Source organism: Papio anubis, chromosome 19 (assembly GCF_008728515.1).
Source record: "Papio anubis isolate 15944 chromosome 19, Panubis1.0, whole genome shotgun sequence".
Classification (NCBI taxonomy): Eukaryota; Metazoa; Chordata; class Mammalia; order Primates; family Cercopithecidae; genus Papio; species Papio anubis.
Window position 1 is genome coordinate 39891847 of NC_044994.1, and position 144179 is coordinate 40036025.

At 38.4% G+C, this 144179-nt stretch overlaps 1 protein-coding gene and 1 pseudogene across 10 annotated transcripts; both read right to left on the reverse strand.

Moving 5' to 3' along the window:
- Window positions 1-8103: 8103 nt before the first annotated feature.
- On the reverse strand, window positions 8104-99191 carry SMAD2 (SMAD family member 2). Of its 9 annotated transcripts, none has more exons than XM_021930107.2 (12): window positions 98849-98959; window positions 98415-98500; window positions 64552-64840; window positions 36463-36552; window positions 35234-35427; window positions 34331-34465; window positions 30729-30803; window positions 17071-17124; window positions 14997-15209; window positions 12515-12652; window positions 12196-12340; window positions 8104-8819 (listed from the first exon to the last, which is right to left on the reverse strand). In XM_021930107.2, exons 3-12 carry the CDS (start codon window positions 64785-64787, stop codon window positions 8696-8698), a joined length of 1404 nt encoding a protein of 467 aa, XP_021785799.1. In that variant the 5' UTR covers window positions 64788-64840; window positions 98415-98500; window positions 98849-98959; the 3' UTR covers window positions 8104-8695. The 9 variants fall into 9 exon arrangements, with proteins under 9 accessions (XP_021785799.1, XP_003914405.1, XP_009190955.1 ...); XM_017951704.2 differs by lacking the exon at window positions 8104-8819 and adding an exon at window positions 39918-39976 and having other exon boundaries at window positions 12047-12340; XM_003914356.5 differs by lacking the exon at window positions 98415-98500 and having other exon boundaries at window positions 98849-99191.
- A 4551-nt stretch (window positions 99192-103742) lies between these two features.
- Window positions 103743-104217, reverse strand: LOC108583097 (annotated as a pseudogene). The gene has a single exon (XR_001897391.3). The product of XR_001897391.3 is annotated as a thymosin beta-10 pseudogene (transcript).
- Between the last annotated feature and the right edge of the window lie 39962 nt (window positions 104218-144179).

Here is a 144179-nt window from a genome sequence, read left to right on the forward strand (position 1 = left end):
AACAAAAACATGCACTCTTAAAATCATAACGTCCATATGTGAAACACACTTTTTTTGGTTTCCATATAATTTAGGGAGTGAACACCAAAATGTAATCCCATATAAAAAAAGATCAGTTTAAATAAAAATTTGAACAATTAAAAATTAGTCCCATAGTAACATGGTAAATAACTCAAATGGCTTTCTTTTAATGCTAGGAAAACTGTCCACCTTTCAACGGTGACAGGGCTGTTAACACAGGTAAGAGCAAACAAGGTAAAAAGTGAAAGCACATACAGATGATGCACACAAATATATATAAAAACTGACCAGAAATCACAGGACATGTCAGCAATGTTTTCTTAAGCAGAACTTTTTTTGTACTTTAAATAGACTAAAATATTTGGTGTAGGTGGGGGAAGGACAGCAGTATTCAACAATCTTAACTTGAAAACCAGCTGTAATAAAGCCTCAGCTCATTGTTTAATAAAAATAAAAAAGGAACCACATTATACTTTTGATAATAATAGAACAAAAGCTTACAAAGAACATATTTAATATCTCCATCACAGTGCACCAAGGATGCAGCCACTGAGGACTATCAGAGGGAAACAAGGAACAGGGTCTGCATCCATCATATTGCGTTACAAAATTAATGCCATCAGAGAAAAAAATCTCACCTCATGTGCTCAGTGTTCTAGCTGGTAAGCACCTTATGAGTATGAGGCTAGAATTGAGAGAAACTGCTCAGTCTGCATCAGGACACCCAATTCCTTCACTTGCCATTGGCTGATGCATTTAATCATTTCAACACAACATTCACGGAGAAATACACCACCACATTCTGGCTTCTTGAGCAGGACAGACTGGGAAACGCAGTAGACGCCAGAGCATCAAAGGCCATGTATTTCCTCACAAGAAATCTGCAACTACAATTGGTTTCCTTTTACTATGAAAAATGTAAATTTCAGATTAAGTTTAACCCCGTAAGGACACATGATTTGTACTTACATATACACATAGGTTCAGAAGAACTTACTATCTAGTTGGCCTCTTCTCTGTTTCATTAAAACATCAGTTACCTTTGCTGGATCACGAAGTGTGAGTCTCACCACCATGCTGGTACCTTCAGCGATTACCTGTGTTATAAATCTCATGCTCCATTCACAGTAGTAAGTGCCAATAAGTATCAGAAATGTTGACAGCCATAGTGCAGCTGAGTTTAGAAGCAACTATGACAACATATGGAAGTGAGGGTAAATCACGAGAACACCTAAGGTGGTCAGCTCCTTCAGGTGTGCCTGGGACTTGCTTGGGTTTAGCACTGAAAAGTCCCACATCTAGGGAAACCCTCAGTACCAGGCACATACTCACTCTTTCCTTAATATCACTAGAGAAAAGGTAAGAACTTTCAAGGGCATGAGGCTACCTTTAAGGGCATCAGTCCCCAAAATATTTTTACATCACTAGCTAATGGCTAGTTCCTCCAAGCTTGCTAAAAGGCTAGGAAGTCCAGAAATACCTTACTTAAAGGTGTTAACTTTAAGAAGAGTTGGCAGTAATCAAGCAAATTAGTGAGCAGTGTATAAAAGCTCACTCTTGAAACCTGTTTTCAGACATATCTTCTAAAGGTTCTTCTAGCTTTGTCCGGTTCTATAGTATTTTACTGTATTCTCTTTTTGCAATTAATCCAGTTTTGTATGTCTTTTTTTTTTTTTAGGTGAAAATATTCTATGCCAACTGTTTTCCACAGTCTTGCATTATATACTGAAACAAAGACTGCCAGCTGGAGAGACAGCCCTCTGATTACAAAGGCCCAGAATGTTACTTTTAACTGTGTTCCACCAGGAGGTCTGGCCTTGGGAAAAGATGGTGAAAGTAATATTCTCAGATATGAACATTTTTTATTCTGCCTACAATGCTGTGATCTAGTTCAACAACTGCAGAACTGTTTTCATCTTAATCTCTGTAGTTTTTCTTTCTTTACTCTTTTGTATAAAAGGTTAGTGGCACAGCTTCACTATCACTAATAAAAAGATACAAGTATGCCTTTAAAGTCAGGGTTGGAAAAGCAAAAATGAGGCGTGAGGTTAAACTGGTCTAAGAAAGTACTAATTTGGGTTCTGCATTTTGTCAAACAGTTAAAGGTTTTTTAAAAAATTCAAAACTCATGCATGTTACCTACTTGTTATGTGTGAATTATTTCGCACAATTTTAATTAATCTGTGTGTATATCAGTTATATAAAGGAATGGATTTCCACATTCTTAAAGCAGGAACCTATATTCACCAGAAAAGGACCCTATTGTTTCTCACCAAATTTTGTTTCAGCTTGAACAATTCAACCCTGGAAATAGTAAGAGTGGCAAACAAATGTTTTCTTAGGGACTTACTGAGAAAAGAAAAACCTTACTGGAAGAACAAAGACTTAGTAAAATTTCTATTGCTACAGACAAATGCTAAAAACCAACTTTAAAATAACAGCATTATAAAGGGTAGAACTTAATACAGAACCAGAAATATGGCAAGTTACCTAGTGATTAACATTGTAAAACAGTCAAAAACTTCAAAGCCACAGAGAAAGGAAAACAATTATGAAATGGAAAATATATAATATTTAAGTATTTTTATAATTCTAAAACTTCACTTTTGTCCTTAAATCAATATATTACGGATTTCATTGTTCAATAAATTACCAACTTTAATTAAAAATAAGAAGTAAATCAAAGAGCATATTTTGGAGCAACTAAGAGCTGTTACTTTTTGGAGGGTAAAAGAGTATTTTTCTTGAAAATTTTTTGAAGAAAAATCTAAAAGCCCTCTAATGTTGAGTTAATATACCTTTCTGACCCCCATCATCAATGGCATTATTCCTCCAAGGGACTCTTAACATCTAAGCAACAGTGAAGTTCTGGGTCCATTATGGATCTCATGGCACCAAACCAACTGACACTGAAGTCAAGTTAATATACTCCAGCGAGATCACCTGTGGGTCAAAGATGGCCCAGAGAATCTTGGAAAATCCATTTATGTTGAGCAAAGCTCTGAATCACCTTCAATCAGGCTGTCAAATACAGAAAAATTTGGTCTTGTAGTAGTATTTCCCAGGGTAACTTAAGCAACAAACTTACACCAGAGGAAGAATTAAAGAGGGAGCAATCTAGTATTATCAACAAAAACAACAAAGTTAACCCTAATTTAGTACATCCCAGAGTCCGCTGGATGTATAATAATTTAGTAACGGGGTATATGACAGAGCTTTCTTTGATGATAACGAATTCTGGCTGTGATTCTGTCACCAAGTTGCCAAAAAATGGTATACTAACTGAACTGCCAAATGGCAGATTAAGAAAATTAATGTATTCCGATGGTCTGTCCATGAAAGGAAAATGTATACAGACAAATTAAGAACATTTTACCAAGATCTGAGATTCAAACAATGGAACAATTGTTTTAACACTGTTAGAATGACCCCAACTGTTAGTTTGTCTATGAATGTATACATATATATAAATTCAAACACACACATTATTTCATACTTAAAAAGACTGAGGCAGTTCTGCTATATATAGTTAGCTACAATATCCAAGATAAAACAATTCCTACTCAAAAAATTACATGAACACATGAGATAAGTTCTTATCATAAATGCTCTCATGAGGCTATCTAGTATAGCTCATATTTCCTGGTTCTAAGGCTCAAAACACAGGAATTCCACTCCAAGAGATAATTTGCCCCTCAATCCCCACATACAAAGTGTAGTCTAAACAAACAAAATGGTAATAAAAAATTGAAAAGGAAGATATAAAAAGAACTCAATAGCAGGATTCTGACTACCTCTGAAGACCACACACTATCATTATTCCTGATTGTCTTAAATACAACAATCCAACATGCCCCAAGATGGAAATTTGGCATCGTAGGGAAAACATTGGCTACGACTGTCAGAAAAGTTCGTAATCTTAAACATAATTTATGCCATTTGCCAGTCACAAAGACATTTACTGAACAGAATTTTTGAGCCATCTGTAAAATTAAAATGATTGAATCAATTTGAAAAGCAATCTTCATGATGAAGAAATTAGGACTCTAGGTATGAAAAGCGCGTTCCTTTTTTGTTAATAAATTCAAAGGAGAGAAACATTCTGATATATACAGATAAAAACATGGCTAACAAGAAAGAGGGTAACCAGCAAGTACTACCTGGATGTGTAATGTCAGGAGGAAAGGAAGAATAAAATTCAGGTAATTAATAGATTTAGCAAAGTAAAGTACATGAAAGGAAGAAATGTTTGATATGTTTAAATATCAATGCCTTAGATCAGAGTAAGAAAAAAAGTCATTCATTGTTCGTGTACACAGATTAGATATCTAAAGAGATACTTGGTGGGCAGGGGCTTGGGATGGAGGGCGCAAATTGGAATGTTCAGCTTTTAAAGCAAAGACTGTACATGAAGACATATTTTAAGTACAGTGAAGATTGTCTTGTGTTACTTTATATCCCACCATAAACCTACCCCACCCTCAGACTAAGAGGGTATCCAACGCTGAATAAATGCTGAAAATATTTAGTAGTTAAAGAAAAAAGAGAAGGATCTTAAAGGTATATATGGGAAGCTTTTGGAAGAGGTAGAGAATCCAGTGGCGTATATATTCTCTTCTATTTGATTTCAACTAGCAAGAGACTAAAATTGATGTTTGTTTTATCTTCAAAGTCTTAGTTTTAAACTGACAAGGGCACGAAAAAAGTGAAATTAAAATAATTTTAACAAAAGGGAAAGCGTTTGACAGTGTTTAAAAGACAGACAAATCAAGCAAAACTGAATGTGGCTTAAGGTAAAAAATACAACTAGGTATTAAACAATTTGTAAAACCTTACAAAGAAAATTTAACTTTCAAGAAAAATTAGGTAGATTTCCTTCTGGCAGTGACAGGTCCTGAGGGAAAAAACATAACCTCTACAAGACCAAGCACAGCTCAAGGGTCAGGGCCCCATCCTAGTCATCTTTTTATTATTCAATATCTACCACAGTGGCTGGGCAAACAACAGGCATCAATAAATGTTTACTGACTGAATGTGTATTACAAGGTATCATCAGTATAACCGATATAGCTCAAATCTAATCATGAAAGCTTCGTTAAAGTAGGATAAAAAGAGCACAATCAGTGGTGTTCCAGAAGGTAGGCCTAAAACCAATTATATTTTCTAATCTCAACCAGTGGCTATAAAGACTTTCTGAGCTTCTTTTTAAAGCAATGAAACTCTTTCCAAAAGAAACCCCATGCAGTACTTCAATACAGAATAAAGATGCCACTGGCTAGACCAAAGTCAATGGGAACTCCAATAGCCTCCCCTAAGCCAGCCCCCAAGATGTCTCTGTGGAACCTACTGGAAAAACTACTGCTCATCTTAAAAATGTGATAGAAAGCATACTCATTCAGTTCTGAGGTCATCACACCTAGAAAATTATCAGTACTGTGAAGAACAAATCCTAAGTAATGTTGCAAATTTAAATAAAGACAAAATTTCAACAAAGAGGAGATTCTATCACTTAGAAAAATGAAAACCACACTTATAAATGTGGGGGAGGGGCAGAAAACAAAAAAACTTAGGCCACAGTAGATAAAATACAAAAAACATCATCTCATTAAAAAACATTAAACATATTCACACAAATGTAATTACGACCATGAAGTAAACTGCTCGACAGGTATAACTGCTCAATAGGTGTTTTCAAAGAGTCCCAATTTCACACTGTATAGAAAAATCGCACCAGAACTGTAGAGATGTGCTCCACTATTGAAATAGCATGTAGGCACGGCTTCACTTAACATAGTAATGCAAGAGTAACCGCCAAGATCAGGACCTTCTGCCACTTTCAGAGTTGTTTTCTGCCCCTACAACTGATCCCTAACACTATTACAAGTTCCCAAGTAAGTAAAAGAAGGGCAGAGGCTCCACTGAGTATCTCCTACAGGCCTGATAGTGGTATTACCTAGGATATTTACTCTGCTCACAAGATGGGTAGTAGAAGACATAATTACTGGACAGCACGAAGTCTAGAAGCAAGCAGCAGGGCACTAAAATAGTGAGAGTTTACACAACAAAAGCTTGTTAAATTAAGTAGTATGTGGTACAAATGCAATTTTTACAGCAAAGGTTGAGGAAGAAGATATACTAGTGAGAATGACATGAAGCAGATCACAAAATAAGGCCACCTTCAAAACATTATAAACTATAGAATCATTCTGATCTTCAAGTTTGGATTTATAGAGGTTTCTGTATAAAGCATTAATACCTAATCACGAGTTTCCTTTAGTGTGAACCTTTTTGCATTTGAAGGTATTTTCTTTGCCAGGAATGCTTGCCTCCCCTGGCTCATCACTTGGCTAGGTTCTTCAATGTCAGGTATTAGCTCATGTATCCTTTCCTTAGAGGCTTTCCTTGATGTCCTACCTGAAGCATCCCATCTGTTATTCTCCAGTACAGTACCCTGTTTATCTCCTTCATAGACAAGTAAGATGATTAAGGGTTAGTGTAACTGCTGTCTCAGCAAAGGCAGGAACTGTAGTTGTCTTGTTCACCTTTACCCAAAGACTAAGAAAGTTCCTGGTACAAACAGGTGAACAATAAATATTTGTTGAAAGAATAAAAAATTACTATACCAAATTTACATAAATACATACACATACACACAAATATAGGAAAATGGGGAGTACATGATAGAAAACCACCAAATGTTGAAAGTATTGAAAAATGATACCTGTAGAGATAGGTGAATATGATTTCAAAGAACAATTACCAAAGATAGCTTCAAAAATATGAAAATTTATGAAAAGACGACCAGGAGTGGTTATTTTCCATTTCTACTAAGATGCAAACAAAAAGAAATGTTTAAACTGCAATGAGTCAATATTAGATGTCATAATTATTTGCTGCAGAATGAACTACCAACAGAGTTTCGGAAATCTCCTCTCACTACAGAGTATGAAATATGGTCAACCACAAAACCAGGATCAGTTAAGGACAGCTCAGACTGCAGGTAACTTATAAGCTGAAAAACTTGCTAAATAAATGGCTTTTCCCCCAATTTTTAAAATTCTGAATTCATAATTATGTGTAGAATAACAATCAATTTATAAATTGAATACAACATACTTTAAAAACAGATGGCCCGTATCTGCTGATCGTACCTCTGCATCACTTTTCTAGGTATTTTGCAGAAACAATTACATTTACAAAACGTCCATTTCATAATACAATCTGGTAACTAAACCAAATCAAGCTACTCGAAGAGCAGAAGATCTGCTGTTGAAATATTTTAAAATACCTTTTGAAAAATGGGTATTTAAAGATTCGCTTTTTAAAAAAGGGATATGTATATGGAAGTAATTCCAGCATATCCCTGAAAATAATTATACTGCCACCTATGCATTTTTTATGAGGTGGAAGGATAAATCAACAGACTGCTAGATTACACAAGTCAATTATTCCTTTTTTTTTATTTATTTATTTTTTTTTTTTTTGAGACGGAGTCTCGCTCTGTCACCCAGGCTGGAGTGCAGTGGCCGGATCTCAGCTCACTGCAAGCTCCGCCTCCCAGGTTCACGCCATTCTCCTGCCTCAGCCTCCCGAGTAGCTGGGACTACAGGCGCCTGCCACCTCGCCCGGCTAAGTTTTTTTTGTATTTTTTAGTAGAGACGGGGTTTCACCGTGTTAGCCAGGATGGTCTTGATCTCCTGACCTCGTGATCCGCCCGTCTCGGCCTCCCAAAGTGCTGGGATTACAGGCTTGAGCCACCGCGCCCGGCCACAAGTCAATTATTCCTGTTGAAACTTGGGCATAAGACGAAGGGACTTTCTCCATATGAATTCTTACTGTACCCCAGAATTAACTGGTGCCAGCAGTATCAGTGCAACTATTACTGGTGATGATGTCATGCTATGCTGTTTTGATTATGAGGATAAAAATGGGAATGGAAAAAAGAGGCTTGGAAAGGTTTTCAGTATGGTTTCCTCATAATAAGATTTAGCAGTTAAAAACAAACAAACAAACAAACAAAAAACACAAAAAGAATGACTGTTTAAGCCCCACTGAACACATTAAGGTCAAGGATTTCAAAAGTTAATCCACTTTTCTTCCCCCAAGAGTTTATTTTTGGTAAAAGGCAGAAAAATTAGTTTTTCTACAAGGAAAATCTGCTTCTAAATAATTTGAAAATCTCGATATATATTATATATTAAAAAAGACACACAAAAATAACAGAGAAATGGGAATAACAGATTAGGTACTGTAACTTTATAAAGGTTTGCCTAGATCAAGAAGCAGCGCACACACACCTCATCTATGCAAACTAAAAATGTATATAAACAGCACAATACTGTGATACTGGATCATGATACATTACCTGTACACATAACTACTACTGTTATTAATAAACCTTTGGGACACTCAATTTTATGCCCAATAAGACATCATTAAGTCTTTAAAATCTTCTCTTCCTCTTTAATGGGAGAGTATTTCTAGACACTAATTTTCCCATCTAATATTCAAATATAGGAAACAGATTCCACAAGGTGCTTTAATTGATGAGACCTCAAGTGCTGTTTTCTCTCTTGAACTTTTGGATAGTAAACAGTCCATAGGGACCACACACAATACTATGACAGAAGAGTTGTTACATTAAGTCTTTTCATGGGACTTGATTGGTGAAGCTTTATGACATGCTTGAGCAACGCACTGAAGGGGATCCCATCTGAGTTAATACTTTGTCCAACCACTGTAGAGGTCCATTCAGATGAAGTTCAATCCAGCAAGGAGTACTTGTTACCGTCTGCCTTCTGTTTAAAAGAATACAGGAAAATGGTTATGAAATTCAAGTCCACAGGCAGGGAAAATGGCTATGTTTAGGTACACTGCATTAAAAATTTAGAGAAATTAAAAGGTTGTGTATATAATTTTGGACACGATTATTTCAACAAATGGCTGATCCTCAAAGTACTTCTGATGATCTTGTTTTAGAAGTGATTTACAAGAACATTTTTTTCTCATCAAACTAAAATTAATAAGGTGATCTTACTATTCACCATCATCCAAAATGGAACACCTGAGAGAGAATGTAGATACTATTAATATCAGGCCAGGGCCAGACGTGGTGGCTCACAACTGTAATCAAAGCACTTTGGGAGGACGAGGCGGGCGGGCGGATCACAAGGTCAAGAGACTAAGACCATCCTGGCCAACATGGTGAAATCCCGTCTTTACTAAAAATACAAAAATTAGCTGGGCATGGTGGCGCGTGCCTGTAGTCCCAGCTACTCAGGCGGCTGAGACAGGACAGTCACTTGAACCCAGGAGGCAGAGGTTGCAGTGAGCCGAGATCATGCCACTGCACTTTAGCCTGGAGACAGAGCGAGACTTCGTCTTGAGGGGTAAAAAAAAAAAAAAAAAACAGGCCAAAAGGAGAGGCGTGAATAAGGATTGTCCAAGCAAACGAAGACATACAGTCACTGTACTTATCAAAACAACCACAGAATAGTAGATACTCAAACATCAAATGGAATCTAAATAAAAGTATACCAAAGCAAAAACAAAATTTTGGCCCAAGCTAAACCCATACCACAGAGTGTTAAAAGCTGGAATTCAACTTTCCCTGCCAAAGCCAATGAACATCCCTCTTAGCAACACCATTCGGGCTGTTCATAGTGCTTCAACAAAAGGGGCAACTCTATGGGAATTACAAATTATTCAAACACATCCTGTCACTTCCATCCATTGATTTTAGTTCCATCTTATTTGCTATACAGAATAAGTCAATAAATCCACTTGCTTCTATAAACTAAGAGCCCTTCAAATATAAGAAAAGCCCATTATCAACTCTTCATCTCCAAGCAACACATGTTCAATATAATTTAAAACTGTACTTCCAAGGATGTCATTTTCTGAGGCAGATGGCATCAGTGCCCCACTATACCCTTCAGATTTTTCAGTGTGCTCTAGGCAACTTCCAAATGCAGGTATCTTCATTTCTGTGCCCAGGAACTTCTCTGATATACCAAAAAAGGCTAGAGGTGCCAGGAAATTAACATCCCCAGGAGCAGCCCTCAACCAAGGAAACAGAAATTGACATTTACATGCCCCGCAGTTCTGTTCCCCTGGGGAGGATAATTCTGTAGACTGTTTACTATTTCCCAAAGTTTCCCCAAGGGTGTCAGTTCTAGTGACCCACCCACTGTGGTAGGTGGCTTAACAATGGTCCTGGCTGCCCTTTTCTCCCCTGTCCCACTTCCCTTTCAGGAATAAGTCATAATCCAGGTCACTCAAGGGGAGTAGGTTTAAAAAGGCTGCCACACAGATATATTTCTTGATTAAATATGAATTCTTCATACATCTAAATTCCCTGTTTACTACATTTCCTAATTTTTAAGCTAACAACCAAGATGGCATTAAAGAAATTTAAAAAACATAGTTTTAGAAACCTAAATATTAAGTCTATTTCCTCAGCTCCAGAATGATTAAAGACAGTAAGTCCCTGGTAGCTACCCACATATCCACAGATAGATGGGTATTTGCCACTTTGATTTGTAAATGTTAGAGGAAACCACTTGATCTTCCAAAGTCAGATGTACCTGACTCCCAAGACTCACAAAAACATACTGCATATTACTGCTTCTGTAATTACAGATTTTACTTTATCTCTGAGTTAAAGAATAGCAGAGTCCACAGTGAATGAAGAAGGGCAGTATCTTTACCAAGTAAAACTGCTCTTAGCAGAAGATCTATAGATACACATGGAATTCTCTCTGTAATTCACTCTTATTTCCACTAAATTCCTATCATATTTTGCCTTATTCTAACCTTTTGAAGAAAAAAGTCTGACCTGAAATCTTATTAGACAATATAATTTAAATCCAATTTTGCTATCAACTCAAGTCTAAAGCTTTAAGAAAACGGCATTCACCATTCTCTACAGGTAACAACATCTCAAAAGGGTAATAATCAAAACAGAACTATAGCAAAATCATAAAATGACTCTACCAATATAACTCAGAAAAATTAGTGACAAGTCTTCATTTTGATATAAATACATAACATATATTTTAAAATGTATTCAACAAGTACACCTCACTCTCAAAGTCAGATTTCTGACAAAACTTAAGTTAGACAACCAAGTTCAAAACAAATCAATTTGGAAGAGACCAAATTGCCAGAAGCAGCAGGAATACAATCACTATATTACATGAAGATTTCTTAAGCAAGCATATGGAGAAAGCAATACAAATTGAAGACTAAGTATTTTATTTTACTTAATTCCTACTCTTAAATATGGTAAAGAAGTCTTTCCTCTCTTTGATGTGAAATCCAATCTACTGTTTATCAATAATCTATTTTATCCACTGATGACAAATTAGTTTTTGTAAAACTTAAATATATAATTGTTACTACTATCCTTATAGAAGAGGTTAAGAGTCCAGGAGAACTATCTTCCAATCCCATCTCAACCACTTATAATGTAACCTTGGGTAAATTACCAGCTTTCTATGCCTATTTACAAATAGGTATTAGTTTGAACCATTTGTTACCTGCAAGGATGGCAATTTCATATATTTCAACCTTACAAAGAATGAATTGACAACAGAAATAGTAATTTTTAGATACTACACTTAAAACAGCACAATGCCTGTCACATTAGCAAGTATTCCTCCTATTTCTGAATGAAGTTCCTCCTCTTAACCTACATTCAGTTTGTCTTAATTTATTTGTCCAGCCTTATTTTTTCTATTCTCCAAACTGAATTGCTATGCTATCCTCAAGATTATCACTTCCCAACTCTGTCCACCCCATTTATGACTATTGAAATCCAACGCATCTTTTACAACTGGATCCCGTGCCATCAAGTTTTTCTTGAGCACTGTGTGCAAACATATCTCCTTCCATAAACTAACATAACTCTTCATATACACCCCTTTTATGGTATTTAACACTCTGCATTATCTTAAAATGCATGCCCATGCATGTTTTAATGATACCTTCCATGATGGCAGCTCAGTAATTTGCAATAGTTTTTAATTTGGAGGCCTCCAACTTTATTTTACATAAAGATCAGCTGACTCTAACCTCAATGAAAATAGATACAAATGAACTCCAGAATATGCAAAAACGGAATGAAACATAATTACATTGTGGAAATTTAAGAACCAAATATGTATTTCATACCGGTATTCTGCTCCCCACCCTTTCACAAAACTCATTCTTATGGTGCACATTCTAGTTAGCTGGTAGACGGCTTCAAAACCCTGATTAACAGACTGAGCCAGAAGAGCAGCAAATTCCTGGTTGTTGAAGATCTTCAGATTACAGCCTATGATTAAAAAAGGTAAAAGAAACTGTCAAAAGAGTATCACTACTAAAAATTTTAAAAGGGTTACAAGTTTTAGAATATGAGCATGCAATCATCTACCAATTCCTAAAATCAGCAACTAGAAAAACTAAGCAAGTTGACATGATAGGTTTATTTACATTATTGAATGCATACCTGGTGGAATTTTACACACTGTTGCAGGGTGCCAACCGTATCTCTGATTACAATTGGGGCTCTGCACAAAGATTGCACTATCACTTAGGCACTCAGCAAAAACTTCCCCACCTATGTAATATAGGCGCACTCCTCTTCCTGAAACAAAATACAAAGGAGATTAGTTTTGTAACATTTACTATTTCCGTGTGACTTTAGAAGCATTTTCTTGGGAAAATTCTAAAATGATATAAGGTATTTCGAGGATCTTTTTCACAGATAATGTCTTTCTGAAGTCTAACTTTAAATATACTACTGTATAGTTCTCCAAGAATACTATTTCACCAAGAATACTATATATTTCTCCAAGAATATTCTAGGTTTTATTGATTTTAAAATACATGTGTATCGAAAGTATTTAAACAATGTAGAAAAAGTACACAGATAGTAAAAAATAGTTTCATACAAATGATCTATATTATTTTAAAATAAGTAAAAGATTGAGTTAATTTTTGAAGGAATTCACTGTTTGGAGAAATATATCTTCGTTACAACTGTATTTTCTTAAAGATCCCACTAACGTTAAGAAAAAAGATACAAAAACATCAAGAGGTTAAGAGTCATTTCCCATTTTGAAAACTATATATTACGGTGGAAACCAAGCCTCTAGATGTATAAGCATGATTAAGTGAGAAAAAATTCTACTGGGAGATTTTTAATATACTTCTTTCAGAGTATGACAGATCACAGATGCAAAATAATATGAGATATAAGAAATTAAAAAAAAAAAAATTGTGAGAGGCAGAATTCTAACACGGCACCTAAGAGTCTCAGCCCTGAGATGCACATACATTCCCTATTAATCAAACACTAGGTGCTGCTGTTAAGGAATTTTTCAGATGTAATTAAGGCAGCAGATCAGTTAACCTTAAGAAAGGGAGATTATATTTGGTGGGCCTGACTCAATCAGGCAATCCTTTAAAAGGGACTAGACTGTCATAGGGTAGTGATGCAAAGCATGAGAAGTATTCAACACAAGAGGCATTCTCCATCGCTGACTTTGAAGATGGATGGCACCACGTGACAAGGAATTCAGGTGGCATCTAGGAGCTGAATTCTGCCACAACCATGTGGGCTTAGAAGAGGACCTCAAGCTCCAGATAAGAATACAGGCCAGCTAATATCTCAATCTTCGCCTTGTTAAACCTTGAAAAGACCGCCTAACCCATGTCTGGACTCCCGACCCATAGAAACTGTGAGGTAAAAAATTGGTGTTTTAGGCCACTGAGTTTGCGGTAATTTGTTACACAGCAAAGAAAACTAATAAAACAACTAACATTCCAGATTTAATAAATACAGAACCTGGTACGCTGGTTAAGACTATGGAATATTTGTAAAATAGTTATGCATGTGGTTATTGGAAAAACATTAAGTCCAAAAGTAGAGATTTTTCAGGCTATATTCCCTTATCAAAATCACCTATAAAACTAGAAATCAAAAATTTAAAAAAATCTAATAATGACAGCAATCTAAAACTTTGGAGGGAGAAGAGAATAGGGCAGGAAAAAACCCATTAAATTTTTTTGCAGAACCCCAAATAAGACAAAAACAAAAAACTATTTTAGTTAAAGCACCTACAGTGCCACTGGGTATCTTAATAAGATTATCCAAATTTATACATCAAGCAAGATTTGAGAACTTCCACATGGAACCAAGTAATACATCTTCTAGTCATTATCATTTTGCAGTATCAAAATCAGCCTTTGATAACCAGCATTACTTCTCACAGGAGGTGATGGTTAATTAGAAAAAAAAACAGAAGCAAACTATTGTTAAAATAAGTTACTTTAAGGTGATGAGAATGATGTTCAATTATGAATGGCTCTCACACTTTTTCACTTCATTGTTAAGGAAATACTGAGCACCCCAAAGAGCTTTTGTTTATGTGAATATTATGGAAAATGACCATATTAGATATAAAAACTGAGATTTTAAAAACTCATTTAAAAATCAAATAAATCCATTACATATTAACATAAACAATGTTTATGAAAAACAACTGTATTTCCAAAGCAAAAAAAAACAGTGGCCACATTTCACCCTTTTGCAAATCTCTTTAATGTCTAGTGTAACAGAATTGGAGTCTCACTATCAAATCTACATTTCATCTCCTGCAAAATCATACGCATGTAGGCTCTAGAATACTCCACTGTGCACTCATGAGAGAATGAGAGTAAAAATGGCAAACAGCATCTCAGTGCTACTGTGAAAATAGCTTTGACCTCACAAACTAGCTGAAAGGGTTTCTGGGACTACCCGAAGTCCCCAGACCACATTTTGAGATGTCCCTGAATTATATTTTGAACTATATTAAACGCAGTTCTTGTTTTAGATATCTCATTTCAGATGAACAGCAAGCAGATTTCATTTAATATATAAACTCACCAAAGGGGAAAAAACCTGGAAGCTATATAAAGGAACTGAAAAAAAAAAAAAAACATACCTATATGCCTTCTTGTCATTTCTACTGTGGCATTTCGGTTAACATTGGAGAGTAAACCTAAGCAGAACCTCTCTGAATTTGATGGATCTGTAAAGCCATCTACAGTTAGTGAGGGTTGTGATGCATGGAAGGTTTCTCCAACCCTCTGATTTAATTCATAATATGCTATTGAACACCAAAATGCAGGTTCTGAGTAAGTAACTGGCTGTAAGTCTGAAAAAGAAAAAAAATAAAAATAAAAAATAAATAAAAGGAAGAAATGTGTGAACAATTCAAGCCAAAATTAGATTGAATATAATCATCTTTACATGCTCTATGCCAGCCTGCACTGGCAAAAGCTCAGGAAGTAGACATAATCGGTTTCCATAGATCATACCAGATTTTCAATATTTTTCACCCAAAACTCCAGTTTCATATATCATACCAGATTTTTTCAAATTTCCCCCATGTCATTAAATCACTTTTTGTTGGATTCTTTGTTTTACCAGTAGTTTTAGTCTAGCTCCTGTTCAAATACAAAACAATCATAGGCAAAGTCAGTCAACTTGCCATACTTGGTGCATTTCTAAAGCACATAAAAAAGCTAACGTGGGGTAAGATAAAGCCGGTGCAAAGATTAACGAGTCAAAAGCCACACAAAGAAAAACAGACATAATAAAAGGATACAAAATATGACATATTTTTACATTTGTCTATTTTAACATCAAATTCTTGGTGAGATACCCTAGCTACAAAAAGAGAAAATCCACTCACACATGAGAACCAGAAAGCAGTAACACACAAAGATCATGCAAGTGGAAACAGACCATAGAGTCAAAAGACTACTTATTTCACTGGAAAACTATGTATTTAGCTTCTGCAATTTTGACTAAAACATAGGAATACTGCAAAAGAAAAAAACCTCATAATTGTGTAAAATAAATTCCAAACATATAAGAACCCAAGAGAAATTGTGAAATAGCAGGGTAAAATGAGGGCAAAAATAATAATAGTAATACAGAAATGTATATATAGTCATCCCTTGTCATTTGCAGGGGATTGGTTCTAGGACCGGCTCCTCCTAACTAAAAACCCTCAGATGTTCAAGTCCCTGACATAAAAGGGCATAGTATTTGCATGTAACTTAAATTCACGTCATCCTGTATACTTTAAATAATCTCTATATTACTTATAATACCTAACAATGTAAATACTATACAAATAGTTGTTATACTGCATTTTAAAATTTGGGCCCAGCACGGTGGCTCACGTCTGTAATCCCAGCACTTTAAGAGGACGAGGTGGGTGGATCGTTTGAGGCCAGGAGTTTGAGACCAGCCTGGGCAACATAGTGAAATCCCGTTTCTACTAAAAATACAAAAATTAGCTGGGTGTGGCAGCATGCACCTGTAGTCCCAGCTACTCAGGAGGCTGAGGCAGAGAACTGCCTGAACCCAGGAGACAGAGGTTGCAGTGAGCCAAGATCGCGCCACTGCACTCTAGCCTGGGCAACAGAGCAAGACTCTGTCTCAAAAAATAAATAAAATTAAATAAACAAAATTTGTATTAGTTTTTATTGTTATATTGTTATTTTCATTTTTTCCCGAGTATTTTCAGTCTGCAGTTGGTTGAATCTGTAGGTTGAACTCATGGTTATGAAGGGACCATACACATACACATTTGTACATATACACGCACACTCTCATATATATATAACCCCCATACTACATATACATATTTATGTCAATGTGTATATATATGTAATACCATACCTGTTAATTGCTACATCATAAAACATAACCATAAAAATCTAGCCATAATAGGTTACATAATTTTCTATGAGGAATACGATTTCAATAATAAAAAGATTATACCTATTTCTTATGTGTGTCAGCAGAAAAGACTTTTAATAATTTTGAGGGATGGCATCAATATTCTTTTTAAAAAGCACTATTGTAAACCACACACATAATTATTTGGTTATTCATTAGGATCCCTTTCTCCGATATATAAAAAATAACTCCTAGAGAAGATTTTTATTATTAAGTAGGTGATACAGTATAAACATGATGAGGGGAACGTATTTGCAACTTACCCAAGCTATGATTAACAGGGGAAAGAGTAGTAGGAGATAGTTCTGCTGGAGAGCCTAAAACAAAAGGATTTAATTTAAAAATAAATGAAGTATTTCCAGAACTTCTGATCAAGTAATCATAAAACTGGTTTTATCTGGTAATAATTATCAACAATAATACAAAGATAATTTAAATACCAAGAATTCAGGATATATAGTGCTTAAATTTAATTTGTGGGGGGTGGGTGGGAGAAAAGGTGGGGGGTTCCTGTATAAAAGGTGCAACAGTTTTGGCTTGCAGCCCACCAGTTCATCTTCCCAAAGATACTTAATGTTGACAGTTCCTTAGGTATCTTTCCAAAATATTCTATGAACCACATAAGCAAATACATTTTTGTTCTGTGTCCTTTCTTTTCATACACAAGTGGTAACCATTTTTGATCTTCTATATTATTCTACCAGATTGTTCACAATGTGTTATTAGTCATATAACATTGGGATCCCATATTGATGGATATTCAGGCTATTTTCAATCTTTTGCTACAAGAACCAACGCTTTAAGATTGCAATAACTAATCTGGACCATTCTGCATGCTTCCAATCACATCTGAAGGATACATTCTTAAAGAAACTGCCAGGTCGAAAGGTTTGTGCACTTGCAATTTTGATAGATTTGGGTAAAATTATCATTCATCAAGGTTGTACCAGTTTACATTCCCAGTCAGAACATAGTAAAGGGATGCCTGTGGTGTTATTGCTTCTAGATGAAAACATGGTCACAAGTACAGTTTTAATTTTGAGTAGCTTTACACATGTTTACATTGTATTTCCTTTCTGTAATAGCCTATTCTTTTTTTTTCTGTGATGTTGATCATTTTCTTATTGATCATTCGAAAGCTCTTTATATATATTAGGGATACAAGACTTCTTATGGTATGAGTTACAAATATTTAGTCATTGGTCTTATGACTCTTAATCCTAATTTTGATCATGTAGCACTAAAAAAAAAAAAACCCTTCTACATGATTTATCAATCATCTTTGGGTTACTGTCACACTTTGGGATAAAACAGTGATGACGGTGGGTATCTTACTCTTGACTTTTAGAGTAATGTTTCTACCATTTTTCCCATTAAGCATGGCATTGGCTTTGAGGCTGACAGCAATGAAATACTTATTTAGGATTTTTGCATCAATAGTCTCAAGCAATATGAGCCTGAAAATTTACATGAGTGCTATGTTTGTAAGGCTCTGTGGTCAATGTTATTACAAGTTAGCAATTTTATCCTCTGAAAAGGTTTAAACAGTATTATAACAGCATATTCTTCAAAAGTTTGGTAGAATTCTTCTGTGAAATTATTTATAGTTAGTAACTTTCTAAGGTTTACTATGAGACATTATTCTATGAAGGGTGACTTGTTCAGATAGCTCTATTTTCTGGAGTCAGTTTCGGTAAATTACACTTTCTTAGAAAATGATGTTTTTTCTTTTGGGTAAACAGGCTAAATCTAATCAAGAAAGTAAGGGGGCACAAATATACAAAATAAGAACCACCAGAGACAACAGATGAAAAATCAAGGTGCGACTAGTCTGCTCAATTCCATGCAACTCAATTTTAAAACACATTTGCTGTAAGCGTTGTTAAATAATCTTATTAAAAATATAAAAAATGTTTTATGATCATCATTCTCTACACGTTTAGGGAAAGTTACCTAAAAGAGCATGACCCAAGCTTCAAATGTATACCAAGAGCATAACTGCAGAATAAGATAGGTCAGGCCAGGCACAGTGGCTCACGCCTGTAATCCCAGCACTTTGGGAGACTGAGGTGGGTGGATCACAAGGTCAGGAGTTTGAGACCAGCCTGGCCAACACAGTGAAACCCCCATCTCTACTGAAAACACAAAACTTAGTCGGGCGTGGTGGTGCACACCTGTAATCCCAGCTACTCGGAAGGCTAAGGCAGAAGAATCGCTTGAATCCAGGAGGTGGAGGTTGCAGTGAGCTGAGGATATCCTACTGCACTCCAGCCTGGGCAACAGAGCGAGACTCTGTCTCAAGAGAAAAAAAAAAAAACAGTAACATAGGTCAGACTGTCTTACACACCTCCTCCCTACCACACACCATTATAACCATGACATAAAATACCAGGCAATAAAGGTGAAACAGCAGCCCTAGATAAATAAATGAATCAGAAACAGAGAAGAGATGCTTATTTTTTACAAGACAGAACAGTCTTCCACAACATAAGTATGCTCCTTTTTTCTCAGTTTGAAAAATCTGTTGGCAAGTCACAACAGGTACAACTAAGAAAGGTCAAAATATATTTGGAACAATAAGCTAAAATTCACTGCTGTTTCCTGAAGCCAATATAAAATAAACAAAGCCACTATTAGAAATGGAGGAAACTGCACAATTATTAATATCTTTTAACTGTTTACTCCTCTATTAAACACTTAGAAATGACCAGTAGGATCATTTAAATTAACAGGCGTTCAGTCAGATGGGATAAGTTAGAATTACAGATTACAAAAAAGACAAATTTTACAAACTTAAAATAAGCTAGCAACTAATAGAAGCCTTTAAAAAAAATTTTTTTAAAACCCAGAGGCAAGTAACTAATGATTAGCCTATGAATTATTCATACATAAATGCTGTTACTGAAACCTCGCCGACCACAGGCCTTCCACTTAGGAGAAATATAAATATCCTATTTGAGATCCACTGTGAATTAGCAGTGTCTACTTACAGCTAAACCATCCAGAGAAATCCCTGTGCATGTATCTTCGCATACAAATTTACAGATATTTGTGGGATACATTTGTCAAACCTTTGACAAATTAACAAATGTCAAATGAAATGTGTTAAACTTTTATAAGTACCAAAATATCCTCTCAAAAATGTTTCATCTCACCAAGAATTTAAAAGCTAGTGTTTCTTCACACTGTGTCACTACATGTTGACATCTGCCAATATGATAGGTTTTAAGGGAGCAATTTTTTAATTTCTTGTTTTTGTTGTAAATAGTGTATTCCTGTTCTTTTAGCCAATTCTATTAACTATCTTTTTCTTCTTGATTTGTAAGTTTTTAAACTTAAAAATCAGTTCTTAGACTTGTCATCTATTTGCAAATACCCAGGATTTTTTTTAAAATATCTGTTATATCTTTTAAGGTGACATTAAATTGTTTTAATTTTTAAAATATACTATTTTTTTAGAGTAGTTTCAAGATCACGGCAAAACTGAACAGAAGTTTCGTACAAAGAGCTCCACATGACCCCTGCCCTGCTTCCCCAAATTCTCTATCAACATCCGCAAACCACAATGGTTCATTTGTTATAATAATGAACCTACACCACATTATTACCAAAAGTCCATAATTTACATTAGGGCTCACTATGTTATACATTTTCTGGGTTTTGACAAACGTATAATGATGTGTATTCATTTACAGTATCAAACAGAGTAGTTTTACTGCCCTGTAAATGCCCTGTGCTCCACCTAGTCCTCTTTCCCTCCCACAAAGCCTCAGTAACCACTTATCTTTCTACTGTCTCCATAGTTCTGCCTTCTCCAGAATGTCATATATAGTAAGTCTTCATTTAACATCTTCCATAGGTTTTTTGGAAACCGACTTAAGCAAGATAACTACAACAAAACCAAATTTCCCCAATCATCAACATTGTAATGAAATGACATTACTTGAGGACCTATTGTACATTACTTGGATGTATCAGTTTATTTATCTAGTCACCTATTAAAGACATCTTGGTTGCTTCCAAGTTTTGGAAATTATAAATAAAGCTACTATGAACATCCATCTGCAGGTTTTTGTGTAGACCTAAGTTTTCAATTCATTTGGGTAAATACCAAGGAGAAGCAAGACTGCTAAACCATATGGTAAGAATATGGTTAGTTTTGTAAGAAATCACCAAACTATCTTCCAAAGTGGCTATACCATTTTTCATTCTGACCAGCAATAAATGAGTGTGCCTGTTGCTCCCCATCCTCACCACACCAGCACTGATGAACTCCCTCAGCTTTTGTTTGTCTGAGAAATTTTTTATTTCTCCTTCATTCTTGAAGGACAGCTTTACTGATTATAGTATTCTCGGTTGGCAGGGGTACTTTTTTTTTAAATGAGGTCTCACTCTGTCACCCAGGTTGGAGGGCAGTGGCACAATCTTGGCTTACTATTACAATCTCCACCTCCTAGTCCCAAGCAATTTTCCCACCTCAGCCTCCTGAGTAGCTGGGACCACAGGTGCGTACCAATACATCCAGCTAATTTCAGTTTTGTTTTTTAATTCTTTCAGCACTTTAAATACACCACTCATCTCTCCTGGCCTGCAAACTTTTCTGCTGAAAAATCTGACTGACTAATGAAGACTCCCTTGTTACGTGGCACACTGCTTTTTCTCTTGCTGCTTTTATTCACAATAGCAAAGATACAGAAAACAACCCAAGTGTCCCATCAACAGATGAACGAATAAACAAATGGTGGGTTACACACACAACTGAATGTTATTCTGCCTTAAAAAGGGAGATCCTACCACTTCTGGCACGGATGAATCTGGAAGACACTATGCTAAGGGAAATGAGGTAGACACAGAATAAGAAACATGACATAATCTCATATGTGGGGTTTTTTTTTTAAGCCAAATACATAGAAAAATAATAAAATAGTGATTACAGGTTGGGGGAAAACTGGGGGATTATAGGTCAAAGGGTATAAAGTTGCAGTACGTAAGATATGCCCAGAGATTTAATGTACAACCTGAGGACTACAGTTACAATATTGTGTTGTATACTGGAAATTTACTGAGTCGATATTAGGTACTCTTATCACACACATAAAAAGGTAACTATGTGAGATGATGGATTTAGTTGACTACAATAACCACTTCACGACATACACCAAATATCACGTTATATACCTTAAACATACACAATAAAAATGTACGTTTTAAAAAGTCTAATTTACTGAATACAGACCACAAGTGTTCACAAATCTTCCAGAAAACTGGGAATCATCCTGGGTTGCTTCTTCAACCTTATCCCAAATATGATCACTAGTCATATTCTAAGCCTCGGCAATATGTATCAAAAGCACCCATTTATCCCCCATGTCACCTAAAACCAGCTAGAGATACAGTGTAGTAAACAAGAACAGGAACTCTAGAATCTGACATCCTACTGAATTTCTCTGTCATTTTCTAGCTATTTTTTAATAGGTTCGTGACAGCATTTTTTTTAAATTTCTGGTAAAAGTTGAACCTTTTAAAATTTTAATTTTTTGCTAGATGCAATTATATGTAATGCTTAAGTTTTCCTGTTTTGACTATGCTGTCTAATTTTTTTATGATGAACATCCATTTGTTGTATAATTCGAAATGCTGTATCATAATCTTATGTGTAGAACACTGTTTAACTTTTATGTGACATAGAATAATGGTAGAAATAAGAGATTAAGCTGCCCTGCCAAAGTGAGACAACATTATAATTGTCAAATTCAGCTTATGAAATATATAATGCATGAATGACCATTTTCTCATTTCTTGTTTTAAAAAACTTAATCCCCAATGTGATAGCATCTTAGGTTTTATATATTTCCAAATTTTCTATGAGCATAATTCTGTTCACAACGAGAAAAAAGGCTGCTTTTGTTTTTATTAGAAACTCCTACAGAGTTCCCCTTATACTTAGTATGTAGAAGATTGGGGAAAATCTTTGCTTCTGAAATAGCAGTAAGAAAATAGTGGATAAACAAACAAACAAAAATCCTATTTTTCTTTAAAGTTATCATATAGATATAGATCCAAGTAAGTCCGTATGAACTAATTTAAAGAGAGGGATGAGCTCCTCCTTGGTTAACAGAATGGTAATCACTTTCACTACTGACAGCAACTGCCAAGTCAGGACACAGGCAAAGGACTGCGCTTGCCAAAGGAGAAGCCAACTAAAATTTCAAAAGGCCATGCACAGATGACGGGAATCTAAGAAGCTGTAAGCACAGAGCTCCTCTTCACCAGTCGGTTCCAATACATGTCTTTAGCTGAGTACATAGTAGCATAGGAAGTCTTGGGCAAGGCTGGAAAGAAATGAGAATATGCAGTCTTGCCATATTCATATCTGAAAGTCCTGATAAGGTAGGGAACTGACCCTCCCTGAAACCTGAGTGATGTGATATTAAAGCACCAAATTATCACCTTTCCAACTCAAATCCTAAGGGCAGGGAAAGAATCAGCTCTTCAACTTAGCAACTGGAGAGAGAAAAGAGTTGGTCTTTCCAAAGACAGTGTATCTATTTTAGCCTCTAATATTATTTTATATACAACACCCACTATCCAATTAAAAAACAAGAGATATTCAAAGATGGAGGGGGGAAGAATGACCCATAATCAAGAGATAAAACAGTCAACAAAAGCAGGCCATGTTACATATTAACTGGACATAAATTATCAAAGACTTTAAAATGGAAATTATATACCTAAAAAATAAATGATCTGAAATGAAAAATTCATTTAATTGGATTAAAAGAAGACCCAAAGTCAGGGTCACATACATATTATCACTTGATTTTCAACGAAGGAGCCAATGTAAATCAATGGAGAAAGGAGAGTCTCTACAAAATAGTGCTAAAACAACTGAAGGAAATGTCCTGTAGTTAAAGGAATAAAAAGCATCAAAAAGGAGCAAAAGTGGTAAATATGTAAGTAAATGTAACACTCCTTTTTATCCCTTCTAATTTTCTTTAAAAATCAACTTGATATCAAAAGCAAAAATAGCCAGGCGCAGTGGCTCACGCCTGTAATCCCAGCACTTTGGAAGGCTGAAGTGGGCGGATCACGATGTCAGGAGATCGAGACCATCCTGGCTAACATGGTGAAACCCCGTCTCTACTAAAAATACAAAAACAAACAAACAAAAACACACAAAAAAATTAGCCAGCCGTGGTGGCAGGCACCTGTAGTCCCAGCTACTCGGGAGGTTGAGGCAGGAGAATGGCACGAACCCAGGAGGTGGAGCTTGCAGTGAGCCAAGATCACACCACTGCATTCCAGTCTGGGCGACAGAGGGAGACTCCGTCTCAAAAAAAAAAAAAAAAAAAAAGCAAAAATAACACTGTACTTTGGGGTTTATATATTTTTATTAAGCAAAATATATGTCAATAATAGTACAAACAGAAGTGGATGAATGAAATTAGAGTGGTGTAAAGTTCTTAAATTTTACGTGACATTGTAAAATATTACAACTTAAGTAACCTTCTAGGTATAACACGATAAGTATAATGTAATCACAAGAATGCCAACTGAGAAAATAATACTAAGTGTTATTGGTAAAAAGCCAAGAGAGTAAACAGAATGAAACAAAAATTATTTGATTAGTCTAAAAGGCAGGAAAACAAACAGATAAACAAAAACCAGAGAGAACAGACAAACAATTGCAAAATGGTAGCCTAAACCCAGTATCAATAATTCCTCTAAATATAAGTGAACTCAATTTTCCAACTAAAAGACAAAAATTGTTAGATTAAATGAAACCAAAAATATGCTGGCCACAAGAAACACACTATAAATATAAAGATTCGGATAGACTGAAACAATTAAAAATATATCATGTAACCGGAGGTAAGAAAGAAGATATGGTGATGTTAATATGAAATGCATTTTATAATTAGGGTAAATTCATTAGGAAGATGTAGTAATTCTAAATGTATTATCTTCTAATTACAGAGGTTAAAGATACATGAAGCAAAAACTGACAGGACTAAAGGCAGAAACAGATGACTCTAAAATCAGAGCTGAAGATTTTAACACCAATCATAACTGACAAAATACGGAGATTTTTTAAAAAATCATAAAGAATTAAGAAGATTTAAACACCATCAACCACCTGGACCTAAATGACATTTGGAACACTATAGTATATACATTCTTTCCAACTATATATGGGACTCTTATCAAGATAAGTTACATGTTGTAGCATAAAATAATTTTCATAAATTTCCAAGGACTAAAGTCACACACACTATATGTTGGACTATAACAGAATTAAATTAAAAATCAATGAAGTATCTAGAAAATCCTCACACTCCTAAGAAAAACCCAAACTTCTAAATAACTCATGAGTCAAGAAGAATTAGAAAATAATTAAGTGATAATTAAAAAACAACAAAAAATTTGTAATATAGAGCTAACATAAAGCTTAGAGGGAAAATTATAGCTTTAAATGCTTACATTATAAACAAATCAATGATCTAAATGTATACCACAAGAGGACAGAAAAAGAGCAGATTAAATGAAAAGTAAGTAGACAAAAAGATGATAAATACAAACAAAACAGAAAAGAGACAAAGACAAAAATGAACAAGACAAAAAATTGGTCCTTTGAGACTACTGATAAATCCCTTGCAAGACGTTCTAATAAAAAATTAAAAGTCAAATTACTAACATTATAAATTTTAAAATGGATCTCACATACACGAAAGGAATAACAAATATCAGAAATAACTTTATATCAATAAATTCTCCAGCCTGGGCAACCTGGTGAAATCCCATCTCTACATAAAACACAAACATTAACCAGGTTCAGTAGCATGCTCCTGTGGTCCCAGCTCCGCAGGAGGCTATAGTGGGGAAGACTGCCTGAGCCTGGGAGGTTGAGGCTGCAGTGAGCCAACCAGGCCACTGCACTCCAGCCTGGGCAACAAAGTGAGATCCTGTCTCAATTAATCAATCCTACAACTTAGATGAAATGAACACATTTCTAACAAAATACAAGTTTATCAAATACATACACAAAATTAAAAATGTAAACAATCCTCAATTTAAAAAACGCTTTCCTACAAGAGATGGTTTCTCTGGTAAAATCTATCAAACTTTTTTCTGAATACAAGGTCTCACTGTTGCCCAGGCTGGAGTGCAGCGGCACAAACATGGCTCAATGCAACCTCAACCTCCTGGGCTCAAGTGACCCTCCCACCTTAGCCTCTAAAGTAGCTGGGACCACAGGTGAATGCCACTACCCCTGGCTAATTAAAAAAAAAAATTTTTTTTTGTAGAGATGGCGTCTTGCTTTGTTCCCTAGTTTGGTCTTGACCTCCTGTGCTCAAGCAATTCTCCAGCCTTGGCCTCCTAAAGTGCTAGGATTACAGGCAAGAACCACCATGCCCAGCCCTATCAAAAATTTAAGAAAGAAATAATGCCAACCTTAAAGAAACACTTTCAGAAAACAGGAGAAAGCCCTTTCCTACATATTTTATGATATTAAAACTAACGAACACATAACAAGGGGAAAAACCCTACAGACCAAGCTCTCATAAACATAGATGGAAAAATTCTCAAAAATAAAACAATTGAAATCCATGAAACTATATGATCCTCTTTATAAATGCAGAAAAAACACTGGACAAAATCCAACAGCCATTCATAAAACACACTTAAAACATGAAGAACAAAAAGGAAAAAGAACTTCCTCAATCAGATACAATCTCCAAAATATCCACAATTAACATCATATTTAAAGGGGGAATTACGAAATGTATTCTTCCTATAATTAGAACAATGCAAAAATGTCCATTCTTATAACTTCAACAGTTTACTGTAGGTCTTAGGACAGAAAATGAAAAAAGCATAAAGACAGGGGAAAAAAAAGAAAAACTGTCAGTCGGGCACCGTGGCTCATGCCTGTAATCCCAGCACTTTGAGAGGCCGAGGCGGGTGGATCACCCGAGTTTGGGAGTTCGCGATCAGCCTGACCAACATGGAGAAACCCCATCTCTACTAAAAATACAAAAAATTAGCTGGGTGAGGGCGTGCATGCCTGTAATCCCAGCTACTCAGGAGGATCGCTTGAACCTGGGAGGCGGAGGTTACAATGAACCGAGATCGTGCCACTGCACTCCAGCCTGGGCAACAAGAGTGAAACTCCGTCTCAAAAAAACAAAAAAAGAAAAAAGAAAAACTGTCTTTATCAACAGATGACATGGTTGTGTATGCAGAAAACCTCAAGAATCTACAGAATTCTAGAACCAAAAAGTCAATTTAACAAGAATACAGGAGAAAAGATTAATATGCAAAAATCAAGTATTTCCCATATCCTAGGAACTGGAAAACAAAATGTAACAAAAATGTGTATAACAGCACTGAAAGTATAAAATACTAAAAAATGTATCTAATGAAAGACATGCTATATACATCTACATAAAAAACTGTTTAACACATGGCAGAGAAAAGGCATTGTTATTAAGACTTTTATCCTGAAGTTGTCAAACCTGACCCCTCATTTTTGACAAAAATCTTACTTTCCTATTTTATAGAGATGATCCTAAACAACAAAGGTCAAGTGCTTCTGTGTCTGGATCTCAAGTCTTCACTTTCCTTCAAATTTTTGTGCAATCCACTATCTTCCTTTTTCTTAATGGTTAACTCCTCCTAACATTTTCTTTAACTACATTCATACAGTGCTTATTACAGGTTAGGAACACATAGATGCCTTATAAATATAAGACCTGTTAATACTCTATGAGTTAAATGCTATTATTGTCCCTATTTTACAGATTTAAAAACTAGGCTACCTAGCTAGTATATGGAAGAGGAACATTTCAAACTCAAGTAGTCAAGCTCAGAGTCTCACTATGCTATTTTGATTATATGCATTTGGTTAAGAAAAGCAGTCTTGTAAGTGGAGTGTATGTGAACACTGTCTAGGAGTACACAAAACTACTAGTTTACAAAAAGAAAAAATTAAAACGTATTTTCTATTTAATCTCATCTTTCAATTTCTAATTTTCGTATATATTTTAAAATGTACATGAAGTGCCTGTATATAACTTACAAATAATTAAATATACATACCAGTAGGATACTCTCAAAATCTTAATACTCACTGTATCAGCTTCCCAGGGCTTGCTCTAACAAAATACCACAAACTGGGTGGTTTAAAACAACAGAAATTTATTTTCTCAGAGCTTTGGAAGACCTAAGTCCCAAGTCAAGGTGTCGGCAAAGCCATGCTCTCTCAAAGGCTCAAGGGGAGAATCTGTTCCATGCCTTTCTCTTAAGCTTTTGGGTTTCCCAACTATCCTAGGAATTGCTCAGCTTGCAGGTGCTAACTCCAGTTACCTGCCTCCATCTTCATACGGCACATTCCTCCCTATCTCTTAAAGACACCAGTCATATAGAATTAGGGCCCATCGCACTTCAGTATGACTTCATCTTAAACAATTACCTTTACAAAGATGCTACTTCCAAACAAGGCCATATTCTGAGGCATGGGAGGTCAGGACCTCATTTTATCTTCTGGGACACAGGCAGATTAAAAAACCCTTTAAGTCTCTTTGTATATCTTGGACCAAGCACAGTGTATGTAGAAGATACAAAACTGAATTGTGAGTTATGAAATTCACATCTTACGATCTATTATGTTCTATTTCTCTATATACCTGTTAGAATAAATATGTTCATAAAAATCATGACTTGAAAAGGGACTGATTATACAATATTACAGAGGTTAATCAAACTTCTAAATTTCTTACGACGTCCAGCCTAATCTCTAATATCCACAAGACTATAAAGGAAGAATAAAGTCTTGACCAGAGAAATCTCAATTTAAAAAAAAGAAAAAAGTAACAAGTGCTTGTCCATATAATTACTTATTATGCCTAATTTATCCTCTGGTTGCCCCTTTAAAATTTTTTCAATTCATTTTTTTTCCCAGCAGGTTATGGAAGATGAATTTAATTATGTCCTTCCCTCTGGAAGGTATGAACCAGAGTTAGAGAGGTGGCCAACTTTGTTCTAAATTGGAGCCCTGCATCAGTAAGAATTGTGTTTCCTGTCATGGCCCCGAGAGAGAAACTGATATTGGTTAAGAGGCTGGCAGCCAAACCAACTGTTGGCATCTCATGAATCACATATTCCCATTGTCATACAGTAATTTTAAACGTGTCATTCAGAAAGCCAGTAACATTGCTCCACTGAAACAGAAATATTAGGTTGGGTTCAAAGTTAGCCCCAACACTGCAATTATTTTAGCTGACTGATTCAGTTTGTTCTCCATTTTTGACTTTGATTCATTTATCATACATAACAAATACTCATATTTGTGGTTTCAGTTATATTGTTGAATAGGTGTCTGTGCACTAATTAGAATCCCTGCAGCCTTTTTTTCCTGGTTTCTTTCACTTAACATACTGCTTTCAAGGTCCATCCATGTTGCCACACTTCATGCTGTACTATCATTCCTTTACATGGCTGAATAATTCTACTGCAGAAACATATCTCATGTTATTTATCCATTCATCATTTGATGGACATCTGAGTTGTTTCTAACTTTGAATATTAAGAATAACGCCTGCATAAACGGTCATGTACAAGTTTTTGAGTAGACATGTTTTCAATTCACTTGGGTACATAGCTGGCCACAATATGTTAACTCTATATTTAACTTTTTGAGGAACAGCAAACTTTTCCAAAGTGCTGAACCATTTAACATTCCTACCAGCAATACATGAGGACTCCAATTTCTCCACATCCTCACCAACATTTGTTATTGTCCTTTTTTTGATTATAGCCATCTAGTAGGTGTGAGGTAGCATCTCATTGTGGCTTATGACATTCAGTATCTTTTCTTATCATTCACTTTTAAATGTCACAGTAACAGCTGTCCATCACAGGCAAAAAAGAATATTACTGCTTCAAGAAGAAAGTTGACATCTAATTTCAGCAAACATATGTGGAAAGTCATATATCATGTGCATTAAGATATTTGCATTAAGATGTATAACATGTCATTTCCAATGTTCATTAGATTATCTACCTTTCTTAGTTATCTGGTACTCGTAAAGACCCAAATGTATGATTAGCTACAGCAGAAACTTCTTTACCTGGGAGTCTAAAAAACGGATTTAAACAACAGAATTATTGTAACCCCTCCTTCCCCCACCAACGTTAATCCATTTAAAAATTAATTTAGATTATCATAACCAAGAATGCATTAGTGTTGAGATGTGGACAAAGATGATGGTATAATCTATCAGGCTGTAATATTAAGGTGTCCAATAGTTAAGATACAGATAGAGTGAAATGAATCAAACTGGACAATTACAATGACATCAAAGTGATTTCACTGATAATTTATTAGTTCTGCTGAGTTATACATTTTATTACATAAGACATGATTTAAAGCTTTAATTTTTCTCTTCATCACTGTTTGGAGTTGATAGTTAAGTATAAGAAATTAATCTACTATAATTCAAAACTCACTATTAGGTTAAAAAAAGCAGTGAAAAGCTGTTCCTCATCCTTCACCCCCAAATTCCTCTGAAAATCTCTTATTTGAGTAATTATGGTCTTGTATCATGGAGAGATACTTAGTCATAGGGTTAACTAAAACTTTCAACAGAAGCAAATACTTAAAAAGAAATAAAAGCATGTGCATGTTTTCAAATTTTCATTTACTCTAATTAAAAAATAATTATTCTGCAGACTACCATACGTTAATTTTTCAGGGACAACATGGACCCCTTTGGTAGTTCAGGTATGTTAAATCAAGATAGAAGATCATCTTTTTTGGTATGTTTCTCAACTTCTCTAAGAGTAACATCTTTTTTGAGTTTTAAACAAAACAAGAAATGTATATCTAATAACTGAGGAATTTTCAAAGACTTTTTTTTACCTGTGTCCATACTTTGATTCAACTGTTGGTCACTTGTTTCTCCATCTTCACTGATGTATCCAGGAGGTGGCGTTTCTACAAAAGTGTAAAATAAATCAAGCACAGCTGCAACATAATCTCACTACCTTTTCTCCCAGCTACCAATGAATCACTCCAAATAACAAATAATAACATTATATAACATTATTACAGAAAGTAATATTGCATACTGAAGGTGTATAATTCAGGATCTTGTCCAAATTTTGCAGTGAATCCTTAACATCTACTTTTAATAAAATCCTACTCTCTGGACATATACATTATTTACATATCTCGCTCATTCCTGTATGTACATATTCTGTGACAAGAGCCAAAAATGTAACTTCAAAAATGCCCCAGATCTGAATCAGTAGGCTGCAAAACCACTAATAACTACAATTTTTTGTTGTTGTTGTTTAATCTAATGAACATCGTTATTTTATGAGTACTTAGAAAATAAAAAAAAACACACAAGATTTTGGATTATAAAAGTATTAAATAATACAGCTTACAACTTATACTAAGTTCTATAGGGTAAAATATGGTAGTATGGTTCCAGATTGGTCCAGACTGAATTCTACCTAAAAAGTATATTTCTCCAAGGATTCCTAACTGGTAACGTCTAAGTGTTTGAAGCAAAAAATTCAATTCAAATATAGACTACTGTATAAAGAGGTAAAATGCTCCCCGAAAATAAACTTTAGGATTCTAACATGTTATTTCCACCATGTTGTCTGAATAAAACATTTATATTCAGAAAGGCATCTGAATAGCTGAAAACACTGCATGTAAAATAAAAACACGTATACAATTACATCAAATGTAATTCCAAGGAGGAAAAATAAGTTCAAAAGAGTTTCATCAGTTCAACATTTACACTGCTGAACACTTCTGAGCAATTCAAGATAACACAGACACATATCCAAACAGAATTTTAAAATTATCAAAAGACAGAGGCCAGGCACGATGGTTCACACCTGTAATCCCAGCACTTTGGGAGGCCGAAGCAGGCGGATCACCTGAGGTCGGGAGTTCGAGACCAGCCTGACCAACATGGAGAAACCCGTCTCTACTAAAAAAAGAAAATACACAATTAGCCGGGTGTGGTGGCGCATGCCTGTAATCCCAGTTACTAGGGAGGCTGAGGCAGGAGAATCATTGAACCCAGGAGGTGGAGGTTGTGTTGAGCTGAGATCACACCACTATACTCTGGCCTGGGCAAGGAGCGAAACTCCATCTCAAAAAACAAAAAACAAAAAACAAAAAAAAAGGAGAGAGGGAAGATACAGGTTAAGGGTCTCCTTCAATAACCTTTTACAATATCTATTCAATAAGCTAACCACAAACTTTAAGCATCAAACTTTTCATTTAAGTGTCAGTACCCCAAAATTTTTAATAAAAAAATTCTAAGAATAAACTAGCTTCATATATGCAAACAATAAAGAACATAAAAATAAGTGTATATATCATTACGTATATTTTAAAAGTTAAAGCTAATAAAGTTAAATGGTGCTAAGCTTTTTGAGTTTAACCAGTATCTCAAAGATCTAATCAGAAAGAAATGCTGAACCTTAAAATACGTTATCTTACTGCACTTTTTCCATTGTAATAAATAATAAAGCTATTAGCATTTTTGAGAAAACGTTAAAATTTATTTTAAGTGGAATAAAACATGAATCCTTTGGTTTTGCTGTTGCTTGAAACTGGATAAAGCCCCACTGTCCAGAAAAGCAAATGGGTATAATCCACTTCTGATTTTCTACTTTATAAAATACTCAAATCTAAATAATTAAAAGAATAAAAAAGAAAGGAAAAATGAGCCCAAACATCTTCACAAGTGAAAGCCACTAAACATTTTGGTGAATATCCTTCCAAATAATTACTGGATATGCGTGCTGTAAGACTGCATGCTTATACCTAAGGTTAGTACTGTTGGCTGAAAAACGGTAATCTCCACACTAACGACTTAAAATGCCTCCCTTTTCCCACACCAATGTTCCCTAAACTCCACTCCCTTTCCTACCTGGCAACTGCCCTGTTTCATAGTCCCACGTTTTCCCTCATCCTAGTATATCATACTACACCCCACCTTCTCCCTCTCTTAACTTCAGTAAGTATTTCCTAGCAACCCAAAAAGCAGCTTTAAATCCTCTTCTGGAATAAAACAGTAATCAAACTAAAACAATCAAAAACCACTTCCCATCTGTAAAACCAGCTATTAAAAAAAAAAAAACTTATCTTTCTTAGTTATCTTTTCTTATCTTTCTTTTTTTCTTCCTTACATTTTAAAAATTATCTTCAATGCGGCCAGGCGCGGTGGCTCAAGCCTGTAATCCCAGCATTTTGGGAGGCCGAGACGGGCAGATCACGAGGTCAGGAGATCAAGACCATCCTGGCTAACACAGCGAGACCCCGTCTCTACTAAAAAAATACAAAAAACGAGCCGGGTGAGGTGGTGGGCGCCTGTAGTCCCAGCTACTCAGGAGGCTGAGGCAGGAGAATGGCATGAACCCGGGAGGCAGAGCTTGCAGTGAGCTGAGATCCGGCCACTGCACTCCAGCCTGGGCGACAGAGCGAGACTCCATCTCAAAAAAAAAAAAAAAAAAAAAAAGAAAAAAAAATTATCTTCAATGTATAAGCATTATTTCCATGATGGATACATGAAAGAAATAATTGTTTAAATGTATTAAAACTGTATTTTAAAAATTTTGTAAATGCTCTTAAGTTCCTTACATATTTTTAGTGTATAAAATAAGAGTGGAATAGAAGAATATTACAAAAGGAAGAAAGAAATCAAGACACGATAGCTTAATCTAATCCTCATCCTAACATCATGCTGTTTCTGCTAGGGAGAAAAATCAATCAAACAAAACAAAAAGGAAAACATACAAGAAAAGTAACAAAATATTAGTCATTCTCCAAAAAAAAAAAAAAAAAAACCATAAAAAACGAAAAGGCCAGATATCGTATCGTGGAGTATTACTGGATCACACAATACATCAGAACAAAATTTGAGAACCATGTAGCTGAATTCATTTTCCATCAGGAATCACTAAGATGCAGACGAAACATAATGAAAAGAGGTTTTCTGATGTTCAGTATAATATGTAAGTGCTGCTACGTCTATAGAACTAAGTATTATATTTCTTATAGAAATGTTACATTTCTGTTAAATATTACCAAGTTACCTAAGAAAAAGTGATCACTGGGTGGATTTTCAGTTACATGTGTTTCAGGGGTACTTTTTTCCTACATCATTTGTTTTGCTTACATTCTGCATCTCGCTTAGCTTCAACAACTAAGATAAACTTACTAAGATCTTTTCTTTTCTGCTTCTCACAGTACTTTGATTAAAGTCACTGCAAAAGAAAATGAAATATAAAGTAAAACTCTTCTCCAAACAAAACTGTTTAATGTACTAGGCTTATACATTTCACAAAATAATCACCCAACAAATCCGATTTTTCTATTAAAAACTCAAAAGCATTTTAAAAAAAGTGAAACCACAATTTACTAATACTTCAATGCTTATGAACAACATTTGTATCTATCCAAGTTTTAGAAGATTCAGAAGTCAAAAATACCTGGAATATAATTACTCTGTGGCTCAATTCCTGCTGGGAAGTTAGTGTTTTCTGGAATGGAGTGAGTATAGTCATCCAGAGGCGGAAGTTCTGTTAGGATCTCAGTGTGTCGGGGCACTAATACTGGAGGCAAAACTGAAAAAGTTCAAGAAAGCCTAGTTATGGCAAAGAGCAAAGGGGAGTAGGGGAACCTTTTTTAAAGTTTCAACAAGAAGAAGAGAAGTTGCAGCTTAATTTTTAAAGTTAGGGTCTGACAAATCTGATTACGGCTTTAACTTATGTAGTCTATTATCCAAATTTCCAACTTCTAATTTATCTCAAACTTTTGGAAACAATGTGATCCTGGTAATACATTACCATAAAAGTTCATAAATCCCCATTGGAAAACTTAACATTGTCTTTATCTGTACAATCAGATATAGAAAAATTTCCAAAAATACAGCTACTGCTATATTTTTTAATAGTTTCAGGTAGACAGCTAACTAAATGAAGTCTTATTACAAGCTTTACTAAACAGTGTATATACAAATGATGTCATTAAAGTACTTCTAAAAGCACTCCAAGTGCAAAATGCTTGAAAGTAAGTTACTGCAGCAGGGACATACTGTAGAAGCACATCAGCACAGCTCTAAGCAGACTGCCAATCTACAGGATTTCCTGGATATGCACTTTCATGCCAAATCACATGCTACTCCAAGAAACAGACACATCTTTCCAAGATACGTTTTCCCATTAAAAATTTTAAAAAATAAAAAAAATTTAATTACCACCAAATAATATGCACAATTTAAGGTAATTTATTAGAATTTACACTAAAATTTTCCTGGGTCACAAGATTACTTAAATATACTTAAGTTCAGGCATTTAACTCAAAACCAAGAAAAAAACTTGCATTGTTCCTACCTGGTGTCTCAACTCTCTGATAGTGGTAAGGGTTTACACATACTTCATCCTTTTTAAGATTAAAAGCATATTCGCAGTTTTCAATTGCCTTGAGTTCATGATGACTGTGAAGATCAGGCCAGCGCCATAATCGGCAATATATAACATGTGGCAATCCTTTTCGATGGGATACCTGGAGACGACCATCAAGAGACCTATCGGGAAGCAAGGGGAAAACAAAGGAGGGAATTAAAAAAAAAAAAAAGTGTAGTCGAATGGGCTAAATTAGTACAGCAAAAGCATAAAGAAAAGAATGACAGCCATTTAGTTAGTTTTAGTGAGAATCAAGAAGAAAAATGTACTATTTAATGGATCTGATAAAAGTATGCAGCAGCACTAGCAGATGTTTCTCATAAATACGTCACATAAATGACTCAAATGCCAATGAAAGGCTAACTACTTGGGAAAAACTGATTTTTTAAAAAAATAGAGTTTATGCAGTTACACTTGAAAAACTTCGTTAACTTCTATGTTTAGAAAATCAAACTCATTTTGGAGATGCTTCTAAGGGTATTAATTCTGGAGGTGACTGAATAGTCAAAAAAGGAACTAGTGTGAAGAATGATAAATACCAACAATGATGTGATAGTAACTTCCTCAGACTACTACAACTCATTACCCAGTTGTGACTGTTTTGAGAACTGAGGTATATATATGTAGTTCACAAATAAATGTGGATGGTGATGAGTATGATGAGATGAAATGAACAAATACCATATACGCAAAAAAGAGAATGAAGTGATTTTAAAAAGTAACATAAAAATGAGTTAACCTACTGTTAATTGTAATAAAAGGGGTTCATTAAATATGTATTTATTAGTATAAAGATGAGATTTTGGTAACAAGAAATTTAGCAAAACTGATCATGTATCTACTTAAAAATTAGGCCAACAACAGATTATAATCTGATCTCAAGCTAAAATATATATATCTAGTTATCAAAATTCTTATTCTTTAGGGGATACAGCAATTTAAAGAAGATTCAAACTAGAATTGCATTGATTAAAACATCAGCTGAAACATTTAATATATTTTTTATACTGGCAAGCAGATATTTTAAATGCTATGCCTTATTTTACATTAAGGAAACATCCTAGGCAAAATTACACTAAGCAACCCCATATAGGTCTTTCAAAATATACCCCCCTCCCACAAGATCTCTAGGATTCAACAGAGGGCAGAATATTCACCTGGTTTGTTCAGAGAAGCTGTAAAGGCCTGTTGTATCCCACTGATCTATCGTATTTGGTGTACTCAGTCCCCAAATTTCAGAGCAAGTGCTGTGCATAAATTGAAAAACAAAAAATTGATGTGAACATGGAAGCATGGTTATTCAAAATACCATGATGTAAAACATGGAGAATGTACAGAATACTTCCTTCACCCAGAAAATATACAATTGCTTCACTTTTTCACAGGCATGTAGTGCTGGTAACTATATTTTCTATATGAAGGAAGCCAATAAAATGGAACATGTGACTCCAGATAAGTCATGATTATGTTTCTAAAATGTGAACACCAATGCCCTCTAGCTCAATGAATCATACCTATAATGCCCTTACCACTTTCCTCTATTCAAAAGATCTAAAACCTCTGCCATCAGCTTTACTAACAGTGCTTCATTTTATAATCCAATTTTTTAAAAAAAATATCTAAAAACAGATGCCATCTGATTTTAATATAGAAAAAAATCCCTATAAAAATAGACATACATCCACAGTTAAGATTTTCGGGTTATTTGGTCATGATACTTTTAAGTTTTACTGAAAATTATGTTGCTCTCTTATCTCTAGAATAAACAAAGAAATAGACTTTGAAGTCATTCTAATTTAGTATACCACCTTAAAATTTTTCTCCCACATTTCTCTCCAGAATATGGACAGCTCAGAGTTAATTCTCCCTTTTTCCCTACCTCTACTTCATTTCAAAGTAACTTCTGGTCAGTGGGAGAAGGGAAAGAGAATTTAAAAGGAAGTTCTGGAATGGAACTTTGACAGCCAGTGTCTCAAGTACTAAGTTGTACTTTTCTGAAAAGTCCATTTCTCACATATTACCAAATCATCAAAACCTCAATGCGGAGAAAGGAGTATTTCAAAACATCTTTTGAAGATAAACCAAGCAATTGATTAAATTTCAAATTTACACATTGTTAGTGAGCTTAACTGGATCAACAGTTCAAAGGGCAACGGTGAGAAGTGCTGGCTTCCTGTGGCCAGGCAACAGAACCACCTGGTATCCTTGGCTTTAGTGCTACAGGTGCTGTCACATAGATATCAGGCTGCAGGAACACGTCATGCCCTGCTTTGGGGGCTACAGTGACTGGACAGTTCACAATAAAACCTGTTCAGAAATTTTCCAGCACCTCATTAAAGTATTTTACAGATTCTCTTGCTTTTTCAGGCTGCAAAATTTACCAGACTATAAAAGTCAGAAAAAGCCAGGTAAATTAAGGCTTAGACCTTTTCCTTTTTTCCAATGATATACTGATTTAAAAACCATGACATTAATGGTTTATTTAAAAGATATTTGTCAAATATCTATTGGAAACATATAGCACAATGTAGTTTAAATCACAATAGAATCACCTAAATTCTACAGACTTGCAAGTCTCAGTTTATGAAAGAAATGGTATACAGCAGACTCTTCTTTGAAAATAATTAACAAAAGTGTAGTGCAAGAGGCTATTCTGCTCTGCTATCAGAACATTTCACTCCAGTTATTCTGGGACTGACATGAGAACCAGAATCTAAAATAGAGCATGAAGTTTAATTTGTACTTTATTTAATCCTTGAAAGGAATCAGAGAAGAATAAACAGTAATTGTTAAGAACTTGCAATCAATCTAGAGGCAGACAGATCTAGACCCCAACCCTAATTCGGTCACTTTCCAACTGCTGCCATAGGATATATTTAAGCCTCAGTTCCATCATTATCATGCCTAACAAAAAAAAAGGTTATTTTAAAATATCAAATTTGCTTCTAGCTAGTAAAATCATTACCTGTTTACATAATAAAAAATATTTTTTAAAATAAACCAATTTATAATAAAACATAGAGCCCTCTGTATCCAAGGGTTCCACATCCTTGGATTCAACCAACTGCGGATCAAAAAGTAACAAAAATAAATTTTAAAAACTAAAAAAAAATACAATTGAAAAATACAAAATTTAAAAACTATATGGTACAACAACTATTTATACAGCATTTATATTGTATTACATATTATGCATAATATAGAGATGACTTAAAGCAGGAGTCTCAGAGGCCACAGACTGATAACGGTTCACGGCCTGTTAGGAACCAGGATGCACAGCAGGAAGTGAGCAGCAAGGGAGAGACCGTTACCACCTGAGCTCTGCCTCCTGGAAGATCAGCAGTGGCATTAGATTCTCATAGGAGTGAGAACCCTATTGTGAAATGCACATGCGAGGGCTTTAGGTTGGGCACTCCTTAAGAGAATCTAACTAATGCCTGCTGATCTGAGATGGAATGGCTTTATCCCAAAACCACTGCCACACCGCCACAGTTGGTGGAAAAATTGTCTTTCATGAATCTGGCTTCTGGTGCCAAAACAGTTGGGAACAGCTGATTTAAAGTATGAGAAAATATGTGTAGGTTATACGCAAATACAATGCCATTTTATTTTTAAAATAAGGCTTACTGCAGCCTTGACCTCCCAGCCTCAAGTAGTTCTCCCGCCTCAGCCTCCTGAGTAGCTGGGACTTAGGCGTGTGTCACCACAGTTGGCTAATTTTAACACTTTTTGTAGAGACAAAGTCTCACTGTGATACCAGGGATGGTCTTGAAGTCCTGGACTCAAGTGATCCTTCCACCTCAGCCTCTCAAAGTGTGGGATTACAGAAGTGAGTCAACATGCCCAGCCTTACAATGCTATTTTTATATCAGAGACTTGAGCATCCACTAATTCTGGTATGAGTGAAAAATCGTAGAACCAATCCCCCTTAGATAGTGAGAGTTGTATAAAGCAGCATCTAGATAAATGTAATTATAACTGTGTCAAACTATACAAAGAAACATTTTAAACATAACTAAAGAACACAAAAGTGCACTGAGGAAAAAGAAAAACATATGACCCTACACAGGAAGATACCATCATAGAGGTATTAATTCTACCAAATTTATATATTTGATGCAATCTCAATAAAAATAAATGCTTTAAAAATCCAGGTATTAGTCCAAATACTATAATAAGCCAAAATAAATAAGTATGACCAGAAAAATTCTAACAAAGAAAAGACTTGTCCTACCAGATTCTGAAGCACATTACAAATTCTCAATAATTAAAACAGTATGCAATTAGTAAAAGAATACACAAAACAGAATGGGGGTTCTACTTCCAGTAATGGCAGAGCAGCCTCAATTAGGCTAACTTTCCTTCAGATAACAATGATAAACTCTGAACAAAATATAATAATCAACTATTTGAAAACAGTGGAGACAGATCAAAAACAGACAAAAGCTATAGAGAGGTCCACCCGTTAAAGCTGCAAACTGTACTGGATGAGAGCTGCTTTTCTGTGGCTGTGTACCCAAGGGCACTCCCCAGTCACAGCTAGGCAGGGCAACTAGAATTCAAACAGAACACTGCAGGGGGTTTGTTTTTAGAAAACTGCAGTTTTACTGACCTAGAATCAGAGGACACATTTGGGGCTGCCAGAGAGTTTGAAAAAAGAAGGAAGATACCCTGTAAAGAAAGAGGCACAAGGGAAAAACATCAAAATGTGACTGTGAACTCTGCCCAAACTCAACTTTGCTCAAAGATACTTTTTAAAAGCTAAGTATATAGAGATACAGCATATTCACAGATGAGTCAATACTAAGATGTCCATCTGCCCTCATTCCCTAATGAATTGTTGCCGATTTGTTTTATATCTATTACAGTCACCATTTCAGCAAAAATATTTTTGTAGCAACTGACAAGCTGATCTAAAATGCATATGGAAATACTAAGGATCCTGAGTAGCAAAACAATCTTGAAAAAGAATTACTGACCCATGGATGAATCTTGGGAATATAGTGATCAAAAGAAGCTGAACAGTAAAGTATCTACACTGAATGATTCCACTTACATGAAGTTCTAGAAGTGGCAAAACAAATTCAAAGTGAAAAATTTCAAACAGTGGTTGTTTCCAGAAGAACCACTAGGAAAGAGTATGAAAGAACTTTCTGGATGATTGAAACGTTCTGTATCTTAAAACACTGGTATATGCATTTGCTGAATCTAAGTAAATCGAATATATGATTTGTGCACTTCACCATGTGAAAATTTTACCTGAAAAAAGGAAAAACACAGAAGAACACAAAGAAAAGTAAAAACCAAAACAGAAAAAGTCCCAACAAAATATTCGTAGGACAATTTAGCATATGATGAAGGCACCCTATGAATTGATATGGAAAGGTCTAAAACATGCTACTTCCTGTATTAAAAAAGGACAGGTAAAAAGATCTGTAATTACTCGCTAATATATGCATAAAGACACACATACATCATGAACAGTAGTTACGTGAGGTGCAGACAGAGTGGGGAGAGGTTCCAATGTATGTTTGTGTATATGCATGCTTGTAGGTGTATACATACATAAACATACGTATTTTTGAGCCATGTGAATGTACTGCCTTTCACCAAAATTGTAAAAATAAAACAAGAAAATATTGCCAGAGAATTAAATGCAAATCAACATCTTCTCTACACTTCTATAAAAAGATACGGTTCTAAAACATCAGAGGCACATTACTTCCTATACTGCATCATCTAAAGCACAGTTTGGGCATTATAACAACAGACAAATAGTAACATGCCAGCCTGAGCCCTGATCATTCTTTTCTCACACAATGTCCTTTCTGTCTCACATGAACCTTTGGTACCAATTTTCTTCCATGTGCATTTATGTTAACTGCCCCTTCCTAGCCACCTTTTAACTTTACTACTAATTCTTTAATATGTCTAGCAAACCAAGTCAATTTTTAAGATGCCTTTTGGTAGGTTTTAATCAGGCAGTTTTAATCACCCACTCTTCCTTAAAGATTCTGTCTAACCACAATGTATTTCCCCGCAACACCCTGAGCTCTCAAAGGCCTTTGTGTACCAAACCCAGCAAACAACGTATTTGATGGCCCAACTGGTATTTTCATAGTACAAAAAGTGGATTATAATATTCCTAGTCACATTAAATTATAACATTCTAAATAACACTGGGGAAAAACTGTATCTCCCAGGTTTTCATTTTGTTAATAAAAAGTGTAAGTTATAACTTGCAGGTATGGCCAGTTTCTAAAAATATATTAAAAAAAACAAATGCAGGAAAAATTTTAGAGAACTAGCACTGATTGTAACAACTATATAAAAAGCCTTTTATACATTCAATAACTTTCACTAATCTAAGATTATCTACTTTAAAATGCAACATTATTTGTGTAACACTTGAAAATCCTCTTTCAATTTTATTTATAAGGGGCATCTCAAAGTGAAAAAAATGTGCATCTTACAAATATTTGATGACAATTATCTTCATAGGCTAGCTACTTTATATCAAGTACTGTGTAAGACTAAATGGATTATCGACCTCAAAGTAACCTGCAAGTTGTGTAAAACTAGTATCCATCACCTATTAAATTGATGTTAATTGGAAGATTGTGGGTTATATAACGGAGTATACATTTGTCTTTCGGTTAGCGTATGTTTGCATTCAAGTACGTTTCTATACATTTAATATTAAAGGAAGTCCACAAGAAATGTCTGTACATTACTCAAATGTGAAAAACATAAACCTGTACAACATCAAGCTGTTTACAAAGTACTAAGGATAGAAAACAGGTCTGAAAATGTTAAACTAAGACTACTTGCTATGTGAAATCAACAATATAACCTAAAGAGATTATTAAGTTATAACAATGATAGCAATATCCCAAACACATTGGCTCAACATTTCCTAAGCTTATTTGATCATCTAACGTCAGGATATTCTTAAAACTCTTATGTACTGAAAAATATCAGCAAAAATTGGTCTCATAAATTCTGCCTGAACAAATTTGATATTGCTTACTAACAAATTAATGTGAAATATTACAATATGTTGAAATAAGATGTAACAGACCATTAACCACAACGATGTCCCTGCATTAATATGCAAATGAACAATCATACGTATATTAGTATCTCATGCAAAGTCCCAAAGTTCTTTGCATTGAACAGTTTCTTAAAAACAGATTATCCCCCATCAACTGTGTAATGTTCTTGTTTATATATCCAGCTTGAATGAAAAAGATGTGGGGAGGAGAGGTAAAACAGCTATTAAAGTCATAAACAAACTAAAATAGCAACTACATTTGTTGGCATACAGTATATTAATTACTAAACTAACAGGATGACTTGGTAGTAAACCTGATAGAAATCCTTATCAAATTTCCCTAGTAATAACTTTTACAGTAAGTATTTCAGTAAAACAAAGATTTTCTTCATCTAAGAATAAGCTAACTTTTGAAAACTGAAGTTAAAATTTAATATCTAGTGTACAATTTACAAAGTACACACTTGCCTACATATATACACATCTAAATTAACATTTTGCACTTTGTTCCAATCATCCAGATATTACATGTTTGTGTCAATTAATATACTACTTTTTTGCATTAAGGATATAGATATTTATTCACATCTTTGTTATGGAGAAAGAAAAGAGAAGCAGTGAGAAGCTGAAGAAAACACTACCAACTTTGGGCAAAAGGTGGCTCGTATCACAGAATCTCGTAACCCTTTAAACCAGTTTTACTGTTCCTACCATATCTGCAAGATTTAGTGCTGCAGTTAGACAATCAATATCGAAAGTAATAAACCCCATTGTTTTACTCATTTGTTATTTTTCATGATCTTCTTGCCTAAACAGTGTATTTTTTTTTTTTTTTTAAGAAATCAAAAGGGGTAACAACCTAAGTTGTCACCTTGGTGAGATTAAAGCATGCTGAACACTCAGTAAAATTAATTAGCAGAATATTATCAACAAAAGGAACTTTCCTGAGGTTCCAGCTCTTGATTACTGATCTACTCATTCAATACAGACTTCTAGGGGAATAATCTGTAACTATGCATCCATAATTATTTCTACTTAAAATAATCCTTTCATTTTTATATGTGACTTAAGACTAAAAGTTTAAACAGCTTAGGAATGAAGAGTTAATCACTGTAATAATTTTTTTAAGTCTCCATAATTACAAGTACTATGTGTGGCTGTGTATTTTATCTTCACTACAAATATAATTGAAAGACACAAAATAGACTGTAGTATTCAACTACAAATGTTTAAATGTTATTTATTTATCACATCACTGAAAACAATGTGACTACTTTGATTAACTTTAAATTCTTAATCAATGATTAAGAATGATGGCCTTTTATTTGCCTCAGAATCCAGTCTCTTCCCTATATTGTTTGCAAAATGTAGACAATCCTGATTGAGAAACAAGTAGGTGCAAATGATTTTTTAAGTTGCTGTATTACAGATGTAAAAAACTGTATCTCTTGAAAACCTGAGATATTCCTGAATAAAAACTGAAAATATAATCAAGGGTATTCAGTTAGGAAAAGAAGAAGTCAAATTGTCCCTGTTTGCAGATGACATGATTGTATATTTAGAAAACCCCATTGTCTCAGCCCAAAATCTCCTTAAGCTGATAAGCAACTTCAGCAAAGTCTCAGGATACAAAATTAATGTGCAAAAATCACAAGCATTCTTATACACCAATAACAGACAAACACAGAGTCAAATCAGGAATGAACTTCCATTCACAATTGCTTCAAAGAGAATAAAATACCTAGGAATCCAACTTACAAGGGATGTAAAGGACCTCTTCAAGGAGAACTACAAACCACTGCTCAGTGAAATAAAAGAGGACACAAACAAATGGAAGAACATACTATACTCAGGGATAGGAAGAATCAATGTTGTGAAAATGGCCATACTGCCCAAGGTAATTTATAGATTCAATGCCATCCCCATCAAGCTACCAATGAGTTTCTTCACAGAATTGGAAAAAACTGCTTTAAAGTTCATATGGAACCAAAAAAGAGCCCGCATCTCCAAGACAATCCTAAGTCAAAAGAACAAAGCTGGAGGCATCACGCTACCTGACTTCAAACTATACTACAAGGCTACAGTAACCAAAACAGCATGGTACTGGTACCAAAACAGAGATATAGACCAATGGAACACAACAGAGTCCTCAGAAATAATACCACACATCTACAGCCATCTGATCTTTGACAAACCTGAGAGAAACAAGAAATGGGGAAAGGATTCCCTATTTAATAAATGGTGCTGGGAAAATTGGCTAGCCATAAGTAGAAAGCTGAAACTGGATCCTTTCCTTACTCCTTATACGAAAATTAATTCAAGATGGATTAGAGACTTAAATGTTAGACCTAATACCATAAAAATCCTAGAGGAAAACCTAGGTAGTACCATTCAGGACATAGGCATGGGCAAAGACTTCATGTCTAAAACACCAAAAGCAACGGCAGCAAAAGCTAAAATTGACAAATGGGATCTCATTAAACTAAAGAGCTTCTGCACAGCAAAAGAAACTACCATCAGAGTGAACAGGCAACCTACAGAATGGGAGAAAATTTTTGCAATCTACTCATCTGACAAAGGGCTAATATCCAGAACCTACAAAGAACTCAAACAAATTTACAAGAAAAAAACAAACAACCCCATCAAAAAGTGGGCAAAGGATATGAACAGACATTTCTCAAAAGAAGACATTCATACAGCCAACAGACATATGAAAAAATGCTCATCATCACTGGCCATCAGAGAAATGCAAATCAAAACCACAATGAGATACCATCTCACACCAGTTAGAATGGCGATCATTAAAAAGTCAGGAAACAACAGGTGCTGGAGGGGATGTGGAGAAATAGGAACACTTTTACACTGTTGGTGGGATTGTAAACTAGTTCAACCATTATGGAAAACAGTATGGCGATTCCTCAAGGATCTAGAACTAGATGTACCATATGACCCAGCCATCCCATTACTGGGGATATACCCAAAGGATTATAAATTATGCTGCTATAAAGACACATGCACACGTATGTTTATTGCGGCACTATTCACAATAGCAAAGACTTGGAATCAACCCAAATGTCCATCAGTGACAGATTGGATTAAGAAAATGTGGCACATATACACCATGGAATACTATGCAGCCATAAAAAAGGATGAGTTTGCGTCCTTTGTAGGGACATGGATGCAGCTGGAAACCATCATTCTTAGCAAACTATCACAAGAACAGAAAACCAAACACCGCATGTTCTCACTCATAGGTGGGAACTGAACAATGAGATCACTTGGACTCAGGAAGGGGAACATCACACACCGGGGCCTATCATGGGGAGGGGGGAGGGGGGAGGGGAGAGGGATTGCATTGGGAGTTATACCTGATGTAAATGACGAGTTGATGGGTGCAGCAGACCAACATGGCACAAGTATACATATGTAACAAACCTGCACGTTATGCACATGTACCCTACAACTTAAAGTATAATAATAATAAATAAATTTAAAAAAAAAAACTGAAAATACAAAAGAAATATAGTAAATTTATTTCAAAAAGGTTGAATCATCAACAATAGCTGATAAGTGCTCACATTCCTTCATAATTAAGGCATAATTGGGCAGTAATTAAATCTGGAGACAGTTTAACAGGGTCCTTAACTGGCTTAAACCTTCACTCTGTAGAAAATGTTTTTCGATTTTATCTTGTAGCAATGAAATAGTAACCATTCAAAAACAGGGTCACCAAATGCGCATCCCAGTATGTCAGGGTTTCATTCTAAGTTTCAAATCAGAACAGAACATGTCTACATTCCAGATACCCAAACTGTACACAGCTCTAAGTAGAGCTCATCACACAACGCTGTGGTACTGTCATTTGTATAATTTTACAAGAACACACACAAAACAGAATTTTAAAAAATAAACTAATGCCAAGTCTTCCTAATCAATAACATAGTTAAGTCCAATAATATGTCCAGATATGTCACGAATAGCTTTATTCCAAGGTCTTTGATGCTCATATAGTAAGTACAATTTTAACAACTAATTCTATCACGAAAGTTTGCAGAAAGCTCTGTAGAGCTGGATCCCTACACGTTCTTAAGAATCAAGCAAATAGCCTGGGCAACAAAGTGAGACCCCACCTCTACAATTAGCCAGGCAAGGTGGCACGTGCCTGCGGTCCCAGCTACTTGGGAGGCTGAGGCAGGACGACGGTTTGAGTTCAGGAGTTTCAGGCCACAGTGAGCTATGACGCACTACTGCACTCCAGCCTGGGTAACAGTGAGATCCCATCTTTAAAAAAAAAAAAGAATCAAGCAAACTTTTGGAGAGGAACACCTCAGAAAAGAAAAACTCAACAGTTTCCAAGTATTTACTCCAACTTCTCAGATACTTCCATGAACAAGCTTTCCATCTTCTCCTGAGTTCTGTATTACAAAAAATTTCAAGCATCCATTAAAGTTATGCGTAAGCACCCTACATATTCATCAGCTAGATTCTGCAATTTGGATTTGTTTTCCTTTGCTCTGTCATCTATCTACTTAACCTCTCTATCCATCTCTTACTTTTTGGAACATTAAAAATAAGGTTGTACCTGGGCAGCCTGGACAACATGGTCAAACCCCATCTCTACCAAAAATCCAAAATATTAGCTGGGTGTGCTGGTGCACACCTGTGCTCCTAGTACTCAGGAGGCCAAGGCTTGAGCCCAGCAGGTGGAGGCTGCAGTGAAACTGCACCACTGCACTCACTCCACCTTGGAGGACAGAGCTAGACCCTGTCTGAGAGAGAGAAAAAAAAACGTTGCAGATACCACAAATCTAGACACTTAAGAATGCACATAAGTAGAGTTCGCGGTTCCTTTTTTCTTTAGGTGAAATTTACACAGCATGAGACACGTATCTTAATGGTACCATTTGAGTTTTCTCAGATGCATAGATTGTACACTTCTCAACCCTGTCAAGATCATCAGCCATGTCCCTTTCTCAATGTCTGGCATCCATGCCCCCATCCCCAGAGGCAACCACTAATCTGATCTTTTCACCACAGGTGTCGTGTCTTCTGGAAAGTCTATGAATGGAATATGATACATATTCACTTGGGTCTAGCTTTTTTGACTCAGCATGATTTTGAGATTCATCCATGTTAATGTATATGATGTGTGTGTGTGTAGTTGTTTTCCATTACTTGAACAAGCACAATTTGTTTAGTCATTCTTACACTGATGGACACCTGACCTGTTGCCAGGTTTTAATTATTGTGAATAAAGCTGCCATGAACATTCAAGAACGTATATGTCATTTTATAGAAATATGATTTCTTTTTTCTCGGGTAAATACCCAGAAGTGAAAATCTTGAGTCAGTGGGTAGATGCGTGTTTAGCTTTTCAATAAATCGCCAGATATTTTTCCAGAGCGCAAGTATGATTTTACAGTCCTCCCTCTTTCAACGTACGAGAGCTCCTGGTTATTCCAAAGCCTCATCAACATTTGGTGTGGTCAGTCTTTAATTACAGGTAGTCTGATGATTGTGCAGTGGTGTTTCACTATGGTTTCAATTTTCATTTTCCTGAAGCCTACTGATATTACACACTTTTCCACTTCTTTACTGGACCTTTATCTTCAGTGAAGTAGCCAACTACTGTCCATTTTAAAATTAGGCTATCTTTCCATTACTGAGTTACAGAAATCTTTACAAATTCTAGATTCAATCCTTTCAGAAATGTTTTGCAAATATTTTCTCCCACTCTGACTTATTTTTTAACAATGGATTTTCATAAGATGCTTTGTATACTGATGGAGTCTAACTTTGCAGCTTTCATGGTCACTGCATTCTACATATTTTAAACAATTCTGTTTACCCCCAAGTCACAAATATATTCTCCTATATTTTATTGCTTTATAGTTTTAGCTTTAATTAGGACTACAATTTATCCGGAATTATTTTTTTTCCACTAGTATAAGGTGGAGTCATGTTCATTCTTCCATATGGATATTCAGCTGTTCCAGCACTATTTGTTGAAAGACTTTCCTTTCCCTACTGGGTTGCTTTGGCAACCTTGCTGAAAATCAAATAGGCACACAGTGTTTATCTATTTGGGGCTATCTTATTTGTTTTTATGTCAGTATCACACTGTACAGATTACTATGGCTTCAAGGTGACTCTTGAAGTCATAATTTAAGTACTCTAACTTATTACTGTGTTTTCCAATTCACAAGGGTATCGATCAGTTTACTGCATGGTAATTCCAACATGTAGGTCTTCTGGGGTTGGTCTCCTCATGTTAAAGGGTCACATTTTGTTTGTTCTTTGTATGTTAAGTAATTTAGGATTGTATGCTAGACACACTGTGAATTTTATCTGATGGAAGTTAGAGGTTCTGTTACTATCTTCCAAAAAGTCTTCATTTTTGTTTCACCAGAAAATTAACCTGGTTGTATTCAAACCACAAACTCTGCCATGGAGCAATTCAAATCAGGCTGATTATTTGGCTGTACTGTCTACCGCACACATGTGGGGTCAGCAGGTGATTTTGGCGAAGTTTGTAGGCAGAATCCAGGGCTCTCTTTCTGAAACCCTCCTTATTGATATTCACCCCTCACTCTCCAGTAGCTGCGATTCTCCCAAGTCCTACCTATGGTGCTTCAAGGCCAGAAAGACTTGGTTTTGTATTGGAATTTTAGCTACCCTGTACACTTTACATGGACAAAAGCTGTACAACAGAAAATTCGCCTGCGCCATTTCCTTCTTCCAAGTGTCAATGCCCTCTAAAACATGCCTATTTTTGTTTATTCTCCAGTACTTCATGTTATTTTTAGAATTTTGTGCAGTTTGTTATTGAGGGAGTGTCAGTCTGGTAAGAGCATACCTGGCCAAATGAGAATCACAACTCCCTCTTCATTTGTTTAATTTCTCTCAGCAAGGTTTTGACATTTTAGGCAGAGGTCGTGTGTGTGTGTGTTTAATGTATTCCTAAGTAGTTGAGTACTGACGCTACTATTCATGAATTTTCTTAACACCCCTATTTGTCTGCTGCTAGTATTAACAAAAATACAATTGATTTTTAGACACTGAACCTATAAATTTGCAGCCTTGCTAAATTTACTCATTTGCTTTGGTGGCTATATTTATAGACTCCTTAGGATTTCATAAATAAATAAGCATGTCATCTACAAATAGAATTTTAAAACATTCCTTCAGATCTTTAAACCTTTTATCTTTTGTTTTCCCGACTCACTGCACTTGCTAGGTCTTCTATTAAAATAATAAAGACACAAGAGTAGACATCCCTGTCTTGTTCTTGGGGGAAAACACAGTATTTCATGATTAAGTATATCCTTAGCTGTTGGTGTTTCTTAAATACCCTTTATCAGACTGAGAAAGTCTCTTCGTTTCTCATTTGCTGGAAGTGCTTATCAAGAATGGATGATGAATTCTGTCAAACGCTTTTGATCAAGTGAGGTGATCTTATAGTCTTCCTCCTTGGTTAATGCAATGAATTACCTAGTTTTGGTTTGTTTTTGGTTTTGTTTTGTTTCTGCCAGACAGGGTCTTGCTTTTTCACCCAAACTGGAGTGTGGTGGCGTGATCACTGTACCTCCCAGGCCGAAGTAATCCTCCCACCTCAGCCTTCCAAATAATTGAAACCATAGGAATGCACTACCATGCCTGACTTTTTTTTTTTGCAGTGGAGATGGAGTCTTATGCTGCCTAGGCTGGTCTCAAACTCCTTAACTCTCAAGCAATCCTCCTGCCTTGGCCTCCCAAAGTGTTGGGATTAGAGGCATGAGCCATCGCATCTGGACTGATTAATTTTTCTTTTTTGCGGCGTATGGGACAAGGTCCCAATGTCTCATGCAGGCTGGAGTGCATTGGTGCAATCATAGCTCACTTCAGCCTTGAACCCCTGGGCTCAAGTGATCCTCCTGCCTCAGCCTCTGAGTAGCTGAAACCACAGGGGCATGCCACCATGCCTGGGTGGGTAATTTTATCTGTCTATAGAAACGAGGTCTTGCCTTGTTGCCCAGGCTGGTCTTGAACTCCTAGGCTTAAAGCAATCCTCCTGCCTTGGCCTCCCAAAGTGCTGGGATTACAGGTATGAGCCACTGCGCCTGGCTCACACTGATTAATTTTTGAAAGTTATAAACTAACCCTGCATTGTTGGAATACATAGAACTCAATTATGATGTATTCTTTTCTCATGTATGTTAGCGATATATTAATCTTTAACTTTTCTTTTAGTCGCATCTTTGTCAGGTTTTGGTTTCAGGGTTATGTGAACCTCATAAAACAGCATTTTTCTGAGTTTATTCTGTCTATAAGATTGGTGATATTTGTTGCACAAATGCTTACATTTACCAGTAAAACCATGTGGGCCTGAAGTTTCCTTTGCAGGAAAGTTTTTGACTACGAGGTCAACTTCTTTCATTGTTATAGGGCTACCCAGATCTTGTATTTCTTCATGCATCAGCTGGGGGTAATCTAAATTTCATCATTACATTTAGTCATCAAATTTAATGGCATAAAATTGTTTATAATAATTGCTTATAATATTTTTACTGTCTGTAGGACCTACCACGACAATTCTTCCATCAGTACTAATATAGGTCATTTGTGATTGTGGGCTCTCTGTCTTTTTCTCGATCAGTCTAATAAGCATTTATCTTTCCAAAGAACCCGCTTTTGGCTTTCTCTACTAGCCACTGATTTCTACTCTTTATTTTTATTATTTCTTCCTTCTACTTACTTTCTATTTTATCTTTTTAGGTAACTTTCTTTCCTAGCAGATTATTTAAAACTATAAAATTTTCCATTAGGCACTCTTTCAGCTACATCCCACATATGTGATATGCTGTATTTTCATTATAATTTGGTTTAAATATATATTTTACCTCATTTTTCCCCTAAATAAACCATAAGTCAGAATTTTAAGGTTTAATTTCCATTTCTTAACAGATGTCTTATTGGTATTAATTTCTTATTCTATTGTTGGCGAGAACATACTTTGGATTTCAATCTTTTAAAATTGACTGAGAATTGTGCCCTGTAAACAGTCTCCTGGTGAGGTTACCATGAACACTTGAAACGCTTGTATTTCTACTCATGTTGGGTTTAGTATTCTATAAATACCACGTAGGTAGTTAATAATGTAACTTAAAACTTCTATGTCTTTACTGATTTTTTTGTTCTAATTGAATTCTCCAATTGTGGATTTGTGATTCTGTACCGTTAATTCTACTCAGTTTTGTTGCATGTATTTTTAAGTTCCTTTACTAAGCAGGTATAATTTATTGTTATGACACCCTGATGTTGGTGATTTAGAGATGTCACTTTACAATCTTCTGACTCTGTTGCTGATCACCTGTCATTCGTATGTTGCATGCCATTTTTCACCAGCAGCTTTAAGACTCCCTCTTTCATTAGTTTGACCATGATACATCTAAGTGTGGTTTTCTTCTCATTTATGCTGTTTAAGTTGAATAAGAAATCCGACTCCATTTCTGATATTTGACTGCTGATAGGTTTTAAGCCCCACTATTTCCTCTTCCCCTTCTGCCTCGAATCTGGGCAAGCTGGTAAGAAAGCCCAGGTGCTCCACCTGTTGATACTAGGGAAATTTCAAACTAGGCAAGTCTCAGAATATGTAGTGTAAAAACCAGCTCACAGCCCCGTTCCCTAATCACCATAAAACCCAAGCCAGTCTCCTATCACTGCTCTCTCAAGTCATTTTTGGACCAACCTGGAAGCCTGCCATGCTCTACCCAGAAAGCATCATTATGTGAGTAATAAACCTTTTCATGCCCTCTTGCTGCATGTAATATAGGTGACATCATTAGTTTCACACCAAAATCAAATTTTATATATAAAACCCCATCCCACATATAGTTCACACTTATTAAGCACCAACTATGTACTAAGCTCTTACACATATTAAACTGCTTAATCCTTCAACAATGCCATGAATGAAGCATTGTTGTCCCCATTTGACAAATGAGGTAAGGGAAGCACAGAGACAAAGTAACACGTCTAAGGTCCTACAGCCAGCAAGTGGCAGAAACAGAGGCCACATTCTGAATTACTAACATTACTCCGCCCCATATATAGTTACTAAAAAGAAACAAGTAATATAAACATAGCAAATCAAAACTAAAACAGTAACACTGGTATAATATCCCAGGTAGGTAAAACATTTACATAACATGTTTAATTATAAAAACTGAAGATTTCACCGTAAGAGGTATTTTCTCAGGAAAGAAAATTTCTTTGGACAAGTAAATTGAGAGAGCCCCTTCCAAATTAAAACAAGCAGCTTAGGTTTCCAAATATTAATAACTAAATAAAAAATAGAGAGAAACAACAGAACTTCCATAATCACACTCCTATAAGTCACATAGTCCTATGAGAATAAAATTGACACGTCTACTCATCTTTGATATAGTATAGCCTTTCTTAGAAGAAGGACCAGGTGATGATTGAAAAAAACTTTCTCAATATTTTCTACCTCCACCTCCAAATGCTGTATTAAAAACTCTACTCCAAGATACTGCTTCATATTTCTGCTGCCTCTGAAAAACAAAATATCTCCCATGCATAAAATAGTCTCTAGTATTGAAAAGATTTAAATATCAATTCTAAAAATGGTCAAAGTATTTCAAACCCTTCCAAATACAAACTTTTTACTTAAAAAAAAAAATAAGCTAACACTGAAAGGGTTCAGGTACATTTACTTTAATAACATAGCTTATCGATTTTCTAGATTTAGTCATATTTTTATATATGTGTGTGTGTGTATATGTGTGTGTGTATATTTTCCCCCCCAAGACAGTCTCACTCTGTCACCCAGGCTGGAGCACAGTGGCACTATCTTGGCTCACTGAAACCTCCACCTCCTGGGTTCAAGCAATTCTCATGCCTCAGCCTCTTGGATAGCTGGAATTACGCCACCTGGCCCAGCTAATTTTTGTATGTTTAGTAGACACAGGATTTCACCATGCTGGCCAGGCTGGTCTCGGAACTCATGACCTCAAGTTACCCACCTGTCGCAGCCTCCCAAAGTGCTGGGATTACAGGCATGAGCCACTGTGTCTGGCCAATATATACTGTTTTTAACACTTCATAGTATCGTAAATGACAAAATAAATATAAAATATAAGTAACATGTCATTCTAATAATAAAATAAGTGCATAAAATCTGGAATACATGGTTGGTCTCTGTATCTGTGCATTCCACATCCATGGATAGAAAGTACTAGAGGAAAAACTATATAAAATAGCAATACAACAATAAAGAATACAGGCTGGGCACGGTGACTCACACTTGTAATCCCAGCACTTTGGGAGGCTGAGGCAGGCAGATTGCTTGAGCCCAGGAGTTCAAGATCAGACCTGGCAACATGATGAAACCCTGTCTCTACAAAAAATACAAAAATTAGCCTAGCATGGTGGCACGCACTTGTAGTCCCAGGTATTCAAGAGGGTGAGGTGAGAGGATCACCTCAGCCCAGGAAGCAGAGATAGCAGTAAGCCAAGATTGCACTACTACACTACAGCCTGGGCAACAGAGCCAGATGCTGTCTCCCTGCCACCTCCAAAATGAAGTTTGTGGGGTGGAAGTACATAGGTTATATGCGAACACTATGCCATTTTATATAAGAGACTTGAGCGTCTCCAGATTTTGGAGATATGGGGTATCCCAAGGATACCAAGGGATGACTGTATATCAAATATAAAACAATGATTGCAATACAGAATGTGATTCCATGAAATTCAACTTTTTAAGTTATATAACGCTTTTATAACGCTTGACTTTGATGGTAAAATGTTTTTATAATCTGACAATTTTTGAAAATTAGCATCCCACAAAATAAAAACTCAAATTTGTACAGCACTCTGAATGTGATAAACTGCTTTTATGCATAGAGGTTTATGTTTAGATAACATGTTAAAATGTTTAGGCAAATGTTTAAGCACATAGATTAATGTTTTATACTTGTGGATGCAAATTATATAAGGCATCATATAAAAATTACAGGAAAACCCTTTTAAATTACTTAACTTCATTATAAATTTTTGTTCAGTATCTCTCAATTTCCCTATCATCCTAAATAAAAATATAACCTTCTTTCACTGCCCCCAATCCCCACTGTCCTAGCAAATTTCAGAGAAATTATATAGCCATAAAGATAAGCAAAGTTCTAAAAGACAAAAGGCTGGGGTGAAGGATTTAGTGAGAAGTCTCCTTACATATTTCAGTTCTAATTTAAGTATTATTAGTGATCACAGTTTCATAAGAGCACCAAGAGCATTTCATAGCGCTTCCCATAATAACCCAAAGACAGAATTGAAAGTTGGATTCTGAGAGTAAAGACTAACCTACCGCTTCACGGAAAACGATGATGATAATAGAAGAAAACTGTAGTTGTGACATTTATTTGAAAATAAAACATCACTGGCTAATTTAACCGGTATCACGATTATATGCAAAAAAAAAAAGGCTTTTATTTCATGCAGACACACGTAACATCCCTTTTTTCTCCCCACATATTCTCCCTGTCCCCAGCAACCACTAAATTTGGAATTCTCAGTTTTCAAAAGGAGGATACAGACAGCTCATGAAACAAGCTAGACTTAGTGAGCTCCCTCCCGCCACCACTCTAGTCATTGCTCTCCAACAAGCTCTTCTCAAGCTGCTTTTATCCTGTCTACACAAAATCTCAAAAAGATTTCAACACTTTCCAGTCATGTCCAGATATCTGTATTAACAGCAAACGTTTTCAGAAATTAAAAATCCAGCCACAGCAAAGCCAAAATCTCACTATCTCACTAATTCTTTTCACGCTACCTCTTCCAATACCCTCCACCTATTATTCTTAAGGCCCCTCCCGGTTCTGAAATAGCAGGAAGAGGGAGTCTGAGAGAAAAGCGGCACAATCTTATGTGGCTGGCTGGACTGTGATCTGCTGTGACAGTAATGTGATGGAGTCCTGTGGAGGCTGGAAGTCTAAATGCAGACTCTCTCACCTACAGTTAGTTCCTGATGCAGGAACTTCTCAGGCTGGCCTGCTTGGATCACTGCGACCCTCCAACCAAGAATGGCCTCTTGATCCTTTCAAGGGACGCCAACTTCAACTATTATGTCTTACTAAAGTCTACTTAGTCCATGGGGGTAATTCTTCCAGCTTTGACCCATCGAACTCTGACAAAGTGCTGGCCACTCCCATTGTGCCCTTTCTTCATTCTACTGATACAGGGGCAGCTCCGGCCTTTATCTCACTTTCTAGGCTTTTTCAGACAGAAGTCAAGTACCAGTCTATTTTTCTGTCAAACCTCAGCAGACCCTGTCAAACTGAGAAGTTCTTGTCAAGTCCTTCAAATTGGATTAACAAAAGGGAGAAATACCTTAACATGTACTACTACTCTCACCAAAAATCTTTTCACTATGGGGTCCTTTCTCCTGAACTCATCATCTTTATACAGCCTAGAGGTGAGTAACAGGTTTTAACCGTATAACTGCTTGACTCAGGGTATCTTTTCTGCAAGTCCTGCATGAATGCCATAGCACCTCAATTTTGAATGTAGGTTACTGGCAATCTACTGTTCTCAGATTTGGGGTAAATATCAGATTTGGTAAATACCAAAACAGATCCTATTATAACATTCTGCTACAGTTCCAATTCCAGGTAAAATATAAGCAGGTCACAGCAGTCCAGTGTTCTTACTAGAGCGGAAAAAAAAGAAGGAAAAAAAAAAAAAAAAAAAACTTGCTCAAAAGGCAATGGAGAGCTATCAAACTAATGAGATCCAGCTGAACTAAAACTGCAGCAAAGCAGCTTTCTAGGTGAACTGACAAATGCCGATCACTTCCTCCCCTGGGGTCATGTGCAGATTCTAGGTGCAGGCTGAAGGCTTGGTCTGAGAAAGAACCTCTGAGGAATAAAACAGTAGAACTTTTGATAGTCACATGAGTATTGCCCCTCAAGACACTCATCAGATCTTAAAGCTGAGGCTAAAGAGCTCATACTTTGAAAGTCACCTCATACTTCGAAAAAGTAGAAGTGAATTTCCCAGTGTTTCAGGGGTTAGGTGACAGTCTAACAAGCTTTCAATCAAAATCCCTGGAAAGCTTTGTTTGCAGAAAGGATATAATCCAGTGGCAGACTAAACCAAATTAAAATGGCAGTCTAGCCCCACCCAGCTCAATTGCTAATTAGATTAAGGTGAGCATCCTCTCTATCTACCTGGTAAAGGTAGGAAAGGTCAAATACTCTGGGGAAAGCATTGTTCGCAAGATCTTAATGGGTGAACTTTACATAATGTACATAATATATGGCATACAATAAATACTGTATGACATGAAAATGCAGGAAAATTTGAGAAAGAAAAGAATGGACAATAACAGAAGCAGACCAACAGACGATCCAGACATTAGAACTGCCATACAGAAGACTTAAAAGTAACTATTATAAATATATTAAGGAAATAGACAAAACAGATGGAGAATTTCAACAGATTTGGGATCTGTAATATCAAAGGAACATACCATAACTGAAGGATATAATATTTGAAAGTAAGAACTTACGTAGGCTTAACAGACTGAATACAGCACAAAAACAGGACCAGTAAACTCAAAAGTAGATCAACAGAAAATATCTAAATTGAAAAAGAAAAGAAAAAAAAGGAAATGAAAACAACAGATTGTACGAGACGTTTTGATTTTAGCCCAAGTACAAGAGAAGATTTAAAGCAAGATATCCTAAACTGCTGTTTTACTATTATCTCACCTCTCCACAGTCCATGTATGGGTACTGTCTATCTCAGGCACTTTGGATAGTGATACATTTACTTACATTGCCAGTGAGGACCACACAGGCCTGGAAGGACTCTACCACAAGACAGGAAGGGGAAGGAGTAAACAGTATGGTTTTTCCCCAGAATGTAGTCACATAAAAATGGCCTGGGTATGACATTTTGGGCTGGATGGTAAATACTTTAAAAAAAAAAAAAAACCTGGGTATCCTTGAATGGTTCCAGATAAGGCTGGAAACGGCCGGGTCCTGTGGCTCACGCCTGTAATCCCAGAACTTTGGGAGGCCAAGGCGGACAGATCACAAGGTCAGGAGATCGAGACCATCCTGGCTAACATGGTGAAGCTCCGTCTCTACTAAAAATACAAAAAATGAGCTGGGCATGGTGGTGGGTGCCTGTAGTCCCAGCTACTCAGTAGGCTGAGGCAGGAGAATGACGTGAACCCGGGAGGCGGAGCTTGCAGTGAGGCGAGATCACACCACTACACTCCAGCCTGAGTGACAGAGCGAGACTCCATCTGAAAAAAAAAAAGACTGGAAACAGACCAAGGATGTTGGGAAAACAAAAGATTATTGTAATTTTTAAAATGTCTATTTTAGCGAGGTTGACTCTCTTTCCTGATGCTAATATGTTAATTTAATAGCACAAGAAAAGTGGGTATATTATTCATTGCATCAGGTGTTACATGATAAAATTACAGAAATTGATTAATTTGGGTATAATTCAGTAATTTTTATAAAGGGACAAAGGTCTTAGGGCAGGTAGGTATTTTCCCTGGTAAGGTAAGTGATAAAAATGTACCATTTAAGAAGCTATCATATACACAAGGGACTTTGAATACCAGGGTCCTGGAGTAGGAGCCCCCTCAAAATACCTAACTGTAAATGCAGGCACCAGACAAGGTCCAGGGTTTAGCAAAAAGCCTTCCAAAGTGTGTTTCCCATGATACTCGACCTCATTACAAATGCTTTCACATTTATAAACAGTGTATGACAAACTGGATGCTAAGGCTGATAAGAGGTTCCTATTCCCCATAACCTCAAAGTTCTAATTCATATTTATAAAGTTTTGTTGTTCTGACTTTATCCACAAATTTTATACATTTAATAAACTAAATTATACATTATGCAATGTTGCCTGGCAAAAATTTTTTCTAAGCAGAGACAATACATTTTAATGTCTACAATGTAATGTGAGTTCTCTTGAAAAACAGAAATGGAAAGAAAACGAAGACCTAGAATATCTGAATATTTGCAATAGATCATATTCCTAGCTATAATGTTTTATAGCTTATGAAGCTCATTTACATTATTTCAATGGACCCAAAAGTCATACTGTGAAAGTACTCAGATAGCACTACTGCCTTTCACAGCTGTGAATAGTAAAAAGTACAGATTCCCCAGGATCTACACTCATCAATACTGAAGAAGCTGACACAAAAACAGGTTATCAAACTTGAAACTCACAGTTCCCTCCACCATAGTGCTTCATACATATTACGATACAGACAGACACACACACACGCCTATGTATGAATGAGAAGAAAGAATTATCCTATTACGAAAAAGCACTCGCTTAAAAATGGAAGAATACCACAGACTGGGTTCAAAAACACTTCTCTTTAGCTATTCCTGGTTACCTAAAGAAGCCAAAGGGTATGAACATGAAGTTAGAAATAAAATATGACAGTCTTTTTAATTAGAATTGCTCTATTCCAAGACAGTCTGCATAAAGTTACCAATTACTCTGACGTTTAAAAGTCTGTAAGAGGTGGCCGGGCATGGTGGCTCATGCCTGTAATCCCAGCACTTTGGAAGGCCGAGGCAGGCGGATCATCTGAGGTCAGGAGTTCGAAACCAGCCTGACCAACATGGAGAAACCCTGTCTCTACTAAAAAACACAAAATCAGGCAGGCGTGGTGGTGCATGCCTGTAATCCCAGCTACTCGGGAGGCTGAGGCAGGAGAATTGCTTGAACCTGGGAGGCAGAGGTCACAGTGAACCGAGATTGTGCCATTGCACTCCAGCCTGGGCAATGAGAGAGAAACTCTGTCTCAAAAAAAAAAGTTTGTAAGAGGCAAAACAAAATCCAAATGTTAATGGCAGCATTAAAAAGAAACATCCTGAAAGGATACATGAGGCACTAGTATACAATGTTCACTACAGAGGAAAACTGGGTGACAAACGAACTGGGGTGGGAGGGAGACTGATTTTTCCACTGTATAATCACGGTTGATTTTTCAGTTATGTACATGCTACTTTATGTTTTTAAGCAACTTTTTTTTTTTTTTAAAGGGACAGCCTCTCACTATGTTGCCTGGTAAGGAGTGCAGTGGCTGTTCACAGATGTAATCACCACACACTGCAGCCTGGAACTTCTGGGCTCAAGTGACCCTCCTGCCTCAACCTCCCAAGCAGCTGGGGCACACGTCTGGCTAGTAATATACTTTTTGAAAGCAAAAATAGTCATAAACATACAAATATCAAAAGAGAAAGCTAAAAAAATAGAAATGCCCTTTAACAGAAAAAACTGACTTCAAAGAAAAGAGACAAGAATAGTCTTGTCATAAAAAGGCAAGAATCAAATTGCTCAAAAGTCCTATTTAAACATTTAATTGTGCTGACTATAAAAATGATACACTTTTACATATAAATAGTAGGAAAAAAACTAGGACTTTTCTGGGTCATCCATACTCATTACTAAAAATCTGGTCAATTAATCTCTAAAAGTTTCATAACTAAGTGTTAACATTTTTAGAAGTATGCTTTATCGAGCTAACAAAACTCATTTCTAATTTGTTAATATGAATAGTGAATTTTATAGAAAGCCCTTTCTAGATCCATGAGGATCATAAAGTGCTTCTTAAACATGATTATGTGGTATCTTATACTAACAGATTTCCTGTAGTTGTCATCCTTGAATGTCAACAATAAACATTACCTAGTCATTTTTGTGTGTGTGTGTCTGTGAGACGGAGTTTCGCTCTTGTCGCCCAGGCTGCAGTGCATTGGCTCAATCTAGGCTCACTGCAACCTGTGCCTCCTGGGTTCAAGCAATTCTCCTGCCTCAGCCTCCCGAGTAGCTGGGATTACAGGCGCACACCACCACATCCAGCTAGTTTTTGTATTTTCAGTAGAGATGGGGTTTTGCCAAGGCCAGGCTAGTATTAAAACTCCTGACCTCAGGTGATCTGCCTGCCTCGGCCTTCCAAAGTGCTGGGATTACAGGTGTGAGTCACTGTGCCTAGTTATGTTTTTGTGGTTTTGTTTTTAATAAACCACTGAATTCTAGTTTGATACTTTATGACTTTTGCATCTATGTTTATAAGAGAGTGGTATAAACTTGTCTTTTGCTATCCTTGTTTAATTGTGGTATAAAAACTGTTCTTTATTAGAGTTAAAGAAACTAAAGGTTAGGACTGGGTTTTTTTCTAATTCATATTAAAAACAATACAGATTCCAATGGACTGGTGGAAACAAAGAAAAAATGATACTGAAATGAACATCAGAAATCTGACAATATTCTGATTATTTCCTTAGGATGAAAGATCAAAAATATGATTACATGGTCAGAGTACCACCTTAGAAAAGTCCTTTTAATTTATGCTTATGGAAATAAATTTTGCATTCCTATACATTTATGTATAATCAATATTATAATAGCCATTTTAGACTCCATAGTCCTTACTTTTAACTTTACAGAACTCCACCCCTTACTTATAACTTTACAGAATGTTTAACACTTCATAGTCCCTTACTTTTAACTTTACAGAACTCCATCCCCACTGCAATTTCAATTTTGCTTTATTGTGGATAATAATATATTGACAGCTTTTTCCTTATGTCTGATTCAACTGCCATTCTGACTTCATGACCAAGTGGTCTCCCATTCCTCGAACTCAAAAATGCTTGAGATGAAAAAGCTTCCTGAAATTTTTTATTATTTAGCTCACTGCAGCTTTTATTGAGGTTAAGCTCTACCTATAAATTACTCTGTGTCACCATAGAAAATGGTGGGAAGGAAGCAACAGTGACATATCTATAACTACAGCTTCTAAACTGCCAGAGGCAACAAGAGTAATGAGATGAAGGGAGTGGGAGGTACACAAAGCCAGGACTATGTTTCTGTCCTAACTTTAATCCCACTCTAATATTAAGGGGCTGAGAGTAGAGAGGAGGAATTGTTCAGTAAACATTTCAACAGAAAACATTTGCCATTTCTTAAAATTAAGCAATTTGTTTCCTGTTCTTCATTAGTTGAACTGAGTTGTATTTTTTGGCTTATAAAACTATAAAGGCACTTTATTAACATTTTATTTGAAATTCTGAGTAAACGTGCTTACAAATCCATTGTGTATCACATTTTGAATAATTCTGTTTAAGCTAAGGTTTAGATTTATCCATAACAGACCTTTTTCCATGCCGCTTCCCATCTTTTACACTCTACATATAAATGAGCTCCCTGAATTCCAACTAAATTTCTTACATTTAAGAATATTTAGCTGTTAAGAAATGACTAATAACGTGACACAATTTAATTGTTCTACTACTAAAAATAAGCTTTATAAAATATATGGCACCAAGCTACAGTGTATAAAAAGTTAAAATTTTTTTGATAGACCATGATCAATAACAAATCTCCATTTTTGCAACATCTAAAAAAACCACCAAATTAGGCAAATTTCTACGCTTCAAGGAAACTTTAATAGTGAAAAACAAGATAATGGAGAACTATCACTTCAACTTCATTAATCAGGTGAAAGGGCAGAAAAAAATGTTTTTAATGATGAAGCAGCTCTAGAATATGAGCTCTCAGAGATCTCTATCTCCATAAGAGGCTGTAAAAAGAATGAGAAATAAGGAAAAGAGCTATGACTAAGGTTACCTCCTCCACAGGTTAAATACCAGCAATGGCCAATTTTAGTACTGTTGTACCTCCCTAAAAGATTAGACTCTCTCAGGCTCTGCTCTGTGGATAACCTCACTGCAATGGCAACTTGAGCCTTATTGAAGTTGTGCAAAAACATGGCTCTATCTCTGCCTGTATCACACAGCTCCCTTCAATCAAGTGATACCAGTCTCCTGGCCTCCATTCTTGACAGCCTCATAAGGAGTTTTCTCACTGCAACCCACGTTGCACTTCAAATTAATCTGACTTCTGAGCCTTCAGACCCTAAGGCACTTAATGGCCCCAATCTCACCAGTCACCCTCAGGTTAAGTGTGAACTCTGGCACAGCATGACACCTTACTACCCACACACACTCTGGCCATTTGCTATCCCTTACTTTAAACTCTAAGGACACCCAACTTGCTTGGAACACTTCACCAGTCCTCCCCAACCTGCCAATCTCCACATCACCACACCACATGTGATGAAACAGGCTTCTCCTAATTCCTCCTTTACCCTGCTCAACTCAAAAGCACCAGTATTCCTCCAGAAGGAAACTTTCCACAAGCCTCCTCTGGATATAGCCCAAAGCATACTTCTTTTATAACATCTACCAAGCCTTATGAAACCATCTTTTTCTTTTTTTTAAGTTTATCTCCCTTACTAGAAAGTAAGTAGTTTAAAAGCAAACACTGTATCTTAACTCCAGTGAGGAGGAGCACACCAGGCACGTAGTGGGCATATGATAAATGGTTACCTAACTGAAATCCCACACACTACACAATGAAGAATGAAATACAGCTTGACTTCTCAGCCCGTTCACCAGGAAGTCCTCAGTTCCACTTCTAAAACCCAGGCCAAATCTGTTTACTTCGTGTGCTAGCACAGCCAACACGCCAGTCCAGTCTCTTATCACCTTGCATTTAGATTCCTCACAGTCTCCTCATTTTCCTGCTTCCATCTACCCTAGTACACACATACCACTCTTCAGCAGCCAGAAAAATCTTTGTAAAAATGTGTAAGATCCTCTTTAAAATCCATCAGAATAAATTTACTTGCATCCTGTTATATTTAGACTAACATTCAAACTCTCACCACACCCTAGGATGCCCTCCATAAGCTTTGGGCAAGTCTTGTCCTCCATCTACACAGGGCTCCTTTTAAATACTCTAATACAAGAAGCTCACCTCAGTGTCTTCACCCTGGCTCTTCCCTCTGCCTAGAAGACTCTTCCCTCAGTTGGCTGCTGCTTCTCGAAGCTCTGCGCAAGCATCACAATCCAACCCAAAGGAGCTTTTTAATTCTTCATTCTATCATATCACTGCATTTGGTTGTCTTCTTTGCACTCATTACCATATCAAATTATAATTAATTTGTTTACTTGTTTATTGTGTATTTCTATCCCTTAGGAAGGCAGGAGTTTTGTGTTTTGTTAGTCACTGTATCCCCCATATGTCTAGAAACAGTGCCTCTACACAGCAAACACTCAATAAGCATTTGTAAAACAAATGAACAAACCAAAAAAAGCAACCTTTAAGATATACATAAAACAAGTAAGGGAAAGAAATGGATGGTCTACCAAACAAGGCAAGAAACATTCTGGTGTTAGTATTTGTAACCAGACAGGGTGTACTGGTGTTATTGGGATCTGTTATCTACGAGCATCAAAAGTGTACTTCTCAAAGTTCAAAGTCAAATAGAATGGTTTCACATGCTATATGCTAGCCCACGTTATGACACTGCAAACAATCATTTTAGAGAATTCTAACATTTCTTAACACTCCCCCCAAAACCTGTAATGTACACAAGTAGTAAAACATATTTTAAAACATGTGCCACTTTATTAAAAAGCAATACTTATGACAGTGGTACTTATCTGTAAATGATTAAATTTATCCTCAGAAAACTTCAGACTTTTAAAGTAACAGGTCCTCCTAACCTAAGAGGCAGGTCTTTAAGACAGGTTCTGACTAACGCCTACCACATACAAGAAGCCACCTAACACACTATTCTTTCTTGGAAGTAATGCTGCAACGCAAAGAAAAATGATATAAAATTCTAACACACTATTCTTTCTTGGAAGTAATGCTGCAACGCAAAGAAAAACCATACAAAATTCACTAAAAAGTGAGCAGCCTCTTTTCACCTCTGACTGATGAACGTTTTGACCAACGGAGGAGAAAACTATAGGCTGCTACTATGTTAGTGATAGAAAAAGTTTCAATTCTTTATTCAAGTATCATTCAATCACAGAAATAAGGAAAACATACAAATTTAGGCAATGAAGATAATAAATCTAAGTATCTTATTTAGCTTGATTAAACCTTCTCACTATTCAAGAAAATAATTTATAAAACAAGTCAGCTAGTAAAAACAATTTATACAAGGTTAAAAACAGTCGTATTTTAATCATCACTTTTTACAGGCAACTTGAAAGGAACACAAATTCAGTAACTTTCCTTCAGATTCCTTGACACAATTTGATCAAACTTGGGATCTAACAAAACTTACCTTGGTATGGTAACACATTTAGTATTACAGTTTTGCGTGGTGATGGCTTTCTCAAGCTCATCTAATCGTCCTGTTTTCTTAAGCTTCTTCACCAGACTTTTCACTGCTTTCTCACACCACTTTTCTTCCTGCCCATTCTGCTCTCCTCCGCCTGCTCCTCCAGACCCACCAGCTGACTTCTTCCATCCCAGCAGTCTCTTCACAACTGGCGGAGTGAATGGCAAGATGGACGACATGTTCTTACCAAAGGCAGCAAGCCACGCTAGGAAAACACCCTCTTGTATCGAACCTAGCAAAGATATTGAAAGGATAATGTAGAGACTAACTTGAACATCAAACATCAAGTAATAATTTCAACTTATCATAGAAAGCAAACTGCAAAACGAGACAGAAATTCAAATTATGACTTTCCCAACAGACTTCTCCACCCATGAAAATGTTATCTTTATGAATTTAAATGAATTATGGAAACAAACTCTTCTAAAAACAAGAATGTTATAAGGACGCCTCTTGTGGGAAAATACAGTAATTTTGCAAGTAAAATCAGACACTTTTAACGATTTTTCACTACCAATACTATTTTAAACTCTTAATAGTGTCAATTAAAATATTTTCACAAAAAAAGGTTTTCTCACTTTTTAGAACTTCAATCTACTCTCAAAAGACTATACAAAAATACATTGAAAATTTGTAAGCCCACTCTCCCCCAGGTTTTAAACTTTCATAACTATCAGGAGGCAAAATCTACAGTTACAAGAAGGGAAAATGCATCAAGTGTGAAGTAATCAAGAATAAAGAAAAAACCATGGCAAACAGAGTCTGTGGAGAAAAGCTGTTGTCTGGTTTCACCTGCCCTTGAGAGAAATTTTTTAACACATTTTTTTTTCATTTTCATCTAAATAACAATTTGCATAGTGAGTAAAGTCAGATCATTTCTCTTCCCAATTTAAGGAATTGTACCTTGTCTTTTCTCTTCCATAGGAATTACTTTTATTAAGCTGTTTTGTCTATTCAGCGTCATTTTACAAATATAAACATGTGTACACACAGTTACCCACATTCCCACCACCTTATTCCTGTATAAAAGTAGCATAATAATCCTTGATTTTGTATATCTTGAATTTTTTTTTTTTGCTTAATTCTCTGTAGGTCATTCCTTATCAGTTCACAGAGAATTTAGAAAGCACCATCCCCTCAATTTTCTAGACTCCACTACTAATACTGATAAGTACTACGTAACTTTTATTCCTGATCCTTTAATTGGGGTTTAAAAACTTTTTTGCTCCAAAAGCTCTTAATATCTCCTCTGTGATTCTGAAACTTCATAATGTTCTAAGAGGGTATGCAGTGTTTATTCTTTTTCTGATCAACTGTTCTGAGCACTTAATTGATACTACAATTCTAAGAGTTTTATTTTTTATTATTTCTTTAATTATTTTCTTCCCTATTTTCCCTGTAGTCTCTCATGGACCTTAAGACTTCAGCCTTACTAGTATTGCTCTATCAGTTAAGACATTTCTACATGTGATTCACATTCCAAGATCTGGGTAACCTCTCCTTTTACTGCTGTTTCCTTTCTCATGCCTTAGCTCTTACGCTTTTCTTTTCTTTCCTTTGCCTTCAATTTTAGTGAGATGTAGGATAAAGGAAAACACGTGTTCAATTTGTCATATTTAATAAAGTTCCCAAAAGCATCCTTTTTAGAAAGTAAAGAGGTCTCTAGTCTTCACATCACACACCCCAAATACTGAAATTTTAGTTTTCAAAGTGTATCTTTATGAAAACAATGATGCTTACATTTTCATTAGTTTGTTCCTTAATAATCATAATGATCAGACAATAGTTTTTAAACTCACTTTGCACATATTTTTAACGTTAAAGAAAATCCTAACACAAGATGCAAATTTATTTCCCATCAAAGAACTGGCTAATTTTCATAGATTATATGCTAAGATTCATTTCCAATGTACACAAACTGCATTCCTGCTCTAAACTCTCCATAATTCCATTATTTTGGTTTGTACCACATGGAAGAATAATTTTTTTTAAAATATTCCCTCTTCTCAGGATGGTCAATGACTAGTGAAGACGACTGCCATGATCAAAATACACATGACAAATAAGAGAAATTGCAATGGGAATTACAGGTACACAAAGAAACACCACCTAACTTTGCATTAGGTGTCAGGAAAGCTTTTCCTGAGGAAACATTTGCACTTCCTTGGCAGCTTGCCATTTATTCATTCCTTCTTGCATTCAACAATTTTCTTTTACTCTTCTTTTTTTTTTGGCCCATCTATTGTGCCTGTATTTATCTGTTTATTCTCAAATCCTATCTATGTTATTCATCTGCAGACTACACTTTTGAGCTGGGATGGATAGAAGAAAAGAAACCCTTTGTAGCAAGGTATTGGCAGTGGGGAATGGAGAAGGGGTAAATTTCTAAGGGCAGAGAGATCAACCAGCAGAGAATTGCAATACACAAAAGGAAAGAATAGATAATTAGGGAGATAGAAGGAACAGAGTTGATAAAGAAAAAGTTACAAATTACAGGTTCTTGCTCGAAAAACCAGTTGAATGAAAATACAATTGGCCAAAATATGAAGTATTTGGGGAACATAAGTGTTGTGTTAGTCAAGCTACATTTGCTGTGACTATGAAACTCCAGGAGGTGCCCAATAAGCAGGTAGAAACAAAGGTCTGAGGCTTAGCACAGAGATCAAATTGGTCACGTGGTAATGAAATGCTGGTATATGGGAGAGCTCAGAAACCGCCAAGTTAAGTGAAAAAAAATTCTAAAAAATGCATATAAAGGAGTTACCAAACGGAGGAAAAATGTGGATGATTAGGGAGAAAGGTGTCATGAATGCAAAGGACAATTTATAGCAATACAACATGATAACCCAACTTTTAAGTGCCAACGCTAGGATATGAATCAAGCAGCATGATGCCAGAGAACAAGTACTTAATTGTGTCAATATACTGTGTTGCACATAACAATCTGGAGCTAATCTGGAGACCTATATAGAGTCATTAAAGGCTGAGCTCTTTATACAATCAACGGAGCTATCTGTGCCTGACAAATCAGTCCATTAGACAGCATTAGAATAACACATTTAGCTCCAACTCCTTTCTCAACCTACAAATCATTTAACTAGTCTTTCAGTCTCCATCTTCTTTCTTTGATGCAAACAGCTTTCTAAAATGCATACTGCATGTCACCCTACTACTAAAAATCCTTCAATATTTGCAAAAAATAATAGTAAAATGACTTAACATGCTTTAAGAACACACAGTGTAATGTTTCAAAGAACAGATTCTGAAGCCAGTTGGCCAAGTTCAAATCCCAAGAATGACACTTACTAGCTGCATGGCAACCTCTATACACCTCAGTTTTCTCAGCTGTAAAACAGGGATAACAGTACCTATCTTAAAGCCAATATAACAACCTCTATAAAAATGTAATATGAGCCACATATGTACTTTAAGTTTTCTAGTGACATTTTTAAAAGTAAAAGGAAACAGGTGGCATTTTAATGATGTATTTAACCCAATATATCCAAAATGCCATCGTTTCAACATGCAATCAATATAAAAAAAATTTTCATACTAAGTTTATAAAATCTGTTGAGTACTTTACACTTACAGGACAACTCAACTAGGACTAGCCACATTTCAACTACTCAATAGTGACACAAAGCTATTGCCTACCCATATTGAATGGTCCAGCCCTAACTACTCAAAATTTCTGCCTACTCTCCCTATCCCATATTCTCTATAAACTGTTCATAAACACCTCTATTTAACAACTGTAGGATCCGTAGTAATGTGACATTTTTCGTTCCTAATATTTAAATTTATGTTCTCTCTCCCCCTCCCCATCCTCTTTTGATCAGTTTTGCTAAGTGGTCAATTACATTAATCTTTTCAAAGAACCAACTTTTTCTTAGCTTTGTCAATTTTCTCTATGTAGGAATTACTTTCTATTCACTAATTTCTGCTCTTGTCTTCATTATTTCCTTACTTCTACTGTCTTTAGGTTTGATTTCCTATTCCTTTTCTACCTCCTTAAAAAAGCTTTCTTTTCCAATGCATAGATTTAAGGCTATAAATTTCATCTCAGCATTTCAGCAGCAGCATTCCAGATCATTGTAGTTCATCTTCATTTTCAATCAGTTTAAAATATTTTCTAATAGCCATCATAATTTCTTCTTTGAGCCATATGTTCTTCATAAGCATAGTATTTTATTTCCAGGCAGCTGAGAATTTTCTAGTTATTTTTTGTTATTTTTATTTACTATAATACAAACAACATATTCAATTATTAAAATCAATGATATTTGTTGAGGCTTTGTTTATGGCCCCAGATTATGGTCAATTCTAATACAATTTCCATGTGCAAGGGAAAAGATGGTTAATACCAACATTAATAGTTTCAATGTTCTACATATGACAATTAGATCAAGCCTGCTAATTGTGATGTATGTACGTCCTATATACCTGCATCCACTGTGATGGCATATTTGTCTGTTTCTTTCAGTTCAAAATAAAATTTTTGGTTTATAGATGTCCGGGCTGTTTTACTGGGTACAGATTAAGGATTGTGATAACTCTGGTGGATCAGTCCGCTTACACTATAAAATGTAGTTCTCTTTTTCTACTAGTGTTTATTGTATTAAAGTCTCCTTTGCCTGATTAGTACAGCCACACTTATTTCCTTCAGTTAGCATTTGGATGGTATATCCTTTCCCATCATTTTCTCTCAATCTTTCTAGGTACTTATATTTAGGTAATTATTATTTGTCCAGTCTGATAATTTTTGCCATTTACTTGGAATATTTAGCTCATTTCCATGTAATGTAATTGCTAATTTAGTTGTCTGCTTGTTTTATATTTTCTTTCTTGTCTTTTGAATTTATCACATATTCTATATCCAATTTTTGTCTGTATTCATTTGTTACATTCTTTTCTTTTAGTGGTTACCCTAGATACTTCCTTATTCATCCTTCACTTAACACAATTTCATAAATATACTTTTACTACTTCCTCTATAATGCCAGAATCATAGAACGCTGCTGAGAAGCAGTTTTGCTATGAACGAGACTACCTCTGGTTTGTCCCTGTTCCTAGGATGAGACTCTGCTAAGCTTTTATTTTAAAAGCTAGTAGATGCTTATCTTCGAGGTACCTAGATACTATTAGAATTGCTTTGTTTTAAAGAGATTTCTGGTTTAGCTCTCTAGCCTAAGCAGCTTCAGAATTTAGCAAATGTCTACGGGGAAGAAACTGGGTGTGCTGAAAATCATCAGTGTGTATTCACCACTTCCTCAAACGCTTTCAACTCTCACCTATTGTTCTCAAGTCGTTTCCCTTAGAGAATCTTTATCTCAACACCACAGGACTAGAAAATATCCTAATCTCCTTTTCTGAGATTCTGGTTTATCTCTTCCACCCAGTTGAACTACGGAATTTAGCGAATATATTGAGGGGGTTCTCTGTGTTTAAAGCCCCCTCATATTTCCAATCTGCCACTCAGGCTGCAGCCCAAAGGCCTCCTCTAGTCTGGACCCAGGAAAAACAACGATCAGCTGCAGATCTCTCTCCCAGCTCACTTGTGAAAGGTACTCCCCCAGGTTGCAAAATTTTGCTTTCTTTAATCATTTTTACACTCACTGTTCTCTATCTAAATATATAAATGTTGTAAATTACCTGGCTTTTCTAGTTGTTTTATTAAGAGTCTTGGACTACCAAGAACTACTGCATCCTATCCCCCAAAATAATCTCATTCCATTTTAGTAAGTATTCTACAACTATAAATCTGTGAGTTGAAATAATTTTACGACTTTATTTCACAAGATCACGTACCACTTGAGGACAGAGATGGAGAGTTAAGATTTGAGAAGAATGGGAAAAATTTAGAAACCTAGCCCTGAGAAAAATCAACCAGAATGAAACAACAGAAAATGTGTCAGGTATATATTATCAGACTATATATTTTAAAGTATTCCACAGAAGGAATTTCACTTCTGATTAGGATGTAGAAAGTTACAACAGAGCATCACTTTCATTCTAATAATCAAAACTAGCCAGATAAGCTACAAAATCATGGTCTCTCTGAGCCAGAGAGTTAAGGATACAAAGTAGCCTAAGTAGAACTAAATTCCAAAGTGTAGAGCCTTGAGAGAAGAGAGGCTGCATGGATGGTCTCTTTCCTGGTGGAGTGGCTAATGAGGAATAATCCTGCCATGAATGAAAGTAAGAAGAAACCAGCCTACATGTGCACTGACATGACATATTAAATTGCAAGGATCCCACAGAGCAAGACTGCATCCATCCCAACCACTCATTCCCATAGGTTTCCACTAAGTACTTGCAAAAGTATGTCAAAGGTTGGACACGGCTGGAAAGCTGAGGGAGATCCCTTAAGGAGCTTAAGATCTCCCACAAATGCAAACAATCTACCCTCTCAATGGGGGGTGGTGGGGAGGGACAGGCAAGAAAGGTGAGAAAAAGATGATCCCACGAGACTCTAGACATTGAGCTGCCAAGGGCTGGGGTAGGACAGAAGAGATGAAAAAAACTTTCACCCAGATACTCAGGACATTGACCCACCAAGGCTGAAATGAGCAGTGAACTTGAAGACAGGGTAGGATTGCTAAAAGAAACCTCTGGAAGGTATTAAGAGCAGAAAGATCTCTCACTGGGCACAAAAGCTTGGAGACAGGAATAGAGAAAGAGGGGGTGGGGGGAGAGAAAGAAAGTAAGAATGACCAATAAATTGATAGCTGAGCTATAGAGAAATCTCTCATGGTTCAGAAAGCTGATGGCTCAGCTATAAACCAAAATGAGATCCAAAATCACACTTGGACAACACAAGAAATGATGGACCATTTTCTAAAGGTAAATATTATTTACTTCAATCTCCATTGTTTTTATACAAATGTTCAGCATTCATTCAAAAATTACAAGATACAGGAAGTAGCAAACAGTCAAAACATGAATAAAATCAGATAACTATAATAAAAATTCTAAAGAAGCTGATGGAACAGATGGCAACATGAATAATGAAAAAATTTCATCACAGACATCAAAGTTACAAAACAGGATCACAGGAAAATGTTAGAAATGAAAAATACAGTATTAGAAATTAAAGATATCATTAGATGGGCTTAACAGAAATAAGCAGTGAACCTGCAGACAGGCCAAATTAAAGTATGCAAATTAAAACACAAAGAGGGAAAAAAGTGTAGGGAAAAAACTCAGAATATCCAAAACCAAATGTCAGTTGGGTTTAATTGGAGTGCCAGAGGAAGATGAAAGAGAATGGGGAACAAAAAAATGTATGAAGAGACAATGGTCACAGACTTTTCAAGAGATGACAGATACTAACCCACATATGGAAAGAAAACACATTCATGGTCAACCTGCTGAATATTAAAGATAAAAGTAAGGATGAAAAGCCGGGCTAGGACAACAGTTAAGAATTCCTGGGAGCCCCGACAGAAAAGAGAATTTGCACTCATTCGCAAGCTCTTTTCCAAGGGCCTCAACTGAGTGATCTTGAAAAAAGGCAGAAAATGGGAGAGAGCTCCTTCCTCTCCACTCGGTGGCATCTCGTATAAAGCAAATGCCTTCAACTATGACGGGAGATGCAGGAAAGTCTACCAAACCCAAAGGCAAGCAAAGATCCCCTGCCTCAAGGGGAAAAGTAGAGCAAAAGACATGTGCTGTTGAGTTGGGGGATGTGTGGAGCACAACTTACTCACCCATCTCCCACACACAAACATACCTTTCACTCTGTAACAATAACCACCACATTCTACTGCCAGGGGAAGTGAGGAAACATTGCTACCACCAGTCCCAGACAAAGGTACACAGATGCTGAGGAATGAGAAACGACAGCTGTCTGATATTTAAAAAGGGACAACAAACTGGCTTGGACCCAAGATCCCGTACTAATACATAGCAAAGGTCTGTTACTACTAGATGCAAAAACCCTTAACAAAATATTAGCAAATCACATCCAGCAACATAAGAGAAAAGGTCATCATCACCAAGCAGGATTTATCCCAAGGAGAAAAACTGGTTTAGCATTCAAAAATCAAGCACCTCATTTATAGTACAAAGGAGAAAACACACCTATGATTCTCTCAAATGAGCAAGAAAAAAGGTATTTGAAAATGTTAATTCAACACTCATCTATAATTTAAAACTCCCAGCAACACTAAAAGAACGTTCTTCAATCTGAAAAGGACATCTATTAAAAACTTAGAGCTAGCATCATATGTCATGAAGAAACATTAAATCTCTCCCTTACAACTGGGAATAAGACAAGGATATCCACGGTTACCCTTTCTATTCAGTAATGCATTGGATGTTCTAGCCAGGACAACTAGGCAACAAAGAAAAGATAGACTGGAAAGAAATAAATAAAACTGACTTTATTCTACAGTGATATGACTGTCTCCATGGAAAAGTACATGGAATCTACAAAAACACTGGAATTAGTAAATTTAGCAAGGTTTCAAGATAAAGGGTCAAGAGGCAAATTCAACATACAAAAGCTATTTCTACCTACAAGCAAAAACATTTGGAAAATGAAATTTCAAGAAATATGCTTGAAACAACAGATATTTTCTACATATCTAAAGAAAGATACTCAAGATCTCAACACTAAGAATTACAAAATATTGCTAAGAAAAATGAAAAACACTGAACAAAGAGAGACCATGTTCATAGACTGGAAGACTCATATTGCTTAAATGTCCATTCTTTCCAATTTGATATATGGATTCAATGCAATCCCTACCAAAATTCCAGCAGAGTTAAGAAAGTCATACGATATAAAATTCATATGGAAACAAAAAAAAAACTAGAATAACCAAATCATTCTTGAAAAACAAAATTGGAGGCCTCATACCACCTTATTTCAAGGTTTACTAAAAAGACTTAGTAATCAAGAGTATAGAGTAGGCACAAGAAAAAAAGATCAGTGGAACAGAACAAGTCTAGAAATAGACCCACACATATACAGTCAACTCATTTTCCAGTAAAGCACAACAAGGTCAATATAGTTTGCAACAACTTTTCAACATGGAAAATAATAAGCCTCAACCACAAGTGCATACCATCTTCAGCGGGAAAACAGAATCTTAAGCTCTTAGAGGAAAACACAGAATACATTCATGACCTTAAAACATAAAAAGCATTAACCATAAAAGAAATACAGGTTGAGTCAGGCATGGTGGCTCACAGCTGTAATCCCAGCACTTTGGGAGGCCAAAATAGGTGAACTGCTTGAGCTCAAGAGTTCAAGATCAGCCTGGGCAGCATGGCAAGATCCCATCTCGACTAAAAAACAAAAAAATAGCTGGGCATGGTGCGTGCCTGTGCTCCCAGTTACTCAGGAGGCTGAGGTGGGAGGATCATTTGAGCACAGGGATGTGGAGGCTGCAGTGAGCCAAGATCACTCCACTGCACTCCAGGCTGAGGCAGAGCAAGACCCTGTCTCAAGGAAAAGAAACAAAGGGAAAAAAAAGAGAAAGAAAGAAAAAGAAATACAGGCCAAGCATCCCAAATCTGAAAACTGAAATCTAAAATGCTCCAAAATCTGAAACTTCTTGAGTACCAACATGACACCCAAAAAACAATGATCATTGTAGTATACAACTATAATGCAAATATTCTAAAAATTGGAAAATACCTGAACCACTTCTAGTCCCAAGCATTTTGGATAAGGGATACTGTGTATATAACGTAAACCATCAAAATTTAAAAATCACAGAAAAAGATAACCTCAGCTTTTTTGTTAAACAGAAAAAGAACAAATTACAGACATCTCATAAAAGAGGATACAGGAGCACATTAAGAGGTATTTAGTATCACCAATCATCAAGAAAACGCAAATTAAAACCATAATGCAATACCATTTCACACCATCTAGAATGGTTTAAAAATTTTCTGACACTACTAAATGTTGGTGAGGATGTGGAGTGTATTAGTATGCCATTGCTGCTGTAACAAATAATCACAATCACAGCACAAATTTAGCAAAATCAGTTTCAACGAAGTCACAGTGTTGGCAGGACTGATCCTCCTGGAGTGTCTGAGGAGAAGTTTGGCCTTGCCTTTTTCAGCTTCCAGTGGTTACCTGTAGTCCTTAGCTTGTGCTCCCTTCCCCACCTTCAGAGCACATCACTCCAATCTCTGCTTACATTGTCACACTGCCTTCTCTTCTGCATTCAAATCTCCCTCTACGGCCTTCTAATGAGAGCTCTTGGCATTCCATATAAAGCCCACCCAGATAATCCAGGATAATCCCCCATTTCAAGATCCTTAACTTAATCACATCTGTAAAGTCTCTTTTGTCATATAAAACAACATTCACAGGTTCTTGGGATTAGAACCTGAATATCTTTGGAGACCATGATTCAGCCTACCACATCAAGCAACTAGAACATTCATATTCCACCGAAATGGAAGTATAAAATGGTACAGCACACTTGGAAAACCGTCAAGTTCCAAAAAGTTAAACATAGATCTACCCTGTATCACACATTCAGGAAAAATAAATATATATGTCCACAAAAAGAAACCTGTACAAGAATGTTCATAGTAGCCATGTTAATAATAGCCCAAAACTAAAAACAGTCAAAATACCAAAAGAAAACAAAAAATTATAGTGTACTCATAAAAAGGAACACTGCTCAGGAACAAATATGAATGAGTTTATACACTCCACAACATGGATCAGTCTCAAAAACATGCTGGGCAAAAGACAAAAAAATATAGACTGATTTCATCCATGGCTTCCTACAACAGGCAAAACTAATCTAATGACAAGTCAAAATGATCGTCTCATAGGCACTGAGGAAGAGAAGTGGAAATGTTTGGACAGAAGCACAAAGTACCTTTCTAGGGTGATAAAAGTGTTCTCTATCTTTGTTTTATTCCCTCGCTCCTGTAAATCCACTGAATTCCTGAATGTTTTCTATCTTGTTTGAGAGGTAATCACACGTGAGTACAAATTACCAAAACTTACAGAACTGGCCAGGCCCAGTGGCTCACACCTATAATCCCAGCACTTTGGGAGGCTGAGGCGGACAGATCGCTTGAGTTCTGGAGTTCAAGACCAGCCTGGGCAACATGGCGAAACCCTTTCTCTACAAAAAATACAGAAAAAAATTAGCCATGTGCATGTCTATAGTCCTAGCTACTTGAAAGGATCACCTGAGCCCAGGAGGCAGAGGTTGCACTGAGCCAAGATCGTCCCACTGCACTCCAGCAGCCTGGGTGACAGTGAGACTCTATCTCAAAAACACTCACAGAACTGAACATTTAAAGTTTGTGCTTTCACGTATGTTTACTGCGGCACTATTCACAATAGCAAAGACTTGGAATCAACCCAAATGTCCATCAGTGACAGACTGGATTAAGAAAATGTGGCATATATACACCATGGAATACTATGCAGCCATAAAAAAGGATGAGTTTGTGTCCTTTGTAGGGACATGGATGCAGCTGGAAACTATCATTCTTAGCAAACTATCACAAGAACAGAAAACCAAACACCGCATGTTCTCACTCATAGGTGGGAACTGAACAATGAGATCACTTGGACTCGGGAAGGGGAACATCACACACCGGGGCCTATCATGGGGAAGGGGGAGGGGGGGAGGGATTGCATTGGGAGTTATACCTGATGTAAATGACGAGTTGATGGGTGCAGCACACCAACATGGCACAAGTATACATATGTAACAAACCTGCACGTTATGCACATGTACCCTAGAACTTAAAGTATAATAATAATAATAAATTAATTTTAAAAAAAAGAAAGCAAACTAAATAAGACTTGAAAACTACAAAAAAAGAAATAAAAAAATAAAATAAAAACTTTTAATGATGGGAAAAATAAAAAAAATAAAAAAATAAAGTTTGTGCTTTTTAGCAATGTAAATTACAATTCAAAAAAATTAAAAAGGTGCTGGACAAACATATTAAGAAGTTCCTAAATAAACTAAACAGACTTCTTTACTGAAGAACTTCTCAAAAGCTTCAACATGTCAACACACATTGTAAATTTCAGAAGACAGGAGGTTGCAAGTGACCAAAGATGTAAGCTTAGAAGGGTCTATGCAGAAGTGTACATGCAGATAGCCTCTGCAAGTACATGTAGGCAAATATTTGTGGATGGAGGGTGGAAGGGGTATTGTTTTGAGGACAAAAATTGAGAGCCCAAATGACAGCCAACACAAACTTACATGAGGCACTGACAAAATGGTTGTTCTAACAGCTATACAATTGATCCTTGGATAACATGGGTTTAAACTGTATAGGTCCACTTATACACAGATTTTATTCAAGAAACACTGCAAAATGTCTTGGAGATCTGAGACAATCTGAAAAAAAAACTCAGAAAAACCAGGTAGCCTAGAAACACTGAAAAAAACTAAGAAAAGGTATGTTATAAATGCATAAAAGATATGTAGATACTAGCCTATCATTTACCACCATGAAATACAAAAATCTACTATAAAAAGTTAAAACTGATCAAAACTTACACAAACACAGACCATAGGTGGAGCCATTTACAGTCAAGAGAAATGTAAACATTCAGATGAAGTATTAAATCGTAACTACACAAGATTAACGGTAGTACATACTGCACTACTGTAATGATTTCATCGCCACCTCCTGTTGCTATCACGGTGAGCGGAAGTATCGCGGGTATCCACTGAGTGGGGCTAATCATGTCTGCATGAGCAGTTCTTCTCTCCAGTAAATTGAGTATCACGGTAAAAAGTGATCTCTCACATAGCTCATGTAATTTTCACCATGTGTAGTGCAAGACCATAAGCCTTGACTAACACCATGAGATCCACATGATGTACCACTAGTGATGCTGAAAGTGCTCCCAAGAAGCAGAGAAAAACCATGACATTACAAGAAAAACTCCAATTGCTTGGTATGTACCGCAGACTGAGGTCTGCAGCTGCAGTTGCCCGCCATTTCAAGATAAATGAATCCAGTGTAAGAACTACTGTTTAAAAAAAAAGAAATTTGTGAAGCTGTCACTGCAGCTACGTCAGCAGGTGTGAAGACCTTGCACCTTCTGTGAAACAACTTTGTATCTTATATTGAAAATGCAGGTTTTATGTGGGTACAGGATTGCTATAAAGAAAGGCGTACCTATAGACTATCATATGGTTTGAGAAAAAGCGCAGTCATTATATGACAACTTAAAGCAAAATTAAAGTGAAGGATCTAAAGCTGGAAAATTTAATGAAAGCAAAAGATGTCTGAGAATTCAGAAAGAGGCGTGGCTTAAGAAATGTCAAGATAACAGGAAAGGAGCTTCTGCCAACCGAAGTAGATGAGTTCCCAGGTGCCATTAAGAAAATCATTGAGAAAGAGTGTCTGCCTGAACAGGATTTTAATGCAGACACAAGTGCTCTATTCTAGGGGGCAAAACTGCCACAAAGGACATTTATTAGCAAAAAGAGAAGCAAGTACCAGGATTTGAGGTAGGAAAGGACAGGCTAACTCTACTGTTTTGTGCAAATACAGTCAGGCTTATGATTAGGACTGCCCTTCTCTATAAGGCTGCTGACCTCCAATCCTTGAAGGGAAAAGATAAATGCCAGCTGCCACAACAAAAAGGCCAGGGCAGCCAGAGCCCTTTTTCTGGATTTGTTCCACCAATGCTTTGTCCCTGAAGTCAAGTACCCTGCCAGTAAAGGACTGCCTTTTAAAGTTCTTTTGATATTGGACAATGCCCCTAGTAACCCATAACCCCATGATTCCAACACCAAATGTGTCAAAGTTATCTACTTGTCCCAGAGGACATTAATAACATCTCTAAATCAGCCACTACATTAGGGAGTCGTAAGGACCTTTAAGGCTTATTACACACAGTACTCCATGGAAAAGACTGTCAATGCTACGAAAAAGAACTCTGATAGAGTGTCACCAAAGTGTGGAAGGATTACGCCATTGAAGATGCCATTGCTGTTATAGAAAAAAGCCACGAAAGTCATCAAGTCCAAAATGACACATTCCTACTGGAGAAAACAGTGTGCAGATATGCCTGACTTCACAGGATTTACACCAGAGCCTATCGAGGAAATCATAAGAGACTGTGGATATGGCAAAAAAAAAAAAAAGGGGGGGGAGGGGGGAGTGAAGGGCTTCAAGATACGGATCTTTTTAGAGAAATTCAAGGGCTAACAGACACCACATCAGAGGAATTAACAGAAGACAACATAATGGAGATCAGTGCTTCTAAATCAGCTCCAGATGAGGAAGAACATGCAGAAGAAGCAGTGCCAGAAAACAAATGACACAGGACAATCTAGCTATATATATATATATGGTTTCAGTTATTCAAGGCTGCTTTTGACTTATAACACAGATTCTTCTATGCCATGGGCACTGAAACTAAAGCAAAAGGTGTAAGGAGGATTGGTACCACACAGAAACATTTTCAGAGAAATGAAAATGCAAAAAAGTCAGGCAAAAATTACTTATTTTCATAAAGTTACACTGAATGTGCCTGACTCCTAGTCTGCCTCTTCCACCTGTGAGACAGCATGACCAACTACTCCTCAGCCTACTCAGAGTGAAGACAATGAGGATGAAGACCTTCATGATGATCCACTTCCACTAAGTGAATAGTATATGTATTTTCTCTTCCTTATGATTTTCTTAGTTTCTTTTCTCTAGCTTAAAGAACACAGTTTATCATGCATGTGACATACAAAATATGGGTTAATCAACTGTTTATGTATTGGTAAGGCTTCCAGTCAACAGTAGGTAATAAGTTTTAAGAGAGTCAAACGTTATATACAGATTCTTCACTGTGCAGAAGGACAGCATCCCAACCACCCCATTGTTCAAGGGTCAACTGTATATTTACTAAAAAAGAAACTAAGTAAAAGCTCAAAAAAGAACTTTAAATGATCAAAAGAATGTTCTCAAAAAAGTCCTCAAACTGAAGATATTCAGCCCTTGGTATAATTTGTTAGAAAATATAATGGCCCTAACTGCCGGATGTGGTGACTCATGCCTGTAATCCCAGCACTTTGGGAGGCCAAGGCGGGGGCTGAGGCCGGTGGATCACGAGGTCAGGAGTTCAAAACCAGCCTGACCAACATGGTGAAACCCCGTCTCTACTAAAAACACAAAACTTAGCTAGGCATGGTGGCAAGTGCCCGTACTCCCAACTACTGAGGAGGCTGAGGCAGGATAACCTGGGAGGCAGAGGTTGCAGTGGGCCAAGACCACACCGCTGCACTCCAGCCTGGGCAACAGAGCGAGACTCCACCTCAAAAAAAAAAAAAAAAAAAGAAAAGAAAAGAATGGCCATAACCTAATATAATCATACTCACACCCCTCAAAACAGAAAAAAAATTAATGCGTCCTCAAGCTCAATTCAGGAGACTGGTCTCAAGGCCTCCCTCCAGGAAGAGGCAACATAGCATGCCAAATTTCATGAATTTCATAAATTTGGCCATGTCAACCCTTTTTAGGGATGTATGGAATGCCACATAACAATACTGCATCGGCAACCCTGGGGGTCCAACTAGGGTTCAAACACTAAAAATTTGAAAGGAGTCAATAATAGGATTATGTACCTTTCTTTAGCAATATAGTAGAAATGGTGGGAAAGTGAGGTTTGCGCATAACTAGGGAATTGTAATGCAAATAAAAGAGCAACAGTGAACTTAACAGTAGCCCAGTTAAACTGTAATATGACACACAAATAAGTACTGTAGTATGTAACTTGATAAAATAAAGCAAATACACAAAACTCCATCAAACACACGTAATAATCTACCAACTAAAAACCTGGGACTACTGGGCAGCAAAAAGTGTACCTGGCTACCTTTGGCCCCTGTTGGAATCCTACGCTGTGCCACAAAATATGCTCTAGAGGAGCCAACTACAGACACTGTAGTATGCAGCACAGTTTTATCCTAGCACAGAGAACAGGATTAATTTAACCTTTGGAAAGGAAAGGTGTCACTGAAGTTGACACCAGAGCACAAGTATTAAGAGAGAGAGTACACCAGGTGGGAAGTTCAGCATGTTTTCTAAAGACAGGAAATGTTCTAGGAGAGATGAAAAATTTAGGTTATCACTAAAATATGGTGCACAGGAAGCACTGTGGTAGAAGATGAGGGGAAAATAAGACCAGTGCAGATTAAAAAGCTGAAGACAGAAATTACTGCTAATGATAGGAGTATTACTACTTCATTTATTTCAGTGACAATCTGCATTTTGCTGATCTACTGGATATGCAGTTTAGGGAAAAGGACTGAAACACAACTAATGTGACCAACTACCTAATGTAACTGAGTAGCATGTAATGGTACATTAATCACTATTTGGAATGAGGAAAGAGAAACAACCCTGAAGGCTGAAGGGTCAGTTTTATACATGCCTTTACGTAAGTAACTACGTTCATCACATGGCCAGGAGGCAGCATAAAATACAGTAGACTCGGGAGATAGCAATCAATGTACAAGTAAGGGTGTGTGCCGGGGCTAGGCTGAGACAACTGGTGTCTTGAAGAAAAGCAGAGCGGCCAATCTCTAGGCTTGGTTTCTGAGGACTGTCCAGGCCTGTTCCAGCTCCACAATTATATCCTCAGAACAAAACCTCTTTTTGAGTTAACATGAGTAATATCTCTGTTCCTTGCAAAAAACTGATAGAAAAAGCAAAATTTAAGAAGAATCTCTCTAGAGTATCTATATCTTTTGTTCAATTACTCCATTCATAAGAATTTAGCTTAAAAAATGAATAAAAAATGAAGCTTCTGTATAAACAGCAAAAATAAAAGTGATTTGCAACATTAGGAGGAATGAGAGTAAATTGTTTCTGTAACACTTTCTTTTGAGACGGAGTTTCACTCTTGTTGCCCAGGCTGGAGTGCAATGGCGTGACCTGACTCACTGCAACCTCCGCCTCCTGGGTTCAAGCAATTCTCCTGCCTCAACCTCTGGAGTAGCTGGGATTACAGGCAGGTGCCAACACGCCGGGCTAATTTTTTGTATTTTTAGTAGAGACGGGGTTTCACCATATTGGCCGGGCTGGTCTCGGACTCCAGACCTCTCAGATGATCCATCTGCCTCGGCCTCCCAAAGCACAGGGATTACAGGCATGAGCCACCGTGCCCAGCTTCTGTTACACTTTTGTCAGGAGAAATGTTTCGTATGAGTTAAGCTGTATTCCTAAAAGTTTTCTATAAAATCTTTACAGTATTTTTTCTTCACTGAAATGAAATTACCTTAAGTTAAGCCTATTCTGGGTCATCTGAATGGCCACATGACCTGGTACTGCCACGTGATTTCAGTGTCCCATGTCTTCCAAGAGGAGTTAAAACCATTTTGGAACTAAGTGAACACTTAAAGTTACCAGCCTTACCTTTGCATGTCTCAGTAACCACAGCTGGCTGACATCTGTCTAATATCTCTGGAAAATTTTAAAATTATGTAATAAAATACCATTTGTTGTTAAGTAATGCTGATAATACATCTCAGTTAAACTTTTATTTTAAAAACTGAAGTATTTTTAGCCAATATTTTTGAAGTGTAAATAGACTGAATGTAGGTTGACAAGGAACAGATAACGATGTGCTCCAGGTTAAAAACAAATGAAACATAAAAAAGAAAACTAGACTTATGATCAAGTTGCCATCAAAATATGAATGAGTCATTTACAGAATATACAGATTTCCTTCAATGGTGTGGCAGCAAATTCTCTACTGAAATAAATGTTCAACATCTGCAGAACTGAAATCTAAGTTCAGACACTAATTCTAATTCCAGCAATAACTGATACTTACATAATGCAGATTTCAAAAGAACACAAAGACTTTATCTTTACAGTTGAACAAGTCAGCTTACCAAATGATATCTTAGTAAAATTAGGATTCTAAGATTACTCACCGAAAAGTTTCAATAAGGTAAGAGGTCTAATTATCCTGAACTTGTAGTAAAGCCTTCAAGTTATTAACTCTATACTGAAGGTTGACAAATAGCATTCTCTGCACATTTAATTAAACAGTACATATTCTTTGCAGAGTCCTCAATTAGGTGGTCCTTTTCTTACTGTTTTTATTCTGACATAACTCTATCACTGAGTATGTATTACAAAAAAATCTCTAAATCCTTAGAATGACTTTTCATTTTATATTGTCTTTTGGAACACATAAAGTTATATTTTAATTAAAAATCTTTTATGACACTACCTTGCCTCTTTTCAAAGAAATCTTGCTCTGCCTCTAAATATGGTAGGAAACATTTACTGAGTGCTTAAGACTAACAGTCCAGTAAGCAAGAATTCTAAATCCTAAGAACCAACTGGGGTAGGTACTATTATTTACAAATGAGGAATGTGAGGCACAAATAAATACCCCAAAGCAATACAGAGAATCCCCTCTAGATATTCTTATGGACACTTCAGTTTTACTTTTCAAATAAAGTTTCTAAAAGAAAGATCAGAAATTTGGTTTTAAGAGGTGAGACAGTGATCTAACCATCTCTCATAAGGACAGCCTGTGTATTCAAGTTTACCTTTCACTAAGTCATAATGCTACTTCTGTCGCATAGCAAATTCATACTAAATAAAGTACTGATCGCACACTTTCTATTCTGTTATTTGTTCACACTTAACATCAATGTAAGAGAATATTAATTACTACTGCTTTCTAGTTAGTCTTGATATTTGCCAGGGTGATCCTCCTTCCTTACTTTTCAGATGTGTAGTATTGCTGGTTACTTTAAGTTTAGCATGTTCTACAAAAATCCTATAGGATTTTGACTGGAAGTGCAATGAATTTATATTAGTTTATGGAAAACATATTTAAGATATCAAGTACTCCTACTATGCAAATGAATATTTCCATTTATTTATTATCTATTGATAAGTTGCATAATTTTCTCCATAAAAAAACTTACATCTTGTTAAATTTCCTTATTTCTCCAGGTATCTTGGTTTTTATTGTAAATGGAGACTTAAATTACACAAAAATATCATACCGAACACTCTTGTACTTTCCATCTAGCTGTCATATCTTAGCATTTTGCAGTACTTGATCAGATATAAGAAATAAGACAAGATATGGATACAGCTAAAGCCCCCTATGTATTCCTTTTTGATACCATTCCCCCCCCCCCCCTTGCTTCTCAGAGATAATCACTATCCCGATGTTCCCCCATGGTCATTTAACAGTTTTGCTACATATTGTATCCATACAATACAGTTCTGTACATTTTATAAACTTATACGAAAGTTTGATACTGTTCAGTACATGCTGATACATATATAATCCTAAATCCTAAGTTCATTCATTTTAGCTGTCACATGGAATTCCATTTTATGACTAGCACAGTTCATTGTCCATTCACTCGGGATGACCAGTTAGGTTTCCAATTTTCCTCTCTCACAACCTGCTACGAATACGCTGGCATATATCATTTTATACTATGTAAAAGCTCTTCTAGGGCAGAAGCTTTCAAACTTTTTAACCAAAAAAAGTCCCACAGTGAAAAGTACATTTTACACTGCAAGCTAGTATATACACACACTTAGCTAGATGAGACATTTGACCATACGCTGCACTCTACAATTTCTCTAAACTGAGGGTCGTGAGCCATGAGTGAGCATGAAATCAATAATTCTAACAAATGTTTACACTCACATAACCACCATCCCAGACAAGACAACATTTCCAGCATCTCAGATGTCTCCTTATGTCCCTCTTCAGTCAATCTACCCTCCCCATCCCAGGCAACTACTGACTTCTATCACTGAGTATTAATTTTACCTGTTCTAGAAATTCATATAGATGGAATTATGCTGTCAGTACTCTGTGTTTTTTTAAACACCCTTTCGAAAGTTCTCTTGTATTCATTTTCTAAGAATTTTTGTCACGAACAAACACTAAATGTTATCATATGCTTTCCCGTTGTCCAAAGTTATATGACTTTTCTCCTTTAATGTGTTAACATGATGAATTTCATTTACGAGTTTTCTAATGTTTAATCATCACTGCATTCCTGAGACAAACCCTAACTAGTCATGGTATTTTTGTTTTGAGTAAATGCTAACATTTTACAAACTACAATTTTTATTGCCATGTTCATTGGTGAGAATGCAGCCTATATCCCCTTCTCACACTATCTGGTTGGGGTATCAAGATTATAGTAGCCTTGCAAAGTAATTTTTCTGTAACATTTTATATAAGATTTAATTCCCCATGTTTGGTTGCACTTGTCCATATGGGGTTTTCATTTGTAGTCTGGTGTTTTCCTTGAGGACTTAAAATTTTATATTGGTACAGGTATATTTATTTTGTTTTGTTTTGAGAAAGAATCTCACTCTGTTGCCGAGGCTAGAGTGCAGTGGCACAATCTTGTCTCATTGCAACCTCTGCCTCCTGGGTTCAAGTGATTCTCCTGCCTCAGTCACCTGATTAGCTGGGATTACAGGCGCCTGAAACGACGCTTTGCTAATTTTTGTATTTTTGATAGAGATGGGGTTTCACCATGTTGGCCAGGCTGGTCTTGAACTGCTGACTTCAAGTGATCCACCCACCTCAGCCTCCCGAAGTGGTAGTCACCACGCCCAGTCTGGTATATTTCCGACATGACTTTATTTTATTTATTTATTTATTTATTTATTTTTTTGAAACAGCGTATTGCTCTGTCGCCCAGGCTGGAGTGCAGTGGCACTATCTCGGCTTACTGCAAGCTCCACCTCCCAGGTTCACGCCATTCTCCTGCCTCAGCCTCCCAAGTAGCTAGGACTACAGGCGTCCGCCACCAGGCCCGGCTGATTTTTTTTGTATTTTTAGTAGAGACAGGGTTTCATCGTGTTAGCCAGAATGGTCTCGATCTCCTGACCTCGTGATCCGCCCACCTCAGCCTCCCAAAGTGCTGGGATTACAGGCGTGAGCCACCGTGCCCGGCCGACTTTTAAGTTTTTAAATCATAATCTAGTGAAGTTTCTAATTCTTATTAAGCCAACTGTGTAATTTATTTTGCTAGAAATTGTCCACTTGACCTGTTTCCAAATTTAAAGAAATAAAACTGTTCACAGTATTCTTGCAGTTTTAAAATCTCAATTTGTCTGCAGTTACACCACCTCTTCATTTCCAATACATTTGTCCATTTTTTTCCTCCTCTATCAATCCTGGCACTCTTTTCAACTTAGTTACATACACTAAACCAAAGGTACTATTTTTGTTGTTGTTGTTGAGATGGAGTCTCGCCCTGTCGCCCTGGCTAGAGTGCAGTGGTGCGATCTCAGCTCACTGCAACCTTTGCCTCATGGGTACAAGCGATTCTCCTTACAGAATGTATCTCCTGTAATTGTTGGGTGCTTGCTAATTGTACTCTTCTCATCCTTTATAACCTTGTAGTTTTTTAAATCTACCTACCTACCTTTTCATAAATTACTGAGAGATACATTAAAATTTTCTACTACGATTACAGATTTGATTTATCCCCGTAATTCTTCCAATTCTTCCAATGGAAAAGAGATACTAGATGCTAGGTACCTAGTATCTCTTTTCCATTCCTTTGCTTTTAAACTATGTCATCATACTTTTAGGAGTATCTTCACTTGTAAAATACAGCTGACTGGATTTTTTAAATTTTTGATCTCCTTTAGCCAGCAAGTTTAACCTGAAATTACGTATTGAGTTTATGGAGATATTTGAGCTTATTTTCTACCATCTTATTTTGTGTTTTCTAATATCTATCCATTTTTCTTTACTTTTTTCTTCTTCCCTGCCTTATATTGGAGTGATCAAATTCTCTTCATTTGCACCCCTCATCCCCACTGACTTGGAGTTACACATTATTCTATTTCAATTCTTTTGGAGAGTTATCGGTAAAAAATTTTTAATGGAAAACTTTAAGTTATCATTGCATTGCAGATGAAAACAGTCTATTAAAAACCATAATAAATAATTTTTTTTTAAGAGATGGGTTCTCCCTACGTTGCCCAGGCTTTAACTCCTGGACTCAAGCGATCCTCCTGTCTCAGCCTCCCAAAGTGCTAGGATTACAGGCATGAGCCACCACGCCCGTCCAAGGGAATTTTTAAAAAGCAGAAACCTCAGGATAGGGAGAAGAGGTAAGGAGAAAACAGAAGCAAACTTTTAATGGCTGGAAAATGGGTGAGTAGTAATTGAACAGATTAGAAACTACTAACTCTAGACTAGCTGTAGGGAAAGCTGAAAACAAACGATTAACACAGAAATCCTCAAAAAGTTAAGGAACCAACAGCAAGTCACGGCAAGAATTGAGGGCCAGGCGGGGGAAGGAGTAATAGGTGGTACTTGTTAGAGCTTTGTAGAAAAGAATTCAGTTCTTAGATTTGCGCCCCTTACTGTCTCTGGTTAACTAATCCTCTGCCTCAACGTTTACTTTCTGCAAAGGGGAAAACAACAATCTCTGGACTAGGAGATGGCCTGGGTATAAATAGAAAGAAAAGAGCGTGTCAATGAACATAAGCACACTATGCTAAATGTCAACTCCCAAACCCCTTCCTCCACTGGGTTCTGGCTCCCAAATACTAGCAGCCAGACCTCCGCCCAGTTATTCAGCTCAAAAGACTTCACCAGGGTACCCGACCAAGCCAGGAGGAAAGGCACACAGATGCTAATACTGGGAGTTTACCAACAAACAGCCTGCTCAGATCCCTCTCCATTGAAACTGAAAGGAGACAAGTTTCACCCACACATTCAGTTTTTGATCAGCTTTTTAGATCCCCACTTCTAAAGAATTACTTTATCTGAGGAAAAACGTCAAACAAAACCAGAAAAAAAATCAGCTTCAAGAAAAGACTACACAGAGAAAGAGAACATTTTTAAAACATCAGTATGGCCAGAGAAACAAGACTCAGCAACCCTGAAGAAAGAGCAGCATGCTCTCAAACACAGCATTCAGAGAACTGAACAGCTTTTGCGTAGCTTGATAGCTCATGACAGCAGAAATAGGGGGGAAAAATCAATAGAAGTGCTAGAAGATAAAGTAGAAGAAATCTTCCAGAAATGAGAAAAGAAAGACGGGAAACAGTAGAGAAAAAGCGAAAAAAATTGGAAGGCTGGTTCCAGAGGTCCAATGTCCCAACAGCCATTCCAAATACAGAGATGCAGAGTAGGGGAGTCAAACAGATAAATTAAGAAAAAGCCCCTGAACTGAAAGATGGGAGTTTCCAGATGGAAAGGGCCCATCAAGACCCCAGTAAAATAAATGAAAACAAACCTACATGAAGGCCCACTGTAGCGAAACCAGAATGAGAAGGACAAAAAAAGGGCCTGAAGTTTCCAAGGAGGGGAAAAAAAAAAAAATAGGTTATACAGAAAACAATCAAAACGGCTTTGGTTTTGTCAACAGTACACTAAATAAAGTCAAGAGAGCAATGGCTTCGTAATCCTGGACTTCATAATTTTTCAAAAAAAAAATTCCAACCTAGACTTATGTTACCCAGAACAAAGGCATTTCATCTCCAAGTATTTACCGCCCCCGCCCCTCCCTCCGCGCGCCAACACCCTCTCCAGGAAGGTTCTGAAGAATATGTCTCATCAAAACGAGATACTAGTAAAACAAAAAGGAATACGATCTACACTTGAGCCCAGGAGTGCAAGGCTGCAGTGAGCCATGATCACCCTACTACACTCCAACTGGACAACAGAGTGTGACCTTGTCTCAAAAAATACACACACACACACACACACACACACACACATATACGCACACATAAAGAAACAACGGGAGATCTAACAAAGAAGAGAAAATGAAGGCAATCCCTAATATGCTAGTGAGGGGGAATCTCAGGATGACTGCTGTGTACTAGGTGTAGAGGCAACCAGTGCAAATCGGAGCAAGTTAAAAAAAGACGAAGCCAAAACAATGGCATCTTCTCTCCAAAATGAACACCGTAAATGTCAATGGAAGCATAACCTTCACTGATGAGAGCTATAATGACAAACAGATAACGGTGATTGATGGGGCCATAAAGAACAGTTTTTAACCACTCTTTACCAACATCTCAGCAGATTTCTGATTCCAAAGATTACAATGCAAAAGAAAAAAATTTTAAATAAGAGGAATTCTTATATTTGTACATATTTATATATGTATGGATTTATTTAGACCAGTGCTATTCAACAGAAACAGGATGCAAACCATATACTGTTAAATTTTCTATCAGCCATATTTAAAAAGTGAAAACAGGTGTGCTTTAGTCAGTTCAGGCTGCTATAACAAAGTACTATAGACTATGTGGCTTATAAACAACAGAAATTTATTTCTCACAGTTCCGGGGGCTGCAAGTCCGAGATCAGGGTACCAGCATGGTTAGGTTCCAAGTAAGGGCCCTCTTCTGGGTTGCAGACTGCCGCTTTTTTTGGGTTTCTACACATGGAGGACAGAATGCTAACAAGGGTCTCTTTCATGAAGGCACTAATCCCGTTCATGAGGGCTCATTATCTCCCAAAGATCCCATTTCCTGATGCCATCACAACAGGAATTACAAGATGAAATAATTTAATAATTTTACTAATTTAACCCAATATATCCAAAATACTATTTCAATTTGCAATCAGTATTAAAAACCACTGAAATATTTAACATTCTGTTTTTGTACTGTTAGAAAATTAGTGTGTATTTAACGCTTGTGGTCCATCTCAATTCCAAGAGTTCAATAGCCACATGTGGCTAGTAGCTATCATACTGGACAGAGCAACTCTAGCAGGATAAATGAGAAGCTAGTAACAGTGATTACATTTCTGGAAAGCACAACTGGGCACCGGGAGATAGGAGATGTGAAGGAGACTTACTTTTCTCAGTATTTATAGGAGATGTGAAGGAGACTTACTTTTCTCAGTATTTACTATTCTGTTTTCTTTCACTTTTATACCATGTGCATGTGTTATTCGAAAAAATGAATGAAACACATTCTCCAAAATAAATTACAAACGTAGATATTCTTTGAACTACTCCTAGCAATCTAACTTACAGACAAACCTGCAAAGGAGCAAAATGCTATATAAATGAAGTTATTTGTTGTTGCATTGTTTTTAATACCACAAAACTGGAAATCATCTAAACGTTCAACAGAGGACTGATGATATATTCACACATCTGGCCAGGCACAGTGGCTCACGCCTGTGATCCCAAAACTTTGAGATTGGCAACTGTATGGCAAAGAACAGACCGGTAAAGAGACTCTTCACTGCGTATCCCTGAATTTTGGATTGCAGTCATGTATTATGTATATAAAAATTCACTATTCCACATGCAGCTATAGATCTGTTTTCATTGACCCTGCCTTGCCTTGCTGTGATATTTAAGTCCATCGAAAGCCTGTTTTTCCAGTTCCTCCATAGAGAGGTCTGAGGCTTCTTTCTCCCAGAAGCCCTAGATGTTTCAATGATATGAGAACACTTTTTATTTTTTAATTTTTTTAGGCACACAGTTCCCAGAGTTCTGTCTCCTTTCATTGAATGGTATTATAATCTCAGCCCCAGCTACTGAATCTTATCTCTAGTAAATGCCCCACAGCCAGACTGTCCTTAAAGTTGACTGATTTTTCTAAGTTTCTAGAACCTGGGCACTTTCTCTCCCCCTTTAAGATAACCTATATACATAAGAGAAAACTTGTTTTATATTTTATCCAACATTTTTATCTGTTTACAGTAGGAAGAATGGGCCTAACTTGTGTCTGTCTCATTTTAAGAAATTTAGATAAAGACAGTATAAACAATAACAGCAAACACTGAAGAAGGTATGATCATTGAGAAAAGACTGCTAAACTTGGCAGTTCATCTGGAAGGCCAGTAGGAAGGGAAATGTGAAAAAGAATGGTTAAAAAAAATTTCACAAAGTTGAAGTCAAGGACAGATAGTGATTAAATGTAGAATGCAAATGTAGATTGCACTTTTAAAATGTATGGAGGGAAGAGAAATTTCAAATCTTCAAACGGCAGGGAAATACAAAATATTCCCCAAATACCTATGTGAATTTTTATTTCAAAAGAAAACCAAAGTTAATTATTTCAACATAACATACTTTAAACATGATGGTGCTGCCTCATCTACAACATCTAAGGTCCCACTAGAAATAATATAAAATCACTGTACAGTCAATCCTCCTTATCTGTGGGTTCCAAATACATGGATTAAACCAACCATGGATAAAAAATATTCAGGAAAAAACTGTGACTGTACTGAACATGTACAGACTTTTTCTCATCATTTCTAAAACAATACAGAATAACAACTATTTACATTGTATTAGATATTAAGTAATCTAGAGACAACTTAAGAATAACAATAAAACTTGCATAAAACAAATTCTACACCATTTTATATAAGGGACTTCAGCATTCTCAGATTCTGGTCCCTGCAGGAGGGTCCTGGAAGCAATCCTCTATGGAGACCCAGATTTTTAGCAATGTATGTTCAAACATACTACAAGGCAGAGAAAAAAGCAGCAGAATTTTAGTCAAATAAATAATTCATTAGTAACTGGGATAACAGAAAACCTCAAAAATATTAAAATACATAAAAGCCAATTTTTTAAAAACAGATTTTTCAATTATCACTATAACTATGTTCTTTCCAAAGCGTAAGCTAGTAAGGAAAGACACTGCCAACTGGAAACCTAGGTTGGCCCTCATGGAGAATGATGGGTGATTTCTTTTAAACAAAAGCAAACAGAAAACATTGATGTGTTCAACTTTATGGACTGTCAAACCTAATGCAAGCTTGAATTTAATTCAAGAAAATTATTATTTTAGTAAAAGTTCACATGAAATAGGGACTGCTGTGTAAAGAGACTACCTATTTGTTTTTGTTTGTTTTGTTTTGTTTTCGTTTTTACCTAGGAGTTATATTCCTATCACCTATAATGAGTTTTGTGGAATCCACAACTCTATAATCAACTTGTAAACATATAACTTACATATTGGTTTATCACTCTCAGATTATTGGAAAAAAAAAAAAAAAAAAGCACCTATGACAACACTACACAGGCCCAGACTCAAATCAGCACAAATACAAAGTACTACTACTCCAATTGCTCTTCAAATTCCCAAAGTCTATCCTGACCCTCTTCTGAAGCAGCAACTAATACCACGTCAAATCACGTGAGTGGGGTCCTCAGGCCATAAAAGTTCAATTAAAGGAAAGTCTAGAGTAGTGCCATCCAACACAACTTTATACAATGATGTAAATGTCCCTGGGCATCTGTGCTGTCTAATACAGTAGCCATCAGCTGCATATGGCTATCTAAATTTAGATTAAGTAAAATTTAACGTTCAGTTTCTCAGTCACAGCAGCCACATTTCAAGTGCTGAATAGTCACATGTGGCTGGCAGCTACCTGTTAAGATAGAGCAGGTCTACAGCAAAAATTTCTCCAAGACCTACTGTTCAGTGGTGCTTCAAAGGCTTCCTAGTAGTGAGGATGAGAGGAAAACTGATCAGGCAGGACTTCAACAACTGCCTATTCTTCCTTCTACAAAACAGCTTTACTCCTTTTATCTGCTTTACATTTTGAAATCCTGCGTATTTCTCTCTCAAGGCTTTCTAGTTGCTGCTGTGTGTGCAGGTGTGTGCATGTTTTAAGTCTGACTACCACTGGTTTAGAGCAGAAATGGCCAATGCACAACCTCAGGCCAAAGTTGGACCCTCCTGATAACTAAAACATTAAAAAAAAAAAAAAAAGTTTAATTGATCAGCTAAAATGAACTACAACCTAACTGCCTATTAAGAACATTAGGCTGGGCGCAGTGGCTCACGCATGTAATACCAACACTTTGGGAGGCCGAGGCTGGCGGATCACCTGAGGTCAGGAGTTCGAGACCAGCTTGACCAACATGGTGAAACCCCGTCTCTATTAAAAATACAAAATTAGCAGGGAATGGTGGCGCATGCCTGTAATCCCAGCTACTTGGGAGGCTGAGGCAGGAGAACTGCTTGAACTTGGGAGGCGGAGGTTGCAGTGAGCCAAGATCGCACCATTGCACTCCAGCCTGGGCAACGAGCAAAACTCCGTCTCCAAAAAAAAAAAAAAGAGAGAGAATTTTAAAAGCTGATCTCAATAAGGAAAATTTGCATTCACTGCCACAGATAAAGTATCTCTAGTCAACAAAAAAGTTTCAATAGTTCATTCAAGTCAAGGGAGAAGGCTCATGGGCCCAGCTTCCACAGCATCATTTATGAGGATTTTATGCAGGGGACTCTGCAAAAAAGATTCACCACCCCACATTTTCTCTTTTTTTTTTTTTGAGATGGAGTCTCACCCTGTCTCCCAGGCTGGAGTGCAGTGACAGGATCTCAGCTCACTGCAACCTCGGCCTCCCGGTTCAAGCAAGTCTCCTACCTCGGCCTCCCGAGCAGCTGGGACTACAGGTACCCGCCACCACACCCAGCTAATTTTTGCATTTTTAGTAGAGACAGGGTTTCACCATGTTGGCCAGGCTGGTCTCAAACTCCTGACCTCAAAGTGATCTGCCCGCCTCGGCCTCCCAAAGTGCTGGGATTACAGGCGTGAGCCATTGCCTACGGCCTCACCACTCCACATTCTGAAATGAAAGATGTGATGAGGATGGAACATTTCCTTGACATTTACAAGACCTTAACCATTATGTCTTTACAGAATTTCTGGAAGTAGCTGAAGCAGCATATGAAAATGTAGTTTACTTTTAAATATAGGCAAACTATAAGATCACAGATTTACTATGCTACTTCCTCAGATCAAGAGTCTTTTTTGACTTAAGAGACTCAAACTAATGAACAGATGGAACACCAGTGGTTCACTCAAGATTACTCTTACTGAATATATTAAATGTAAAACTACATCCCCCTTTCCCACAAAATGAGGGAAGGTATGACATTGTACATTATTCAAGGAAATGCACATTTTTACATTAAGGTAGACACGTGTACTAAAGAGAAGTAACTAAAGTCTATCCTCACTTTCCACTACTCTACAGCCTTGAGGTCAATGTAAAACCAGATTTTGAAAAATAACAGGGCTACCTAGGAGAATTAATGACAATTTCACAGTAAATTTACAAACTTTGATAAGAATTAATCACATTAGAATTTCTATTTTCTTAAGAGTACAAATCTAAAGATACATCAAGCACCTGTCCTATCAATGTGCCTCAGTTACAAATAAGAGGAACCCACAGAGCCAAGGAGAACCATTCACACTGTACAATGTGAGGCAAGCACAGAAGACACAGAATTGCCCTAATATTTCTGGCTATCTGACCAAACTAAAGGCAGTTTCTAAATCCACCTGGCTTGGAAAAATTACATTCTTCCTACATGAAATTGCTGAACTGAAGCTGAGAGCTATCTTTCAGATGTAAATCTAGAATCAACATTGAATTATGTCCTAACTGAATACATCACAATTACACCAACCTGAAAAAAATGATCAAAATTGATCAGGGACAAGCAATAAGCCTCTATGCATTTTTAAACCAAAAAGGCTAGTACTTTTTTTTGTACTACTGCTAAAAAAAAAAAATCCGATTTTTAAAAACAGCCAAGGCTACACATTACAAGGTCACCAATAATTATCTGATGGTGTAGATGTTTTAAAAAGTAACCCTGAGGTAAGGTTAGAAGAAATGAGATCAAAAAACTTATCAATGCTAATACTGGGCAGAAGTATTATCAATGCTAATACTGGGCAGACATTACAAGAGTCAAGAAACCCTCAACAGAGAGACTGGCCAACTATTCACTCTTGCTTTATCCTAGAAATCTCAAGCATACTCTGTCTCAACGCACAGTGAAAAGCATACGCTACTGTCAAAGCACAAGTGAAATTTTATGATACTTCTGTATTCTGACAAAAAAAAATTACTTGCTCTGAAGAAAGGGGGTGGCATAGGGTGCTACCACACTGAGACAGCCTTTCTTTACTGCTGGCTACCCTTTCAGCTTAGAATCTGAATGGCTGTCTGAATGGCAAAACAAATGAAAAACATCTTGGTCATAACAGGTACTGTGGATCTTTCATGAAACAAACCATAAGCTATAGCACAATCTTCAACCCCTTTAAGAACATTTCTTAATCATCCTGAGTGACAATCTAAAGTATATTATGTAGATTACTGCACTCTTAAAAAGATTTTCCCAAACATGATTTAAGCTAATTGATGAACATTCATTACTATGCTTTCAGGTCTGGTCCTGCACTCAATGGCCCCAGACATGCTAGTCAGGCTTTGACTATTTTTGTGTCTTGTAGATTATCTCTGTTATCCTCACCGGGCTGTTATCTGGTTTTTTCTTACAAGAGACACTAGGCTAACATCCTACTACCCAGCCCCCACCACACCCCCTGTAAACCTCCCACAGTACCCATAATCTACTTGTTTCTAATCTAGTGCAGGTTTAGAAGCCAGATAAGTTTGCTTGTTAGAAACACTTTAAGTAAATGCCAATGCGTTCTTATTAAAGGGCTCCAAGGCTTTAAGCTATTGACTGGGACAATTTGGCTATCCCAAGCCTTTGTTGTTCATTGTCTGCTTCTCATATACATTTTATAATAGGTCAATAATAATAGTGTAGGCAAATCATTTGGATTAGAAAAAGCCCAAGTAACAAACCCACAACTACAAGAGAGGAAGAAATCATTTGGGAGGACCCTTATGTCTCAGGCAATGTTCTAGGTACTTTAATTGTGATCACTGAATAAGGAAGGGGTTATTACTTCCATTTTCTGTCAGAAAACCAACGGTCAGGGGTTAAGCAGTAAATTGCCCAATATTGTAACTGAGAAACAAAATATTAGCCTACGGCTCTCTGATTCCAAAACCCACTACACGAGACTGCTGTCCAATCCTGAGTCTCGGTTTAACTACCTGTTTTTACACTTTATTCCTGATCCTTCCACTGGAACCTGAGTTATTCAACTTTGCTTTCTTTCCTTAACCAGTTTCTGTAACTAAAGGGCAATAAGTGATCAAATTAAGGTCAGAAGAAGCTTAGCTCTACAAGTGTACATCTGTTCAGCAATAAACACGTTTCTGAAAGACTGGTTGTATCTTCAGTTTGTATAAGCTGTGTAAAACTGGTGACAATTGTTCCCAGTGACACTGAGTTAACACTTCACATCTTCCCTAGTGCTATCCGTTACATGTGATAGGAAGCAAGGCAAGCATACTTTAGGAATGGCTCAGTAACGCATGTGCCCCTGATTTGTACACTAACAACTGTCTTACTCTGAACACTGGAGAATTGGGCAAAGGACATGAGTTTCCACTTTTCTAACTCCATTAAGGAACAGGGGTGTACTTGTTTGCTGGTAAGATACTTTATTGCCTAGTCCAGAGCCTGACACACAGAAAAAGCTGTTTATTGAATAAATGAATAAATGCTACTTGCTCAATACAAGTTATTTGTTGAAAATAAATGCACAACCTCTCCTAAACTGGTTTTAAATTCTTTACGTTTCACATTTTCTGACATACCTTTGGAATACTTAGTGGAAAACATCTTACCTCTTACAGAAACTATGGGCCTAAAAATGGCTCTTCTACACCCATCAAAAGGCTAGGAATCTAAAAGACATGTCCCCCTCCACCCTCTAAAAATGACTCTTTGTCCCAAGAATATGAATAAATCTCCATCTGCCAGGCTGCACTAAATACAGCTTTTATATGCATTACAAAAACACCTGTATTTAAAGCTGCTACAAAAGGAGGTTTTTGGAGCCCTAAAGCACAAAACCAACAGAATCAAAACCAAAAAAGAATAAGGAAAGTCTTTTAAAACTGACAATATTTGCAAAATGTAAAAATTCAATAGGTCTTTGCCCAACAGTTTACACAGCTAAACTGAGCTTTTCCATTCACATATATTCCCCCAAAGGTGAAGTAACCAGATTATAGCAACATGATTCTAATATTTACAATGTGAAAATGAAAAGGTGACAACCACCTCTGGCCATCTTGAAGTAGAACAGAAACAACCTTTGTTTCTATCAAAGAGAAGTTTTGCTGAAATACACAAAACCATCCCCAATATTCCTACACCAGAGTTAAAACACATACCAAGCCTGGTAAGTCACAAACAGCAAGAAATTACCCTGCAGTTTCTTAAAAGACTATTATTTCATGAAGCGTACAGACTGTGTAGAGACATGACCACTTATGACTAAGTAAACGTAGGTTACAACCTTGAAAAACCAAACTTTTGTTGAACACCTACAATGCTTGTGGCCGCACTTAAGAAGGTGTGGCTAAGTATAAAAACCAAGCTCTAAGAGCATTTTCTTACTAAAACCCCAAAATCAACGTTTCCAATCACGTTACATTAAACCTGGCCAGTGAACTGCCTTGAACTCAATTAAATCCAATAGAATTTAGTATTTATAGTAAAAGTGGGTACACTCTTTACAAATGCCAAAAGATGTGAACTATTTATATTTACTACCAAAGCTTAGTTTACGGCAAAGGGTAAGGAACTTTAAAAATAAAAGTATTACTTTTGAATTTAATATAAACGTCTGCTAAATGACCTTCTGGCAGAGGAAATTCTTTAAATATCTTGTATGGGTTTTCCGAAGGCAAACTTTTTAAAAACCCTCAAACTATGGTATATTTATGAAGCTCATTTTAAATTATTTCTTCCATCTCTGCTTCACTAATTCATGTATTAAAACTGTTGAAACTCCATTGAACAATTTAACTAACTTCTCTGTAAGATAGAAACTTTTTTAACGGGGGTGAAAGTAGAATAGCAAATTTTCAGCATACGAGCAAATTTATTATTAGGCTAAAGGAAAACATCCTATCAGCGATTCATTCATACGAAACTATCAGGTTCAATTCATATGAAGTCAGAAGAGAGAAAAAGAATTTTGGAAATTCACATCGCAAAGATATTTCTAAAAAGATGTAACTACTCCAAGTTATTTATTTTTTAACAATTATTTTACACATGACGTTTTAAAAGTTTCACACACCCAAATTTAAGATAGTCCAAATTGTAACAAACAAGACATGACTTTGATGGAAAATGCTGCTTGCAAACTCGTTTTCCCTGGAGATTTCTTTTTAAAAGATATGGTTGACAACACACTGGTGGTATTTTGCTTTTAAAGTGTTAAGAGGAAGGAATAACAAAACCAACCCAGGTATTTTCTGTTTAGGATCAAAAGGAAATCGTAAGGATAAATAAAAGACAAAAAAGGACCTGACCCAAGGACAGTATCCCCCTCCAAGAGAACAAAGTAAGTTGCAATTTTGAAAACCAAGTTTGAAATAAAAGAAATCACTTCGAGGACTTTTCCAAAAGCGTGTGATAAAAAACTAATAGGCTCCACCCGCAGAACTTTCACGAGTGAGTGAAGGATGATCACAGTTATCAGCTGTGTGCGTGTTTGTGAGTACACATAAGCCATGGAAAACCCGAGACTACTATGGTTAACAAAGGTTACCGGACCAAAAAAAAAAAAGTGGAGGCAAAGTATTACGCGCCCCTAAGAAGGCTTCCCCACAACTCCTGAACCAAGAGCTCCGGCCCTTCGGCTTTAAAAATCAGAACCACAAACTATGGAGTGTTACAGCCGCGAGGGGAAGGGACGCAGGCAGCCCCCACCCCCGCCAGGCTGGGCGGCAGCGCCGGGCCGCCGAGCACCGTACCTCCCCGGCTCTCTGGCCCCGAACCCGCACGCCCGGGCCGGCGCACCCACAGCCCCCGAACTCACCACACCCCAGCCCCCACCCGCCGCGGCCATGTGACACAGCCCATCGCCCCGGCCGCGGACGCACGCAAACACACCCCTAGCCGGAGGCCCGCGGGCGCTCAGGCTTTACCTGCACGGTGGCGCCGGGTCCCGCCCCGTCAGATCCAGGGGGTCCGGGACCTTTTGTTCCTTCCTCTTCCGATGGGATGGAGGGGGCTGGGAGGGGAACAGGGGAATGGGCGATTGGAGGCGGAACTGAAAACACTCCCGGCCGCCGTCTTCCCGCCCCGCCCCCAGGCCCGGGCCCGGCCGCCTGCCCCGGCGCGCGGGAGGGTAGAGGAGGGTAGAGGGAGGGGAGGGAGAGGAGGGGAGGGGACGGAGCCTGGCCGCCGCCCGCGGGGAAGGAGGGGGTGAGGACGCGCGCGCCCGCGCTGCCCCTCCTCCCCTCAGGCGCGCGTCCGCAGCCCTACCGGCCGCCCGCACGGCCGCGCCCTCCACCGCCAGCCCACCTCCGCTTCCGCCCTCCGCCCTCGGCCGCCGGCCGCCGCGGCGCCACGCACCCACCTCCCGGCGGCTGGCGGGCTGCTGGCTGGCGAGCTGCTCCTCCGCCGCCGCGGCCGCGCGGGTAGACCCGCCTGCCACCCTGGGCCGCGGGCCCCGCCGATTCGCCAGCGCAGCCCCGGGGCTGGCACCCTGCCGCCCGCTGATTGGCGCCTCCAGCCGCCCGTTAGGGCGCGAGGCACGCCGGCCGAAAGCCGCGCGGGGCGGGCACGGAAGACGGAGGGAGCGGAGGAGGAAAGGAACGAGGCCGAGCGCCGCGGGTAGGGCCGGGGGGCGAGCAGGGCGCGGGGAGTCGCCGGCCACCGCCTCCCCACCTCCCTTTGCCTACGGCCCGCCCCGCCTCCCGGCCGGACCGGCGGCGCCCGCAGCCAATCAGCACGCGGGGAGCTCGGGGTGTGAGCCGCGCGTCGGGGGCCTCGAATCGGAAGGGAGACGTCGCTCGCTGATTGGTCCCGCCTCCCCATTCTAGCGTGAGGCGAGGCGAGGCGGGGCGCGGCCGGGCGGGGCTGGACGCCCGCGGTTTCGCTTGAGTTGGACTCCGGCGCGCTCCCACCGGAGTTCGGGGGCGGCGGGGGAAAGGCCTGCGCCCTGCCGCGCGGGAAGACGATTCCCGGCGACCGCCCGATCCCTCGCCAGCGTCGTGGGGTAGGGCCTGTGGGGGCCTGCCGCTTCGTCCACAGTCCGTCGTGAGGCCGGCAGCGGACACGTGCTCATCCCACTGGGAGGCCCCGGGCAGCCCGGAGGACGCGCCTAGGAGAGAAAGGGGGTTTGGGAGAAGCCGGAGGACCCGTCCCGCGACTGGGCGCGCCCTATGCAAATGAATGGGCGGGGCCCTCGTGCTGCTGAACGAGGGTAGGTTGGCGATGTAAATAAGCCCAGAGGTGGAGTCTTTGGAGAGCACTTAGGGCCCGGGTAGGGGATGCCAGATCTAAGTGTTTAACCTAAATCTTGGTTCCGTCTTCAGTAAAAATGAGATCAATAATCCACGTCCCGAAGGGTCTGTGAAGTCTAAAAGAAACGCATGTCATAATGTCCTCTAATGGCTGGGATATCTTCCCTTCCTCTTTTCTCCCGTTGCGGCGTTTAGGCCCCAGCTTGGGCATCTGCCCTACAGGAGGCAGCAAGGCCCTAAACTTACCACAGACCAGGGCATAACCGCACCCAGGGAAAACCTTGTTGCTTTTACCCTTAGGAGCACCCAGGCCTCTGCTGACAAAATATTGAGCCCAACTAATCACATCAGGTGTTTACTATGCACCCACTGTGACACAGGCAGGGAGTACCCTAGAACTAAAGTTGAAAAGAAACTTAGGTCTCACACAGATACCAGAGACAAGACTAGAACACGGTTTTTTTGGGGGTGCCTGTCCAGTAATTCATTCTCATGTATGGCTTACTTTATAGATATAATTGGGGACTTCAGATAAGCGGGAAAGAAGCACTAGCAATACAAATCAGTAATCAGAAAGTACCAAATGAGCACTCCAAACAAGAAGAGTTTTTGAAGTATACTCTTTCTTCTGAGAAATGAACGTGTCCCAGAGGAGGGTGCCTTCAGATGGACCTTAAGAGAGATGTGGCCATCCCCTGAGTCATACAAGTTTTCCCGATGTCCTTTGAAAATCTCTGTCCTTTCCACCGTCTCACTCCTCTCACATAGAGGAACTTTTCTCACGGGAAAGTTGCGATGAAGAGCATAAACCCAGGAGTCAGGCACATTGTAGCTTTGAGTACGACTCTGTTCCAGATCTGTAATCTTTGGCAAATGGAACTCACCTGCAACGATACCTACTTAAATATAGTTGTGTGATGATTAAATAATAAATATGAAAGTAAATAGCATAGGGCTTTGAAGTTCAAGGAAAGTCGGTGATCATTAACTTCTCTTCTGTTGCTTGCAAACATTTATGTTAAGACGAACCTACTCAGCAGAAATTCTTCCTCCAAAAATTCCCTTCCAGGGTGGTTTCTTCCATTATTAGTTTAGAGATAGCTCTACTAACCCCTTAATGAAAATGGTTTGTGAAGGAGACTCAGGAAGCCAATTGGTGGAGATGTCCCACCTCCTCTGCCTTGTTTCCTCTTTCCAGAGCCACTAGGGAGGCCGGTCTAGGGCAAAGGCTGTTCAACTTACAAGTAGCAAGGCTGTTTCTGGTTTTTGGTCTGTCTTACTGCTAAGACAAGTCAACAGTTGTAATATGAAGTAGCATATTAAAAGTTACCCTGGTCACACAAGTATTTTCTCCTATGTGAACAAGGTGGGGATTTGGGTGTCCACCTGAGTAGTAGGAATAGGAACAAAAGCAGGTCTGGCTGGGATTCCAGAATGTACTCCTAGTATGCGAGTTAGGTACTTTGAGGTTACACTAATTAAGTGGGTAGTATGCCTGAGGTCTAAGTTAGACCATTTATCCAAAGTCTCAGACTTTGGGTCCATAACTCTTCCATTTAGGAAGCCTTCCAGGATGTATAATTGAGGAAGAGCGAGGAGGGACAATCTGGCTACCAATGCAGTCCCCAAGGGGCTTAGAAATGGGAGCATGCCTACTGTCCCCTCTGCTAGAAATGCATCTAAACCAAAGTGGGTCAAGACAGAAACTGAAGGCACATAAAGCAGGGATTGCCATGGCAACAAACAGCTTGGAAATCCACTAGGGTACCTCAAGATCTATCAGTAAGTCCCTATTGTATAAATTAGATTGAATGAGTCTTATTTTTATATGGATAGAGACCAAGTTTAACCCTTCATTAAACATGACACTGCAAAATCACATCTAAATCAATTCAGAATCCAATTCAAAAGTAGTTAAGTGCACTAGAAAGACATAAGAAAAATGATAATGGTGGTTTCTTCTGGAAAGAGCCTGAGGGTCATAAGTGGAAAATTTAAATTTCATCATTATTTCTTTTGTAGTTTGATTTTTTTGAAAAAGCTCACTGCCTTGGTTCAGACTTCATTTTCTTTCATTGGAAGCATTGCTTTCGCTCTTCAGCTGGTCTTCTTGTCTCTACTCTTGCTCCCTTCCAATTCATCCTCCTTCCTGCTGCCAGAATTTTTTTAATAGCATATTTTCTAAATGTAAATCTGATATCACTACCTTGATTAATAGTGTCCTTCTTCCTGTTTTTTTTTCCAAGATAGAATCAAGACTGTTTAGCATAACCTAAAGATCTTTAATGATCCATCCCAGGCCAGTCTCTGTAGCATCACATCTCAACACTCCCTACCTTGCTCCGTTTTCCCCAGCCAGACTGAACTCCTGACAGTTTCCCTAATCACCATGTTCTCTCATTCCCCAGTGCCTGTGCTGTGCTCTTTGTTCTGCTAGAAAGCACTTGCCCTATGCTGCCTGACCAACCTCTGCTCATCCTTCGAAGCTCTGTATAGAGCTTCAGTACCCTCATTCATTCATTGATCTCTCTATTCATACATACAAAGACAGACAGACAGACACACACACACACACACACAGAGCCATTCAGTGTTTATTGTAACAGCCAGGGTTCTTAGTTGCAAGCAACAGAGAAATTGATGTTGGCTGACTTAAGGAGAAAGAGAATTTGGTGAAAGGATATTGGGTGACTGACACAATTGCTGGGAAGGCTGCAGAAACAGGCTCAGACAATAAGCAGAAACAAGGAAGGCTAGGCAATAGCCAGGAAGACAGCCAAGACACAGGACTGCATACTGGGGGAGGAAGGCAACCATCACTGGCACCACCATTCCACACAGGATGCCATGGGCTTCACTTCCAAGTCAGTGTCACTGGGCACTACCCACCATTCGCTCCCCACCACTCTCACTATCAGCACTGTTGTTCCTGGCAACCAGATGTCACTGCAGTGCCTGTTACTGCCACCAGAATTGTTTCTGCACCACCTGTATTTTGCATTACTGTCTCTGAAGCCCAGGGCAGATCCATTAGGTCAACCAAGCTTAACCTATGTCGCATGCTGTACTTGCAGGCAGGGTTGAGAAAGTAAGGAGCTAACATTTTGGTAGGCTTCTATATTACACTGGGGATCCGCTTCTCTCCAGTAATCCTCAGATAATTATCTAAACAAAATAAAGGGGGCCAGGTTCTGGGGAGCCCCTAAATGACAGATGTCCACTATGTTCTCAAAATTGCTCAACAAATAAATTGTGCATCTACCTGAGCCAAGTTGTCTTCAAGGCACCAGGGATACAAAAATGAATAAAGTGACCACTTCATACCCACTAAGATGGCTATGATCAAAAAGGCAGAAAATAACCAGTGTTCCTAACGATGTGGAGAAATTGGAATCTTCATATATTGCTGGCGAGAATGTAAAATGGTGCAGTCATTCTGAAAAGCAATCTGGTAGTGTTAATACCTCCAAAGATTAAACAGAGTAACCACATGATCCAGCAATTCCACTTCTAGGTATATACCCAAGGGAAATAGCAACATATATCCACCCAAAGATGTTTACACAAATGTTCATGGCATTCATAATACCGTGAAGTAGAAACATCCCACATGCCCACCAACTGATCGATGGTAATAAGTGGCACATCTATACAATGGAATATTATTCAGCCATGAAAAGTAATGAAGTATTGAGACATGCTGCCATATGGATGAATAGTGAAACTTGAACCATTAAGCTAAGTGAAAGAAGCCAGTCACAAAGGTCACATACTGTGTGATTCCATTATATATAACATCCAGAATAAGCAAATCTATAAAGATAGAAAGTGGATTTGTGTTTGGCAAGGTCTGGGAGTGGAGGTGGGGAAGGGGAGTGACAGCTCATGGGTACAGGGTTTCTTTCTGTGATAATGAAATGCTGTAAAATTAGATTGCAGTCATGATTGTATAGTTCTGTGAATGTACTAAAAACCATTAACTCATTTACTTTTTTTTTTTTTTGCCATGCCACGAAGTGTGTTTTATTTTCATTATTCATACAAATAATTTTCTATAATATTCCAGGGCAAACCAGAGAATTTGGCAGTCCGATTGGGGGGGTCCCTTCAGAGACCCACAGGCTGGTGGCATCGGCGTGGAGTGCCCAGGTTCACAGTGCAGCTTGTGGCTCGTGTCCATCTTGCAGGTAGCTCTTCCTCCACATCACGACTGGGGTCTCGAAGATGACAGGGGTAGGAAATCCTCCAGGATTTTAGGAAATTTCACTCCGCTTCTCCTGCTCAATGGTCTCTTTGGTTGGCAGGGTGTTCTCCTGCGTCTCCGTTTTCTTCAGCTTGGCCTTATCGAAGCTGGCAATTTCCCCCATGTCTGGTTTGTCTGCCATTTTCTTAAAACAATCCGTGTAGTCGGGTTCCGAGCCCGGGATCCTGGTGCTCCCACTCGCATTGCTGCAGCAAGAGACCGACTCATTTACTTTAAATGAGTGAATTGTGTGCTATGTGAGTGATGTCTTAATAAAGCTCTTTATTTAAAAAAAAATGTAATAAAAAAAAGCCTCCTTTTCCTCAAGGAACTGACGAGCTTGTGGGACAGCAGAGTTAAGAAGGTGGCTGCCAGTGGCCGCTGGTCATGCCTGTAATCCTAGAGCTTTGGGAGGCCTGGAAGGATCACTTGAGGCCAGGAGTTAAATAACAGCCTAGGTAATTAGTGGGACCCTGTCTCTACAAAAACTGTATTTAAAAAAAGAGTTAACAAGGAAACAATACAACTTCAAGTTGTGGCAAACCTTTCCCTCACAGCTACTCCTTCTTTCTTCACGCCTCAAGATGGAAGATGTACCTTGCTCCTTGCCACAGCACTTACTTAACTATATTTTAAATTGTCTTTCTCTGAACAGTACGATCCTTTAGGTAGGAACAAGTGTGTCGTTGAACTTTGGGTCACCAGGGCTAGCGGCAGTGCCTAGCACACAGTAGGCTTAATAGTTGTTTGTTGAATGGTGAATAAATGAGAGAGCCAGAACTGGAACTTGGGTGTCCCAAGACCCAGACCAGATTCCTTCCAACTACACCCAATCATATTGACGTCAGAAACGAATGCTTTCCAAATCTGATGGCTAGCCAGAGAGACGTCTACAACAAAAACAGTTGCGTTTTCTACAAGCTGTCAGTTTCCAGGTGTATGTTTACATTTTACACTGTAAATGTAATTTTGCTGTTTCCATTAATTATGCTATGTCCTTTGAATAATGGTTTCACTCACCTGATTTACAGCTCTCTCCCTTGAGTTCATCACATAGCACCAGCTTTGCTGTCATCTTTAGCATCCTGCAATTGCGACTTCTCACCCACTTGGCTGGTCAACACTGAGTAGGGGGCTTTCTGGCCTATGTGCACAGGGTTTCAAAGGCCCAGATTTTAGAGATTTGGTTTTTCACTTACCAAGAAGCACAAAGTAGAACTATATCAGCAAAGGTTATGTAGAAAATTATTTTTTTCACGGCCTCTTGAGATTTAACTTTGCAACAAACGTTCCGTACTACTTTTAACAATCAGCTTTATTGGCTGGGTGCAGTGGCTCACACCTGTAATTCCAGCACTTTGGGAGGCCAAGGCGAGTGGATCACCTGAGGTCTGGAGTTCAAGGCCAGCCTGATAAACATGGTGAAACCCTGTCTCTACTAAAAATAGAAAAATTAACCAGGCATGGTGACGAGCACCTGTAGTCCCAGCTACTTGGGAGGCTGAGGCAGGAGAATAACTTGAACTTGGGAGGCAGAAGTTGCAATGAGCCACAATCGCACCATGGCACTCCAGCCTGGGTGACAAGAGTGAGACTCAGTCTCAAAAAAAAAAAAAAAAAGCTTTATTGAGATATAATTCATATACCATAAAATTCAATCAGTTAAACAGTACAGTTCAATGGCTTTTAGTATACACAGAGCTGTGCAACCATCACCACAATCTGATTTTAGAACATTTTCGTCACTTCAAAAATAAACCCATACTGGTAGCATTCACTCCCCATTCTTCTCTCCCCCACTCTTGACCCTAGCCAACTGCTAATCTACTTTTTTTGTCTTTATAGGTTTGCCTATTCTGAATATTTCATATAAATGGAATCATATAGTATGTGGTTTTTTTGTGACTGGGTTCATTCACTAAGCATGTTTTCAAGGTCCAGCTATGTTACAGCATGTATCAGTATTTCACTTCCTCTTATAGCTGAATAATATTCTATGATATGGATATACCATATTGGGCATTTGGTTGTTTCCATTTTTTTGTCTCTTATGAATAATGCTGCTGTAAACATTCACATATGTTTCTCTACTACTTTTTAAATCACAACTTTGTTTTAAAAATTCCTCCACTCCTCTGATGCTCTTGTCTCTCAGTAGGCTCTCCAGTAATTTACAAAGTTCTTCTAGGCTTTTTATAATTGATTATTAATGGTTATCAAAGGCCTAAAGTTTACCTGGCAGTAGCTTTCCTGTTACTGTAATTATTACCAATATAGAAAATATTTCACTGAAATAATGAAACAACTGTATCTCCGATGACATTTTGTGACCTGTTAAAAGATGCCAAGGAAGGCTGGGTGTGGTGGCTCACACCTGTAATCCCAGCACTTTGGGAGGCTAAGGTGGGAGAATCACTTGAGGTTAGGAGTTTGGGACCAGCCCGGCTAACATAGTGAAACCCTGTCTCTACTAAAAATACAAAAATTAGCCAGGTATGGTGGCCCACTCCTCTAATCCCAGCTACTCAGGAGGCTAAGGCACAAGAATCGTTTGAACCCAGGAGGCAGAGGTTGCAGTAAGCCAAGATCACACCACTGCACTCCAGCCTGGGCAACAGAGTGAGACTGTTTCAAAACAAAACAAAACAACAACAACAACAACAAAAAGATGCCAAGGAACCATGTTCTTGGAGAGTCTTATCTGCTAAAGACTGTGCACTGTACTGTGAAGACAAGAATTAGGACACAGTCCTTGTCCTCCAGGATCTTCTGTTCTGTTACAGGAGACAGTTGTAGGGGATGCAACTCACCCAGTCTTGGTGGTCAGGGAAGGCCACTGTAGGCAGGATGGTACTGCTGGGAGTTAGCCAGGAAAAGAGCCAAGAGAGCAAAGGCAAACACATGAGCAAGGGCCCAGATGTGAGAGGAGCATGTTTGTAAGAAAGGGAGGGAGAAAGGAAAGGAGAGAGAGGGGAGGGATATGAGGAATTGTGGAAAGAAATGAAGCTGAACCAATAAAGAAGAGCCACATTGTTAAGGGCTTTGAAAGCCACGCTAAGGAAAAGTTGCTCTGCTTGAAGGGGAAGGATTAAAAAAACATTAGCAGATCAAACGTTTGACCCTCTCAACACAAAACAAACACAAAACCTTATTGAAAAATGTACAAAATGAAAAGGAATTTGTGAAATACTACTTTTTAGTCTTCGTGTTAGAAGTAAATGTGTTTCTCTTTTAATCAAAATTTTCAAATTTGGTGTCAACTTGTAATAATAGTAATGTTTAAAATTATTTTCTTTTTATTATTTGACAAATATGTGTGTAGACCCTCCTATGTACAAGAGATTACTCCAATTTCTGAGGCTACAAAATGTTTCACAAGGCTTGGTTCCTCACTTGAAGGCATTAAGTGTTAAATCACATAATTGGTGCATAAATAAACCAATAATATTTTATATATTATACATATTTAGTAAATTTATTATTCAGAAGAAGAGGCACCACCAAAGATTCAAAGTGTATCAACATTAGTGTCCCTCATTGGCACAATTATAATTAATTCAATTTTTTAAAGAGCCCTACACGAAGGGGCCTTCAACTAAGAAGGCTGTTAATTACTTTTGCTTTGGAAATTTTTTATCCTCTGGTCCAATTCAGGGAAGAACACTAGGAGTATTTTTTTAAAAAGCATTTATTATACATTACAGACAAAGTAGTGTCCTATGGGCTATGAAGAATGTAAAGGAATAGTAGGTATGGTTCCTTCTCTCAATAAAATTCCAATTCTACTGGGAATACGAGAGGTGGCATAGAGGAGGTTGGGGGAGCATTTATTGTCTCCTCTCATTGTGCAAGGTTCCTAAAGCTCGCTTTATCTCATTTGATCTTCCCATAACCCTATTAGGAAGGTATTTTTCTCATAAATAATAGAAGTCCCCGCAGAGGTAAAATAACCCAAGATCAACAAGCCACAGTGTACATTTCCAATTGAGGTGAAAACCAGGAAATATATACCAAGTGTGGTCACATGGGCAATCGCCCAGTTCAGCTGAGTGAAAATGGGGTTGAATTATCTTATAGCTAGCCTTCAGGGGTCTTTCTTGCTTCTCTACTCTTTAGCTCCAAGGAAGGTGATGAAAAGCCCTTCTGAGACCTGGGGCTGGGGCTAGCACTGTCTGGAGGCATCTTCACTCACATGTCTGGTGGGTGATGCTGGCTGCTGGCCAGCACACCTACACATGATCTTTTGAGTCTTTGGTAAAGGGGAATGGATATAGAGAAATAGGAAAGACCAGTGAAGGGAGATACTCAGTTAAGGGAAGATTTTAATCAGATGGAACATAGAATATTTTTTGTAGATTGAAGGGAATAAACCAGTAGAAAGGGGGAAATGATGGTATAGGAAAGAGAACAGATAACAGTGAGAATGGTACTCTAGAGTTGGTGAAAGGAAATGGGACCCAGTGCACTGGGAGGATTTAGCCTACGACAGCAACTTGGATGGTTCACCTATTGCATGTATCCTCAGTGAGGACAAAAGTTGGTTCCTACTCTTTTTATGTACAAAGCACAGATACACATGCAGTACATAATCTTATGGCATGAGGCAACTAGGATAAAGGTATCTAAAAAGACTCTTTAAGGGGCAATAATGAAAAGAAAAGGTTGAGAAACACTGATCTACAGTAACTCGAGAGAAGGCAGAGAGTATATGAGTAGGTATCAGTGTTCTGATGTTCAGGTGTTTAGATGTTTTGAAAGGTGTGGAAGCTCTTTTCTGATATCATCTATTGCCCAGTGAAATAAGAAGCAAGAAGAACCAAATATGAGAAGGAGAATGGGAGTTTTACAGGTTTGTCAAGAGATAAGAAAGTTTGAAATTGATATCTTGGAGGGTCAGAGAGGGAATTGGCTCACTTGATGTCGATGGACTGTTTAAGGTGAGATCAGTCAGTATGTTTGTGTGCTTTTCTCTAACTGCATTCAGATGCTCGGATTAGGCAGTGGTTGGGTTTCACCAGGGTTGGTGTACTTACTAGGGAAGTACAATGGCTGGAAATATGAGCAAGGGCATTTCCAACAGAATGGCTATAATGGTCCTCAATTCCCTACCCTCACTCTGCATTCCCCATAACAGCACTCGTTGTTGGCTTCTCACACCAAGCCCCTGCAGCTCTCTGTGGAAGGGCTTCTTGTTGGCCTGTGTTAGAATAGGCCAGAAGTGCTAGGAAGCTCCTGGGAACAACTTTTAGCTAATAATAGATGGGATACTACAATTTCCTTGCCCTTGGGCCGGAGTGGGGGGAATAATTCTAAGGACCGTTCCACACACCTGCTTAATAAATTCCCTGTATTCACTTCCTTCTCTTTGCTTTTCCTACAATTATTCAGTTGAGTTTTGGAGTTAACAAAACTAAAAATTTCAATTTTCTTATGTTTTCATTAATTTGAGTTGAGTTCCTGTCATTTGTAACAACAATAAAAACAATCAAATGACTAATAAGGGAATTCACCTCTTGCCTCAGGCTGGCCGAAGTGATCTAATGCAGGGTTTGTTCGTGGAGATCCTTTAAAGCCCTAGAGAGGAGGGAGTGTTGTGAGGTTTAAAGAACATCTGACAACCACTCATACTTGAGTTTGTCTCAATACCTCAATACCTAGAGATTGAAGACTCTCTAAAAGTCAGCCTTGCGAACTTATGTTGTAGCTAAGTCTTTGAAGGCATCATCTACTTCACCTGTCAGTATCCTCTCTATGATATGCACAGGAGAAATTTATTTTAGAATGTGTTGCCAGAAGAACTTGACTTCTCTCAAAGAACTGAGAAGGGTTTTCTTTGTGAATCAAGAGAGAACTAAGGAATCAATTGTGTTTATTCACTTTGGCTATATGGAAGCTCAGAGGCAAATACACAGGCCAACATGTGGGACCTTATCATCTGCAATGTGAATATGGACATTTTATGTTTTCCTCCTAATCTTAGGAATATATTCTAATTTATATTTTCCTTAAACTCAATTTTAATATCTTATTTAAATTTTACTATTTATTATAAATGCTATAGAAAAAATCCTTATTTGTGGAATAAAGAAAAGTATAAATAAATAGGTACACACAAGCTGGGCATGGTGGCACACATGCCTATAGTCTCAGCTACTTGAGAGACTGAGATGAGAGCATTGCTTGAGCCTGGCAGTTCAAGATCAACCTGGGCAACATACACAAGCCCTGTCTTTAAGAAATAAAATGAAAGATAAAGAAAAGAATGAGTACACACACTAGTATTCAACCTGAGGAATATCCCTTCACTTTTTGTGTGATTCTTTACTGTAAAGTGATACAGTTTAAATTTTTACTGGAAATGGTAAATTCAGAAGCATTCCTTTTACTAAAAAATATAGCAGTAATAGATGATGATTTAAAAAAATAAAGTAATACAACTGGACTCAATAACAAGATAAAAAATCTCCATGACCCAGAAACAAAGTAAATAGGGCTAAAACCATGGTGCTCTGGGCTTCTGGTGCAGAGGCAGCAGTCATGTCTAGGAGCTCAGTCCTGTAGAATAATAGGGACCAAGTGGATCCCACATGAGATGGGGTATTAAAGCCAGGAATATTTGCCTGGTCATGAAAGGAAGCTGAAAAAGAAAACTCTTCTTGACTTGTGTGTGAGCTTATAGCTTTTATAAAAGCAGGAGGGAAACCTAGGGAGGCAGCAGACAGAAACATAACACCACAACTAGGAACTGGAACAAGCTGCCTCCTGGGCTAGTGACTGGATCTGAAGCATCCTCAGTGTAATTATAGGGCAGGAGTCCCCTACCGCAAACGTAAGACTTGGTTCTAGAATGAAATACTGGCACGAGGGTGGGGGAAACTAACTAGAAGCTATCACAAACCTGCTAAATAGGGAAGAGAGATAGAAACAAGTCTCCCTCTCAAAATGATGTTACAAACTAAAACCATTATAAGGCATTTGAAGAAAGCTAAAACATTAAGAAAGACCAGAATAAAAAATCAGTTATTCAAATGTAATTTGCTTTATTAGAAATATATTTTAGGGGTTATTCTGAGAAAGACTAAAACATAAATATGCTTGGGATGCTAAAATCCATTAAAAAAAAAAGCAAGCGACCAGGTGCGGTGGCTCACGCCAGTAATCCCAGCACTTTAGGAGGCTGAGGCAGGCAGATAGCGACGTCAGGAGTTCAAGACCAGCCTAACCAACATGGTGAAACCTCGTATCTACCAAAAATACAAAACTTAGCTTGGTGTGGTGGCGCACACCTGTAATCCCAGCTACTCAGGAGGCTGAGGCAGGAGAATTGCTTGAACCCGGGAGGCGGAGGTTGCAGTGAGCTGAGATTGCGCCATTGCACTCTAGCCTGGGCAACAGAGCAACACTCCATCAAAAAAAAAAAAAAAAAAAAAAAAAGCAAGCAAACAGGCAGAAATAAGAACTATATAGATAAAACAAAACATTGATTATAAATTTTGAAATGGAAACAAAGATTTAAAAATTTAATAGACCAGAAATGGGCACTGTTGATGAACAAATTAATGAACTGAATTACAATATCGCAAAATTCACTCAGAATGCAGCGCAAAATACATAAAAAGTTTTAAATAATAATTAAAAGACATGGAGAATAAATTGAGAGACCACATAATACATCTAATAGGAGTTCCAAAAGAATAGAGGGAATAAGGAAGAAGTAATAATTGAAGAGGTGGTAGCCGAAAATTTGCCAGAATTAAGCAATGATATAGGTCCTTGGTTTGAAAGTGTGTTCCAGGTACCAAGTAGGAAGAATACAACTAAATCCCCACTTAGATTCTTTATAGTGAAACTGCAGAAGATAAACAAAAATCTTTAATAATTAGTAATGAAAATAACAGATCATCTAATAATGAATGATAGACTAATAATAGGCTTCTAATTGGAAAAAAATCAGGCCAAAGGACAATGGAATAATATCTTCAAAATGCAAGGAAATATATTTGGCAAGCTAGAATTTTATACACAGCTAAACTGCCATTCAACAGATGGCAAAATATAGGCACACACACATAACCTGAGAGAGTTTACCACCCTCAATTCTCACTAAAAGAGAACACTTAAGCCTTTTAATCCAAAGAAATAAGAAAAGAAGAAGAAAAAGAAGAAAATGAAAGAACGATAACTAAAGACATGGAACAGAAGAAAATATTAGAGGACAGAATAAGAAAATATGTTTCCATAAATTTAATATGGAATTTTTGACTGAAACAAAAATCAAAATAACTGATGATCCATGCTTATAATAGGGAGAGTAAATTAATATTATGAATAATAAGAAGAAGATTGGGAGCACAGTGTTCAATAGGTAAAGTGTATTCAAGTTCATGCCATTTTTAAAGAAGGAAGTGGTCTAATCTCCTCTTTAAGGCCCCTCCTCTTAATACCATTGCATTGGAGATTAAGTTTCAACAAGAATTTTAGAGGGACACCAGTATTCAAACCATAGCACCACCTAGTAAATAAATTAGTATATTCTTTAACAAATAATATTGGCCCTGGATCTGGAAAAATATGTAGCCTCAGTCATTGCCCTATCAGAGTTTATATTTAGCAAAGAAGGACAACAGAAGCAAGAAATTTTTTCAAAGGAGAAAGAAAATGTAAAATAGGCTCACCAAACTCCTGCTGTGGCATAGTGGACAGTTAACATTTTGCCTGCCAGCACATACTTTTCTTTAGGGAACCGCGTCTCCCTTCTCTATAAGCTGTTCCTCTTCTGCTTATAAGAATCGTATAGGGACAACCATGTTCTTAGAGGACCTCAACCATACGGCCATAAGTGATTTGTCCAGGTATGGGCGTCTGACCTAACCTGCGTCCATCAGAACTCTACCCAGGGCCACCATGAGTCCATATGGCACTTTTGTGTAAATTAGGAAAAAAGTGGCCCTTCCTCAAGACACTTTATACCCTGTGTTAGGAAACTGTTGGAATCTACAATGTTTATGGGGAATGTGGCACCCGTAGGTTGCTGCAGTAACTCCAACGGCAGGATTTTTGAACTTCAGACTACCAACAATATGACAGGCAGTATCTCTCCAGTACAGAGACAATAAAATTCAGGAGCTTAGGGCAGACATCCACTCTGATACATGGAAAAGGCTAGTCTACAGTGAGACAGGATGAAGTCAATGTGTGGAAAGAAGCCAAAATGCAGAACAGAGGGAGACAGTTCCAGTTATATTTGGGGTCATAATTCCAATTGTTCCCAGAGACTCAAGTGTATGCCTTCCTCTCCCATTGTTTGGATGTTCAACTCTTTCTTTTTTTCTACAAGGCAAAACATTCCTTTTTTGGCTTCTGCAGGATCAAATAGAATTTTTGTTATTTGCAAATAATGCAGCTGTGAATTTAATTTCACTAATTTCCACATCCCTCAATTTTAAAGGCAAATGGGGGAGGGCACATTAGCTGTAATCTCTATTTGATCAAGTATGATTTTTACACAAAGGGAAACAGCTCTGTGTCTGTCTATTCCAACCCAGTAAGTTGTTTCTCATTCTATGTCCATGCCTAAAAAGAAAATTACATGTTGGCTGCCTGCTTTAATTGTTTGTAATCACTGAAATTTGTAGTCCCATCCTGTGGTGTGTTCTGAGACCTCTCCTCATGGGGCATTCTTTCACTGTGTTTTGTTGGCAGGCGTGTAGCAATTAGAAAATTAGGAAATCTATAAAATCCAGAGGGATATCAGTTTTGGCATTTCTTTCCTTTAGTCAGTGTTGTTGTTAGAAATACATAGGGCACTGGAAAAAAAATTAAACGGAACCATGGGCTCTACCACTGACATGCAGAGCTAATCTGTTTCTAAGAATCACTCACTATTCCATTGGTGAATCCCACTGTAGGTGAATCCAATGAGTCTCTTCTTGGAGGGAGAAGGGAGGAGTTCTTCTTGCCCTCTGAGCTTGCTTAGAGGCCAGTATCTTTAGAAAGTCATCTTCCTCCCGAGTGCACATGACTCTAATTTGTAGTTACAGCCAAATATACAGAACGGGAAGATTAAACCTTATTCATTTATGTGCATACATACACCTGATCACATGCAACTACAAAGTCATAAGACTAAATTTAACACAAACATAGCAGAACTGAGGTTATCCTTTTCTCCTTCAACATGCTTTAGAAGTGTGTTTGCTCTTTGGAAATAGGAAAGAGTCATCTGGAGGCACATTACCTGGCAAATCAGGTAATCAAGCTGCAGTAATTGGGGGTTCAATAAAAAAGTAAGAACTTCCATCAGTGGAAGCATCCTTAGAATAACTGAGTAACCTTCTAAGGAGATTACACAGGAGGGGAACCACTCATTTGGAAGGGAAAGAAGAGGTTGTGCATATGCTTGCCATTCAAAAACGGTTAAGTGAGGAAAAGCACAAACAAGTGCATCTGCATGAGACACAGCGATATAAATACTTATGTTTCTAGAATATTCATCACATGATTCCGGGAAAATTGGCAGTTTAGAAGTAATCAAGTTAGATCTTCTCCTTCCAGTATATCCTAGAATAGATTCCCAATATATTAAAGAGAAAAAATAAAATCATAAAAATTTTAGTGACTGAAAAATGTGAAAGAAAATAGAGTTTGGGAACAAGTTTTCTAAGCATAAAATTATGAAAGAAATGGAAATTTTATAAGACTGAAAACATTGTATAGAAAAAAATGTGCATCAAGGCAAAGAGTTAATAGCCTTACTATATACAGAGCTGCTACAAAGTAATAAAATATTTCATATTTATATAACATCAGATGTTTTTAAAAATGTTTAACCTTCCTAGCCACTACCAAAACATTGCAATTTAAAGACGTTGTAGCTGGAGTAATATTTCTAAGCACATTAATGTGCTTTTCCCCCCTCTTAATGGTTCTATGCATTTGACCTTACCATGATCAGCCTACAAAATCCATCTGTGTTGGGTAAAGGGGAAGGAGAGGAATTAGGGGTGGGAGGCTGTCAGGTGGGGCAGATAGAAGTCTTACTGTAACAAAAGGCAAGAGTTAATAATTTGCTTCTGATAACCAAAATTGGGCTTTATAGCATGGAGAGACAGACTTTGTCAGAAGAAACAGGATTTCTGAATTTCTGTAGTCTCTTTCACTGTGGAAGAAAGTTTCACTGCCTATAACAGTTAAACTATGATGTCTGCTAACCTTATAGTCTAGGATGGAGAAGGGACAAAGAGGATATTATACAAACACAAATATATACATAATATCAATATATAATTATTAATATATTTACATAAATGTTTATTTACATAAATATATTTAATATATTCATATAATACATAATTATATTTATATACATATATTTAATATATTCATATAATACATGATTATATTTACATAAATATATTTAATCTATATATACAGAATAATTAATATATATCTATTTAATATATAAGTATATTTACATAAATACATTAATATATTTAATGTAATATATAAATTTATATATTCGTATACATATATAGTTATCCATATAAGTACATATGTAAATATATAAATATATTTAGAAAATATAATACATATAATATCCTCTGAATATACTTATATATATGCCTAGATATACACAAAGGATATTATATGGAGACAAATATAGAAAATATATAACCTATTATATAACATATAATATATAATAGACTATATATAATAACATATGATCGATTATATATTATATAATATATAATTGATTATATATTATATAATAACATATAATCTATTATATATTCTATAACATAATATATAATCTGTTATATATAATCTATAATCTATATATTATATAACATATATATAATCTATTATATAATATATACATTTGTCTCCGTATATCTTCTGTGTATATTTATACATATATAGAGACAGCAGAACATCAAAAGACAGACCTTTCCTGCTCAGGTGAAAGAACAAAGGAGAAAGACTGATGTAGTGCAAGCAGGTCAGGTGCTGAATCCCTATTATTTTCCTCTCCACATATGACAGGCAGGCACTTACACATCTAAATAGATTTTGGGAAGTGCAAGGACATCAGGGCTAGCAACTCATTTCCCTGGACACAATACAGGAGAAACCCTACCTGTGGCTACTTTGAGCATGGAGGAAACTGAGACAGGTTTGGCAGGTGATAGGCAGTTAGATGGACCATGTGCTCCTGGCTGTCCATGCTCACAGATAGCAGAGGATCCATGTGAAGCCAAATGCCCTGGTAAAGAATGCAATAGTGCTGAGAAGGTCAGGGGACCAGCAGAAGTAAGTGGGACTAAATTGCTGGGCTCAAAGTCCCCAGCAACATGTGCTAGCACAGAATCCCAAGAGGCCAGGTCAGGGTAGGTACTATTCAGCACTTACAGGTTCTGATACAATCCCTGGGCAGCTGACACCTTATGGGGGATTGGTCTCTGAGAAGTAAGAATTTATAAATTGAAAGTACCCTGTTTAAACCAGAGGAAAGGGGAATACTATTCACTGGGAAGCCTTAGGCTCCTTACTGTCCAATGAGGAGGTGCTCATGGGGAATATCAGAAATATATTGATGACATATTAATATTGAATATTGAATATCAGTTCAATATTAAAACAAAATGAAACCACATTTTTAATACAGCCAAGTGTGACTTGAGTATCTGCAACATTGCTAACACAGTACTTTTTTTCTTTGTTTCACTCTTTCATGAGTTCTATTTTTTCTGTATATATTTCAGTTTTCCAAATGTCTATAAAAATAATATAAAATACAATTACCCTTTTATAAAAACATGTATCACCTCTGAAATAAAAAATACAATACGTATTTTAAAAAATGTGTTTGTAACTGGGCGAGGTGACTTATACCTGTAATCCCAGGATTTTGGAAGGCCAAAGTGGGATTATTGCTTGCATTTACGAGTTTGAGACCGGCCTGGGCAACACAGCAAGACCTCGCCTCCACTAAAAAATAAAAAATAAATAAAAATAAATAAGCTGGGCATGATGGCACTCACCTATAGTTCCAGCTACTCGGGAGGCTGAGATGAGGATCACTTGAGCCCAGGCATTTAAGGCTGCCGTGAGCTGTGATCGCCACTGCACTCCAGCCTGGGCAACAGAGCAAGACCCTGTCTCTAAATAAATACATAAATAAATAATAAAATATGTTTATATATCAAACAAGATCAGAAGAGATTCTAGGGTAGTGTTTCAGTTAAAATTATTTTCTGTAAAGTTAAGTGTACAATAAAAATTCAAAGATTAACAAATTTGGGCCTCCTTAATTTTGTCACTTACCCATATATTTCATCTTTTTTTTTTTTTTTTAGGCGAAAACAAGCCATCTCCTGCACTAATTTTCAATTATCTGTACTCTGGAAGTCCAACACACCCTTGCCTAATTAAGCATATGCTTCCTGGGATTAGCGCAGGAGAGATTTCCCGCCTAACGCGGCTTTCCCAGCTCCCAGCGCCATCTGTGCATTGAGCCGTGCCCAGAGTGATTTGGTGATTCACTGGAACCTGGCAAAGGGTCTGGCCAGGCTCCGACAGAAAACAGGATATGGTAATTCTCTCGAGGCTTAGCCCCACTCTGCTGTGGTTTCCTTGATACACTCTCCGATTCCTCAAGACCAGCCTTTGGTTTTCATTGCTCTGAAGTGGTGTTTCCACACCCACACCCTAGTTCAGACAGAATAAATTAGACAATGCATTTGTGAGCTCCTTACTTCTCCAAGAAGCCCAGTGCAAAGAGTCTGTTACCCGAGGTCACACTGTTAGCAGTGGCAGAATGAGGACAGGACCCAGGCGCCCAGCTGTTCATCCAGGAAGACTAGAGCATTTGAGGAAAATATCCACAGCCCAAAGTAATCACTTGTTACCATGAACAGCCATGAACCCCCCTTTCACTTTTATGATCCACTCAAGGGTGGCTCAAGTTCAAACTAATCTAGTCCCACATGGAATTCACTGCAAATGATTTCTAAATGTGGGCAGGATTGAATTGTATTTATATACAGACTTTCTTCTCCCTGGGCCCCCCAAAGGCTGCCCTTTCCACAGCCTCCCTACCCTTCCCTGTGCCTGCCAGTAACTGTGGTTTCTTGGTAAGGCAGCTAAGGTTCATTATCATTATTATTACTATTATTGACAGGTTATACAAGCACAATGTATAGAAGTTGAAAAGTACAAAAAAAGTAACCAGTAGAAAGTAATTATTTTTCTTACCTTCAGCCACTCAGTGACCAAAACATTGGTATCAGATTTTTGGATATCCTTCTGGAGTTATTCCATGTGTACAAATATACATATTTATATACATATATGTCATTTTTTGAAATTGAGGAAAGTATGCGCTTGCTTTTTTTTTTTTTTTTTTTTTGAGACAAGAGTCTGGCTCTGTCACCCAGGCTGGAGTGCAGTGGCATGATCTTGGTTCACTGCAACCTCTGCCTCCTGAGTTCAAGTTATTCTTGTGCCTCAGCCTCCTGACTAGCTGGGACTACAGGCACGCACCAGCATGCCAGCTAATTTTTTTGTATTTTTAGTAGAGATAGGGTTTCACTGTGTTGGCCAGGATGGTCTCGAACTCCTGGTCTCAAGTGATTCACCCACCTCTACCTCCCAAAGTGCTGGGATTACCGGTGTGAGCCACTGCACACAGCTGGAAGTATGCGCTTTACACCGTTACCCTTGCTTCATCTTCATTTAATATCTCTTGCCTATTGTTCTGTATTAGCATGCATGAACAAGATACCTATGTATTTCTGATGCCAAATGTACCTAGTGCTTTAAAATTTATCTCCAAAGCCATGGTATTCTGTGTCCATGTACATTCAACAAAAACTGTCATTTTTATTCCTGTCAAGTTATGGCTGCGAGGATTTTAACAACTAATGATCAGGAGATAAGTAAGCACAGCAAATGAATAAATACTGGATAGTCTCCCTGTATAAGCTCCATCAATTGTCATATATTAGGCGACAGAATCTGGCATTTCAGAGTTGGAAGAGACCTTAGAATCATGTGGTCTGACTTTTTGCTCAGGAAAAGAATCCCTTTCACATTCTTCCTGACAGTGTCACCTAACCTGTGCTTAAGCTGCACAGGCATCCCTCTTCCTCTAAAAATAAGACATTTTACCTCTAGGGCATTTAAAGCCCAGTCTTATATATATATTTTTTAATTCTTTTTTTTTTTTTTTAAAGAGATAGGACTTCGTCGTGTTGCCCAGGCTGGCGTGCAGTAGTCATTCACAGGCAAAATCATAGCTCACTGCAGCCTCGAATTCCTGGACTCAAGCTATCCTCCTGCCTCAGCCTCCCAAGTAACTGGGATGACAGGCATACGTCACTGAACCCAAGTTATTTTCATATTAAAACTTGACTTCCTAGTGGCCCTTTGAGGAGACTGATGGCTGCTGCTGTGGTACCTCAGTTTTGTCTTCCGGCTGTCCTCCAGGGTGTTCCATTGCTCTACCAGCACCCAGGTGTCCACAGCCCCACTGTCCTGGGCAGGTACCTTGCTGCCACATTGTCTGAAAGATAGGCACTCAGACCTGGCTGCAGCCACGCAGCTGGGGCCTCACCAACACAGAGCAATAGGCACACAGTCAGGCCTAGGGACTAAAGGGTATGGCTTGTGCCTTGCTTACCTTTTCCAAATATTTCCTGACTTTCCTTGAGAAAACCCAGAACAAGTGTTACCCTATGGGTTTAGCGGCCATATTTTCTGAGCCAAAAACTGCACCTGGCAACCACCAGCCAAATTGTTGCCTTCGGTACAGCAAAGACTATCCCATGCCCACCTATGCAGAAAGGAGCAGGTCCAAGCATTGGTGGGCTGATACCTCAGCCCAACATTCCCCTGTGGCTCCTAGAAGTTTATGGGTAGCCTCTGAAAAGACTGCTTGGCCACCATTAGGATTTGTGTTGATTCTGTGATTTGAAGTTATGGTATCAATTTGGTAAGAACTAAAATGATTATCCACGTTTGTCTTGGGCTCATAGGGCTTTCAGTGATGTGCCCTCCACCCCAACTTTGAGGATGAAGCTGGGTAATTACCACCCCGTGACAGTGAAAATGATGCTAATCAGTGCACAGCTAATGAGAAGAACCAGATACAGAGTCTCTCCACCTAGCTATAGGTGACTTTTAAATTAGTGACTGAGAAGACAACAGACACACCTACATCAGACCTGTCCAGGTGACCAGTGGCTATCCTTAGGCTTGGATCAGAGCGTGAAGAAAGCTATAACCTCAGCAGCTGTAGGGGCACTGTGTGATTAAAGAAAGACCTGGGGCCCAGCATTGAGAGATGTGTACACAGTCCAGATGGAGAGAGGCGGCAGGGGATTCATCTGAACTACCACTTCTGAGGAAGCACACGCATCCAAGCAGGAGTGCTTTCATTCCGGTTCTGGGCTCATTCAGCAACCTTCTGAAAATGGATTTGGTTTCCCAGTTACCTGGAAATCAAGCACAGGTATCTGTGAAAAACAGGCATAATTCTGAACATGTGAATCCTAGGAAGGGCGTACTTCCCAGGAAGTTAGTCACTTATCATACAACTTTCTAGGTTCAACTTTATTAATCAGGAGAGTGAGAGCCTGTTACTGAACATCTGGTCAATTAAGGATAAATGGAAACAAACTGAGTCGCTGTGACATCTCCAAGAATATGACAGGCTGGGAAACCCTGCCTAGATGCTGGCTAGTACTGTCTTTAAAGGCAACACCAAGTCCTGCTTTCTGGGACCCATTCCTAGACTCCTCGATAGCTTTTTGGCACCTGACTCTCGTTCTTTCTATCCTTCCTGCCCTCATCCCAGTTCCTTTCAACATTCATTTCAACTACCTGACAATGCATGTATTTGTGCCCCTTTGACTCCATGGACCTCTTCTCTACTCCATACCAGTGACACTGCCAGTCTCACCATCTCACTTATGGCTCTGCTCTGGTGAGCTTGTCCTTAGAACACCCTCTCCGCCTTCTCACCCACTCTACAACCTTTAGCAAATGTCCTCTTTGGGTCCAGACTCTATTCTGTCAGCGCCTGTGAACTGAACTTTTCTGGCTCTCCTCTTCCTTACCTGATCACTCTTTTTCTCTCCTTTGTTTTCTAACCCACTGTATCAGTCAGGAATTACATTTAGTTTCATATAATAGTAACCCTACTATAGCAGCTTAACAAAATAAATATTTTTTTGTTTTTAGACGAAGTTTCACGCTTGTTGCCCAGGCTCGAGTGCAATGGTGTAATCTCAAGTCACTGCAACCTCCGCCTCTCGGGTTCAAGTGATTCTCCTGCCTCAGCCTCCCGAGTAGCTAGGATTACAGGTGCCTGCCACCACGACCAGCTAATTTTTTGTACTTTTAGTAAAGACGGGGTTTCACCATGTTGGCCAGGTTGGTCTTGAACTCCCAACTCAGATTATCTACCTGCCTCAGCCTCCCAAAGTGCTGGGATTACAGGTGTGAGTCACTGTGCTCGGCTAGATTTTTTTTTTTTTTTTTGAGACAGGGTCTCTCTCTGTCACCCAGGCTATAGAACAGTGGCAGAATCATGGCTTACTGCAGCCTCAAATTCCTATGGTCAAGTGATCCGCCCACCTCAGCCTCCCCAGCAGCTGTGGTTACCGGCACACACCACCACAAAAATTAACAGTAGTTAATTTTTTTTTTGTAGAGATGGGGTGTCGTCATGTTGTCTGGGCTGGTCTCAAATTCCTGGGCTCAAACTATCCTCCTGCTTTGGCCTCCCAAAGTGCTGGGATTATAGGTGTGAGCCACCATACCCAGCCTCGTTTTTCTTATTTCACGTGAAGTGCATAGGTAGACAATCCAGGACTGGCACAAAGACTTTGCAATGTTCCCAGTTTCCCTGGCAGCTTCTATCTTTCTGCTCTCTCATCCTTAGCAGGTGGCTTTTGTCTTCATGGTTAGCCATGACTGCAAAATGGCTGTTCAACCTCTTGCCTCCTGTCCTCCATCCAGGCAAAATGAGAGGAAGCCACAAGGAAGAAAGGTTGTCATTCACATGAGAAAAGAAGAACCTTCCCAGAAATCCTCAACACGCTTCCACTTAGGTCTCATAACCAGAGACGGTGTCACATGCTCATCCCCACTGCAAAGGAGCTGGGAAATGTATTTTTGGAAGCAGGAACATTGCTGCTGAGGGTTAAGTTAGTAAAGAAAATCAGGTGGATACCAGGTTGGCAACTAGCAAGGTCTGCACACATTTTACACTTATGATATTCTCCAAGGTTGAGGGAATCCTTAGTCTTTTGTTCTTTTCTGTATACACTTTACCTACATCTAATTCTAGAAGCTCCCCTATTTCTGTCATTCAAGCCTTGGAATCCTCCTTGATTTCTTCCTCTCCTAAGCTCCATGCTCTGTTCAAATACCAAGTCCAATTATTTATTGCATGGAAATAGCTCATATGTTCAGCTATTTTTGGGGGGCAGCCACAGTCACTACCCCCACTTAAAGGTAAAAGCCATACTCCTCAGAGCTAAAGGATGGCAACAGCCCCTAACTCTAGTCCATGCCTTCAGTGTCTTCCCCATTCTACTCCTGCCTCTCACTACCATACTCCTCTTTATCACCTACACTGTGACCTTGTCACTCCTCTGCTCAGAACATTTTGTGTCCCTGTGCCACCCACCAGACAATGTCACCCAGGCAGGACAGCATTTGAGACTGCCAGAATTTGGCTCCTGTGTACCATTCTAGACTTCATCCCACTACTCTGCTACTGAGCCCTCAAAACTAACAGGTGAATTCACCAATGTGTTCTGCATATCTCTTGTGTTTTCCAGTCTTTGCATCTTAGCTCACATTGATCATCTCTTCTGGGCTGCCCTCTGCCTCCTTTCATCTCTATTTCTGGGTCTACCTCAAATCCAGCCTCCTCCATAAAGCTTTTCCCAACCACTTTAGCCTACATGGCTTTCCATTTTTGCTTGGGGGAGAGGGGTACAATTTGATGATACTGTAAAGAACACAAACCTTAGCCAGAAGCAGTGGCTCACGCCTGTAGTCCCAGCACTTTGAGAGGCCGAGGTGGGTGGATCACGAGGTCAGGAGATCGGGACCATCCTGGCTAACATGGTGAAATCCTGTCTCTACTGAAAACAAACAAACAAACAAAATACAAAAAAATTAGCCGGGCGTGGTGGCGGGCGCCTGTAGTCCCAGCTACTCTGGAGGCTGAGGCAGGAGAATGGTGTGAACCCGGGAAGCGGAGCTTGCAGTGAGCGGAAATCGCACCACTGCACTCCAGCCTGGGCAACAGAGTGAGACTCCGTCTCGAAATATAAATTAATAAATAAATTAATTTTTTTTAAAAAAGAACACAAACCTTGGCTTTTGGGAGACCCGGATTCAAATCTCAACTCTCCCATTTACTTATCTATGGGACCTAGGATTGGGTAGTTAACCTCACTAAACTTCCAGTTTCTCATGTGTAACTTGAGTCAGAGATTACTAGTGCTGATCTCAAAAGATGCTGTGAGGAATAAATGCCTGACACATGGCAAGGGCTCAGTATCTTCCTGTGGTTATAATCATAGCAGACATTGTTGTTTACCCACCCAGATCCTTCTTAATAGACTAGCAGATTTTCAAGCAACTCCTTCTCCTACACACAGCCATCTTCTTCAGAGAGAGCTGATTCAATCTCCCACTATAGCTAGATTCTTTCTTTATTGATATATCACAGTTGTACATATTTGTGGGATATATGTGATAGTCTGACGCATGCATACAATGATCAAATCAAGGTAATTGGGATATCCAACAATACCTCAAACATTTGTCTTTTCTCTGTGTTGGAAACATTACAATTCTTCTAGCTATTTTTAAATATACAATAAATTAACTATAATTACCCTATTGCACTATTGAATACTAGAACTTATTCCTTCTATATAACTCTATTTTTGTACCCACTAAGCAACTTCTCTTCATTTCCCCCTCTCCTCTTCCCTTCCAAGTCTCTGATAACCAACATCCTACTCTCTGCCTTCCTGAGTAGCTCCCACAGGAGCTAGATGATCTAGACCCTGCTTGCTTTTCTGACCTCATGTTCTTCCACCAGAATACGATGCAGCAGCCATGCTTGGCTTTGTTGTTTCTCAAACAGGACAAGCTTCTTCCTGCTTCAGGACTTTTGCTTTTGTTATTTCCTCTGAGTGGAATATTCTTCTCTTGCCTTTTCTCTTCCTTGAAGTCATAATTCAAACGTTACATCCTTGGAGAGGCTTTTCCTGAAACCCTATCTAAAGTAGATACCAAACCCATTGCATGCTCAACTCTTCTTAAAACAGCTTTACTGAGATATTCACATACCATACAATTAACCCATTTGTGTGTATAATTTAATAACTTTTAGCAGATGTACAGAGTTGTGCAGCTATCACCACAATCAATTTTAGAACATTTTCATAACCCCCATTAACAATTGCTCCCCATTCCTACCCAACCCCCCCAGGCCTAGGTAACCACCAATCTACTTTCTGTCTATATAGACTTGCCTATTCTGCTTATTTCATATAAATGGAATCATGCAATATACATTCCTTTGAGACTCGGTTCTTTCATTTAGCATGTTTTCAAGGTTCATTCATGTTGTAGCATGAAACAGTACTTCATTCTTTTTCATGGTTCAATAGTATTCCATTGTATGGATATACCACATTTTGTTTATTTATCTATTCATTTCTTTATCAAACAAATGGATTGATAAATTTTATCTGTTCACCAGTTGATGGGAATTTGGGTCATTTCCACTTTGAGGTTCTTATGAATAATGCTGCTGTGAACATTCATGTACAAGTTTTGTGTAGACATATGTTTTCATTTCTCTTGGCCCCTTCATTATTTATTCCATCTAAAATAGGGGTTAGCAATCTTTTCCAGCAAAGGGCAAGATAAGTAAATATTCTAGCCTTTATAAGACAGTCTTGGCCGGGTGCGGCCACTCACGCCTGTAATCCCAGCACTTTGGGAGGCCAAGGTGGGTGGATCACAAGGTCAGGAGATGGAGACCATCCTGGCTAACATGGTGAAACCCCATCTCTACTAAAAACACAAAAAATTAGCTGGGCGTGGTGGCAGGCACCTGTAGTCCCAGCTACGGAAAGGTTGGTGGGAGAATGGTGAACCAGGGAGGCAGGGCTTGCAGTGAGCTGGTGCTGCACTCCAGCCTGGTGACAGAGCAGACTCTGTCTCAGAAAGACAGTCTCTAGAGAAATGACTTAACTCTACCCGGCAGTGAAAAGCAGGCAGACAACATGCCAAACAGATATAGGTATGGATGCATTCTGATTGCATTTGTTGCGCAGTACTGAAATTTGAAAGGCCATCTAATTTTTCTTTTTAAGGTTTTAAAATTTTTAAATTTTTTGTGGATACATAAAAGGAGTACAAATGCCATGTAATATTCACATCATGAAATAATATTCATCTTTTGATTTTTTTCACAACCATTTAAAAATGTAAGAATCATTGTTAATTCACAAGCTGTATTAGTCCATCTGTGCGTTCCTATAAAGAAGTACCTGAGGTTGGGTAATTTTTAAAGAAAGGAGGTTTAATTGGCTCACAGTTCTGCAGGATTTGTAGGAAGCATGGCTCCAGGATCTGCTCCTGGTGAGGGCCTGAAGAATCTTTCGATCATGGTGGAAGATGAGGGCAAGAGCAAGACAGAGAGGGGAGACGCCACACTCTTTTAAACCACCGGATCTTATGTGAACTCAGAGCAAGAACTCACTCACTGTCATGAGGACAGCACCAAGATATTCATGAGGGATCCACCCCTAGAATCCCAATGTTGGAGGTGGGGCCTACCACCAGGCCCATCCCCAACATTGGGGATTACATTTCAACATGAGATTTGGAAGGGATAAACATCCAAACTACCTCACAAACTACACAAAAACAAGTGACAGACCAGGTTAGGCCCACGGGCCATATGTTGCCAATGCTTGCTCTATAATGCAATATATTGATTTCCTTCAAAGCAGTTTACAAACCTTGTGTGGCTATTTGTTTAGCTATTTGCTCTGCATTTCCTTCCATGAGAATGCAAGTATCATCAGATAGTAGACAATCAACATTTGGTTGGATTAATGTATGTACTCTAATTTGTCTCGTTGATCCCCTATCAATAGATATTTGAGTTGTTTCCAATTTTGTGAAGCTACACATGATGCTTCCAGGAATGAATCTGCCAATAGGTATATTTTACATTTTAATGAATTTGACAAATTATCCTCCTAAAAAGTTATATTAGCAAACATATGAATGTGCCCACTTTCCCACACCCTGTCCAACACTGAGTATTATCTAGTGGACAAACAAATAGAAGAAGGACAAGATTTAAATATATCAAGTATTAGTGATGGTGTGGACATTTTCTTAATTATTGGACCCTGATTTGTAAGAGCTCTCATGGGTTTGTACATAAGGGAAATTAACTCCTTAGCTGTCAAATGTATTGCAAATACATTTTTGCAGTGTTTTTATATTCTGATTTTTTTATTTCTTGGCTTTCAACTTTTTTTAGGATGCCATTTTTTCCATACAGAAAGTTTCTTTTTTTTTAAGTTGTCAAATGTGTCAAATGTTTTCTTTATTACTTCTAGTTTTCACATTATGCTTAGAAAGGTCTTTCTCATTCCAAGATTTTAAAGATGATTCATCCTTGTTTTCTTCTAATAATCTGAGGTTTTCTTTCTCTTTCTCTTTTTTAACATTTTAATCTTTGAATTATTAGTAATGATCACTAGGACAGGTAAGGCCAGGAACCAGCTTTACTTTATTCTAAACAATGAAACAGGTATCCGTATAAATCATCTTTTTTCTGCTGATTTGAGATGCCAATTTTAGGATACTACATTTCCGGAACTACTTGGTATATTCAGGGTGATAGTCAAACTATTTAAACACAGATACAATTCGTACTCCCCAATCAGTCAGAACAGGGCATCAACACATCATGGCAAAAGAATCATGAAAAGGGACAATGGTAGGTTCGGGCAGTCAGTGTGGCACGGGCCACATAGCTTGATTTCTGGACTTGGCTCTGGCTCCTCATCCACCTATCTATTCCTGCTCTCCTATCTCCTCTAAGAGCAGAACTCCTGGAGCTGTGGTCCCAGAGGGCCTCATTAAATGCTTGACCTAACCATGAAAACGACTACTCCTAGGCTTCTAGTGGTATCTGGTTTGATCATAAATGGCCTGATATTTAAAAGTGACTCTTACTCAAGGATCCTGTTACACACAGCTCAGAGCATCTCATCTGACACATGGGCTGTGTGCACTCACAGGTGAGTATGTACATCTGCCACATTCATCAGCTTTTAGCATCACTGTCATCACTGTAATTCTGGCTTAACAGGCTATTAGGAGAGCAGAAAGTCTTCCTTACTTTGTAATGCTCTGTAATAGTTGAATAGCATCAAAATTAATTTGTTCCTTGAACTATTCATCCACAAAACTCTCTAGGCATGAAATTTTAACAGTTTTCCTTCTTCTTTCTGTTTTTTCAAAAGACAAAGTCTCATCACTCTGTTGCCCGGGCTGCAGTGTAGTGGCACAATCATGGCTAATTGCAGCCTTGAATTCCTGGGCTCAAGTGATTCTCCCGTGCTGGCCTGCCAAAGTGCTGAGATTACAGGTGTGAGCCACCATGCCAGGCTGACAATTTTCCTTCTCAATTTATCCTATTTTTTGCCTTGTTGTTACTAACTTGAATTTGCCTTCTTCTTTAAAACTTATTTTGAATAACATATTTTCTTAGAAAATTGTCTATTTTGTTCAGATTTTTAAGTTATTGGGATAGAGTAGTGAAAAGTTATTCTTCAATAATTACTACTTATACTATTTCATTACAGTCAGACAATGTAGCCAGTAGAGATTCTTCTTGGAATTCATGTAGGTTTTTGTTGTGATCTGTTTGATAAAAATTTAATGTTTCAGGTAGGATAGGATAGAGAGGTTAAGAGCCAAACCATCAAACCATATGGGGTTGCAGCTCAGTTCCACCACTAACCAGTGACTTTTAGGAAAGGTTCTTTTTTTTTTGGAGAGGGAGTCTCCCTCTGTTACCCAGGCCGGAGTGCAGTCGCGCAATCTTGGCTCACTCCAACCTCTGCCTTCCGGGTTCAAGTGATTCTCCTGCCTCAGCCTCCTGAGTAGTCGGGATTACAGGCGCATGCCACCACGCCCAGCTAATTTTTGTGTGTTTAGTAGAGATGGGGTTTTGCCATGTTGACTAGGCTGTCTTTAACTACTGACCTCAGGTGATCCACCACTTTGGGAGGCCCAAAGTGCTGGGATTACAGGTGTGAGCCACTGCATCCCTGGCCAGGAAAATTATTTAATGTCTCCATATGTAATAGAGGGATAGCAACAATGTTGCCGGTTTCAAATGGCTAATACATGTGAACCACTAAGAACAGTATCTGAAACATAATAAATACTCAGTAGATGTTAGTTTTTTGTATTTTTAAGTTGAATTTTATTTTTTTGAGACAAGACTGTTGCTCTGTCGCCCAGGCTGGAGTGCAGTGGTGCCATCTTGGCTCACAGCAACCTCTGCCTCCCGGCTTCAAGTGATTCTCGTGCCTTGGCCTCTGGAGGAGCTGGGATTACAGGCGCCCACCACCACACTTGGCTATTTGTGTATTTTTAGTAGAGACAGAGTTTCACCATGTTCGCCAGGCTGGTCTTGACCTCCTGGCCTCAAGTGATCCACCTGCCTCAGCCTCCCAAAGTGTTGGGATTACAGGCATAAGTCACTGTGCTGGCTGTTAGATTTTATTACTATCAGCCTGTGGTGTTATCTCTTTTCAAGTATGTTTTGTAAAATTTTACAGTCTTAATCTATAGAGAAGCTTAACCAAAAAAAGTCTCCTGTTTCCTAGAGAGATTCTTCTTTTAGAATGTTCTCTAATTTATACTTGATATTTATTTCTTCTTATCTTTATCTCTTTTCTTGCTCTGAGTTCACATAAGATCCGGTGGTTTAAAAGAGTGTGGCGTCTCCCCTCTCTGTCTTGCTCTTGCCCTCATCTTCCACCATGATCGAAAGATTCTTCAGGCCCTCACCAGGAGCAGATCCTGGAGCCATGCTTCCTACAAATCCTGCAGAACTGTGAGCCAATTAAACCTCCTTTCTTTAAAAATTACCCAACCTCAGGTACTTCTTTATAGGAACACACAGATGGACTAATACAGCTTGTGAGTTAACAATGATTCTTACATTTTTAAATGGTTGTGAAAAAAATCAAAAGATGAATATTATTTCATGATGTGAAAATTACATGGCATTTGTACTCCTTTTATGTACCCACAAAAATTTAAAAATTTTAAAAACCTTAAAAAAAGAAAATTAGATGGCCTTTCAAATTTCAGTGTTCATAAATAAAATGCAATCAGAATGCAGCCATACCTATCTGTTTGCATGTTTTCTCTTTTTCTCTTTCTCTTTTCTCAATGCATAGAAATCTTTTTGGGGTGTGGGTGGATAGTGAGGCATATTACTTGTCTCCAATGAAACATTCTATTCCAGCTTATTATTTGCCCAATAATTTTGTTTGAAAATTATCCTGAACTGTTTACCTTTTTTTCCTGAGTGGTGTTTAAAATGTACTTGGAATTCGAGTTAGAAGGCAGATCATTGATAGCAGCCTCTGACAGTGATATCTGCCCGCGTGGAGAGATGGGAAGGAGGCAGCAGTAGAAAGGATCCTAAATGCGTTGCCTCTGATCATCCCTCTTTGCACGCCTCTTATTCCACAGAAGGGGAGTTCTCCTCTGGTTTTGGCTGTCCCTCCACTTTGGTACTAGTAAGTCATCTGGAAAGGTTTTCCAGTTATGAAATTGAGTGAGGCCGATGAAGACAGCTTTGGGAGATCTCCTTCAACCCTACCTTCCTGGCCCCAAGCAACACATCTTTTTCTTTTGCGTCTTGCTCACCATTTGATATGGCTTGGCTCTGTGTTCCCACCCAAACCTCATGTTGAATTGTAATCCCCAGTTTCAGAGGAGGGGCCTGGTGGGAGGTGACTGGATACGGGGGCAGATTTTCCCCTTGCTGTTCTCGTGACAGTGAGTGAGTTCTCACAAGACCTGGTGGTTTAAAAGTGTATGGCACCTTCCCCTTCACACTCTCTCTCTTGCTCCACCATGTGAAGATGTGCCTGCTTCCTTTCACCTTCCACCATGGTTGAAAGTTTCCTGAGGCCTCCCCTGTCATGCTATTTGTACAGCCTGCAGAACTGTAAGTCAATTGAGCCTGTTTTCTTTTTTTTTTTTACACAGAGTTTTGCTCTTGTTGCCCGAGCTGGAGTGCAATGACGCAATCTCAGCTCACTGCAACCTCCGCTTCCCAGGTTCAAGCGATTCTCCTGCCTCAGCCTCCTGAATAGCTGGGGTTACAGGCATGCGCCACCACGCCTGGCTAATTTTTTGTATTTTTAGTAGAAACGTAGTTTTACCATGTTAGCCAGGCTGGTCTCAAACTCCTGACCTCAGGTGATCCACCCGCCTCAGCCTTCCAAAGTGCTGGGATTACAGGCCTGAGCCACTGCGCCCGCCAAGCCTGTTTTCTTTATAAATTACCCCGTCTCAGGTAGTTCTTTTTTTTTTTTTTTTTTGAGAAGGAGCCTCACAGGCAGTAGCCCGATCTCGGCTCACTGCAAGCTCTGCCTCCTGGGTTCACGCCATTCTCCTGCCTCAGCCTCCCAAGTAGCTGGGACTACAGGCACCTGCCACCAGGCCTGGCTGATTTTTTTTTTTTTTTTTGTATTTTTAGTAGAGACGGGGTTTCACTGTGTTAGCCAGGATGGTCTCCATCTCCTGCCTTGTGATCCGCCCACCTCAGCTTCCCAAAGTGCTGGGATTACAGGTGTGAGCCACCGCGTCCGGCCTCAGGTAGTTCTTTATAGCAGTATAAGAACAGACTAATACGCCATTTCTTATTCCATATTCATGGAAAGAGACCCTGTAACATTAGGAAACAGTTGTCCAAAGACTACCCTCACTTCTGACAACAATAGCAAGTTGGAGGGTTCCCAAGACCACCCTTGCATTTGATAATTCACTAGAAAGACTCACAGAACTCAATGAACTCTGTATACTCACAATTATGATTTATTATGGTAAAAGGGTACAGATTAAAATCAGCCAAGGGAAGAGGCCCATGCAGCAGAGTCCAGGAAAGTTCTAAGCATGGAGCTTCCAATTGTCTCCTTCTGGTGGAATTAGGTAGAGTGCGACTTTCCCAGTAATGATGTTTGATAATATGCACAAACTATTTCCCACCAGGGAAGCTCACCCAAGCCTCAGTGTTCAGAGCTTTTATGAGGGCTGTGTCACTAGGCCCAGTGGAATACCCATGTCACGGATCTCAGTCTCCAGCCCCTCCAGAACTGGAGCTGATACCACACGACCCAAAGCCCCCACCCTAAATCACATTGTTAGACTATTTGGAGTGACCCAAGGCACTCAGAGAAACAAAAACATTCCTATCAGGCATGACATTCCAAGAGGTTTAGAGATTACCTCCCGGAAGCCGAGGGCACAGAGGAGACCTCTCTTGGGCAAGGTTACATTCTTTACAACACAGCCTCTGTGTACACTTTCATTTACATTTCTAAATCTGTACCTGCCTTGAATTAGAGGAAAAAGATGTCAGACCCTGGTCCTCTCCTTTCTTTTGGATCAGATTTCTTCATATCTGGCAGCCAGAGCTCCTGGCATCTAGAACGGTGCTGGCACCTCAGCAGCATTCAGTAAATATTTGTTGAATGGATGAAATGTGTATGTGTGAATGAATATCTTTTAAATATGTGGTGTGAGATTGTGGCTATTCTCTAGTAATATCAAGGTGGAATAGTTTTTACTTTATTTTGGCTTTTGCTCTTTGGTGGATTTCAGAGGGAGTGGTGATGCCCTCTCTCTAGAAGGGGATCCTTTTGTTTTACAGATGAGGAAGCTAACTTCAGAAAGGATGTCACTGGGCCACTAATGAGGGACAGAGATGGGATCAGAACAGAAGTTTCCCCCAACTTTTAAAATTTCTCTAAGCCAAATGCTTTAGTTTCTCTTTTTCTTACAAAAATGACAAAATTCTTTCTCTCTAATGAGTTTGTTACCAGACAGCAAAATTCCCTCATTTGGGACAACCTGCAGTTGCCCAGCCAGCCTGTGGTGTTGGTATTAATGAGTCAGAAATCCATCAGTTCCATGGCTGGAGTACAATAAAACTGCTAAGGGCCTAGACACTGATTCTACCTTTGAACATTGGAAATTCATCATGTTTGCATTTATTTTGAGACTTGATTGTCTAATTGGATCTCTCAAGTGTTCCATTGCATTTTGATTTTAAAACAGAAGTTCCCACTTGGGTCGGTAGCCAAGCCCTTGGCAACAGGTATGTTCTTCAAAAGGACTTTTTAAAGGTAATGCTTGACCTGACAGTTAAGATTACAATGAAAAGATGGTAGTAGCAAGCTCAGGAGCCCAGAATAAAAGGTATTAACACAGTATATCTTATATGGCAGGGGTCCCCAACCCCCAGGCCATGGACCAGGACCCATCCTTGTCCTGTTAGGAACCAGCTGGCACAGCAGGAGGTGAGCAGTGGGCAAGGGAGCATTACCACCTGAGCTCCACCTCCTGGCAGATCAACGGCAGCATTAGATTCTCATAGGAGCAAACCCTATTGTGAACTGTGCATGTGAGGGATCTGGGTTGCACACTCCTTATGGCGATGATCCGAAGTGAAACAGTTTCATCCCGAAAACCATACCCCCGTACCCTGGGTCCATGGAAAAATTGTCCTCCACGAAACTGGTCCCTAGTGGCAAAAAGACTGCGGACTGCTGTATATGGGGTTGTTCCCCTGCAACCATCAGTGTCCCCTGAGGTTCCTGTCACATCTCTGATCCAAAACTAACTGCAAGATTGACATTCACGCAGCACTTACTATGTGCCAGGCAATATCCTAAGTGCCTTGTAGATATTGAACCATTCATTCCTCACGGTGACCTTCAAGCTGCTGTTATTGTCATCATCCCTGCTGGAAAACTGAAGCACAGACAGGTTATGTAACTCACCCATGTTTTCTCAGCTGGTAAGCAGATCTAGAATCAAGCACCAGCAGTTCAGTTTAAGTCCAATATATTGCTTCTCTCCTTCCCACTATGCCCATGCTCATCATTATAATGCCAGTTATATTACATGAAAATAAACATTTAGGATATATTGGATTTCCATTGCTATGTAACCAATGACCACAAATGTGGCAGCTTAACACAACACGGATGTGTCATCTCACAGCTTCCCTGGGTCAGGAGTCTAGATATGTTTTAGCTTGGTTCCTCTCTGCAAGGTCTTGCCAGGTTGACAGCAAGCTGCAGCCAGAGCTTCAATCTCGTCCAAGGCTTGGGTCCTCTTCCAAGCTCAGTGGTTCTTGGCAGAATTCAGTTCCTTATGATTACAGGTCTGGCAGTTGCTTCTTCAAGTCCAACAGAAGAGCATCTCTGCTGCTCCAAATCTGTGACTTCTCCACCTCTGACTTCCAGACCGTCTGTTGAAGAGCTCACCTGATTGGGTCAGGCCCACCCAGGATGATCTCCCCTTTAAATAACTGACAGTCAACTGATCAGAGATCTTCATTGCATTTACGACATCTCTTCATCTTTGCCATGCACATACAAGGGGTCAGGGATGCGGCAGAAATCTCGAGGGCCTTCGAAAATTTTGCCAGTCATAACACTGAAGCAGAAAATGTCACAAAAGGATAGAGTAGAGGAGGGGAGGGAATAACAGAGGAGCAATCCTTACATGTATGTATAGGAGCCTCAGGTCTCTCATTAGCAGCAGCTGGTAGAAGCTATTCCTTCCTCACCTCCACCACCTCCTTATGACTACTAACCAGTCACTATCAACATGCTTTGGTGTGACACATGCTGGCTTGACTTGTCTTAGAAAACCTTTGTGCTCTCTTTGCCACCTGCCTCCCCTGAACCCACCCACCCACTGCAATTCCTTATGCTCTGCCTCAGTTCTGCCATGAGCAACTCCATCCCAAGTTGTATGGCCTTCCCATCCAGGCCACCACGGCTGGGTACCCATGAAGGTATGGGTGTCATTGAGAGCTGATTAAGGGCAGTAAGTGAAGGTGTTAGCTGTGATATCATCAAGAGGAAGCTAAGGAAAAAGAGGAAGTGTGCCAGTTTATGTCATCTTGGCTCTTCTGAGACATTCTCAAGTGTCTCCAACAGGAGCTTCAGCCTCTTAGAATGATACTGGATGATCAGATAACCATCAAATAAGTTGTTAATCAAAGTATACTTCTCCTATGAATTATCTTGACCCCTCCCCTTACATCCCCTTCACAGCGTTTGCCAGACATCATTCCTGCAAATTTGGAGGTAGGGAAAAAAATGTGCTGGGGCTGAAGCAGCAAACAGCTCTGTCTATGTCATGAGACAAAGTCAGTGAAGCTTTCTTAGTAGACAAAGCTTTACAGTGATGAGTCCCCGCTTAGCAGCCATGGAGTTAGGGGTTAGGGAAGAGCTGTTTGTTTGTTTCTTAAGTGATAGAGATCCCTTCTGTTGTTTGATAAGACCAGAAGAGCTAAAAATAAAGCCCGGGAGATGTCCTATAACAGCAGTCAGAACTCTTCTTTGTTAAAAACAATCCCCACTGATGAAGCATCCTGAATGAGAGTGGAAGGAGAGTATGCAAATGATCTGGGGCCAGGAACAATGTCACTGACCTCCATATCCACCACCACCCTTTCATCCCCCCATGTCCAGTTCAGCACCTGTGCTTATGGAATCTGAATAAAGACTGCATTTCCATCTGGAGTTTCCATTGCAGTTTGTTATCGATAGTGCTTTAGCCTTTCGGGGAGAAGGGAGCTTATGAATTCTTTTCATTCATTCATCCATTCGACCAATATTATTTAATGCTGGAAAAGAGATTATTTCTGTTCTTGGGACACTAACCATAGAAAAACTTTCTTTTTTAAATTTTTATTAAGTTCTGGGGTACATGTGCAGGATGTGCAGGTTATATAGGTAAACATGTGCCATGGTGGTTTGCCGCACCTGTCAACCCATCACCTAGATATTAAGCCCAGCATGCATTAGCTCTTTTTCCTAATGCTCTCCCTCCCCCTACCCCACCCCCTGACAGGCCCCAGTGTGTGTTGTTCCTCTCCCTGTGTCCATGTGTTCTCATTGTTTGGCTCCCACTTATAAGTGAGAACATGTGGTGTTTGGTTTTCTGTTCCTGTGTTAGTTTGCTGAGGATAATGGCTTCCAGATCCATCCACATCCCTGCAAAGGACATGATCTTGTTCCTTTTTAAGGCTGCATAGTATTCCATGGTGTATATGTACCACATTTTCTTTATCCAATCTCTCATTGATGGGCATTTGGGTTGATTCCATGAATAGACAAACTTTTTAACTTTATTATGGTAGGTAAAACTGAAAGCAAACAATTATATAATGTAATGTAATATATGATGTAGGGTAGTGGTAAGTGCTATAAAGTTCTCTTACGAGAATATGATAAAAGTTGTGGTTCTTTCCTTAAAAAAAAAAAAAAGAAGAAGAAGAAGTTGGATTCAATGTTGCCTAGGATTTCCAGAGGGTCATATATCCTCTGAATCCCATCCACAGAGCTACTCTCTAGCAGTGGCTCTCAAACCCATTTAAAGTCTGATTTAGTAGTACTGATATGAGGTCTTAGAGTCTTTATTTTTGTAAGTTCCACTGGCGATTCTGCTGCACATTGTTCTAAAGGGTCTGATTTTAATCCACATTATAAAAAAGAAAAGAATAGACAAATCTAATTTACAGAAGGCTTACAAAGAAAGACAAGCATACCTACAAGACACCTAGCCAAAGGCCTGCACTGAGTTCTTCAGAATTTAGAATCCAGTGACCTGTGCTAAAAGGCTTTCCAGCCTTGGGAGACAAGGCCCAGTGTGCCTCTGAGGCCATCTGTGTTTGCTTAAGCCCATCCTTTAATGCAGTACTCCTCCCTCTACCTTTTTAAAAATTGATGCCCCCCCCCCCACTTTGGATCCAAATTAAAATCTCATCTTTTTCTGGATATTATGAAATAAAGTCCTTGGTGGAGTGTAATCCCCAAGGGAGAAGTGCTGTATTTTCAGTGTAATCTTATAAACCAAGACCGTTCAGCCTTGTTTTCTAAAATGTTCATTATAAAAGTACCAAGATTAAGATTGTATGTTGGTATTTGCCATACTTTTCTAATACATACCATATAATTATGTCATTGTCCCTCTTTGCCCCTTTTCTGGTATTGCTCACCAAATGTAAGGCTTTGTAGCTTATGACTAAGGCTATGCATTTCTGTTCTCTGTTCTATTGTGATTTCTAGGTAGAAGAATAAGTAGATGGGAGAAGGGAGGGAGAATCTGAACAGCAGGGATTCTTGTGTAAAGATGCAAACATTTGTTTTCATTCCCCCCTGAAACCCCATGAGAATGCCAGTAAAGGGATTTTTAAAGGCACAGACCCACATCAATGGAGAAATGGGAGAGTAGAAAACAGCAACAACACTTGAAACCGGAAGAGCAGCCAGATAAGGGGTAATTTACTTAGCAGACCTAAGAAAATGGAATCCTAAGCCAACAGTGCAGAATGTGAGAAACCAACTCACTTTATGAGCCAGAACCCCCATAAGGCTTGAGAGTAGGCGGCACCAGGCACTTCTGGAAGTGGAGGTGAGGGTGACAGTTGCTAAAATTAGGAGAATTGGTTTATGGTCTGTTTATGAAGCAGTCACATCTCCACATTTCTTCCCCCAGTCCAGGCAGCCAGGTTCTCCCCCATTCTGGACAAAGACGGGAGACAGTAATGCCAAGGGTCTCTAGTCTAGGAGAGGCAGGCACTGTAGAGAACAAGGATGGTGGAACCCCCAGAAGCCATGTCCCCACTCCCCCAAATCTGTTGGCCAGACCTTCACCTTTTAAGCAGGAACTCAGTAGAGTCCTCTTCGATCATCTGACCTGCCCCAGAGAATAGACCTAAAGAGACTGATTCGGAAGTTCCACAAGGAAAAGATTCAAACACACTAAGATGAAGTTTGCAGTTGACAAGTTTATGTACAGCCCAGAGCTTCCAATAAGATTATTTGTCCGCTGGACTTAAACACAAACAACATCCCTACTTCTTAAAATGGAGATAACAATGTCCCTATCGCATAGGGACATTGGTATAAGGATGAAATGAAATGGTACTTGTGAATTGCTTAAAACAGCGTTTGGCACACAGTGGGAGCTATACGGGTTTTTGTTATAGATGGATAAATGGACAAGCTAAGAATTACCAGACATCTAAAGAAATCCTCTAATGTGAACAATAGAGACCAAAATAAATAGAAAATAAAGTTGCTTAGGGGCTCTGCTACTTAGAACAAGAACCAACACCACCCCATCCTCATTCATATAAATACATCTATATATTTATATGGAAATAGATATTCATAATATGTTAAAGTGTGTATATTTAATACACATTCACATATACATATACAGAAAGAGTTACTGGAAATATAAAAGACAAGAGTAAATCTGAAAAACTTAACAGGAACTTGGAAGTTAAAATTGAGAATATCTCCCAGAAAGCAAAGCAAAAAGTTAAGAGGGTACAAAATTGGACAGAAAAGAGAAGACAATTAAACAAGTCCAGGAGTTCTGATAATCAAGTATAGAAAGTCCAGAAAGTGAGAGGAAGGAAAAAATAGAGGAGCGGAAATCAAAGACATAATTCCATAACATTTCCCAGACCTGGTACATTTTCTGGACTGGAAAGGCCATGAATGTCAAAACGGACCCACACAGAGGTAGATGACTGGACATTTCAAAACACTGGATTCAAGTGGATCCTGCCATTTCCAAGGAGAAGTAAGTCAGGTATAAAATAATTGAGAATCAGGATGGCAGAAGGTCACTCAACAGCAACAGCAGAAGCAAGAAGGCAATGGAAGCTGGCATGGTGGCATACACCTATAATCCCAGCACTTTGAGAGGCTGAAGTGAGTGGATTGCTTGAGCCTAGGAGTTTGAGACCAGCCTGGGCAACATGGTGAAAGCCCATCTTTACAAAACATACAAAAATTAGTGAGGCATGGATGGTGCTTGCCTGTAGTCCCAGCTACTTGGGAGGCTAAGTGGGAGGTTTACCTGAGCCCAGGGAGGTTGAGGCTGGAGTGAGCCAAGATCCTGCCCCTGCACTCCAGCCTGGGAGACAGAGTGAGATCCTGTCACACACAGACACACACAGAGACACACACACACACACAAAAGAAGGCAATGGAGCAAGATCCTCAAAATACTGGAGGAAAACTGTCTACAAGCTAGAAGTTTCTGTCCAGCTAAACCAATCAAGACATTCTCAGAATCGAAGTCTGAAAAATTTATTTTTCATACACTATTTTCTGGAGGCTAGTAGGACATGTGCTCCACCAAAATGAATGAGCAAACCTAGAGGAAGACAAATCTCAGATGCAGGAAACCAGAGAGCCACCTCAAAAGATGGGCACGGAGGGGGAAGCCCAAAATGTTGGAGAAGGGAGATGCCAGAAGAAATTATGGGCTCTGGTGGTAGAGAGAGCTGAACCATGCTGGAGCAGGCCAGAAGGCCCTCGGAGAGGTTTCTCTCTGAGGAAGATTAAATCACTAGAAAAACTGACAGTCCTCCTGAGAGAAGACAGATCACTGGCCAATAATTTGGGGTTGCATTCGTGGAACCTGGACAATTACACAAATGAGAAAACAAGGTAATTATTCTTGTAAAAACAAAAAGTACAGGAAAGTAAAGGTAACGACAGTCTAGTTCATGGTTCAGGTATAGACAGCTTTTGCCTCACCATAATAACGTGAAGGACAGAGTCTATCCCCTGCATCCACGGATTCAGCCAACTGCAGATCCAAAATATCTGACAATAGAAAGAATAAAAAATAATAATACAGCAATAAAAAATACAGATAAAAACCACTACAGTTTAACAACTATTTACATAGCATTTACCTTGTATTAGATATTACAAGTAGTCTAGAGATTATGTAAACTGCATGGAAGGATATGCATAGGTTATATGCAAATACTACATCATTTTCTATCAGGGGTTAAGCATCTCCAGAGTTTGGAATCCTCAGGGATGCTGAAACCAATTCCCTGCAGATATCAAGGGGTAACTGTATTGATCTGACCCAAATTACATTGTTATTAGAGTGAGAAGGAGGGGGTTGGGAAGACAGCCTGTATGTTGTGGGCACAGCAGGGAGGAAAGAGAGCTAAGTGCTGTCATCCACAATAGAACGTACATAAATGATGGTTAAAACAGGAAAAATCAAAAAGTAAAACTCAGAGATATTATTTATAGGCATAAATGTAAATACCAAAATAATCAGCAGAGAGGATAAAGTAGTTGCTTCTGGAAAGAGAGAAATTAGAGGTGGTGAACAATGGACTGCTGGTTTTTTTAAATAACAAAACTAGAATTATTTGGTTTTATAAAAATATATTGTGTGTATATGGAATAAAAATAGAAACTTAACAAAAATTTGTTTTAATTTATCAAATACATAGTAACTGTATTTTTCCTTTCACACACAAGTGGGGCTGAACGCCGCAGGTCTAGGTGATCTGGAAACACCCAGACCAGCTTTGCTCTAGCTGTTGTTGCTGTCATTTTTTTTTCCCGCTTGCATTTAATATAGGCAGAGTCCTATATGTGACCTTTCAGGCCTGACCTTAGGCAATTACAGAGACTTTACCTGGCAGGCCCCAGGGGAAAAACTGCTCTGGCACACCAGAGTTGCAGCACAGCCTGGAGGAAGTTGCAGTCAAGGACTCAGCCCCGAGTGGTAAGTAGCAGCCACATTGCTACTCTTCTCTTAGATTTCAGAGATACTTTCCCTGCCCTGCTTCCTATCTTGTCTTGATTCCCCCTGTTGAGTTTGTTCTCTAGGAAATCCCTGCCTCAAAGGTGTGCCCCTATAATATGGTTTGGCTGTGCTTCCACCCAAATCTCATCTTGAATTGTAGCTCCCACAATTCCCATGTGTTGTGGGAAGGGCCTGGTGGGAGGTAATCAAATCATGGGTCAGGTCTTTCCTGTGCTGTTCTCGTGATAGTGAAGAAGTCTCACAAGATCTAAAGGTTACGTAAAAGGGAGTTTCCCTGCACAAATTCTCTCTCTTGCCTGCCACCATGTAAGACGTGCCTTTCGCCTTCTGCCATGAGTGTGAGGCCTCCCCAGCCACATGGAACTGTGAGTCCATTAAACCTCTTTCTTTATAAATTACCCAGTCTTGGGTATGTCTTTATCAACAGTGTGAGGACAGACTAATACACTCTGGTACATGCAAAGCTGCACATTTTGCTTTCCCTTCCCATAGAGGGGCCTCAGCTCTCACACCCAGCAAATGAAGGTGCTGGGCTAGCTCTTGTTGAAGGGTCTCTGGATGAAGCTGGAAAGTTATCAACAAACACAGCCCCTCTCCTGAACTCCTACTGTGTTTATATTACCTTATCCAATGACTTAACACTTGCTATTAATACATCCTCACCTAAAGATGAGTTCTGTTGTTTTGTTCTGGGGGGTGTGTGTGTGTGTGAGAGAGAGAAAGAGAGAGAGGGTGGGGGAAAGAGAGAGAGACAGAGACAGAATTTGGGCTTGTCTCTTCCAAAGAGATAAAAATAGCCTTGAGGGCAGAGACCCACCTTGTATCGCTGTGTCCTACAGCATACTGGACATCCAGTCTGTGATAAGGGACAATTCCATAAAGGAATAATGATGTAGATAATTTCTGTGGGATAGGTAGGAAAAAGTTGCTCCTAATCCTCAGTTTTGTTCACTGCTATGTCCCCACCACTGAGAACAGTGCCTGGCACATAGTAAGTACTCAAAAAATGTTTGTTGGATGAAGGCATGAATGCACCTAAAAGGAAGACTAAACTGGGACTTGGTGGCTAGAAATGCAGAAATATTTTGGAACTCATAGAACAAGCTGTTGTTGCCCCTGCAGTAAGTGACTGGAAGTAGGAGAAGGGAGGTATCCCAAACTCTCCATCTTTTTCTCATTGAGATTCCCAAGGGCAGAGTGTAAATAGTCAAACCTTGCAGGAGGATGGGTTAGCTAAGTATTTAAAGGCTTCCAATGTGCATTACCAACTGTTTCCTGTCTAAGGACTCTTTCCCTAAAGAAATACAGCAAGTAAGCACAAGATGAATAAACAAGGACTTTACTGCAGCATGATTTACAACAGAAAAACTGGAAACAACCAAAGTGTTTATTAATAAGGGACTGGTCACAGAAAAAGATTTACTGTATGTTGCTTAGTGAGGAAAGTGAGACAAAATGATATATGCCTTTCTTTTGTGATATATGTGTACATATATACATTTATGTAGATACATACAAATATGTATACCCATATATATAGAAAAATAATGGAAAGATACATATGAAATGATTACAGTATAAAAGAATTAAAGTCTGGTTTTTGTTTTTTGTTTCTGTGCTTTTTTCCTTTTTTCCTTTTTTTTTTTGAGACAGGGTCTCGCTCTGTCACCTGGCTGGAGTGCAGTGATACAGTCATGGCTCACTGCAGCCTTGAACTCCCAGGCTCAAGCTATCCTCCCATCTCAGCCTCCCTAGTAGCTGGGACTATAGGCATGCACCACCACATGTGACTAATGTTTGTATTTTTTGTGCAGACGAGGTTTTGCCGTGTTGTTCAGGCTGGTCTCTAACTCCTGGGTTCAAGCGTCTGCATGCCTCGGCCTCCCAAAGGGTTGGGATTACAGGTGTGAGCCACCATGCCCAGCCTGCTTTTCCATATTTTAAAAGTTTGCATTGCTTCTGTATTTAGGGGGAAATATATTTTATTCCTTTAAATGACATCATATGGCAACATTGTGTGGAAGTTTATATTGACAACGACATTGGTGAATACACCTAATACAGATACCTTCACAGACAGCAAGAGCTCACTACTCCAGCCCCCCGTTCCCGTTTTGAGATAAGTGGAGGTTTATTCTGGGCCTACTTAATAACTAAAGATGTGTGACTCTGAATGGTGTGTGATTCTGAATGACGTGCCAAATAACTTGAAAGAATATAACTTGTCCATCAGGGGATATAGACATTCAAGTGATGGGAAAGAAGACTAAGCCTGTCTTTAGTGGTGAGGGGTCTGGACTGGGAGAGGAGGGACTTAGGCAGGGAGAAGAGGAGGAGCAAACAGAAGCTCCAAGCCAAGTGGAGTCAGACACCTCATTAAACTTTTACTGCGCGTGCTCCACTGTATAGCAGGTGCTCTGAGAGATATTAGAGAAGTCAAAGACAAGTTTATAGTCTAATTAGAAAGACAAGCCTAGCACTTATAAAACCATTAAAGACAACAGCTAGACTGCACTGTTTATAATTAGTGCTAAAGAGTGAGATTCAGATGAGTGCTCTGATAATAGTCTAGATTTTAAATATTTTAAGATGCTTTGAATATGTGTATATATGTATGTATTTTTTAAACAATTTCATTAAACATTCAAATAGGCTAAAAAACAAGCAAAGGTTGAACACTGGAATATATGACAAATTGTGGTATTCATACAATTTCACATGTAACCTCTTGGTAAGGATGTTCCAAGAGATTAGAATCTGAACAGAAAGATGTGTGAGTGCTTAATCTCTAAGATCAGCAGACAAAAGCGCTGAAGCCCCTTTTCTCCTAGGAAAGGCTTGATGGACAAGAAAGATCTATAAGGCCTAGAGACTCAAGGTGCAGAGGCTGTTAATGGATTTACTGAGGAAGGAGCGGGAGGGAATATAGAGTTTTCAGGATCTTGGATGTGACGGGAATTGGTACACAATGGTAAGGCTGGAATCTGCTGTGCAGTCTGGGGCCCTCGGACCTACCTATGGGTGCTGGGGACTTCATGCTGCTCCAGGGCTCCTCCTTGTTCCCAGACTTTCCATATCCTGAACCTGATCCAACAAGGAAATAGCCATTTATTTGGGAATTACAGAGTGTAGGATTAGGATTATCCCCCTCAATATCAAAATAATACCTGTTCGTGAGATAATTTAGCAAATACAGAAAAGAGTCAAAGGAAAAAATAAAAGTCACCTGTAATTTTCCTTCAGCTAGGGTTTGCCAGATGTAGAAAAGAAAAACAGCAATGCAATGTTTGGGAGATATATGCATACTAAAACTTGTTGTTTATCTCTAGTTCAAACTTCGTTGGGTGCCCTACCTATTATCTGGCAACCCTACCCTCAGAAGTAATCCCAACAGTGGGCTCCACTTGCCCCCTCCATTTCCCAGTCTCCTTCAGTCTTGACCATCTTTTTTACCACAGTGGATTCTGTGCCTCAAACCAAGTTTATCTGAATCCCCATGAATGTGCTGGGCTTTGCAAAGCTACGGCTTCTCTCCGAAGTTTCACCTCACATCCAGACTCCCCAGGAGTATCGGCAGCACCTCCCATCTCCTAGCAGGGCTGGATTTGTCCTGGCACTGCCCCTCTGCCAGCCGTTGAGACAGTGGGTTGGGGATGTCTGTCACAGCCACAGAGGGTCCTTGTTTCCAGGCTCACCTAACATCTGATGCTGCCTGAGGCCAGGTAAGTCAATGTCATCCCCCTGGGAAGAAGCAGAGTCTCTTGCCTCTAAGCCAGGTGCATGACCCAGTTCACTCCCTCGAGGCCACAGCCAGCCTCCAACATGTGGTCAGACTGGTTCCCCGTTCAGGAACTTTCAACCTGGCAGCCCTACACTACCAAAGAGGAAGCAGACCCAGCCTGCCTTTGCCCCTCCATGCTGTGTATCCAGTCCTGGTCCTGCAGTTCCATCCCTTTGAAACCTCCTCCTTGTCTCCCTCCTCCCTCCAGCTCCATGAATCTCCTTTACCTCAAGCCAAGGCCACCTTCTCTGGCATCCATCTTCCTAAGCCCATGGCACCCCCCGCACCTCCCTCAGGGATGCAGGGTCCTTTAAGCCCTGCTTAGGAAAGGGACTGTCAAGGATTAATGACCTATAAAGTGGTGGGGTAGAGATGGTGATGAGGAAAGCGGGTCAAAAGGAGGGGAGATACCATCGGG

Bases quoted from the DNA above. Each gene is read 5' to 3' on its own strand.
- SMAD2 (XM_009192687.3), bottom strand. From the start codon at position 64,787: ATGTCGTCCATCTTGCCATTCACTCCGCCAGTTGTGAAGAGACTGCTG. The intron at 36,553-64,551 runs GTAAGTTTTGTT...ATTTATGCACAG, and splicing joins AAATGTGTTACCATACCAAG to CACTTGCTCTGAAATTTGGG. The intron at 15,210-17,070 runs GTAAGTTGCAAA...TTTCTTTTTCAG, and splicing joins CCCTGTTAATCATAGCTTGG to ACTTACAGCCAGTTACTTAC.